The sequence below is a fragment of the Orcinus orca genome, chromosome 1, assembly GCF_937001465.1.
Source record: "Orcinus orca chromosome 1, mOrcOrc1.1, whole genome shotgun sequence".
NCBI classification, from domain to species: Eukaryota; Metazoa; Chordata; class Mammalia; order Artiodactyla; family Delphinidae; genus Orcinus; species Orcinus orca.
In genome coordinates this window covers 61,496,832-61,641,010 of record NC_064559.1, presented here as the reverse complement: position 1 = coordinate 61,641,010, position 144,179 = coordinate 61,496,832, and the positions used below count along the sequence as shown (strand labels likewise).

Here is a 144,179-nt window from a genome sequence, read left to right as displayed (position 1 = left end):
AAGTGCTCATGGGATATTCTGCAGGATAGATCATATCTTGGGTCACAAATCAAGCCTTGGCAAATTTAAGAAAATTGAAGTATCAAGTATCTTTTTTGACAACAACACTATGAGAATAGATGTCAATTGCAGGAAAAAATCTGTAAAAAATACAAACACATGGAGGCTAAACAATACACTACTAAATAGTCAAGAGATCACTGAAGAAATCAAAGAGGAAATCAAAAATACCTAGAAACAAATGACAATGAAAACACAATGACCCAAAACCTCTGGGATGCAGAAAAAGCAGTTCTAAGAGGGAAGTTTATAGCAATACAATCCTACCTCAAGAAACAAGAAACATCTCAAATAAACAACCTAACCTTACATCTAAAGCAATTAAAGAAAGAAGAACAAAAAAACCCCAAAGTTATCAGAAGAAAAGAAATCATAATGATCAGATCAGAAAAAAATGAAAAGGAAATGAAGGAAACAATAGCAAAGATCAATAAAACTAAAAGTTGGTTCTTTGAGAAGATATAGAAAATTGATAAACCATTGGCCAGACTCATCACGAAAAAAAGGGAGAAGACTCAAATCAACAGAATTAGAATTGAAAAAGGAGAAGTGAAAACTGACACTGCAGAAATACAAAGGATCATGAGAGATTACTATAAGCGACTATATGCCAATAAAATGGACAACCTGGAAGAAATGGACAAATTCTTAGAAAAGCACAATCTTCGGAGGCTGAACCAGGAAGAAATAGAAATATAAACAGACTAATCACATGCACTGAAATTGAAACTGTGATTAAAAATCTTCCAACAAACAAAAGTCCAGGACCAGATGGCTTCAGAGATGAATGCTATCAAACATTTAGAGAAGAGCTAACACCTATCCTTCTCAAACTCTTCAAAAATATAGCAAAGGGAGGAACACTCTCAAACTCATTCTACAAGGCCACCATCACCCTCATACCAAAACCAGATAAACATGCCAGAAAAAAAGAAAACTACAGGCCAATATCACTGATGAACATAGATGCAAAAATCCTCAATAAAATGCTAGCAAACAGAATCCAACAGCACATTAAAAGGATCATACACCATGATCAAGTGGGGTTTATCCCAGGAATGCAAGTATTCTTCAATATATGCAAATCAATCAATGTGATAAACCATATTAACAAATTGAAGGAGAAAAATCATATGATAATCTCAAAAGATGCAGAAGAGCTTTCAACAAAATTCAACACCCACTTATGATAAAAATCCTCCAGAAAGTAGGCATAGAGGGAGCTTACCTCAACATAATAAAGACCATATATGACAAACCCACAGTCAACATCATTCTCAATGGTGAAAAACTGAAACCATTTTCACTAAGATCAGGAACAAGACAAGGTTTTCCACTCTCACCCTATTATTCAACATAGATTCGGATGTTTTAGCTCCAGTAAGCAAAGAAGAAAAAGAAATGAAAGGAATCAAAATCAGAAAAGAAGAAGTAAAATGGTCACTGTTTGCAGATGACATGATACTATACATAGAGAATCCTAATGATGCAACCAGAAAACTATGAGAGCTACTCAATGAATTTGGTACAGTAGCAGGATACAAAATTACTGCACAAAAATCTCTTGCATTCCCATACTGTAATGATGAAAAGTCTGAAAGAGAAATTATGGAAACACTCCCATTTACCACTGCAACAAAAAGAATAAAATACATAGGAATAAACCTGCCTAAGGAGGTGAAAGACTTGTACTCAGAAGACTATAAAACACGGATGAAAAAATCAAAGGTGACATCAACAGATGGAGAAATATACCATGTTCTTGGATTGGAGGAATCAATATTCTGAAAATGACTATACTAACCAAAGTAATCTACAGATTCAATGCAATCCTTATCAAACTACCAATGACATTTTTCACAGAGCTAGAACAAAAAATTTCACAATTTGTATGGAAACACAAAAGACCCCAAATAGCCAAAGCAATCTTGAGAAAGAAAAACAGAGCTGAAGGAATCAGGCTTCCTGACTTCAGACTATACTACAAACCTACAGTAATCAAGACAGTATGGTACTGGCACAAAACCAGAAATATAGATCAATGGAACAGGATAGAAAGCCCAGAGATAAACCCATGCACATATGGTCACCTTATTTTTGATAAAGGAGGAAAGAATATATAATGGAGAAAAGACAGCCTCTTCAATAAGTGGTGCTGGGAAAACTGGACAGCTACATGTAAAAGAACGAAATTAGAACACTTCCTAACACCATACACAAAAATAAACTCAAAATGGATTAAAGACCTAAATGTAAGGCCAAACACTATAAAACTCTTAGAGGAAAACATTTGCAAAACACTCCATGACATAAATCACAGGAAGATCCTTTTTGACCCATATCCTAGAGAAATGGAAATAGAAACAAAAATAAACAAATGGCTCCTAATGAAACTTAGAAGCTTTTGCACAGCAAAGGAAGCCATAAACAAGACAAAAAGACAACCCTCAGAATGGGAGAAAATATTTGCAAACGAAGCAACTGACAATGGATTAATCTCCAAAATATACAAGCAGTTCATGCAGCTCAATATCAATAAAACAAACAACCGAATCCAAAAATGGGCAGAAGACTTAAATAGACATTTCTCCAAAGAAGATATACAGATTTCCAACAAACACATGAAAGGATGCTCAATGTCACTAATAATTAGAGAAATGCAAATCAAAACTACTATGAGGTATCACCTTACACCAGTCATAATGGCCATCATCAAAATATCTACAAACAATAAATGCTGGAGAGGGTGTGGAGAAAAGGGAACCCTCTTGCACTGTTGGTGGGAATGTAAATTGATACAGCCACTAGGGAGGACAGTATGGAGGTTCCTTAAAAGACTAAAAATAGAACTACCATACGACCCAGCAATCCCACTACTGGGCATATACCCTGGGAAAACCACAATTCAAAAAGAGTCATGTACCACAATGTTTATTGCAGCTCTATTTACAATAGCCAGGACATGGAAGCAACCTAAGTCTCCATTGAGAGATGAATGGATAAAGAAGATGTGGCACATATATACAGTGGAATATTACTCAGCCATAAAAAGAAATGAAACTGAGTTATATGTAGTTAGGTGGATGGACCTAGAAACTGTTGTACAGAGTGAAGTTAAGTCAGAAAGAGAAAAATGAATACCATATGCTAACACATATACATGGAATCTAAAGTAAAAAAAAAAAAAAAAGATTCTGAAGTATCTAGGGACTGGACAAGAATAAAAATGTAGGCATAGAGAATGGACTTGAGGACACCAGGAGGGAGAAGGGTAAGCTGAGACGAAGTGAGAAAGCGGCATGGACATATATACACTACCAAATGTAAAACCGATAGCTAGTGGGAAGCAGCTGCATAGCACAGGGAGATGAGCTTTGTGCTTTGTGTCCACCTAGAGGTGTGGGTTAGGGAGGATGCGAGCGAGACTCAAGTGGGAGGAGATATGGGGTTATATATATATGTATAGTTGAAATACTTTGTTATACAGCAGAAGCTAACACACCCTTGTAAAGCAATTATACTCCAATAAAGATGTTAAAAATATTAAGGAAAAGAAATAATGGCTGAGAACTTCCCAAATCTGGGGAGAGATTTGAATATCCAAGTTCATGAAGCACATACGACAGAAATAAAATGAACTTAAAAAGATCGTCTCCAAGACACATTATAATAAATTTCCAAACTCAAAGGCAAAAAGAGAATCTTAAATGCAGAAAGAGAAAAAAAGATAAAAAAGCTTGTAACTTACAAGGGAACTCCCATAGGCTATTAGTGGATTTCTCAGCAGAGGTTTTACAAGTTGTCAGAGAGTGGGATGGTATATTCAAAGTGCTGAAAGAAAAAAAATTGCCATTAAAAATACTTTAACTTGTAAAGCTACCCTTCAGAAATGAAGGAGAGTTAAGGACTTTTCCAGAAAAACAAAAGTTGAGGATTTTCATCACTAGAGCTTCCTAACAAGAAATGTTGAAAGGAGTTCTTCAGGCTGAAATAAAAAGACACTACTTAGTAACATGAATCATATGAAAATATATGACACACTGGTAAAGGTAAATATATAGTCAAATTCAGAATACTCTAATACTGTAATATGATGGAGTACTAACCACATAACTCCAGTATAAAGGTTAAAAAACAAGACTTAAAAATAACTATACTATTAAAAATTAACTATTAAGCTACGATAATTTGTTAATGGACAAAAAATATAAAAGAGGTAAATTGTGACAACAAAAACATAAAAGGGCAGGGGAATAAGAGGGTAGAGTACTTGTATGTGATCAAATTCAGTTTTTATCAGGGTAAAATAAACTGTTTTATCTATAAGACGTTTTATGGTTGCTGGGGTGGAAGAAATGGGGGGTTGTTGGTCAAAGGGTTTAAACTTTCAGTTATAAATTGGATACATTCTGGGGACCTAATGTACAGCATGATGATTATAGTTAATAATACTGTATTATATACTTAAAAGTTGCTAAGACATAGATCTTGAATGTTCTTGCCACAAAAATAAAACATAACTATGTGATATGATTGAGATGTTACCCAATGCTATTTTGTACTCATTTTGCATAATATAAATATATTCAATTAACACATTGCATACCTTAAATTTACACAATGATATTTGTCAATTCTATCTCAGTAAAGCTGGGGAAAAACCCATTCATATACAAATAGGTACAAAGAGGGGAATAATTAAATGAATTACGATTAGTCATATAATGCACCATAAAAAATGGCTCAAATCATGGAAGATTCACTTCCAAGTTTAGTCACATGGTTGCTGTCTGGCCTCAGTGTCTCATTACTTGGTCCTCTCTATATTCACCTTCAAATCCTTCTGACATGGCTTATGTGTTCCTTCTGAATGAATGATTCAAGAGGGAGAAAGCAAGACAAAATACTCAAGCTGAAAGCCACAATCTTTTTATAACCTAATTCTCAGGATTAACACACTACCAGTACTGCAATATTTTACTCATTAGAAGTGAGTCCAGTCCACACTCAAGGGGAAGGTATTAAACCTCCACTTCTTAAAAGGAAGGTTATCAACAATTTTCTGCACTTGTTTTTTAAACTACCACATTCACATAATCTGCTGAAAGGAGACCATCCAAAGATGTTAAAATATTGGGCTGACATAAAATATTTTTCTATGGCCCACAACAATAATAGTCATCTTTTAAAGACATGTCTAAGAGGGCTATCTTCTTTCATTTCCATAAAGTAAAATATCTCCTTAAGTGCTTCTGCATATTTAGAGAAAAGAGAAAATTGATGAAAAACTTTCATTATAAAAGCCACAATTTCACAGATAGGAAATCATTACTTCTTCTAGCAGTGTTTTGTACAAGGTGTATACATTTAGTAGGAAGATCTTTCCATTTTCTTCGGTAAGAAGTAAAGTTTACATTTTCACAGTCTGCCAAACATGCAGGTACATGAGCAAAGTCTAGTTTGTGTTTGGATAAGATGTCAACAATCTTTTTTTAAAAACATTTTCTGTGGTTTACATAATTCAAAAAGACACATGCAGGCTTCCCTGGTGGTGCAGTGGTTGAGAGTCCGCCTGCCGATTCAGGGGACGCGGGTTCGTGCCCCGGTCTGGGAAGATCCCACATGCCACGGAGCAGGAATAGATTCCTGTATTCTAGATTCTAGATTCCAGATTCCACATATATACGTTAATATACGATATTTGTTTTTCTCTTTCTGGCTTACTTCACTCTGTATGACAGATTCTAGGTCCATCCACATCTCTGCAAATGACCCAGTTTCATTCCTTTCTATGGCTGAGTAATAGTCCATTGTATATATGTACCACATCTTCTTTATCTGTTCATCTATCATTGGACATTAGGTTGTTTCCATGTCCTGGCTATTGTAAATAGTGCTGCCATGAACATTGGGGTACATGTGACTAATTATTAGACAAATGTAAATCAAAACTACAGTAAGGTATCACCTCACACTGTTCCGAATGGCCATCATGAAAAAATCTGCAAACAACAAATGCTGGAGAGGGTGTGGGGAAAAGGGAACCCTCTTGCCCTGTTTGTGGGAATGTAAATTGGTGTAGCCACTCTGGAGAACAGTATGGAGGTTCCTTAAAAAACTAAAAAGAGAACTACCATATGACCCAGCAATCCCACTACTGGGCATATACCTTGAGAAAACCATAATTCAAAAGGTACTGTAATCATTCTTATTTTCATTATCGGTGCTCAGGAAACAGGGTGACAACAGTCACAATGTGAAAAAATTTAACTAGCTCTATATTGATACAAAGCACAATTGTTGATCCATAGGCAAAGTAAAAAATGGACTGTTAATTCTTATGATTACCATGCTCTTAAGTTGCACACTTAAGTGTTATTACATGGAGCAATGCAACAGAGGATGACCCATTATTGTGAACTCCAAATATGTAACCTAACCCTGAAGGTGAATGTAGGGTTCCGCCATTGGGAGGTGATTAGGACACAAGGGTCCTGCCTCTTGAATGGGATTAGTGCCCTTATAAAAGATGTCCAAGACGGGCTTCCCTGGTGGCGCAGTGGTTGAGAGTCTGCCTGCCGATGCAGGGTACGCGGGTTCGTGCCCCGGTCCAGGAGGATCCCACATGCCGCGGAACAGCTGGGCCCGTGAGCCATGGCCGCTGAGCCTGCGCATCCGGAGCCTGTGCTCCGCAACGGAAGAGGCCACGACAGTGAGAGGCCCGCATACCACCAAAAAAAAAAAAGATGTCCAAGAGAGCTCTTTTGCAATTTTCTGCTATGTGAGGACACAGCCAAAATGCACCATCTATGAAGCAGAAAGTTGGATCTCACCGGACACTGAATCTGCCCATGCCTTGATCCTGGAATTCTGGTCTCCAGAACTGTGAGAAATTAATTTCTGTTGTTTATAAGCTACCCAATCTATGGTATTTTGTTAGAGCAGCACAGACTAAGAGAGAGATCATGGCAAAAAGCAGCAATAGTCACTATAGAAGGCACATAATGTGTTGCTTTCAATTGACACAAAAAACAGTGTTACTTTCAGCCCTGTGTTTTTGGTCACTGTATGGGTTCTGTACTTTTTCCCTAACTTTCCACACCTATGGCCATTTGGACTTTCTGCTTACCAGGGAAGAGTTTCTCCAGACAGGAGACTTTCAATGTTAAAACTGGATAATCCTGGGCAAACTGGGATGGTTGGTCATCCTGCATTATAAAGAAGTCCCTATACTCCAAAAAAAAAAAAAAAAAAAATCAAAGTTATTGCCTGGTTGATAAATACACACTGTGAGACCCTTTTTCCAATTTGGCATAACTACCTCTGCTCACCAAGATTCTGCCACAGGTTTCCCAAAGGATACCTTTCTCTCTCCACTCTGTTTCTCCTTTTCCCTCTCTGCACACTTTAAGCTGGCCATTCACTTAGAAGCAAATTAAAGATGTGTTAGTGAGCTTCACAACAGAAAGGAGAAATTGAGGCAGTTGTCTGGACAGTCTAGACAAAGAGGTTTGTTAATGTTGGCAACTTGAAACTAGGCAGAGGTGAGCATGGACCATGAATAATCTGATCATTGCCGTCTTCCATATATTCAGATACATGCAAAAGAAGGAGTTTGTCCTGAGCTAGAGCTGTCTGTGAAATGCTCCAATCGAGGCCAACAAGGAAAACAGGCTCTCTCCCTCAGGAGTGTTATTCAATATAAGAAGCTCTGGCTAGACCTCTTAAGAATCATCTTTGTTCTTCACTTCCCTGTACCTTTCATGGAATTCTTTATTTCTTAAGGGTCTGCCTACAAGTGGTCCTCACCACTCATCTCCAGAAATGAACTTCCCTTATTTCATTACTGATGAGGTCCCAATCCCATCTCTCCACTTAAGGGCCTGAGTCAGGATGGATGTGTTATGAGACACCTGGTTGGCTATAAAAATGTTTCTCCAAAACTTTGAACACTTCTATGAAAACAAAACAAAGCAATCTAAAACAACAACTAAAAGCAATCTATTCCCTGAATAATATTTCAGCCACACTGAATGACACCGTGACCTATGAGCATGTTTGTGGAACACAAAAGTACCTGCAGGGATGGCAAATAGAGTCTGGCTCAAATGGAAAGAGAAGATGCTGTCTAGCAAGGCTCGAAGGTTGTGACCTCCCTCATCCCCATGATACGAGGCTGCTCAGGCTAATGCAGCATGCAGGCGACTTTCACAGAGAGGAAGAGCTGCTGTGGCTAGGTGGAATGGTTTTCCTTCGACATTGGGAGATTTTCAGTTTAGTAGTGGCGACAGAGGTGGAAATATCCAGAGCTGCCAGCTAGAACTCAGGACAATGTAGAATAAAAACGTTGGGGTTATTAAAACCATATTTTACCCAGATGTCGGTAATGGAGACAAGATCTCATACAGCCCAGCAGTGCTTTTCTTGGTGCTGCCTGGAATCCCAGCCCCTGGCATTGCAAAAATGCTAAAGGCCTATTAATTTGCTGCCAGGGATGTACTTGGTGCCAGGCAAGGATTCTTGCTTCTGCCTTTCTCAGCTTTTTTAATTTGCTTAGCAGTGGTTTTCAAACCAAGCTCCTACAGGGAACATTCCATGTTCCATGTCTGAAATGTTTAGCGCTGAAGTGTTCTGTCACTAAGATAGAATAATGGAGGTTACATCCCAATTCACAGAGAAAACAACATTACAGAATAGCTATCCAATTTTAGTTGTTTCTCTCATAAATGTTTGGCGACCTTTCAACATCTGAATGGACAAGTATCTCATGAAAAAGAAAAAGTAATATTTGTTAAGATGATTGAAACCATCTCTTGGAATCCTCACTCATGTGGGCAAGTTAATCCACTGCTCTAAAGCTTCAGTTGGTTTTACCATCAGTAAAATGGGGATATAAAACTTAGCTCACTGGGTAGTTATATTAAACTAGATAATATGTTAGATAATATCTGTAAAGACCTTAGTATAGTTATCTTGGACAAGTTACAGACTCAAAAAATATTCATCATTTTTAAAAGAGATATGGATACTTGAAAATATGAAATGTAATCTTCTAGTAAAATATTTTTTCCTAGTTTGTGTGACAGAATTAGTACTTGGGTGAGAATTTCATTGTGTTTGGTTTCACTGAATTTTCTATTCAACCTTGCAGTCAACCACACTGAATATGTTTTCTTATGCATTTGCCAATGTTTCCACCTTTTTCTAGGAAGATAGAAATCCTGTGCTAAGATCTTAATTTTGGATTCCATCTTTTTGTTTCTCTTCAATTATTTTGTCATTCCTTTCTGGTGTTAAAAAAGAGAAAACCAGCCCAAGGTGGAGTTGTTCATGCTAAGTTCCATGTCACCAGACGGAGACTTAATTATAGTTTCGGCTTTTCCAGGGATGAAATCTGAAACCTGTCAATCAAAAATTGCCTGATCAGCACTAGTTAGGTAAACTGCCTGATAGACCTCTACCATCCCCTAAAGGAAAATAACTCTGCAATAACCAATGCACTATTTTGCCTAGTGTAACTTCCTTGTTGCATTCTGCCTATGAAAGTCTTTCATTTTGTACAACTTATCAGAGCTCCTTTCTATCTGCTAGATTGGATACTGCCCAATTTGAATCAATTTTTGCTCAATAAACTCAAACATTTTAAATATGCCTCAGTTTATCTTTTAACACTGGTCTCAGCTCAGGAGTGGCTCAACTAAGGGGTGAGTTTTCCCTTAGTTTAATCTCTCCAGATGCCCATATCTGCACCCAGCTCGTGTGCCCCTTTCACAAATTTTTGCCTCAGCACTGTCTACCCTCCACCTCTGCTATGTATGACTCCATCCAATAGGTCTCACCTAATTGGCTCTAAATCTACATTATCCTGATTTTTTTGGTTATCTTTTGTATACATACCTTCTCTATGACTAGATTATGAGATTCTTAAGGTTAGGATTACTATATATTTATTTATTTATTGTTAATCCTTGTAGCTCCTAGCAGAGTGTGGGACCCACACTTGGTACTCAACGAATACTTGCTTTCAAACTCTTTCTTATTCAAAACTGAAAGCATTTAGGGGGTCTGAAAAGGATTTCCTCAGGCAATCTTGAACGGCAGATCAGAATGTAAAATTAATACTAATAACAATATCAGCATTTGGTATTTATAGTATGTTTTATCATATCTAAGTTGAGCCTCACAACAACTCATTGAGGCAGGGAGGAATTATTATAGTTATCTTCATCTTACAGAGAAAGACTTTAACTCATGAGGATTGAGTTACTTTTCCAAAGTTGTGCAGATTGAACATTGCAGAGGCAGAATGAGAACCAGGTAACCTGACTCTGTATCCTATACTCTCCCAATGGTGCTGAGCTGTTATCTTCCCAACCCAATTGATGAAATATTTCCCTACAAAATCTCTTCTATATCAGTACATCTGAACCAAGGCATGAGGAGTCATACTTTGCCCTAGAAACAAGAGCTCTCATTGTAAAGAAATTCTTTTTCTGCTTTTCTTTTCTGAACTAAATTTACGTAAGACTTGTGGTCTTGGTTAGGAGTGGATTGTTTTCATTTTAAGTTAAAATATTGCCCTTTAGAGAAAATGGTTGTCTTGGAATTTAGCACCTACACCAAGTATCCAAGCTTGGAAGTCAGGGCAAGGTAGAATGCAGCCAACAGGTGTCCAGGGGGCATCTTAGTAGCTGTAGTCCAGCACAAAGCTGTTGAAGGCAAAGAGGTTGTTACTCGTGAGGTACACTTAGGAGGTCTCTCTTGTTGTGCTATTTCAAAATCATCCCTAATAATGCTGGTGCCTTGAGGAAGCAGGGATACACCCTAGGGAAAAAGAATGCCCATACATACAGGAGTTGGATGAAAGCTGAACATTTGCCTCAAACATTTGACACTGTCTTCCCATCAAGAAAAAAAATGTGAAACTGGAAGTCCCAAAAGATTCCCTTCATAGCAATTCAGATTAATAGTTTAAGACACACTTATAATGTCATAGAAAAGTGGAGAATTCTGTGAAAATTTAGTAATTATGTAATGCTCGTCATAGCAATAATAACACATTCAGCAGTGTATTAAAAATTAAACAAATAATATGGTATTGTGTGAGAGTATAGAGATATGAAAGAAACCAGAAGAGACTAATGTGAATATTTTTGAGTAGCCAAAGTGAATTTTTTTAGAACATCTAATTGCCAAAATTCAGTTTTAATGAGGGCATGGTGCTGTTTACAAACAGGAATCCAGCGTATTGTATGTCATAACACTGAAAGAATGAGGTAATACTAAGCTTGGCCAAAAACTATGGTTTTGTTTCACTCTTAAATGGTTTAACCATTGTGCTTAAATCACCCAGTTAAATAAATCAGATATATTGTTTGTTTCTTCATTGCCCTGATTGGTTGCTTGATGGAACAGTTCAGTCATAATGGCTGAATTATGGCAAAATTGGTGCCCATGAATACGGTCTAGAGAGGATTATATACTTTTTAGGTTGGAAAACACAGTATAGATTTCCTTGTCCAATGTTTGTAATCAACTATACTTTTACAAGTATCGTCTATACAATCTCATGCTGGAAGGAATTTGGAAGGACCAATGATACTTTTTGGCAAAATTTGACATTTGCCTCTTGCACAGTGCTGGAAAGAGCTTGGGCTTTGGAATCAGAAGTCTTGAGTTCAAGTCTTAGTCCTATCTCATGTAACTATGTAAACTCAGTCAAGTCATAATCTCTGGGTGTCTACTTCCTCATTTGTAAAATAGGGGCAATAATACCTACCACACAGGTCTGTAGAAGAGCTATATGGTTGTTATTTTTTCCATTTGTATTATTTTTAGATTCCGCATATAAATAATATCATTTAGAAATGATATGTATTAGTGATACATATTGCTAAATGATTTAGCATTTATCTTTTTCTGTCTGACTTACTTCACTAAGTATAATATTCCCTAGGTCCATTCATGCTGCTGCAAAAGGCAATATTTCATTCCTTTTTATGGCTGAATAATATTCAATTATATATATACACATATCTTCTTAAGCCAATTGTCTTTTGATGAACACTTGGGTTGTTTCCGTGTCATGGCTATGGCAAATAGTGCTGCTATGAACACTGGGGTCCATGTACCTTTCTGAATTAGAGTTTTTGTTTTTTTCCTGGGTATATACCCAGGAGTGGGATTGCTGGATCATATGATAGCTCTAGTTTTAGTTTTTAAAGGAACCTCCCTACTGTTTTCCATAGTGGCTGCACAAACTTACATTCCTACTAGCAGTGTAGGAGGGTTCACTTTTCTCCACACCCTCCCCAGAATTTATTGTTTGTAGACTTTTTGATGATGGCCATTCTGACAGGTGTGAGGTGACACCTCATTGTGGTTTTGATTTGCATTTCTCTAATAATTAGTGATGTTGAGCATCTTTTCATGTACCTGTTGGCCATCTGTATGTCTTCTTTGGAAAAGTGTCTATTTAGGTCTTCTGACCATTTTTTGATTGGGTTCTTTGTTTTTTTGATATTGAATTATATGATGTGTTTGTATATTTTGGAGATTAACCCCTTGTTGGCTGCGTCATTTGCAAATATTTTCTCCCATTCCATAGATTGTCTTTTTGTTTTGTTGATGGTTTCCTTTGCTGTCCAAAAGCTTTTAAGTTTCATTATGTCCCATTTGTTTATTTTTGTTTTTATTTCTTTTGCCTTGGGAGGCTGATCTAAGTAAATATTGCTATGGTTTATGTCAGAGGATATTTTGCCTATGCTCTCTTCTAGGAGTTTTATGGTGTCATGTCTTATATTTAGGTCTTTAAATCATTTTGAGTTTATCTTTGTATATGGTGTGAGAGAGTGTTCTAATTTCATTGATTTACATGTAGCTGTCCAGGTTATTTGTTATGTTTGCATTCTTTGATAATAAGCATGAATAGAATACACATGACTGGGACCAAACTAGCCCTTGGATCTGGAGATGAATTTGCACTGGACTCTTAGTTTCAATGCATACTTGATAGATGAATAAAGAGACAAACCAATGAAGCATATATTGACTGTCAAATCCTGTAAAAGATTTTTTTTCTATTCCCAGCTATCCAAATCCTTTCCACTTCCTCCGTTAAGCTTTCAGTGATTGCCTCCTTTCATCGGATCTGCAGTGGTCAGCTTCTGCGTTTTGAATTTATATATTATCTTTTATTGCTCTTGGGTATCTTTTTTCTATCCAAATAAAACGAGCTGCTTGAGTGCTGTTATTTCATTATTCCCCCACTGCAACCAAAAGGGTGCTGTCCCCACAAGATGTTTTTAATAAATACGTGCTGACCAATGGACTGGAACCTTGCCTGATGATGGGGGACATTGTGTGGTGGCAAACAGTGGCACAGAGCATGTAATGGAATGCAATCTGCTGCTGTGCATACTAACCGATAAATGCGATGATGTTAACGTTACATGTGGTTATTTTGAAAATGCATATTAAAAACGTCTTGCTTTATAAAATTCATTGCATTTTATGAAGATTATCTGTACTTTTATTTGTTACTTTTATGGTATAATCAAATTTCAATTTGTACCAGAGTATTGTCTTCAGTTGAAAACTTTGGTGAGAAATACAAGTCCCCTACCATTCTGGGGTACATTAAATTTAAAGTCTCCTGGAAGTTCTGATCTTTGTTCAAAAGTTTGCTTTCTTTTGCAACACTTTTCCTGCCATCTAACTACTCTGTCTGTTGTCAGGTAATATTAATTCAACACCCATTGGTGAACACCTGCTATAGGTCATAAACTGTAGTAGCTACCAAGGATTCAGAGATAAATATGACACAATCCCTGTCCTCAAGGATTTTACTGTCTGAGGGTGGGAATATCATTTTAAATAGTTACCATAAAGCATTGTGGCAAAGGCAGTGATGGTTCTGTACACAGTATTGTATGATCCCCCATGAAGGCCTCCTAACCAGCCTGGGAGAGATCAAGGAAGGCAAGGAATGGGGAGACAAGAAGCAGAGGACAATCCCACGGAAGACAGTGATGCTTTATTAGGAAATGGAACTTAAACCCATGCACTATAGGGAGCATAGAAAGTAAGAGTTAAAGATCACTATGTTAGACCACTTTCCCAGCCATGTGTAAGTGGAATTTGAAGGAGGCAAGTCAGAATGGAGATAAGGAGACCAAATAGAAAAATGTTGCAGTAGTTTGGAAAAGAGATGATGAGTTCTAGTTGTAGTTATTTTTCATGGAACTGTAGACTGTCTGGTGTTGGAAGGTACTTCTTTCATAGTTTAAATATTTATATAGTTAATAGTTAATAAACACCTACTGTATGTGAGACAGTGGGTACAAAGGGACAAAGAGAACATTTAGTCTTTGTCAAAACAGGAAAAATGCAAAAGTATGACAAATGCTGTGAAGTAGGTATAGTTAGGTATTATGGCAGCACCAGTGAAGGACTACTAACTCACCCTGGGGAATCAGGGGTACAGCACTGTGAGACAGCCAGGGAAAGAAGGTGCAGGTACAGAGGCATCCAGGAAATATAGGAATGGGAAATAATATATAAAAGCTACAAAGTCATAGAGTGACATGTCATGTTCTCTTCAGGGAAATGTGAATAATTCTGCATGGCTGAAGCAGAATTACACCCGAGGGGCACAGTGTGAAAGAATATATGTCACTGGTAGGAATATGTTTAGGAATCATGTGAAGATTTTAAGCAAGGACAAAACATATTAGATTTATGTTTGGAAAAATCTTCTTCCAGCAGATGGATAGATTTCAAAAGAAAACTGTAGCTAAGGAGACTGTGAGGCAATGATAAGGGTTTAAATAAATGTAGTAGTTGGAGATTAAATAAAATAGGTCAAATCCAAGAATTGCCCAGGAGGCAAAAATTATAACTGATGATTCCATAGTACTGGGAGCAAATGTGAATGTATGGCCCCCACTCAAGAGGAATGCAGCGAAAACCAGGATTTACTAAAAATAAGGAGGAGGCGAGGTATGAGTCTATGAAAATGATGGAAAATGTATGTTTATTTATTTTCTTTTTTTGAGCCATGGGATAGAAGTTCTAAGAGCTTAGGTAGTATAAAGGTTTGGGGATGTGAGAATGAAAGCAATAGTGAGATAATATGATTAGGAGAATATCAATAAAGAGTATGGGAGAGAAGAGATAAATAAAGGGGCTGCCACTGAGGGCATTAGCCAAGAATAATCAACTGAGTAAGCCATTCATTCACTCAACAAATACGTTTTGATCTCCTACAATGTACTAAGTACTCTGCTAGGTGTTGGGAATACAGTAATGGGCCATGTTTACCAGGGGAAGACTGACTGGCTTTATAGTTTCAGATGTTGAGTTGATTTGGTACTCTTGCTGGCTGAGGCCTCAAGTGGGGAGAGAAAGAATGAAATTAGTGGTCCACGGCATCACCTACAAAGAGCAGCATAGTGCAGTCTACATTACAATACTCATGCACTGGACTCAGCCAGGTCTGAGTCAGCTCTGATGTGTAGGGTATGTGGCCTTGAAAAAGTAATTCAATTTCTCTGTTGTTTTTCTTGTTTATAGAATGAGAATAATGATAGCCACCTTGTAAGTCTACTATGAGTATTCAAATGAGGTGCATTTAAGGGCTAAGTACCCAGCTCAGAGTATGTACAAAATAATTGTTATCATCATCACAATTTGGTACCTATATTTACAGCCACATGTAAATCAAAGACTTGGTTACCTTAGGACATGGAGACCGACTCAATTCACTGAGGCCTGTGTGGGCTGACGTGACACGTAAGGTCAAAGGCAGCTTCTTTAAGGACGACTGACTTCACGTGCAAGGACCTCAAAATTGCCACTACTGTTAATTTGCTTATTTTCTACTTTTCTTTTAGCAAGTGAGATCTTTACAATGTTTGATGGAGCTGGGACACTTTATTCTACTTCTTTAGATTAGGGGTCCAAATTCCTTCACTGGGATTAAAGCTAATAAAAAATAATTTATATTTCTATTGAATAGGTTGTGATTACCAAATTCTAGTGATCAATTTGGTTTATGATGCAGGTAACCTTCATCCTTCAAGATAATGTTGGAAAAGAGCCTCATGATAATGTTGGAAAGAACCTCTCTTCTCATGGAAAAAGAGCCTCATGAGAAGAGCTTTGATATCAGTCCAACACAGTTATCAGTCTGCTAACACACTGGGTATCCTGGGGTTTAATCAACTGAAGAGAACAGTAGTACTTATTAAGCATGATGATTCTCTAGGCAGAAATCTTCCCAGGGCACATGTGGCAAAGAAAAATGAGGCTGTGACTCTGTGTGGAGCTGAAATAATTGGGGAGGCTGGGGGACCAAGCAAAGATAATTATTGTCTCAGTTGTCAGAATAATCCTGCTTACTTGGGTTAGATTGAGCTTATGGAATTGAAGGTCTGTGATGTAGGAGTCATTTTAGAAGGCAGACAACAAAGAGTTATTGTAACTACAGGAGATGTTGAATCTGTTCCTGATTTTACTATGATGGGTAAAGTCTACAGTAATATGAAAAAGTAGAATAGTAATGCTATGATTTTCAGACCACTCATCTGGCTTTTTAGACCTCCAACCACATTTTTCCACTTACCGTACAATGTATCTCTCTCTCCAAGGGTAATATGTAAAATATTGGAATACATCTGTAAATCTTTTCTTTATATTGTACAACATTCAGCTATGGAAAAATAAAACACAGAGTCTAAAAACTTTCTGTCTCCTTACTCTCACTGGAAACCCTTGACTCCAGGTTGACACAGCAGAGAGAAACTGGGTTTTGCAAACAGCCTGACTTGGGTTCCAAGTCCACTCTCACTAGCTGTGTGACCTTGGGCAAGTTACGTTCTATTTCAGAAACCCTTGAACCCATCTAAAAAATGACAGTAAGCAAGCCTACCTAGAGTAGCTGCAAGTGTTAAATAGGAAAGCCTGTTAGAGAGGAAAGCCTCTTAGAGCACAGAGTTCAAGGGCCTGAATCACCCTTTCATTTAACCTCACTAAACCACTGAACAGGGACCTGGGAGTGTACATAACTAATATCCCAGGCCTTGAATTCTAGATCCAACTTTGCCACTTATTCATGGGGTGTCCTTGAGCAAGTTGTTTACCTCAGTGGGCTCCAGCCTTCCATGGGTAAGAGGTAAGAATTGGACTAATGGGCCCCAGGGTTTCCCTCAACTCCTTGAGAAGCACCTCACTTCCATATGTATGCCCAGACAATCTCCACTATTGGCATGACTCTTACTCTTTTTTCACTTGTCCCAATGTCTTCTATTTCATCAGCCCATAGTGATCCTCCTACCTCTGCAATAGCATGAGATTTCCTGGGTGTATCACTCACCGTACCCTTGATTGTCACCCACTGGGCACTTGATTATAAGCAGCCTTCTTTTAATTTTTAAACTTTCTTGAATTTTAGGTCTTGGCTCCTTATCTAAAACAAAAATCTTCCTGAAGAAAGGAGTCTGTGTGTGTGTGTGTTTTGCTTTTTTTTTTTTTTTTTTTTTTAATAACATCATTTGGTCAAGATTTACTTCAAGGCCTGAAAATATTGACTAATCGAAAATGGTCCCACTGCAATTTCTTATAATATATAAATACTTAATAAAAAACTTTAAAAAATGTAGACACTATTAACTAATTCCTAAACCACACACTATAGGTTTTTCAAAAGCAATAGTAATTTAACAAAATGTAAGGTGACAACACAATATCAAAGAATTTTCACACCTAATTAGGACAGAATCAGCAGCAAGGTACTCGAACAAACACAAATCTTTTTTACACTTTCCATGTTCATTTTTAACTTTGTTTCATAGAGCCACTGATAATTGAGGCTTCTTTCAAGTATAGGATTTCTAACATTAAATTACATTTTCTAAGTATTTCTATAGAGGATAAATGAAAAGAACACATAGTACATTGTTTGCCGTAAATTCACACACCAAAAATTCAACACAATCCAGCTGAATTTATTGCTGTTTCCCCCTTCTACAAAATTAGCTTTAGATGTTTTTCTAAATATTATATAAACTGTTTTGTTAAAATCAGTTCTCTCATTTATATGGATTAGGGGAAAATGGTTTTATAAAGAGTTATCTTTAAAATTAGCTTCTAGATAGCACTCTTTAGCCTTAAATTACATTGTGCACACACAACTACAACAGTTTGCATTTGCTCAGGAACATATAATCACATTAAAAACAAATAACTTTGTATTTCATAGTCTAGTTGGCTTTTCAATAGTTTTCCTAAGGCGGAAACACGTATTTTGTGTTGTTTAAGAAACTGATATATATAAATGAACTGCTAGGTGCTCGTTTAAACTTTGAGGAAACCTAAACATGAAGTTTTGGGTGTTTTTTCTAAAATGTAAGAGCTACGCGCTTGAGTGCTGTAAGAGGTCTGCAGAGAGAAAGATGCTGCTGTGTGGAGGTGAAGGGAATGACAACCACATGCGCAGAAAGATAGACAAAATGAAAAGGCAGAGAACTACGTACCAGCTGAAAGAACAAGATAAAACCCCAGAAAAACAACTAAATGAAGTGGAGATAGGCAACCGTCCAGAAAAAGATTTCAGGATAATGATAATGAAGATGATCCAGGACCTCAGAAAAAGAAGGGAGGCAAAGATTGAGAAGATGCAAGAAATGTTAAACAAAGATCTAGAGGATTAAAGAGCAAGCACCTAGAAGAATTAAAGAACAAACAAACAGAGATGAACAATACAATAACTGAAAAGAAAAATACACTAGAAGTAATCAATAGCAGAATAACTGAGGCAGAAGAACATATAAGTGACTTGGCATACAGGATGGTGGAATTCTCTGCTGCAGAACAGAACAAAGATAAGAGAATGAAAAGAAATGAAAACAGACTAAGAGACCTCTGGGACAATATTAAATGCAAAAACATTCACATTATAGGGGTCCCAGAAGGAGGAGGGAGAGAAAGGACCTGAGAAAACATATAAAGAGGTTATAGTCGAAAACTTCCCTAACATGGGAAAGGAAATAGCCACCCAAGTCCAGGAAGCACAGTGAGACCCAGGCAGGATAAACCAAGGAGAAACATGCTGAGACGCATAGCAATCAAATTAACAAAAATTAAAGACAAAGAAAAATTACTGAAAGCAACAAAGAAAAAATGACAAATAACATACAAGGGAACTCCCATAAAGTTAATAGCTGATTTCTCAGCAGAAACTCTACAAGCCAGAATGGAGAGGCATGATATATTTAAAGTGATGAAAGGGAAGAACCTACAACCAAGATTACTCTACCTGGCAAGGATCTCATTCAGATTTGATGTAGAAATCAAAAGCTTTACAGACAAGCAAAAGCTAAGAGAATTCAGCACCACCAAACTAGCTCTACATCAAATGCTAAAGGAACTTCTCTAAATGGGAAACACAGAGAAGAAAAGAACCTACAAAAACAAACCCATAACAATTAAGAAAATGGGAATAGGAACATACATATTGATAATTACCTTAAACATGAATGGATTAAATGCTCCAACCAAAAGACACACGCTCGCTGAATGGATGCAAAAACAAGACCCATATATATGCTGTCTACAAGAGACCCACTTCCGACCTAGGGACACATACAGACTGAAAGTGAGGGGATGGCAAAAGATATTCTATGCAAATGGAAACCAAAAGAAAGCTGGAGAAGCAATACTCATATCAGATAAAATAGACTTTAAAATACAGAATGTTACAAGAGGCAAAGAAGGACACTAAATAATGATCAAGGGATCAATCCAAGAAGAAAATATAGCAATTATAAATATATATGCACCCAACATAGGAACACCTCAATAAATAAGGCAACTGCTAACAGCTATAAAAGAGGAAATTGAAGGTAACACAATAATAGTGGGGAACTTTAACACCTCACTTATACCTATGGACAGATCATCCAGACAGAAAATTAATAAGGAAACACAGGCTTTAAATGACACAACAGACCAGATAGATTTAATTGGTATTTATAGGACATTCCATCCAAAAACAACAGATTACACCTTCTCAAGGGCACACGGATCATTCTCCAGGATAGATCACATGTTGGGTCAAAAATCAGGCCTCGGTAAATTTAAGAAACGTGAAATCATATCAAGCATCTTTTCTAAATGCAACACTATGAGATTAGAAATCAATTACAGGGAAAAAAACGTAAAAAACACAAACACATTGAGGCTAAACAATACGTTACTAAATAACCAAGAGATCACTGAAGAAATCAAAGAGGAAATCAAAAAATACCTAGAGACAAATGACAATGAAAACACGATGATCCAAAATGTATGGGATACAGCAAAAGCAGTTCTAAGAGGGAAGTTTATAGCTATACAAGCCTACCTCAAGAAACAAGAAAAATCGCAAATAAACAATCTAAACTTGCACCTAACAGAACTAGAGAAAGAAGAACAAACAAAACCCAGAGTTAGTAGAAGGAAAGAAATCATACAGATCAGAGCAGAAATAAATGAAATAGAAGCAACGGCAAAGATCAATAAAACTAAAAGCTGGTTCTTTGAGAAGATAAACGAAATTGATAAACCTTTAGCCAGACTCATCAAGAAAAAGAGGAACAGGACTCAAGTCAATAAAACTAGAAATAAAAAGAAGAAGTTACTATGGATACCACAGAAATACAAAGCATCATAAGAGACTACTACAAGCAACTCTCTGCCAACAAAATGGAAAATCTGGAAGAAATGGACAAATTCTTAGAGAGGTATAATCTTTCAAGACTGAACCAGGAAGAAATAGAAAATATGAACAGAAGAATCACAAGTAATGAAATTGAACCTGTGATTAAAAATCTTCCAAGAAACAAAAGTCAAGGACCAGATGGCTTCACAGGTGAATTATATCAAACATTTAGAGAAGAGCTAACACCCATCCTTCTCAAAATCTTCCCAAAAAATGCAGAGGAAAGAACACTCCCAAACTCCTACTATGAGGCCACCATCACCTTGATACCAATACCAGAGAAAGATACTACAAAAAAAGAAAATTACAGACCAATGTCACTGATGAGTATAGATGCAAAAATCCTCAACAAAATACTAGCAAACATAATCCAACAGCACATTAAAAGGGTCATAAATTATGATCAAGTGGGGTTTATCCCAGGAATGCAAGGATTATTCAATATACGCAAATCAATCAATGTGATACACCATATTAACAAATTGAAGAATAAAAACCATATGATCATCTCCATAGATGCAGAAAAAGCTTCTGACAAAATTCAACACCCATTTATGAAAAAAACTCTCCAGAAAGTGGGCATAGAGGGAAACTACCTCAACATAATAAAGGTCATATATGACAAACCCACAGCAAATATCATTCTCAATGGTGAAAAACTGAAAGCATTTCCTCTAAGATCAGGAAAAAGACAAGGATGTCCACTCTCATCACTATTATTCAACATAGTTTTGGAAGTCTTAGCCATGGAAAACAGAGAAGAAAAAGAAATAAAAGGAATACAAACAGGAAAAGAAGAAGTAAAACTGTCACTGTTTTCTGATGATATGATACTATACATAGAGAAACCTAAAGATGCCCCAGAACACTACTAGAGCTGATCAGTGAATTTGGTAAAGTAGCAGGAAACAAAAGTAATGCACAGAAATCTCTTGCATTCCTGTACACTAACAACAAAATATCAGAAAGAGAAATTAAGGAAACAGTTCCATTCACCATTGCAACTAAAAGAATAAAATACCTAGGAATAAACCTAGCTAAGGAGGTAAACGACCTGTACTCAGAAAAGTATAAGACACTAATGAAAGAAATCAAAGATGACACAAACAGATGGAGAGATATACCATGTTCTTGGATTGGAAGAATCAATATTGTGAAAATGACTATACTACCCAAAGCAATCTACAGATTCAATGCAATCTCTATCAAATTGCCAGTGGCATTTTTACAGAACTAGAACAAAAAAAATCTTAAAATTTGTATGGAGACACAAAAGACCCCGAATAGCAAAAGCTGTCGTGAGGGAAAAGAACAGAGCTGGAAGAATCAGACTCCCTGACTTTAAATTATACTACAAAGCTACAGTAATCAAGACAATATGGTACTGGCACAAAAACAGAAATATAGATCACTGGAACAGGATAGAAAGTCCAGAGATAAACCCACACACCTTTCATCAACTAATTTATGACAAAGGAGGCAAGGATATACAATGGAGAAAAGACAGTCTCTTCAATAAGTGGTGCTGGGAGAACAGGACAGCTACATGTAAAAGAATGAAATTAGAACACTCCTGAACACCATACACAAAAGTAAACTTGAAATGGATTCAAGACCTAAATGTAAGACCGGACACTATAAAACTCTTAGAGGAAAACATAGGAAGAACACTCTTTGACATAAAACACAGCAAGATCTTTTTTGACCCACCTCCTAGAGTAATGGAAATAAAAACAAAAATAAATAAATGGGACCTAATGAAACTTAAAAGCTTTTGCAAAGCAAATGAAACTACAAACAAGATGAAAAGACAACCCTCATAATGGGAGAAAATATTTGCAAATGAATCAATGGACAAAGGGTTAATCTCCAAAATATATAAACAGCTCATGCAGCTCAATATTAAAGAAACATAAAACCCAATCCAAAAATGGGCAGAAGACCTAAACAGACATTTCTCCAAAGAAGACATACAGATGGCCAAGAAGCACATGAAAAACTGCTCAACATCACTAATTATTAGAGAAATTCAAATCAAAACTACAATGAGGTATCACCTCACGCCAGTTAGAATGGGCATCATCAGCAAATGTACAAACAACAAATGCTGGAGAAGGTGTGGAGAAAAGGGAACCCTCTTGCACTGTTGGTGGGAATGTAAATTGATACAGCCGCTATGGAGAACAGTATGGAGGTTCCTTAAAAAACTAAAAATAGAACTACCATACGACCCAGCAATCCCACTACTGGGCATATACCGTGAGAAAACCATAATTCAAAAAGAGTCATGTACCAAAATGTTCATTGCAGCTGTATTTACAATAGCCAGGACATGGAAGCAACCTAAGTGTCCATCAACAGATGAATGGATAAAGATGTGGCACATATATACAATGGAATATTACTCAGCCATAAAAAGAAACAAAATTGAGTTATTTGTAGTGAGGTGGATGGACCTAGAGTCTGTCATACAGAGTGATGTAAGTCAGAAAGAGAAAAACAAATACCGTATGCTGACACATATATATAGAATCTAAGAAAAAAAAAAAAGGTTATGAAGTACCTAGGGGTAAGACTGGAATAAAGACATAGACCTATTGGAGCATGGACTTGAGTATATGGGGAGGGGGAAGAGTAAGCTGTGACAAAGTGAGACAGTGACATGGACATATATACACTACCAAACATAAAATAGATAGCTAATGGGAAGCAGCTGCATAACACAGGAAAATCAGCTAGGTGGTTTGTGACCACTTAGAGGGGTGGGATAGGGAGGGGTGAGGGAGGGAGACACAAGAAGGAAGAACTATTGGAACATATGTATATGTATAACTGATTCACTTTGTTATAAAGCAGAAACTAACACACCATTGTAAAGCAATCATACTCCAATAAAGATGTTAAAAACAAAAAGAAAACAACAAAAAGACACAGGCACCCCAATGTTCATTGCAGCACTATTTACAACAACCAGGTCATGGAAGTAACCTAAATACCTATCAACAGACGAATGGATAAAGAAGATGTGGTACATACATACAATGGAATATTACTCAGACATAAAAAGGAATGAAATTGGGTCATTTGTAGAGACATGGATGCATCTAGAGACTGTCATACAGAGTGAAGTAAGTCAGAAAAAGAAAAACAAATACCGTATATTAACGCATATATGTGGAACTTAGAAAAATGATACAGATGAACCGGTTCGCAGGGTAGAAATAGAGACCCAGATGTAGAAAACAAACATAAGGACACCAAGGGGGGAAAGTGGCGGGGGGTGGTGGTGGAATGAACTGGGAGTTTGGGACTGACATATATACACTAATATGTATAAAATAGATAACTAATAAGAACTTGCTGCATAAAAAAATAAATAAAATAAAATACACAAAAAAAGTGAAAAGATTCTGAGAATGGGACAGGACCCAATCCCTTAATGGCTAAATAAATTATGATTCTCAAAGTAATTAATTAATAAAAATGGATGTGAAATCTACAAAAAAGAGCGATATGCATTTAATCGCTGTTTATATAGTGAAGGGATGGGATGGCACATACAGACGCAGATGAAACTCTACATTTTGTAAATGTAGAGTTGTAGGATATTCTAAATGGAAAAACTGACACTGACAATTGTTTACAGGAAGCAAAGGTTAAGAAAAATGTTGAAGAATATCTACTCTTAAAAAGAGAGAAGTATTATACAACACAAAAATTAGACCTAGAGATTCGAAAAACGCTCATTTTACTGTTTTAAAAGAAAAACAAAAAAATAATAGGCACAGAGTGTAGACCAATTAAAACTGAGGCAGCTGTAACAAAAATGGAACACAGTACAGTGATTTGAGCCCTTAAAGGAAATGACTAATTAAAATGAAATTTCGCAAGTCTTCATGTCTATAATAATATATAAATGCACAAAATATCAAAAATACGAAGTCTGGATTTTTCCCCTTAGGTTTGTAATAAACTGTCAAACTTCTGCTTAATATAGTTGCTTTTATAAGCCTTCTGATTAGTAAAGCATGCTATGCAGGTACATGCATGCTAGAATTTTACCATGAGAATTATAGTTCTCATCTCAAACTAATGACTTGCCTGTTACCCATATTTATATATATTTCTTTTCCATTATAAAACACTTAAGACCTTTCTAGTGGTACATTTTAATCAACATATATAAAATAGAATCTTGATTTTTAAAATGAACCTTTTTAGTACTGTAACATGATGGGTTTAATTGAACAGTTGGAACATAATATGGTAACATTAAACTGTTTAAACTAATTCACAGCTGTAGGAAAATGTTTGATTTTTAAAATACAACCAAGATGAGACTGTAGACTTATGAGCAGTAAAATATTAGAGAACAGTGAATGAATAAATAAAATGCTTTTCCATCAGTGGCCATTCATTATTTTGCTTTTAGGAACCGGGAAGAAATTGTCTTCTTTGAGTTTCAAATGTTCTGGTAACTCTAGTCGTTTCTTGGCTTCCTCAATATCACCTTGAATTGCTGAAATAAGTGACTCTAAAGAATCAAAGTTCTCTTCTGGTCTGAGGTGGCCAACAATGGCCACATTAAGAATTTCCCCATAGAAGTCCTCTTTGAAAGTATGCATGATATGAGTTTCCCTGGACTTTTTTGTATTGTTGTAGTATGGGTTCCATCCTATGCTCACCACCGTCTTACGGACGACTCCACTTCCAACACCGGCCCAACCATGATAAATGCCAGTGGATACATCAGCTGGAATATTATCTACTACTTGTTCAGGAAACTTAGCTGTAGGGATGCCCGGCTGCTTGGAGCCGCGACCGAAGCCCCGCACCACTTGGCCGCGGCAGAAGTACGGCAGGTGCCTCATGACGTCTTCCGCTCGGGGTGCGGGCTGCGGTGCAGCCCGCGCGTCCGGCGGCGCCGCCGTCGAGGCGGTGCCCGGACCCCCCGGACCAGCCGGGGGATACGGGCTGGAGCTGTGCCGGCCGGCCGGTCCGGAGAACACACGGGCTCACAACCGGCCGAGCCGCACGGACTACACGCTGCGGCGAGACCCTCACGCCGCTGACCGAACAGAAGGTGCCGGGCGACGCAGAGGCTGCGTCTGGGCTCCGGAACGCCGGCGATCGCGGAAGTAAGTCAGGAGTGTGTTTTATGCTTTGTGGCTTCCTTCAGTTTGTTCCAGGAACAAAGTAGGTGATTAATGATACCTTGTTGAAGTAACAGTCAACATTAAATGTACAACAGCACAGATGTGTGAGATTATGGATTTAGAACAAGCAATGGCGCCATTCTGGGAAGGGCTGAGCCTGATGCCCTGCCCCAATAATCCACTCATCCACATCTTTCCATCTTTTTCTATCCGTCTGCAAGGACTTTTATCAAGGCTTACCTACGCATGTGGAGAACTAAGCCTGCCTTCTCTCTGAATTTCTGGGAAGTCCTTCTCCAACTTGAACTGTGCTGTTTTACACTGTGAGAGATTTTCAATTCCTTTTTCCTGGGAGCAATGGGCAGAACTAATTTGCATGACATTCTACGGTCTCGGTAGGGGACAGGCAGGTATGACTCAGAGCCTGTTTGATTTCCAAAACGTCTTTCCAAGGGGTTATGGCTAATGAGCTCACCTTTGAGTCTGCCAACAAAAGAGGCCCAAGGAGACACCCAGGTTAGTTGAAATCCACCAGTCTCAGAGAGGGGAGATGTGGCACACCAGCACGGCTTATGAATGCCTGCCAAGCAACCTTATAAACAGGAAACCCTGACTCTGAGAAACTAGCTTCACTGCTTCAGTCCAGCTTATCACCAGCGAATCCCACAAGTAACTCTTAGTGGGAATAACCAGGAAAAACAAGGGTCATAAAGTCTGTATTCATGACATTTTAATCTGTGTTAGCATTAGTCTTAGGACTCTACTTTTATTTATTCATCAAATATTTCTTGTATCGGGGAGGCATCAAACAAAAATCACTGCCCTCCCACCCCCCTAGAACTCATATGCTGTTATAAGACTCAAAAAGCATCCAAATTCATACAGAGTTACACCAGTTTACCAACCTGAGCCCCTTTGCCCCTCAGCCCCCAGTCTCTTCAGGGCTTAGTTAACTAGGCTCTATCTCATGTGCAACAAATACCTAGCCCTGTCCTTGCTGCTCAGATATTGATTTCAATATAGTTGAAAAGGTCATAAAAACACCAAAATTCACATTCTGGTCATTAGTGTGGTAACACACTTTCTGAACATGTGCCAATTGTGACTCGTGTGTTTTCCAACTCCCTCATCATTAGTGAGTAGCTCTGTAAAGGATGAAATTGATGATTACCTAATGATGCTGGGGAAAGAGCAGGAGATGGCATTAACCCCCCTCAAAACCACAGCATCATCATCATACCATGCCTCTTAATAGAACTACACAATTTTCAAAGTACATTTACTCATGTTTTCAATTATGGATTGCTTAGAGCTTTGGTAGGTTTTCCCAATAAAAACTGAAAACCAACTAGAAATCCAGATTAATTTTAAAACATATGTCTTGGATGCCCACTATGTGTAAAACACCTTGCCAGCCACTAAAAACCTACAGATGAACCAAAGAGGCAGGACCCCTGCCTTCACGAGAGTGAAAACAAAGACGTGGAGTACTGAGGGAGCCAGGGAGGGACCCTGAACCAGTCTTAGAAAGCACTGGAAGTTTTCTGGGGAAGCTGAGCCCTTGCTTGGCCCTGAAGGGCAAGTTAGACTTTGGTGAGTGGAGGAGTTTAAAATATTAGTTTCTCATTGGCCGTATGACAAGATGAACATCTGTTCCATTGTCTCTGGGGATGGTGAGAGACGTTGGAAAGAGCAGGTAATTCTGCATATTAAATTATAATTCACTAGGTGGCCGGTTAGATGAAAGAGTCTGGTTTTATAATCCTTCTTTCCATGAAGTCACCATATGCTCACCTTTCAGCTGGAACACGGTCCTGAGGCTGAAATGCTTGGCAGTTGGTGACCGTTTTTGTTCCATAAGATTAAAATTACTTTTTTAAAAAAATTATAAGCACAATCAATGGTAATTGTTTTTTAAAGTTGGGAAAAGCAGAAAAGTATAAAAAAGAACAGAGAAATAAACAGTAATGCTACAACTCAGAGAATTCAGAGAATATAGGAATTTACATTTTTTAAAAGATATTTCTATTCCACATTTTTCACTGATACAGATACTCATTCATTCACACAGACAACTGGGCTCCTTCCGGATGCATTGGGAATAGGAGAAGAAGGAGGTCACAAATGGTACATTTCCAGTACTTAGCAAGGCACAGCGGAATCTAATAAATAGGTTTTAAAATACATAGGTAGTGTTGGTTGGTTTTTAGTTTTTAGGAGATTGTGGTTATTTCATGCTGTGAAAAGTTTAAGTTCCATGAAAATCTGTGCTATGCGTGAATACATTATTATTTAAAATGAATTTTTGAGGTAGGTGTGTTTTCTTATCCTTGCTTTACAAAGGAATAAGTTGATGAAATATATTCATTTCACTTACCTAAATGACTCTGGCTTCCAGAATGGTAACTAGGCTCTGGTACTACTTCTTAACACAGTGGTTTAACTTCAGAGAGCTAAACAGAAGCGCTAAACAGGTTTAATTAAAATTGATGGAAGCTTTGTAAGATTTTCTTTTTTTCTTTTCTTTGATTTTCTTTGTAAGAGTGGACTCTATTGACTCTATGGCCTTTGCTTGTGTTGGCCACCTTGATATGCATTCCTGTTTGGATGCGGTCTGTATTGAGCAACCTTTTCCTTCATTAATAGGGGGAGAAGAATCTGGAAGTGTAAGAAGAGAATCAAGTAGGTTGGAAGCTAGATGGAGGACCAGCTAGAGAGAGGGAAAACCCCTGACTACATGATGGACAATAAAAAAAAAAAAACATGGCAGAAGGAAATGTCTAAATTTTTAAGTTTTTTTGTTTTGTTTGAGTTTGTACATTCATTAATGCTTTTATGAGAATACATTCCTCTGAAGGGACTAAAAAAAAATGTTGAGTTTCTGGTCTGGGTCAAAGCCGTTGATGGTAAAGATAATATATGTGGATGAACACCCAGGATGGAGAGAAAACTTCCCAGGCCCTGGTATTGTGCATATGAGAAGAATGGAGGAGCAGAGACGGGAGTTGATAAATCCCCTCTCCCTAGATTTCTAGGAGGCCCCAGTTGCAATCTGAGTTCTAGATAGATATAAAAATTGCAATGAATATGCATAACTAGTTTATGGTGCTGATGTGAACTACCAGTACATCCTTAGGGCATTATGACTGCATGTTGTGCCTCCAAGACACCTTGGTGACATCAGTGTTTCCCAGGGAACCTTTCCTAAGCGTATACATCTTTTTATGCCTTCCATGATGTTGTTTCTATTGCCTGAAATGCCACTTTCCCTTTTCCCACCCTAACCTCTCACCACTCTCTATTGAAACGATACCTATTCTTGACTTATCCATCTGGACTGTAATGATTTGTTTGCTTGTCTGACTCCCTTAGTTTATAATCCTCTGGAATGTAGGAACTGTGCCTAGTACAGGGGTTAATATATAATAAGAACTTAATAATTTATTGATTCAGTGACCGAATATGAATAAACAAATAAATAAATGAATGAGAGCAAAACTTAAGTCCCACCTCTTTTATGAATTTTCCTATTCTTTATCTCTACTAATATCCAGCTTACCTGAGGAACATTTTTTCTAATATATACTAATAATATGCCATTCCTCTTACTACATTTATTGGGTACTTATTATGTATAATAAGTAAGTACATATAATAAGTATAATAAGACACTGTGAGATTGCATTTAATCCTTACAACAACCCCATGATGTGGGTACTATTATTGTCTTTACTGGTAAGGAAATAGAGTCTCAGGGAAGGTAGGTGACGGAGCCAAGGTCATGCAGCTGATAAGGGACGGAACCAGGATTTGTGCCCAGACAGTTGGACTCCAGAGCCCACACTTTTCCCACTCACCTCACAAGTTCTCCTGGTCCTTCAGGGCTAACCATAGGCTTGGCTTCCTCAGGAAACTTTGCTGCACTTGTGTCTCAATTGTCTATTTTCTCATCTCTCCCTACCAGACTGTAGACCCTGTGAGGCAGGAATCATGTCTCTTTTCTTCCCATTTTATGTGATCACCATCTTGTGAAGTTATTGGAAAAGGGATTCCTGTTCGTACCAGGCAGATGAAGAAAGGGTGGGCCCGGGGATTTGTCTAGCATTGCACAGCCACTTTCTGTCAGAGCCGAGGTTAGGACCTAGGTTTTCAACTCTCATCCCAGGCTTCTTCTCTGGAAGAAAATGCCTTAGCAAAGCCCTTTGTAAACAATTTGGGGCAGATGATAGCATTTACGGAATTCTAGGATTGCAAGAAAACACAATGATTACCTAGATAAATGTCCTCCTAGAGTGGAGAGGTAGCTCATCCAAGGTTGTGGACAAGTAAGTAGAAAGATTGGAGTAATGAGAGCACAGAGAGAGAACTTGCAGTCAAAAGATCTGGGATTTAGCCCCAGTCTGGCACCCAGTTCTTACTGACTGACATAATAGAAAGTATAAATTATTCAGGTTTGAACCAAGTTGATAATGTCTTTACTGTTATTGTCCTTGGCCTATATGCAAAAACAACTTCTCTCATAGTTTTTCTCTCCTTTTATTCTACTTGGCACAGACACTTATTGGATTGCTTTATTATTTTTTTTCCTCTACTTGTGCTGTCTGGCAGTCTTCTGGACTGCTTCTCCCAGCTGCATCTCTCCAACCTCAGCCCTGGTGAGGTGCAACACCCCCTACACACCTTTGGTTTTCATCATAGCTGCTAAGTCAGCCCGTCTGTGTTGCTTGCCTCCCTTCCAGCTGTGTTCCACACACCCAACTAAGTCCATTTCCTGGCTGCCATCCTGACCCAGAGCTGCAATTGCTAAAATATTAATGATGCCCATTGTGAAACAACACTGTGAAGCTTGCTGTAAAGTAAAATTGCCAGAGAGGTGGAAACAATGAAATGGAAGAAATAAAGCGAAACCATAATATGAAAGAGGGCCTCAGCATTGAGGCAAAGGAGGACATGTCCTTAGCTCTGCCTTCCTCTTCCTAATACCAGGATCTCGCTGTGGGAAATGCAGCATCACTGGCTGAGATTCACTAACTTGGCCACCTAGATGGCTTGCATAACAAGGTGGGTGACCCCTGTGGTTTTGCTTGGCTGCCTGCTCTCCTGGGTCCCCTGAGAGAGAAAAGAAGGGAAGGGCAGCATAGACCTGAAAAGAAAAGGCCAACTGTATGGGTAAAGGAAATAGGGGCTCCCTGTGGTTAAAAAGCATTGGTGTGAGGAGGATTTAAAGGCAAAGAAATGTGGTTCCACCCTTTGTCCAATTCTTAATGGAAGCACTTAGCACTTCATAGTTTACGTATTGGATTTCTTAACCATATTCTGTCATTATCGTTATTGTATTCCTGGTGCCATGCATGGTACTTGGCACAATCACAACGCTAAGCTATATGTTCTGAATGGATGGATGAATAATCAGAAAGGGGAGTGAAGCGAGAAAAAAGCTGACCCTTAACATTTGCAGCATAGTAAATGTTAATATGTTTATTCCTTTTATGACGAAGAGAGTGAAAAGGGCTGGGGACGGAGACATCACAAGAGGAGGAAAGATAATGCCACCTCTGCAAAAGACACTCCTAAACTACACATAGAAGAGAAGTAGACCCCCCAGGACAGGCCTTCCCATCAGAATATTGAGACCAATCGGAGTGAGTTTTCCAGAGCTCTCACAGCTACAGGGCGTATGCCAGCCTTTCCAGGTGCCAGTGAGTCAAACCCCTTTTTCAGTTTTCCAAAGCACCCTGACCACACTCCCTTTCCCTCCAGGTTCCTAATTTGAGTTCCATTCTCTGACCTCTCTCTTCTTTCTTGTTTTTGTCTTACTTGAGACAGATTCCCACAGGTTCCTCTGGTTCCGATGCTCATTTTCATTACTGGGTGTGCTAGTAGTCTTCTTCCGATTTAGGAAATTCTTCTAATCCTCAGTCTTTCAGCCCCCAAACTCTTCCACCTCCCCATTTCACCTCACAGTCTCCTCCCTCCTGGAGCACGGAGCTCTGTAGGTGAACTTCTAGGCAACCATGGCTCATGTGGTGGGGGAGAGTGGAAGCATGTCCCCTGAAGGCAGAAGGTCTGTTCTAGGTGAGGACCCTAGGTTTCCTTCAAACAGTCATAGCTGCAGACCTTCCTTCCCCTTCCTCAGTTTCTGCCCCTTCACTCCACTACTGAACCTGTTCACAGACACTGCTCAGCAACAGGCAGCTTATTGGGTAGTAAAAGCAGCAGCAAGGCTGTGACAGGTGCTCCAGCAGCCAGGCTTCTTTTTCAGGCTGTGAGCATGCACACAGAATACATGGTGTGCAACAGAGCCATTGTCACTCATATAAAATCGTTGCTATGGAACTTGTTGAAAGTGAGAAACTGTGGATTTTATTATAAGTGTGATACTAGTCAGAAGGGCCCAGATAGCCGGCATAGCAACTATCAACCAGCTCAGGGAGAAGAAAAGAGAGCGGTAGAAACCATTTAGGAGTCCCAACTGATGTTAACATAAGTGGACATCCTCAGGTCTCCTGGCCCCTTTCCCTTCACCCAGATTGGTAGGTTGCAAATCTAAACATTTTCAAATTCGCAGTTGTAGTCAGTCATCCGGCACATTATGAACTTCCACTGGCGATCCCTGTGGGGAGAGAGTCAGAGAGCTAACGTCAGTGAGAAAAGACACCTTAGGAAAAACCACTGCTAAGAGTAAAGGAGTGAAAAACCTTTGGAGCATTTAGGGCCAACTAATTTCACTTTCCTCTCAGAAGACACATCTATGAAGTCACTAGAAAACCTACAAGTAATCGTCTATGAGGTCAGGAGTCCTGGACACCGCCTCACCTAGTTCAAGTTGCACCTAGGAGGGGACTAGCTAGGTCACTGGCATGTCGAGGTCCTGTTTATCACCAGTGATCAGTTCACCACTGCTCTGTCTCAAAGGGACCTCTTGGACATATAGGTTAACAACTTGTAATAAAAGCATTTATTCAACATTGTCTCCATTTCACGGTAAAGAATCTTCTCTTACCTAGGCCATCCATCTGCTCATTCTTTCTTTTCCTAAATACCTATCATGTGCTACGCTCCATGCTATGCCCTGTGTGTTCCCCTTCAGAAGACACTATCATAGGGAAAAGAAGGGAGGGGAAACAACTCTAAAACCCGTAAAGTGAAAAAGAAAATGCCTGCCATTCTTGTATAACAAATTGAATTGAGTATTTGTTTAAATGGTCAGGCATGGGTATGAGAGGACATAGAATTGCTCAATTTTGAAATAACATGGTGTGGATACATTTCAAGGAATGTTCTTTGCTAAGGGCTAGCCTAAGTTCTTTGTTCACCCATTTAACAAAAAATTTTTGAGATCCTACTCTGCACAGCACTTTTCTGGTCTGATTTTGTTTAACAATGTTAACGGTGATGGTATTGACAATTGTAACTACTATTTGCTGAGTCCTCCAACATATCCAGCATCGCACTAGATGCTTTACATATTTTTTCATTTAATCCTCATGATAAGTCATTGTTAAGGTGAAGAAGCAGACTCAGAGAAATAAGTGGCCTTCATTAACATAATTAGGTGACAATTTCAGGTTCCAAGTTTGTTGAACTCAAATCTTCCTCTTTATCTTATATCAGAATGCCTCCATAACTTGACACCCATAATCCCATCGAGGACATGGGCTGTCACATCCTTCGCAAAGTCTTGATGAAGGGCAAAAAGAAAGAGTCATTCCATATACGATCACACAAATGCTTCCCAAGCACAGTGAGGTCATTCAACCTTAGAATATCCTTCTTCCTTTTCAATCTGAAAGGCCTCTTCCCAGATCAGTTTCTCTAAAACACCAACAGTGGTAAGATCTCCATCCATCTGGAAGGGGGGCTGACTACTCTCAGTTCTGGGAGATAACAGCAGCTATGGTACATGCTGCTCAAACAGCCTAAGGCAGGCTTTATCATTTGAGTCTGCTGCTCCAGCTTCTTTGTGTAGAGTTATTGGGCGTAGGGTCCTCCAGTACAGATCTTTAAGAGCCTGGATAACCAACTATTTATTAGTATTTATTCCTGCAGTTGGCAACAGAGGACATGGCTTGTTTTAGATGGAGGTTAGAAAATTGGTAGCATGCATATTTATCGAATGAATTTTATTACTGTAGACAAGTCTTATTTATCTCTGTGCCAACAGACACAGGTAAATAAGATCTTCAGCCAGGCATTCACGCTACTCTTTTACGAGCCTTTTAATTGATGCTAAGCAAAATGTAGACTACTTGGTTGTAAAAGAATCGAGGTACCCAAATCAGGCTTAGTCGCTGATTTCTTTCCTGGACAGTGGTGCTCAAGCAGGGGCAGTTTTGCTCCCCAGGGTTCGTTGTTGCTGTTGTCACAACTATGGGCGGGGGTTGCTACTGCCAGCTAGTGTGTAGGGGCCAGATGCTGCTGAACATCTAGACTGCACAGGAAAGGCTCCTGCAACAAAGAAGTATCTGGCCCCAGTTGTCGGTAGTGCCCCCAGATGAGCAACTCCATTCCAGGAGGAAACCACTACGATTTGCATGTAGAGGAAAAGCTCCTGCCCAGTGAGTCCTGTGCACTGACAATATTTATCCAAGGTAGTGGCCTCAGCCTCTTTTAGCAGAGTGGAAGAAATCGAAGTTGTGGACCTTTAAGCCACTGATTGTTAGTGACAGTAGCAAAATTACATGGGTATATTCATTTTAAACAAATGCATGACACAGTATCTCAGTTTTCCAAGATTTTGAGTTAAACCACATAACTGAAAATTTCCAAGCCAAGCAGTTGGACATTTTAACTGCCAAAATGTATTTATTTGGTGGAAATTTTGGATGGCATGCTTTCTTTACTGTATTCCTTCCTGCCTTCTTAAGGAGGAAATGCAGAACTAATTTTCATGATGACTTGGAGACATCATTAGGAATATTGAGCTCTCTGCTATAATGTTATCCAGTGCTGCCCGTTGGGGATACACACTCCTGCTAAATGTCACCGGGCTTCCATAGTCTTTGAGTTCTTAGGTCTTTCCTTTTCTTTCTTTCTTTTTCTTAAGTATGTTTTTGTGTGTGTCACATCATTCAGCTATTTCTTCTCACGGGTGAAGTGAGTCTCATTCTAAGTAATATCTTCCCTCTTTATTTTTTGATTTGCCCCTTCTAGAAAATAGTAACTAAGCTAGATAAAAACATATCTAAAATACAAATAATTAATGTGTGAGAACTAAGAAGTTCTCCTATGAGCAAATGTAAGGGTTTTTGTTCATGGAGCCGGCAACACGTATTGTGTCTTTTCAGAGCTACTTCATGGGTTTTTTTTCTGTTTTATTTTTCTTTTTTTAAATTAAGGATTGTATTAAATAAGTTACTTCAGTTAGGTGTGATATCATTGCACTCAAAAGCATAAATATACACAAAACATAAGTCACACTCAAATTTGTCAATCTATTATTTAATGAGTTAGGTTTTGTCCTATTTGAAAAATATTTATTGCTAACTTTTCAGGAATTCATTTGCTGTGTAAAGTGATGATCACCTGACTAAAAGTAGACAGATCAACCTTTTAACACCTGAATTTATTCATGTCTCTTTATTAGTAGGGAGAAGAATTTTTATTTTCTTCTTCTTGTTTTGTTTTGATGTATTCAATATTTGTGATAAGATTGGGAGCTGATTGTGAGAGCAAACGGATTTAAAAAATTAGTGTCGTTTTCTTTTCCGTTATTTAAATTCTCCTCTTTTATTTCTAAATAAGGTTGGTAAGTTTTGTGTGTTTCTCCCCTCCAGCCCCCTCTCCTTCTTTTCTCTCTCTCTTCCCACAACCCAAAGTGGGGACCATATGGAGAAATGGCATTGGAGAGGGTTCATTTTGACAGTGGGTACTCCTTCAATCATTTTTGTACTCTCTTCCTAATGTTTGGTAAGGAAAAATGCTCTTTGAAATTGAATACAGGGAAAAGCTTAGAACATCATGGAATACCAAGTTGGGAATTTCCTGCTCTGAGCAAGCTGGAACACAACCTCATCTCCAAGGGTGAGCTGCTCCATGAAATGGGTTCAATTCTCATTGCTTTCCACTGTCCCATCAATGTCTCAGTTAATCTTAGACCAAGTAAGAAACTCAAATAGGGAAAACCCCAGATCCAGGTTCCTGCAGGCATGATCCTTGTGTGGAGCTAATTCCTGACCTCGCTAACCCTAGCCCATGGTGAAGGCTCACCTTTCCACTGGAGAGAAAGTGGTTGTTGCTCCTCGTATATAGTAATCATAATTGTAGGAAATCATGTCCATTTCCTCACCATAGTGGCCTGGATATTCTGTTGTCAGCCTATGTGGGAAGAACAAACGGTTAGAGGGAAAAGATAAAACTATTATTGCTGGAGGCAAACAGGAGCAAACAAGAGACATACTATAAAGGAGAGATGGAGTTTGAACATTATGGGAGACCCAAACCAGAGTTGGATGGCCTCCACCAAGCTATTCCAGGCTGCAAAATGATGGACAGCTTCCTTGCACTTCTCATATTCCTTCTTGCCGTTAAACTATACACTGAAAAAGATGTAGATAACTCCTCAGGCCTCGAGGAAATATTGATTAATATCAATATTAATCCATTCCATTCAAGTCCACTAGAACCATGTTTTCAAACTGTGGATTGTGACTTAGTTGCAGATCATGAAATCAATTTAATTGGTTAGTACCAGATGAACTTTAAAAAAAGAAGAAATAGAATAGAAAATATCAGAGACTGCATTGTACACACTAAAGATAAGTTCTTGGGTGTGTGTGTAAAAACTTTGTTTCAAGTATATATACATGTTTGTATTTATATGATGTTTGTATTGTGTAATAGTTTAATATGCATTTTTTATTGTGAGTCATGATCTAAAAGGTGTTTGAAAAATATTAAAGTAAAAGGTAAGCTGTACAAGGGTGGTCTTTACGTAGTCTGCCATTGTTTCTTTGGCGCCTAAAACAGTTCCTGGTACCTAGTAAGTATTTGCTGAATAAATAAATAGCCTTGGGAGAGTCATTTAATCTCAGTTTCCTGGTCTATAGAAGAATGAAAGCTACCTTATAGGTTTGTCATTGGCAGTAATACAAATATGTGTGACACGTGGTAGGAGTTGAATTATTAGAAGAAATTTTTTTTCTTCTTCCTCCTTCTCCTTTCCTTCTTTCTCCAAAATTACGTCAATCCTGGGCCTCTCTCTGAAGAGGTTCGTTGTGGTCCACCCTGGAATAAATCTTGAATTTCCTGGTTCTTATAAGGCTAAACCACTGGGGCTCTTCAAGACCAAAATAGTCCTTTCAATATGATACAGGTTCCCCAAAGTCTTCATCTGCAACCCCAAGGCTGCTTGGGAAACAAATAGTGAGTGTTAGTAATTTAATGTGATTTGGGGTCATTGTATGTTGATGATAGAAACATCTCTCCCTGTGTAGTCATAATACTGCAAGATTGATATGAAATCTTAAAAAGATTGATTTATAAACTGGAAGGTCTCCCAAGAGAATCTCAGTGCTTAGATGCAACAAGATCAATGGTTAGCTCAGGGTAACCTGGGTTAGCCAGAGCCCTAAAAATTCACTGTCTTTGTTCATAACCATCCCTTTTCCCACATTATGCAGTTGTCCTTGTTCTCTGATTTTTCTCTTCTTAAGACATAAGTATGGTCTATCAGGATGCCAGACCCAACATGTTCATGAAAGGAAATAAGGCTAATGCAGAAGTCTATTTTGTGCTTCCAAAGAGACCCAGAACAGGGGCTTTATCTTTCTAATGAAAATGTTAAATGACTCATAAGTGGACCTAATAGGTTGTCCTTTGGATTCCATTGGTTTATGATCCCTGAGGATCCTAACAAGTGCTAGATTCAAGTTTACCCAAAGAAAGAAGGATTGGTTGAGAATGTGGATAATGCAAATTAGGATTAAAAGAGATGGAGTAGGAGGTGTTTTTCTTGCATCAGGAAGCACAAAGTATTTTCCAGAACTTTTAGAGCATTCTTTAGATACAGTGTATAAAAGTTAATTGCCAAACATTTTAATACCTGCTGAGGCAAAATCTACATAAGGTAATACTGCATTAGGCTAAATCCAATTGCAAAACTATTGGAAATAATTAGGCTAGACTTCTATTTAAGTCTTTACTGATCTACCTTCAGATGATTTGGATAGTTAAATACATTTGGAATAAGTGGGAAAGAGGCTTGCATTTTAAAAAAATCGTGACATTTTAAGCTTCAAAGGGGGACAAAAGTCATCCAACGCTTTCTTCAACGAGCATTCCCTATTGCTTCATTTTTGGAGGTGATCAGACCAAAGGGCCTGCTGTTCAACTGGGAGATTTCTCTGTGGGGGACTGCTGTTCAGTGAATTTCTAGAATGCCCTGGAGAAGGTATTATGCATGCTTATTTGTGTATTTCCATCTTGATCCCAGGCAAGTTTTTGTTTTTGCTTGATTTCTGGGGTTTGGTGTTGTTTTGTTTTAGTTATAAAATCATGAGATAAAGTTTAGACTATCTTACAGAATCCTAGATTAAAGAGGCTAGGGAAGGAGTTTGGATATTGATAGAAATTATCCCTACTTTATGAAACTGAAAATACAGAGGGAGAAAGGCCCCTTTCCTCCCCTTTGGGAGGAAAGTGAACCTCCCAAACAGCATTCATAGAGGGAGCTGCTGTTTCAATACGGTCCAGGATTCTGAATTTTAGAACCAGATAGATGTGTCTCCGTTTAGTTCGTGATGACATCATGCACACACAAAATATTCTAATAAGTGAAAGCCCTAGTAATGGCTCCTCAGAGGAAATAAAGAATTTAAACTTTCAGAACTAGGTATTGGGACAAGGGCATAGGGACTTGTCAGGAAATTAAGAGACTACAGGGAAGCAGAAGATCAGCATTTCATAAGCTATGGCAATGAGCTTCCAGAGGGAGAGAGGGGGAGAGTTCAGTGTGGTTCCAGATTCCTTGTGAATTACCAGGTCACTTCAGGCAGCTTTTTGGCAAAGCACACTTCATACTGAGCATTGCCGTACATTCCTAGGCCAATTACAACAATCAAACAAGCCTTCAGCTTGGCAAGATGAAGGGAAAGTTCAGTCAGAAAGGTGTCTTTATTCAATTTACTGAAATGAGTCTATTACTGAAGCTCTTCTATCAGGAGCCTTACATACCCCTTTACAAAGAAGTACATATGTGTGTGTATGTGTTCCTCCTATCACTTTTAGATGAGTGACTATTGGGGTACAATTCCTCGCTTTACATTACTTTTTATGCCCTATGCAGGCAAGATGAGAGAGACAGAAAGTTGTTCCAAAGCTAAGTGAGAACTTGATAACATAGAACCACTTGTACAGCTTCTTGTATTAGATAAGGTTGAAGGAGATGGAATGAAATTAGTTATGAACTGAAGAGAGCCCATACAAATGGAAGGGATTTTTAAGACTTATATAGGATTTTCTCGTCTAAGGTTATTAAAGCTCTGAAATTATCAGTAGATCCAACTAGAATCAATAAATGATTTGTCTCCGTTACCACAAACTGAACTGCAGCTGATAGATGGCATTCTCCTTTGCTGTGAGAATAGGACATATCACAGAGCTTACTCAGATATATGTTATCACATTCATTTTAAAAAGGGGAGTAGAGATAGAATTTAGTTAGATAAAGAGGACAATTTTACTTTTTGTCGGAGGTTTGCTTAAGAAATTATGCAGTTTTTAATAGTTAAAGGGTTTTGACTCTATTCTTTAACAGAAAGTGACTCAGTATAAGATTTTAACAAACTTCACCTTTATTATTGATTACTGAGACTTGAACATAAAGTCAGACTTCATAGCACCAGCATCTATCTGTTACATGTCTGACCTGCTGGTAGGTAGGACAGCTGGATTATTTGGGGTCATCCTAGAGGCTCCACTTTCAGGTCATGCACCCCACTGGAGTGCACATGAACAAATGGGGCCATGTCTCATGACCCAAAGTCAGCTAGTGTCACATCCTCAACCTTATCCCACTTTGTGAAATGCCAGAGAGGCACACACTACAGACTTCTACTGTAAAAACTGGAAGAAAACTCAGCACTTACAAGTTAACAAACCAGAAGGGGGTACCTGAGGAAGCCATACTTCAGCATTTTTAAAGACAAGAGTAAACAATGTTTTCCATCCCATTGTTAAGAGCTCAGCCCATGCTCAAACAACATTTCAGAGAAGCTTCTTCTGGTCAGTCCAATCTCTAGTTCTGTTTTGCTCCTATTTTCTCCACTTCCTAATTAACACCTCATTTAAAATATCACATTCTAATGTTCTATTACTTGTTAGCACCACATATTTAGCATCTGATTAAAAACAGAATACTGTATAGCATCTTGTTTCACGATGATGATCAATACAGTGAACTCTCTGAGGGGTCATTGGTACATGGAAGTCATATACACCTTTATGACCGAGTTCAGCAGTGGGCATGGAGGAGAAATTCAACATTTATAGACTTGATGCGTTGAAGTTGGCCTACATTCTGCATCCAGCCAAAAAGAGGATGCCCCTTTCTGACAGGAAAATCATTGAGAAATGTCTTAAATAAACAGAATCTGTTTGTGATCAATCCTCTTGCATAATAAATGCTTTTCTAGGTAAGCTACAAGAAATGAGAAAACTTTAGGTTAGGCTAATTTGCCAGTGGTCTGGCACCCCCAATAGGTGCTGTACCAGAACCTGTTTGAATTACTTTTGCAAAAATGCGAAAAGTAAAACCCAATTGCACTTATGCATAAAGGAAAGCAACCTCAAGGGAACAGTCACACTGGCTTCTACTGCAAAGAGCTGGGGAAAGTGATCAAGTGAGACTAAATGACTCTGTAGTCACCAAAGTGCCCTTCTCTGCAGAGAGACCCTGAACTCTGGGGGTATGAGAAAGAATGCAGTATGTTCATGTCTGTCCACTTGTGGCGGATTTTGGAGATCTATATATCAAACAGTTCAAGTATGTATCGCAACATGGGGAACACAGTTCCAGAGATATCTGTGACTTAAATTAGAAGAGGAAAGTCCCTAAGTATTTTCCAAATTATTCTCTTAGAACTGAATTTCCAGCTCGCTGTCCAAGCTCAGAGCTGGTCAGCAAACACATTTGTTTTGATTCATGCTGGCTTTCACTGGCCAACTTACATCATGGTTGCCATGGTCCTGCAATCAGTGGGGGCAACTCCATCTGCAACATCTCCCCTTCAGCAAAAATAACCACTTTCTTCTCCGTTTTCACTACTGGGTGCCTACTGTATTGTTACCTAATACTTCACCTGTCCAGGTCTTATTTCCTTATCAACACTCAGAGAGCTCAGTTCTCTGCAAAGAACATGGGATTGGGAAGCAGATAGACCTGTTGGAATTGAGTTCAGTACTTTGAACAAGGCGCAATTTCTGCACCTCAATTCTCTGATCTGTGTCATAGTATCATGAGTTGCATGCATAAGAAATAAACGAGGCACAAGCCTCTTAGATAGCCTCATCCACCAGAGGGCAGCCAGCAGAAGCAAGGAGAATTACATTCCTGCAGCCTGTGGAAGGAAAACCACATTCACAAAAGATACACAAAGCGAAAAGGCAGAGGACTATGTACCAGAGGAAGGAACAAGATAAAACCCCAGAAAAACAACTAAATGAAGTGGAGACGAGCAACCTTCCAGAAAAAAAATCAGAATAATGATAGTGAAGATTATCCAGGACCTCGGAAAAAGAATGGAGGCAAAGATCGAGAAGATGCAAGGTGTGTTTAAAAAAGACCTAGAAGGATTAAAGAACAAACACCTAGAAAGAATTAAAGACCAAACAAGCAGAGATGAACAATCCAATAACTGAAATGAAAAATACACTATAATGAATCAATAGCAGAATAACTGAGGCAAAAGAACATATAAGTGACCAGGAAAATAGAATGGTGGAATTCACTGCCATGAAACAGAAAAAAGAAAAAAGAATGAAAAGAAATGAAGACAGAATAAGAGACCTCTGGGACAACATTAAACACACCAACATTTGCATTATAGGGGTCCCAGAAAGACAAGAAAGAGAGAAAGGACCTGAGGAAATATTTGAAGGGATTATAGTCAAAAACTTCCCTAACAGGAGAAAAGAAATAGCCACCCAAGTCCAGGTAGTGCAGAGAGTCCCAGGCAGGATAAACCCAAGCAGAAACATGCCAAGACACATGGTAATCAAATTGACAAAAATTAAAGACAAAGAAAAATTATTGAAAGCAACAAGGGAAAAACGACAAATAACATACAAGGGAACTCCCATAAGGTTAATAGCTGATTTTTCAGCAGAAACTCTACAAGCCAGAAGGGAGTGCCACGATATATTTAAAGTGATGAAAAGGAAGAACCTACAACCAAGATTACTCTACTTGGCAAGGATCACATTCAGATTCAGCAGAGAAATCAAAAGCGTTAAAGGCAAGCAAAAGCTACGAGAATTCAGCACCACCAAACCAGCTCTACAACAAATGCTAAAGGAACTTCTCTAAGTGGGAAACAAGGAGAAGAAAAGGACCTACAAAAACAAACCCATAACAATTAAGAAAATGGTAATAGGCATATACATATCGATAATTACCTTAAACGTGAATGGATTAACTGCTCCAACCAAAAGACACAGGCTCACTGAATGGATACAAAAACAAGACCCATATATATGCTATCTACAAGAGTCCCACTTCAGACCTAGGGACACATACAGACTGAAAGTGAGGGGATGGAAAAGATATTGCATACAAATGGAAATCAAAAGAAAGCTGGAGTAGCAATACTCATATCAGATAAAATAGACTTTAAAGTAAAGAATGTCACAAGAGACAAGGAAGGACACTACAGAATGACCAAGGGATCAATCCAAGAAGATATAACAATTATAAATATATATGCACCCAACATAGGCACACCTCAATACATAAGGCAACTGCTAACAGCTATAAAAGAGGAAATCGACAGTAATACAATAATAGTGGGGGACTTTAACACCTCACTTACACCAATGGACAGATCATCCAGACAGAAAATTAATAAGGAAACACAAGCTTTAAACAACACAATAGACCAGATAGATTTAATTGATATTTATAGGACATTCCATCCAAAAACAGCAGATTACACTTTCTTCTCAAGTGCAAATGGAACATTCTCCAGGATAGATCACATCTTGGGTCACAAATCAAGCTTCGGTAAATTAATTGAAATCATATCAAGCATCTTTTCCGACCAGCACACTATGAGATTAGATACAAATTACAGGGGGAAAAAAGGAAAAACCCCACAAACACATAGAGGCTAAACAATACGTTACTAAATGACCAAGAGATCACTGAATAAATCAAAAAGGAAATTAAAAAATACCTAGAGACAAATGACAACAAAAACACGATGATCCAAAACCTATGGGATGCAGCAAAAGCAGTTCTAAGAGGGAAGTTTATAGCAATACCATCCTACCTCAAGAAACAAGAAAAATCTCAAATAAAAAGCCTACTCTTATACCTAATAGAACTAGAGGTAGAAGAACAAACAAAACCCAAAGTTAGTAGAAGGAAAGAAATCATACGGATCAGAGCAAAAATAAATGAAACAGAAACAAAGAAAACAGTAGAAAAGATCAAGAAAACTAAAAACTGGTTCTTTGAAAAGATAAAGAAAATTGATAAACCTTTAGCCAGACTCATCAAGAAAAAGAGGGAGAGGACTCAAATCAATAAAATTAGAAATGAAAAAGGAGAAGTTACAACAGACACTGCAGAAATACAAAGCATCCTAAGAGACTACTACAAGCAGCAGTATGACAATAAAATGGCCAAGAGGCACGTGACAAGCTGCTCAACATCACTAATTATTAGAGAAATGCAAATCAAAACTACAATGAGGTATCACCTCACACCAGTTAGAATGGGCATCTTCAGAAAATCTACAATCAACAAATGCTGGAGAAGGTGTGGAGAAAAGGGAACCCACTTTCACTGTTGGGAATGTAAATTGATACAGCCACTATGGAGAACAGTATGGAGGTTCCTTAAAAAACTAAAAATAGATTTACCATATGACTCAGCAGTCCCACTACTGGGCATATACCCAGTGAAAACCATAATTCAAAAAGACACATGCACCCTACTGTTCATTGCAGCTCTATTTACAATAGCTAGGTCATGAAAGCAACTTAAATCCCCATCTACAGATGAATGGATAAAGAAGATGTGGTACATATATACAATGGAATATTACTCAGCCTTAAACAGGAATGAAATTAGGTCATTTGTAGAGATGTGGATGGATCTAGAGTCTGTCATACAGAATGAAGTAAGTCAGAAAGAGAAAAACAAATATCGTATATTAACGCATATATGTGGAACCTAGAAAATGATACAGATGAACCAGTTAGCAGGGTATAAATAGAGACACAGATATAGAGAACAAATGTATGGACACCAAGGCGGAAAGCGGGGGTGGTGGTGGTGGTGGGATGAATTGGGAGATTGGGATTGACATATATACACTAATATTTATAAAACAGATAACTAATAAAAGCCTGCTGTATTAAAAAATAAAATATAATTCAAAAAAAAAGTAAACGTGTTAACATGATAAGTGCTCAATAAATAGAAATCATCATTACCATCATCATCGTGATCAACAGGAACTGAATCAAAGTCTATGAGTTGTACTTATTTTATATTCATTTATATTCAGTCTGATTAAATGAATTCATGAATAGAAGAATGAATGATTATTTCTAGAAAACAGTAAAGGAGAGCAGACTAGAGAGAACAAAATGACAAATTTGGTCTCAAATTGCGAGGTTTACTTTGTTCTAAAGGAGCAAGTAGGGCCTGGCCTTCATTACCCAATACTTACTAGACAACCAGCAACATCTCTGAAATTTCTGCTCTTGAAGTTTGTGCATAAGAAAGGAGGCAGCACTGATATGCACGCAGCAAACACATTTCTGTATTGTAAATATGGCACAGTAATTACAATGGCCACCCCAACTGATGAAAAGTATGACTGATTTTGCTCAAGCTCGGAGGGGTCATTGTCTCCCGAATGAGTGCTTTGTGCATCACGCAATGCCAGGCAATGGTTGGTGCAGGGCACCAAAGCATCTAAACTCAATGCACGCTGCTTTAAATGTTAACATTCAGTCCTATTTCTCAAAGTGTGTGTGTCTCCATCTCTATAATAACAGCTTCCCACCTGCTCAGAAGAACCAGTGTAGAAGCTGCCCTTCCCACCAGACCTCTGGGAACAGTGCCGCAGCAAGCATTTGAGCTGGGGCGGGGGTGACAGACGCCACAGTGGAGGTGCCTATGAGGTCATTCTTGTCCCTGCCACGATTTCATGGGGAACAGTCATGCAGACACTATCCATCTTGTATTAAAATCTGAACAATGAGAGTAGGAGTTAAAGATTAGCTTTGATGGAGTGCTTTGGGGTAGACAGAGGAGAATATTATGATGAACTGATTTTCTTGTTGTTGTTAGCTAGAGCTATCTAGGAATTAAGAAGAAAAATTCTGTGGCTATGACTTGAGCAGGGGAGAGGGGGACCAGGCAGCGGAAAATAGAATGCAACATCTGAGAGTCATAGAAACTCAAGGCTGAAGGAAAACTAACGGGTTATCTATGTTAATTCTGAGGAAGGCCATTATTTTTTTGGTCAAAACATATTATCCAGTGAACCTGATGTAAGGTCACGAATCTGGAGAAGAACCATTTAGGAAAGGAAACACATGCTCAATTCAAAACTGTCGGTTCCTGGGACATATTCTCCACATGGACAGCCTTAGCATGCTGATGGGGGCCAGCCTGGTGCATGGCATGCAGCCGCTGGAGCTGTTTGGAGACTGAGGAATTATTTCAAACAGTCTGTGAAAGGTTGTGGCTTCCTCAGTGACGTGTTTGTGGTTTGCAGATGAATGGACTAAGAATTAATTCTCACATATAAATAAATATGTGTAACGTTTACATATGTATCCAATCCCAGTGGGGACCGGTGAGTGACGCCATGTCTGCAACTATCAGGAATTCGCTTTCTTGCCATAGCTCAGTGATGCTGTATTATCTCATGAGAAACTGCAGAGACTGAAATGGGAGCAGCACCTTGGTTCCCACCAAACAAATAAATCCCTCAGTTATGTGGGAGTTGGTTGGCTGATTTTTTTTTTTTTCCTGTGCAGAGTGGTGCTATTCCTGAATCCCTAAAAGCTTGCAAGCACAGAGAGGATAGATGCTCACTTCTCAGTGTCAGGCTCAATGCTGCAGAATGGCCTTCAAAGTGGGAAGAGAAAAATGTCCCCACCTACACATGTCCAGTTCCCTGGGAGGTGATTCAAGCTAGTTAAAGTGATGTAAGGGAAGGTTTCAAATAAGAGAGTTATCAGGAGTTTTCACTGTGGGAAGGTGTGGGAAAACAGTTCTCACTCCAAAGAGCTGTTAAAAGGATCAAATAAAATGATGCTCGTGAATGAAGTCTTTTTCCGCTATAAAACATCATCATATCAATGTCAGGTTTCACCACTGTTACAGTTCCTATGCGCCTGTGATGTTTTGTTATTCATTCGAGAAATGTATTAAGGGCCCACTTTGTGCCAGGCGATATGCTGAGATGTTGAAGAACTATGACCTAATTCATGCCCTAGAGGTTTCATTCAATTTAGAAAAACATATACCGTCATGACTCCGGAAATGTAAAGATGCCACTAAAATGTCTAGACACACCAGTGGGATAGTGAGTCATGCACTGCTTACCATGGTGATATGGCAGCCTCGTTCTGCTGCTGCTCCAAGTGTCCCTTTGAAAAAGTACCATTTCCTTGACAACCGTGGCAGCTCTCAGCTCTAACACCACGCAACCGGAAAGAGGTGCAGTAAATGAAGCCTTCCTTAGAGGGACCGCTTCTAAGTTGACTTGCTGTGTCTTTCTGAGTAATTCTCTCCTCTCTCCCCCCACCCTTTGGTTCTACCAACCATCAGTGACATGTCTGGGTGATGTAGTGGGATGAGGAAGGGGCAGGGTAGGGTGGTGAAGGAAGATGGGCAGACCATTGCAGACCAAAGCCAAGGATAAATATGGCTACCAGAGATTTGAATGTCTTGGGCAACTTAAGAAAAGTTGCACATCTCTATTTGTCAGTCTTTGATATCAAGACTTTGTGCCTACCTACATAGTTCCATGTTCATTAATTTCCTAGCATCTTAATGATTGGTGGGCTCCTTCTACTGTACCCCAGAATGTGAAGCCCCTTTGGCCTTGGATTCAGGACCTTTCACAGTTATATCCTACACCCTAGCCATGCCTGTTTGCCTGCTGTGGTGGAGTAAGAACAGCTTTATGGAGGCATTTTGGAAAGCTGGACGAGGTCCCTGCCCCATCAGATAGCTACTGATATCAGCTGACCTTGATCTCTGAAGTTACCATTTATCATTGCTTCAAACAGAAAAATGTTAAGAGTTTGGAGATGCATATCCCTAGAGACATTGTGCCCCACGTGGACATCTGTGGAATAATGCTCTCTGATTGCAGAGAATAAGCATAACCCACAAGGCTGTTCTTCCAAGCAACACTCTGTGGAGAGATACATCATTTGAGTCAGCCAACCTTCAAATGTTGACACTTTTGGATTCCTTTGTCCAAAGCAGAAATGTCTGACTTGTTTGCAGACTGAAGAACTTGGGACAAGTTACGTTGTCAACATCCAGTGTAAGTTATCAGGGTAAATAAATATACACACATCCTCCTAGTCAACCCAAAGTCTAGGTCAGGGGATATGTGGCATCAGCCCAGGGAGCCGGAAAGGAACAAAATTTCACAGACTGGAATTACATAGTTATCTAGAAAGCACTAGCCTCCTTTTTCAGTCTGTAATTATATACTATGTTTGCCACTCTGACCTGGAACAGGGTTGGCTTCTTCCAGAGAAGTCCCGTGGGAAAACATAAGTTCCCAGATGGGTTCAGCAGCCTTGGATGTGATGAGTAGTTATTGTGATAGAGGGAAAAGAGCACTAAAACAGGAGTCAGTACACTTCAGCTTAGAAGTGAACCCCCATGAAATAGCTGGGTGGTTTCGGGCAAGTCACATCCTTGCTCTATTCTGTTTGTTTCCTTTTCTGCCAAAAGAGGGATATAGGAGCAGTGGGTTGATGACCTGTAAGGTCTCTCCCAGTGTGAGTATTATTCTGACATTTTTTTCCACTCATCCATCCATCCATCCATCCATCCCCTTCTATAGGCTAGATGCTATATTTAAAACTTGTTTGTGACAGCCCAGGCTTATTTGAAGCCAGAAACCTGGACCAGAGCACCGCCCCCCACCACCCCGCAAGCTCCCCTCCAGCCCCAGAAGCAGTGAGGAGTTGCGTTTGGCTGCTAAACTCACCAGCAGGAATATGGGCATCTCTTGCTGTAGCGACAACAGTAAAATTGCCACTCCCGATCCAGCACTGACTCGAAGTAGCGGCTCTGGAATCCTGCCACCAGTCCATTGTTGGAGCACGTCTGGTACCTGAAGAGAAGAGAACAAGTCCAAGTAAACCAACCACAACGATACACAAGTAGAGCCCCCCTTTCCAAGATCCCAGCTCCCTCAGTTATTGAGTCATGACACTCTTTCAATGACCTAGATTCCTTACAATTTATTCCATTTTTATGCAAATCATAAAAAACCTTTGTTTTACTGGTAGGAATGATGTATACTCACCATTAAAATTCAAATGATTCACAGTCTTTCAACCGAAGGAAAATTGGGAAACTCTGCTCTTGTTAGACCTCTATGAATATATTGTTAGATGGAAGAATGCATAAATGAATGGATATAGAGGCATCTGGAATTTTTACAAATGCAATATTATATTGTTCATGCCATTTAAAATAAAAGATAATGTAATTCACATTACTTGCATTAAAATAAAAAGAATACAAAGAGAAGCTTTCACAAGACCTTCTTAGAAGCATAAGCCTGGAGACGGAGCACAAGGATACTCAGCAGGCAAAGCCCAGATGGGCACAGCGATTTGTACAGGGTGACCCAGTACAAGCTGTGGGGAGCTGGGACCACAACCCCAAGTTTTCACAACATATCCGGGAATCTTTCTATTGCCCACTAGACGTCAAGCTCTACGTGGTCAGGGAGTGTTTGGTCAAAATTCTATCCCCAGTGCCCACTGTGGGTCCTGGCATATGGAGGCAGTCCTTACAGAGTGGTGACGGGCCACCTGAACTCCTCAAACATCCTCTAAGGGTCCCTTTCCTGTCTAAGCTGCTCAGTTCTAATTCTTCTAGTCTACAGACCCTCCCTGCAGTCACATGAATTTTCACTGTTTCATTCTATCTGGGCTGCTATTGGTCTAGGAATCAGCCTGTTTCATCTTCACAGCACCTTGCTAGCTAAGCGTTGGCTTAGAATAGTGTAATCATTTCTCCCTTTGTTCCATCTCCTGTTCCACTTTCTCCCACTCCTTCCCCATATCCCACTGGTGCCTTAAGGCTTGCTCCTTTTGCTGTGTTGATGAGGTTGCTGTTCTCTACCTGGCCGCAGTGGGCTCCCACCTTGCGCAGAGTGAGAGCTTTCATAAAACCTTCCAAAGGAGGTCTTTAGCTACCTCTGCTTCTTTGTATTCTTACCCACCTGGCCATTGATCATGTTCCCTCTTATGAGTAAGCAGAGAAGGCAGTTGTCTCTGTGTCACAACCTGACAGCTGCTGGAATACAACCCTGCTTTTCAAGGAAAGGTAAGTTTCCAGAAAATATAATAGGTAAAGTAAGAATAAGTACCTGATGCTGATAGGTGAGAGGGACCTTGCTGACACACAAACTATAAAACCATCAGTGACTGGATTTCATTTCATTCTTTTTAATTATTGGAAATGATCTTCTGGGTCTGACAAAACTAGATATTAAATATATTTCATGTCTGGTCAGAAAGCATCTGTACTTTTCATCATTTATTATTCATTTATTCATTTATGCTTATATATATTCAGACATGTGTTTATTTATCCATTCATTCATTCAACAAACTTGTACTCCCTCACTATTCTGTTTCAATCACAGTGCTTCTGTGTGGAAAGAAGAATTGAGAGGTGGGCTTGGTACTCGGTCACCATACAAACTGGCTTGAATTCCAGGTTCCCAGGACGTGTAAGAAGTTCTGAAAGACCTTAGAAAGCTCAACTGTAGGAGATCAATAGTGCAATTTATGACGTAAATTGAGACCTGTGCCCTTTGATGATCTAGTCTTCTTTGCTCTACCAGTACTCACATCTCATCAGGAGTATTACCGCCTTGGAAAACACCTGGTATGTATCAGGAAGCCACACACTTGGAATGGACAACCAAGGTCTGAAGGGTAGCCTTGGGGGCTGATCTTCCAGCATGGTCTTGTTCTATCCTAATCCTAGCAATGCGAGTGAAAGCCAACTTCAACAGAAAGCTCTAAGAGTTGTAAACAAAGCTCATATGTGTCCAAAGAGAGACGGTGCAGCAAACTGGTGCTCTCTGTGAGCTTCCTCCTTACCATCACTAAAATTCTGCCTTCCTCTAAAACAGCCCTTTCAGAACTGAGCCAGGCTGTGGTTTCCCTGGAGCTGTTGTTCCATTGTCTTGGTTTGTCCTGTGCACTCAGACTATCACAGGGATAGCATTCCCAGGGTGGTGAGTTCCCATAAGCAAAAATAAATGTAGCAAGATAAGCTGAATGGTTTCACGGGGTACCAGTTCTGAAGGCTATCCAAGTTCCATGAATTCTCCGCCGGCTGCCAGCCAGGCAGCTGACCCCATAGTCCTGTATGGGAAGTGTGTGTGTCACTCTTTCACACACCACCTCAGATAACACTGCCCTGTGAAGATTATTTGGACACTACAGGCCCAGGGCCTAAGAACATATGATGAAAGTTAGACAACCAAAGAGAGCTCACCTCCCCCAGCTTCTGTCCCATTGCACTCACATTTTAGTAGAGTGAGCCTGCACTGGAGTTTGGCAGTACATGAGGCCAACACAATGAAATGATTCCTTCTAGAATTGGATTTTTGTAAGGGTACATTTTCACACTCACGTGGGAGCAGTATAGCAGGTTGGTTAAGAGCATAGGCTATGTTGCTGGACTGGTGCTCCAACCACTTCTGACTGTCACCTTTGACAGGCTTCAGACCCTCTAATGGTCTCAGTTTCCTCAGCTGTAAAATGGGCATAATAACAGTATGTACTTATTAAAGTTATTGTGAAGACCAAATAAGGCAATGTATATACAACTCTGGGGATAGTGTCTATTAATGATTAATAAATTACTTACTATTGTCATCATACTTTCATTTAGTCCACACGGCACTTGTGAGTATACTCTGTGAAATCTGCCCTTGGCTTCCCAGTCTCCATCAGTGGAAAGCTGGTGGACTCATATGTGTTCCTTGAGCTGCTGTTTCCCTAAAACAAAGCTCACAGCAGTCAACTGTCTTAGTCACTGACACACCCACTTTGCAGCATAGATATTTGAGTATGACTTATTGCCCCCAATAGACGGTAAAGTCCTTGAAGGAGAAAGATCACTTAATCTTCAATTTGAATTCCCCACAGTGCCTGACAGTGGGGTCTAGCAAATGTTTGATGGAAGAATGATGAACAAATGAATGATGAGGGCATCTTCCATTATCAGAGGCAGAATGGACTTTTAAAAGCCTGTCATTCAAATCCAGGAAGGGCCCTGAAACTCCCTCCAAGTAGTTCTCAGGAACTCACGTTGAGCAATCCATCTTCCCACTTCCACCTTCTCTTTCAGGAACAAAGCCTACTCCAGGACGAGGGTGAAAAATGAATATAGCTTTAGGCATTTCTCTCCCTTTCAATCACCTTTTTAAAAAGTACCTTATTTAATACGACTCAGTTAAACATTTGGCCACAAACTGCAGGATTGCAAACACAGGAACCAGGCAGGTGAGAAAGGGAATGAGGGCAGCCTGTCAATGGGAGCGGCGGGGGAAGTTGGAGAAGAAAACTTGAATCATTAAAGTGATTCAGATTCAATTTTTTTTTAAAGAGTTTTATTAGCAACTAATCAAGATGCTTTTTTTTTTTTTTTTTTTTTTTTTTTTTTTTGCGGTACGCGGGCCTCTCACTGTTGTGGCCTCTCCCATCGCGGAGCACAGGCTCCGGACGCGCAGGCTCAGCGGCCATGGCTCACGGGCCCAGCCGCTCCGCGGCATGTGGGATCTTCCCGGACCAGGGCACGAACCCGTGTCCCCTGCATCGGCAGGCGGACTCGCAACCACTGTGCCACCAGGGAAGCCCCAGATTCAATTTTTAAAAATGGTTGATGGTGAAAAGACATTCTTGAGGATCTGCTTTACTTCCCAGCACTTGGTTGTTGCTCCTGAATGGTCCACAGAAAAGAGTTTGAGCCCAAGACTGTAGCTTTCCCGGTGTACAGTGACAGGACCCCAGCTGAGCCCTAGGCACAGACTCCCTGAGAACATTCCCTCAGAGTCTCAGGACCCTGGGGTGCCCTCATTCAGGACTCTCTCCTCTCCATTTGAAAAGCCATATTTTCTTTCTTATCATCTCTTTGAAGCCTGGAGGCTCAGTTTCACAAACTGGAGCACTGTTAGCTGTGCTCCACCTGACACTAGAAACTTTCTAGAAGGAAAATCAGCAGGCAGTTACTCCTCCTCTGACAATAGTCATGGACCTTTTCTGAGAAAGTGGTCTTTCTGAAAGTGGTTTCTCTCAGGGCCTTCACCCTAAAAGCAAAGACAAAACCTTCTCCTGTGTCCACAATAACAAAACATGGAAGTGATAGGATGCAGGGGAAAGAGCCCTTGTTGAGGAATCAGCAGCATGAGTTCTGGTCCTAGCCCTGACCTTCACATGCTGTGTGGAGCCTCATCTAAGTCACTGTGAGGATGAAATAAAATGATGCCTGCAAAAATCTTGGCGAAGATAGAAACAGGAAGATCCAGGATCCAAACTCAGATTTTTCTGAGGCCAAAGCTCCTGGTCATGAACTTTCAGGGTGCACAAACTGCTGCTCCAGGATTGTCATTCTGCTTCTGGTTCAATCTCCGGCCAGGCTTTCTCACTGTTTTTTTGTGTTCTTCATTGGGTCCAGGGCTGTTGGTCAGGCCCAATGATGGAGGCCAGGACTGGAAGGTGTGCACATATCTGGTTTTGCTGGTGAACTCCTCTGTGAAGTTTTAGTCTCTCCTTCCAGTCTCTGCTGGTCTCAGTCCCAACTCAAAGAAAGTCCAAACTCTTAGCAAGTTGGGGGTGGCATTGGGTTGAGTGGAGAACAGGGTAAAGGAAAGCAGCACTATCTTGGTTAAGAGCTTTTACAGTCCCATCAAATGGGTGGGCTGGTTGTGCTGGTAGCTTTCTTCCAGCTCTATAAACATACAGACGTGTTTCCAGGACTGCTATCCAGTCTTCAGCTCCACGGCAAATATGAAATAAGAGCAGCTTTGACCATCATCCAGGCTGGTAGCCACTCCATGTGACCGGGAGACCATGTGGCAAAGCTCTTACTCCCCAGTGTTTCTCTCCCAACCCAGCTTGATGAGGGTTTAAATTCCACCAAGGGAGACTCATTCTTTTAGAGTAAAGTTTGACTCCTGTAAATTCTATTTTCCCCAGAATAATCCTTTGAGTTGCTATCAGACATTTATAACATGGGTCACAGAGTTTCAGAATGTTTGTTAAGTTTTTCAACAAATAGTCATTAGAACCTACTCTATGTCAGGTGCTGTACTTGGTCTGCAATCCTTTCCAGACAACTGTGCTAATAAGAGACACCACAACAATACAGATATTGGAGAGAAGAAGTAGATTTGTAGTAAAGAGAGAAAAGAGAAACAAGAAACTGGCTTGGGATGGTGGGGCAGTGAAATGGCAAGTGGCAGAAGCAAACCAATTTGGGAGCATGTTTGCCTACTTAAAGGAGCTTTAAAAGTTCTGGATTTCTCTCTTAAGCCCCAACAGAATGACTCCATTCCTCATCTTGTCCTTTCTGCTGACATTTATACCTACTTACACAAAATGGAGATGACAATTTCTACCCTGATAGTATTACATGAAGATTAAAGAGAAGCTATATGTTAAGTGTCTACCCCAGAGCATAGCACAAAGTTTATTATGAAAGGGCAGGAAAGGAGCTCTCCCAGAGATCTCCATCTGAATGTTAAGACTGAGCTCCACCCAACAGCAAGCAAACTCCAGTGCTGGAAGCCCAATGCCAAACAATTAGCAAGATGGAAGCACAACCCCACCCATTAGCACAGAGGCTGCCTAAAATCACAATAAGGTCACAGACTCCCCAAAACACACCACAAGACACAGTCTTGCCCACGAGAAAGACAAGATCCAGCCTCATCCACAAGAACACAGGCACCAGTCCCCTCCACCAACAAGCCTACACAACCTACTGAACCAACCTTGCCCACTAGGGGCAGACACCAAAAACAACAGGAACTATGAACCTACAGCCTGTGAAAAGGAGACCCCAAATACATTAGGTTAAACAAAATGAGAAGAAAGAGAAATATGCAGCAGATGAAGGAGCAAGATAAAAATCCACCAGACCAAATAAATGAAGAGGAAATAGGCAGTCTACCTGAAAAAGAATTCACAGTAATGATAGTAAAGATGCTCCAAAATCGTGGAAATAGAATGGAGAAAATACAAGACTCATTTAACAAGGACCTAGAAGAACTAAAGAGCAAACAAACAATGATGAACAACACAACAAATGAAATTTAAAAATCTCTAGAAGGAATCAATAGCAGAATAACTGAGGCAGATCAATGGATAAGGGACCTGGAAGATAAAATAGTGGAAATAACTACTGCAGAGCAGAATAAAGAAAAAAGAATGAAAAGAATTAAGGACAGTCTCAGAGACCTTGGGGACAATATTAAACACACCAACATTCAAATTATAGGGGTCCCAGAAGAAGAAGAGAAAAAGAAAGTGTCTGAGAAAATATTTGAAGAGATCATAGTTGAAAACTTCCCTAACATGGGAAAGGAAATAGTCACCCAAGTCCAGGAAGCACAGAGAGTTCCCATACAGGATAAATCCAAGGAGAAACATGCCAAGACACATAAAATCAAACTATCAAAAATTAAATACAAAGAAAAAATAGTAAAGGCAGCAAGGGAAAAGAAACAAATAACATACAGGGGAATCCCCATAAGGTTAACAGCTGACTTTTCAGCAGAAACTCTGCAAGCCAGAAGGGACTGGCAGGACATATTTAAAGTGATGAAAGGGAAATACTTACAACCAAGATTACTCTACCCAGCAAGTATATCATTCAGATTCAACAGAGAAAATAAAACGTTTAGAGACAAGCAAAAGCTAAGAGAATTCAGCACCATCAAACCAGCTTTACAACAAATGCTAAAGGAACTTCTCTAGGCAGGAAACACAAGAGAAGGAACAGACCTACAAAAACAAACCTAAAACAATTAAGAAAATGGTAATAGGAACATACATATTGATAATTACCTTAAATGTAAATGGATTAAATACTCCAACAAAAAGACATAGACTGGCTGAATGGATACAAAAATAAGACCTATATATATGCTGTTTACAAGAGACCCACTTCAGACCTAGGGACACATACAGACTGAAAGTGATGGGATGGAAAAAGATATTCCATGCAAATGGAAATCGAAAGTAAGCTGGAGTAGCAATTCTCATATCAGACAAAATAGACTTTAAAAAAAAGACTATTACAAGAGACAAAGAAGGACTCTACATAATGATCAAGGGATCAATCCAAGAAGAAGATATAAAAATTGTAAATATTTATGCACCCAATATAGGGGCATCTCAATGCATAAGGCAAATGCTAACAGCCGTAAAAGGGGAAATCAACAGTAACACAATAATAGTAGGGGACTTTAACACCCCACTTTCACAAATGGACAGATCATCCAAAATGAAAATAAATATGGAAACACATGCTTTAAATCACACATTAAACAAGATGAACTTAATTAATATTTATAGGATATTCCATCCAGAAACAACAGAATACACTTTCTTCTCAAGTGCTCATGGAACATTCTCCAGGATAGATCATATATTGGGTCACAAATCAAGCCTCAGTAAATGTAAGAAAACTGAAATTGTATCAAGCATTTTTTCTGACCACAATGCTATGAGACTAGATATCAATTACAGGAAAAAAAATGTTAAAAAATACAAACAGATATAAGCTAAAAAATACAACACTAAATAACCAAGAAATCACTGAATAAAGGAAAGAGGAAATAAAAAAATACTTAGAAACAAATGACAATGAAAACACGGCAACCCAAAACCTATGGGATGCAGCAAAAGCAGTTCTAAGCGGGAAGTTTGTAGCAATACAATCCTACCTCAAGAAACAATAAAAATCTCAAATAAACAATGTAACCTTTCACCTAAAGCAATTAGAGAAGGAAGAGCAAAGAACCCCCCAAAGTTAGCAGAAGTAAAGAAATCATAAAGATCAGATAAGAAATAAATGAAAACTAAATGAAGGAAGCAATAGCAAAGATCAATAAAACTAAAAGCTGGTTCTTTGAGAAGATAAACAAAATTGATAAACCATTAGCCAGACACATCATGAAAAGAGGGAGGAGACTCAAATCAATAGATTTAGAAATGATACAAACAGATGGAGTGATATACCATGTCCTTGGATTGGAAGAATCAATATTGTGAAAATGACTATACTACCCAAAGCCATCTACAGATTCAATGCAATCCCTATCAAATTACCAATGGCATTTTTTACAGAACTAGAACAAAAAATGTTAAAATTTGTATGGAGACACAAAAGACCCTGGATAGCCAAAGCAATCTTGAGAAAGAAAAATGCAGCTGGAAGAATCAGGTTCCCTGACTTCAGACTATACTACAAAGCTACAGTAATCAAGACAGTATGGTACTGGCACAAAAACAGAAATATAGATCAATGGAACAGGATAGAAAGCCCAGAGATAAACCCACGCACATATGGTCACCTTATCTTTGATAAAGGAGGCAAGAATATACAATGGAGAAATGACAGCCTCTTCAATAAGTGATGCTGGGAAAACTGGACAGCTACATGTAAAAGAATGAAATTAGAACACTTCCTAACACCATACACAAAAATAAACTCAAAATGGATTAAAGTCCTAAATATAAGGCCAGACACTATAAAACTCTTAGAGGAAAACATAGGCAGAACACTCTATGACATACATCACAGCAAGATCCTTTTTGACCCACCTCCGAGGGAAATGGAAATAAAAACAAAAATAAACAAATGGGACCTCATGAAAGTTAAAAGCTTGTGCACAGCAAAGGAAACCATAAACAAGACAAAAAGGCAACCCTCAGAATGGGAGAAAATATTTGCAAAGGAAGCAACCGACAAAGGATTTTTCTCCAAAATTTACAAGCAGCTCATGCAGCTCAATATCACAAAAACAAACAACCCAATCCAAAAATGGCCAGAAGACCTAAATAGACATTTCTCCAAAGAAGATATAAAGGTAGCCAACAAACACATGAAATTGTTCAACATCACTAATCATTAGAGAAATTCAAATCAAAACTACAATGAGGTATCACCTCACAGTGGTCAGAATGGCCATGATCAAAAAACCTACAAACAATAAATGCTGGAGAGGGTGTGGAGAAAAGGCAACCCTCTTGCACTGTTGGTGGGAATGTAAATTGGTACAGCCACTATGGAGAACAGTATGGAGTTTCCTTAAAAAACTAAAAATAGAACTACTCTTTGGCCCAGAAATTCCACTAGTGGGCATATACCCTGAGAAAACCATAATTCAAAAAGAGTCATGTACCACAATGTTCATTTTAGCACTATTTACAATAGCCAGGACATGGACCCAACCTTAGTGTCCATCGACAGATGAATGGATAAAGATGATGTGGCACATATATACAAAGAAATATTACTCGGCCATAAAAAGAACCGAAATTGAGTTATTTCTAGTGAGGTGGATGGAGCCTGTCATACAGAGTGAAGTAAGTCAGAAAGAGAAAAGAAATACTATATGCTAACACATATATATGGAATCTTTAAAAAATTGGTTCTGATGAACCTAGGGGCAGGACAGGAATAAAGATTCGATGTAGAAAATGGACTTGAGGACACGGGGAGGGGGATGGTAAGCTGGGACAAAGTGAGAGAGTGGCATGGACGTATATACACTACAAAATGTAAAATAGATAGCCAGTGGGAAGCTATCATAGCACAAGGAGATCAGCTCAGTGCTTTGTGACTACCTAGAGGGGTGGGATAGGAATGGTGGGAGGGAGATACAAGAGGGAGGGGATATTGGGTATATGTATACATATAGCTGGTTCACTTTGTTATACAGCAGAAACTAACACAACAGTGTAAAGCAATTATACTCCAATAAAGATGTTTAAAAAAAAAAGGCAGGAAGGCAGGAAAGGTAGTAGTTGTTATTATTACTATTATCATAAATATTTGCAATTAAATGGAAAGAGAAGCTACATTCTAGTCTCCACAAAACACTTTCTGTTGGAGCCTACATTAGGAATTATCAAGGTTGAACCCTTCCAGTGGGGCAGTAAGATTAGCCTCAGAAAGTAGATGATAAAACATAATTTGAAGCTCACCTGCTCCAAGAAATCTTCCTTTCTTGACAATTGTAACTCTTGCTGATTTTTCTTCCTCATGATACATTGATGTCACAATCACACATTTCACCTAACATGTACTATCTCTGAACCATCTCATCGTGGGATAGTGCAGGGGTTTTGAAGGTAAACACTGTACCACTGATTACTGGTCCCCCTGCCACAATGATGGGGATATGAACAGTCTCTTTAAATAATGCTGAGTTATATGCTGTCTGCTCTCTTCCTGCCTACATCTGGGTAAGAGTTCTGCTATCTTCTCCATGTCGGGTTTTAATTCTGCTAGTATATAGCAGGTTTCAAGATGGTGAATCAGAAATGAACTGCTGAACAGCTTCTCTGGATAGAAAGCCATAGGACAGGACAAGGGAGAAATAGAAATTCTTCCCAAAACACAAACTCCTGCCCTGTTTTAGAAAAATACAAGCAGTAGAGGCTAACCCAAAGGCCTCTGAGAAGATCCAGGTTATATCATGAGATGTATTTATGTCCTGAGATCACTTTTGGCCTGAGCACAATTCCAGGTCACGCAGGGATTTCAGGCTTAATTAACCACAGGAGCTCCTGAAGTCAATTATTTACAATATTTGTTAACCAAGCGATCTAATACTACCGCTGTGTTATCTGAAATGTGAAAAATATTTGACATTCATATTGTACACTTAATATGTATACTGAATTATATGTTCCCAAAACGAAATGTTACCTATCAGTGGTCTTTGTAACCTAGCAATTTGTATATTTCAACTCCAGCTTTATAATTTACCAACTGTGTGACATTTATCTCTGAGTTTCAGTTTCCAGAGAGTAGTCATTATAGTAAGGATAAATAACTCTTATATAGGACTTACCATGTGCCAGCCATAGTGTTAAGCACGATACCTGCATTATTTATTTTAATCATCAAAACAATCCCGTGAAATGGGCTTGGATAATCAGTTCCCCACCACCACCACCATTTGATGGATAAGGAAACTCAGGTTTAGAGAGGTTAAGTAATTCCCCAAAGGACACACAGCCAATGATACATATATATTATCTCATTTAATTCTCACAACAATTCTGGGGCATTGTCTTTGTAGAAGTAGAAGCTGAGGCTTAGAAAGTTGACATGACTTGCCTAAAGTTAGTAGTGGGGCTGCATTTTGAGAACTATTCTGTTTGTCTCCAAAGTCCATATTCTTTCAATTACTTCAAGATACCTCGAAGAAACACACACATACACACAGAGAGAGAGGAGAGAGAAAGGTATCCTAATTCTGTGGAAATCTCTTATTCATTAGGAATATTATATCTGACAAGTATGCAGACAGAAGCAAATCCCCTACTGGGAGAAGTGAACGTTTACCATCCTATGAGCACAGCCAAGAGCCATTTTGCAAAGCCCAAGTTCCCTCAGACAATTGATTCCTAGATCTCAGGACAGTGACCAAGATGGAAAGTTGGCAAGAATCCTAGATCTGCTATAACTCTATTCTCCCACACTCAACCTTGTTTCCCTCAGAGGTCAATCTTACATAGGTGTGATATCTTCTTTAGCCCAGAACTGACTACAACTTTATTCAAGACCAAAAATACCACCAACATTTAATATTCACCGGCAGCACTGTGGCATCAGCACTGTGGCTTGGGTTCCACCTCTGCACTAGCTATGAGCAGGCGAGTCTCCTAATGCTTCTGAACCGCGTTCCTTCATGTATAAAATGGGGGAAATAGTAATGCTGCCTTGCAGTATTATTGTGAAGATCAAATACGATTAGATCATGAGTAGCACAAGGGCATAGACTGTATGTTATTTATCTTCATAATCTTGGAGTCTGGCAAAGTTTGTGATCATAAACATTTGGTAGTGAATGAATAAGCAAATGAATGTATGACTGAGGAATACTTTATAAACTATAAAGCACCATATCAATTAGGATTAAGATAATAGCACTTATACTTAATGTACTTGTTTCGCTGCTTTTTCAATTGCTTCACTCTTGGCTTTAATTCCTAATCTATGATGCAGGGAGGTTGTTCTGGATGTTACATGAGATCCCTCCCAGTGCTGAGATTTTGTGATTCTGTTACACTCTGCCTTTTAAACTCCCAATATGTACTCTACCAGCCTGCCTCCTTATTTTTTAATCTTTTAATTCTGAAATAATTTTTGAGATACAGAAGATTTGTAAAGATAATACATAGGATTCATGTATGCCCTTCACCTAGATTACCCTAAAGTTATCTTTCATCACTCTGGTGCCTTTATGAATACTAAGAAATTAACATTGTACATCACTAAACTCCAGACTTCATTTAGGTTTTACCAGGTTTTCCATTAATGCACTTTTTCTGTTACAGGATCCAAACCAGGATACCATGTAGCATTTAGCCCGTATGGCTTTTGCAATAAAAAGTTTTGCTATTGTATTTTTAAAAACATATTGGGACATTAAGATTTGTGGGATAATGGAAACCTAATAAAGAATTTATCCTGAGCTAACAAGTGTGTCAGCCATCCTCTGCACATGGTTTAGAGAACTTTAGGAAGTCAAAAAAGATCATCCTGCATGGTGGTGAATGCAAGAAGCCAAAATGAGTTGTGTACAATAAAATTGAGCCCCATATTATAGACACTGGAATATTGAGAATCAAAAATGTAAGCATAAGTTTGTTTCTGAAGTCTGTGAGTCTGTCTGTTTGTAAATAAATTCATTTGTATCATTAGATTCCACATATCAGTGAAATCGTATGATATTTGTCTTTCTCCGTCTGACTTACTTCACTTAGTATGATAATCTCTAGGTCCATCCATGTTGCTGCAAATGGCATTATTTCATTCTTTTTTATGACTCAGTAGTGTTCCCCTGTATATATGTACTGGGGGGGAGGGATAAATTAGGAGTTTGGGATTAACATATACACACTACGATATAGAAAATAATCAACAAGGACTTACTATACAGCACAAGGAACTCTACTCAGCATTCTGTAATAACCTATATAGGAAAAGAATTTGAAAAAGAATGGATATATGTATAATTGAATCACTTTGCTGTACACCTGAGACTAACACAATATTGTAAATCAACTATACTCCAATATAAAATAAAAAATTAAATTAAAAAATGTAAGCAAAATGGTTTCCCTTGCAGGAAGATCTCAGGCTTCTTTGTTTAGGGCACTGTGAGGTGCTCGATGCACTAACTAGTCTTATTTGGTCTTTTGCTACATATTTAGTGGGGCCCACTATGTGCCAGCATTATTCTAGTGCTGGGCAATATTCTATACAGTGGTGAATGAGACAAAGTCCCTACATTCATGAAGCTTATAATCTGAAGGGGACAAACTATAAATACAAATCATGTAATGACAAGAGCACTGCGGGAAATGTAACGCAGTTTGGGGAGTAGAGTGTGAGAGACGTTGGTTTAGAGGAGGTGGTCTGGGAAAACTTCTCTGAAGAGGTGAGCACTGTGTGTACTGAATGATCAGAATAATGAATCAGGACGGATTGCTCCGTACTAGACAGAACCTTGGTCTCAGTTAGAATCAGATTATGGAAAGCTGAGTTCCTACTGTAAAAAATTAATAAGCAGAAACCTCAATTAGAGTCAGGAGACCAGAAAGGGGTGCTCTCATACCCTTCAAAGATAGCAGAGCCCAACAGAAGAAGAAAGATTTCCTCTTCTTGCCTGGCAAGAGCTCAGCCAATGAGAGATTGTCATAACGCAACCAATGAAAAGCCATGAACTTTGTTTAATATAGGCCCCCCCCAACTTCCTTTTCCCCTCTATAAAAGAGTTTTCTCCTTTCCATTTTGTGGGGGACTTGTGCATGCCTCACTATAGTTGTAGACCCTAAATTGCAATTCTTTGCTTCTCCAAATAAACCCATTTTTTTCTGGAGTTATAACTGGCTGTCTGTTTGTTTTAGGTCAACATTTTGTTGTTCCATATGTGGGTCCAGTGAAGACCCCCGATTACTCTGAGGCTTGTAAGCAAACAGGTGTGGTACTACATTGAGCTCATTGTTGCTCACTGCTTTTCTAACTGACCCTGGGGTTTGAGGACAAGTCTTTCTCCTGGATCTGAGCTTCATCCTCTTTGCGTTTTGAAGCTCTCCAGGTTTTATTTGGGATCTGTTTTAAGGTTTCATCTTTTTTGGTTAAGACCTTGTTCTGTATGCGACTACTCATTTGGCACTTCGGCCTGATTTTTGAAATTAGACTTATCCAGCTTGAACTGGCTAGCCACCAGCCCATTCCTTCAGAAATAGGGGCTGTTCTATTGGAACTGTGCTGAGCAGCTTCCTGCCTGGCTCTTCCAGGACTAGACTGTTCCCTTAGAACTGGCTGGTATTAGGCCTGCAGGCTGTTTGAGCTATTTGAGCTGCTTAAGTTGTTTGAAAAGAATTATTTTACTCTAGAGAAAAAGCTCTGAGAAATAGGATCCCAGTTATCTAAATATTTTGAGGGTACCCCTTCCCTACAGGGATCCTGGCCCATTTTATGTTTGAAAACCAAGGTCCTTCTTCATGTGCATGTCTAACCAAACTGGACTGACCTAACCGAAAGCAATTTAGAATGGCAATGACCATTATGAGGAACTTTTGAAATCCCTAAACGTACTTTTCTTAAAACCAAATTGGACAACCATAGCTCTAAAATTTCCAAAACTAAATGGAATGCCTATTTCGATTGGTATTTTTAGGCTTCCAAACATTATCAGCAGCCTAAAATTGGATCTTTGCAAAATAAGATTTTAAGATGAACTAAGGTAAACAATTAAAGAAAGGTAACATGGCTCCCAAAGCCTCAGGCTCTTCTTCCTTGGCTTCTCTGTCTCAGGCTCCATCTCCAGCACCATCTTGTCTCACTCCTCCTCCTGCTCAGGTCCCACCTCCAGTGCCAGCTTCCCCCTTCCCTTCTTTTTGCCTGCCTACACATCCCTTACATCCCCAGTTCCCCAATACTAATTCTCTTGCCAGACTTCCCCTTTTCTCTGAAACTCTCCCCACTCCCTTTTCCTCTGAACTTATCAGAACCTATCCCTTTAAAATTAAGCCTTTGGGGGATCCAGAGGACAAACCCTTAATTTCTTATATTTCCTAGACTAACACTGAACTGTGAGTCAAGGTCAGAGATTCTCCCAAAGTAACTGGAGATCCTCACAGATTTGCTGAATTAATATAGTCATTCAGATTTATCAACCTGGTTTCTAAGACTTAACATCAGCTTGTTCATAAGCTTGTAGGTGAAGACCACGCCCAGCATTGAATGAAAACTGTTAGTAGAGGAAAGACCAGCCCACTAACTTATTTTATGATCAGACTCAGGCAATCAATAAGTGACTTTGTTGAGGAATTCCTAGGGCTTTTCCAAAGACTGTTGAATGGAACAAAATTCAGACTTGCACACAAAAATCTGATGAACCTGTTTATGACTATTACAATAGATTTCATATTATTTTTAAAGCAAATTCTGGTCTTTCTTCAGATGTTGATTCCACCCATGTAGCTTGTAACTCTATGTTTAGTCATAGGCTGACCCAGAACATCTTCCTTCTGGTAAAAAGGACCAGGACGGAACAGGAAAATTTGTCCACTCCAGATTTAGTTAATCTGATAAACCAGCTCTCTCATACTTTAACTGAGTCACCTAAAAGGAAGACTGACAAAATTCTTAACCTTCAACTCCAGCAAATGAAGGCCCTTAAATGATCCCCCACCCACCCCGAGTTTCTGCTATTATTGCAAAAAGTCAGGACATTGGAAAAGAATTTGCTACAAATTTAAGTGCTTTAGGTGCCTTCAGCCCTCTAATCAGCCTTTTCCAACATCCTCCCGGTTCTCAGTGACTAAGCTCCTGGGAACTATAGGAGCTCTTCCCAATCCTCCCTCTTAATTGACTTGAAGAACGTTTCTCCAGATTGGAGATAAATCTCTTCCAGACCTCACTGACACTGGAGTCACACTCCTGGTACTCAACCCCTCTACTGTCAATCACCCCTTGCCTTGTAGCGCTAAAACAATTCAAATAGTAGGGATCTCTAATAAACCTCAAGAGGTTTCTGTCCTTGGACATATTCCCTTTTGTTTAGGCCCTTTGAAAGACACATACCCCTTTCTCCTTAGTTTCTCTGCCCATCCATTTATTAGGTCAAGACTTCTTAGAGAAGTATATAGAATTTTCTTTCTCCCCAAAGGAGAAAGCAATTCTAGAATTGACAGTAGTTATCCAAGCAGCCAACCAGGTGAATTAAATGACTCTTTGACATCTTTTATTTGCTTTGTTTTTGATGGTACCAGAGTTTATTCTGGAAACACTGATCATCTACCCCTATTGAATCAACTACCACCCTCCTTATGGGCAAAATCTACAGCTGATATTGGAAAAAGTCACAGCCCACCTCCCATCAAGATTCAGATAGATCTCTTAAAACCTCTTCCCAGAATTAATCAACATCCTGTAAGTAAAGAAGTCCTTCAAGACATAAAAACCATCTTAGAAGATTACAAGGCTCAAGGCCTCACTGTCCCTTAACTAGTCCCTGTAATGCTCTTATTTTACTGGTGAGAAAACCTAAGGACTTAGAGTTGAGGTTTGTCCAGGACCATTTCACCATTTCAGTAGAAGCTCTCCTGAAAATTCTCATCACACTCAACATTTCTCAGCTGCCTCACTTCATAAGAAGTCCTTTCGTTAGCTGTTCCTCACATCACTCTTTTATGTTGTAATAATCTTAATTCTGCTACTCTTCTCCCCTCTGTCACTGATGAAGTTCCTCTTGACTTCTTAACACTGATGGATCACCTACTGACTCCTTGTAAATGATCTGTAGGAAATTCTTTGGGTAATGTTGACTATTCATGGTTCACTAGTAGTTCTTATTTAAAAGGTGACAATGGCAAATGTTGTGCTCAGTATGCTATTGCAACTTCTTTTGATATTGTTGAGGCAGTACCTTCATCTATGGCTACTTCAGCCTAACAGGCTGAATTATATGCTCTTATGTGGGCTTGTACCTTAGCCAAGGATAAAACTGCCAAAATTTGGAGTAGCTCATGATTTTGGAATGTTGTGGAAGTAACATGGTTTCCTCTTCTCTATCATGCGACTTATCTTTGGTAAATTCATAAATTCAAATAATTAGCTCTAAAACAAGCTACCATTTTGAAATATCTTCTTGGGAATTCTTTGAAGCCCTGGGGAAAAAGTGGATGTCAATATACTGAATGCTCTTCTTCTGAATTCAGACTCCATGTAAAGCTGGTTTGCCTCAAATTAGCCTCATCAAATTTCAGATACACAAAATCTCTATTGACTGTCCATGATGTGCCAAGAATTTGTTTTAGATTTAGATTTGTTTTAGAGTTCTCCTACACTTTCTCCTGTAAGCATCATGGTAACACCCTCTAACAGCTTGTGAGGTGGGTGTCACACTCTTTTCTTTTTTTCCAGAATGAGAAACTGAATGCCCAAGACCACAGAGCTCAGAGATGATAGAAACAGGAGCTGCAAGTCAAAGTTTCCTGATTCTAAGACCAGAGCCCCTTCCACCACACTCCAGCTCAGCCTCACTACAAAATTCCAGTTTCATCCTGTTCCACACAGGACCCACATGTCCTGCAGCCTGGGTCAACCCAGGTTTGAGAATACTCCCCAAGAACAACTGAGGCATGCTCTGAGATGGCAAAATGCCACTCATGGAACCCAGGTAAAGCCTCCAAGCAGTTGTTAGTGAGGGACCAGCATGCACACTTCAGAATCTGCCAACTGAAGAAGTGATTTTCAACAGAGAAACCCTAGCAAAACAGCAGTGTTACAAGTCACTCAGCCATGACGGAAGCACTTTTTAAAGACTGTGCTCCAGTTAGCAAGTGTCTTTAGCAGACCCTATGTACTGTTGTCACATCTGTGTTCAAGATTCCTCGTCCCCTCTTAAAATAAGCCTGAAAGCTAATGTAGTTATACAAGGCAGCCAAATTGCACAAAACTGTCAACTCTTCCTCCGGAACAGATTAAGACCCTGCAGCCAACGGGAAGATATAACTGCTTCCCAGTTTATGAGCAATTTCTTTCCTTCCAGATTTTTCACTGAGACTGGAGTCTAAACTCAAAGCAATAATCATCCAACAAAAATGCCTCTGGAATAATTGAGATCAGTCTTAGGACAGCTGAGTCCTACTGTTTTTCATGTTTGTACATTTTTTACTCTGTGATTAATGGAGGAGGAGATGAGAGAACAGAGGGTGGAAAGGGAGAAAGAAAAAAAAATATCACTTGACTCTGCATACTCAAAAATGTGGAAGAAGAGAAGGTGGAAGAGAGATCGTGCCTGTAAGTCTCTCATTCGACTTGCATTGGTCAAACAAAATCATATAATTTCTACTCCCTCTCATACTTTTCTTCAAACAGTTTGGGAGTTAATGACAAACCAGTCACACTCTGGCAAGTTTGAAACTAAACATAATTTGTCTTCTCTCCCTAGCAGGGGTAAACACAAGAATCAACAGAATGAAAGAAAAATCCAACTGTCTTTTCAGAGCCAAGCAGAGGAAAGAGAACTGGAGCCACGGAACCTTGCGAGATCATGCAGTCTGACTGCTCACTTTCCAAATGTGGTGGGAGCCTAGAGAGCTGAACCCGTGGTTCAAGGTCACCCAGCAAGTTGTCTTTAGAACCAGGATCTAAATCCAGGCCTCCTGATTCACAGCCCAGGGCTCTTCCTTTGGGGCTTAAGAAATCATCTGAGTGTGTTTTGCTGTGGCTCTACAAGGGGAACATTAGAAAGGGGCCCCACCCACATAATAGCCCCCTAAGTTGGAGGACTAGACAGACGGTTGTAATTTGGGCATCCCCATGCTCTGTGCCAGGCAACTGGCCTGGCTACAGGGAACCACTGGAGACTGTCAGTCATTGAGGTGAGGCTGGATTCGGAGTCAACCATCTGTCAGAAGGGGGTTTGGATAATTAAATCTGCTCACTAGAGGCAGTGAGGGGGATGAGAAAGGCCCAATAATGGGGCCCCTGACCTGAAGCTGCCTGTGTGACCCTCTTCCCATCCCTTCCACAGGCTGGCTGAGCCCCTCCTCAGTCATGGTAGTAAACAAGCTGGTCCAATCCCTCCAGGGCTGGCTTCTGCTGTGATTTGCAGAGCCCTCCGTCCTCAGGATGAAGAACTGCCCTGAGTCCAGTCCTGTGGCCCTGGCTGTGCTGACTGAGCCCACAATGGGCAGAGGGAGCAGACTCTCAAGTCTGTCTCACCCATCACCAGGGCTAAGCACATACACTTTGGAGCTGAGACTCACTGAATCCAAATCCTTGCTCTACCACTTCCCGGCTGAGGAAACCCCGATCTCTAGACTGCGTTCTATCTACCTATAAAATGACTTAGAGATTTGTTTTGAGCATTAAATGAGATAATGCATAGAAATCCCCCAGCATGGTGCTTGCTCAGGGTAAGCACTCAATCAATGGCCACTGTTTTTATTACTGAGAGGTCCCCTCCACCCATCAGTCTTTTCCTCTCGATCTCCCATCATTGTTCTGTGTGCTGCTGGAGTGACCCTCAGAGTTTTGTGCTTGACCATCCCTAACCCCCATTACACCCCATGCATGCTGGGAGTCCTCAAAGAATCTTCTCTCTACAGTTACCGTAACAGCAGCCTGCCTGCTGGGCTTCCTCTTCCCCAGGCCAGCCTTCCACAGGGTCTGCTTCCACCCATTCCTCCGACCCACCCAGGGGTCCTGCTTTCATCCTGGCTGCTGTGATTAACTGGCCTCACAGACCATAGCTCCTAGGATGGGCTCTGACCAAATACTAGGGTGAGACAGTCACACCCCACAGTGAAGACACAGGCTCAGACCATTTCCATGTCATTAACCATGGTAGAGTCCAGTCAGAAGAGAACAGTCCTTCTCCCCAAAAGACTTTAGTAAACTATTTCCCAGCAATGAAACCCATTTTAAATTCAGACAGAGAGAAGGACCTTGGTACTCAAAACTGAGAGAGCACATTTAATCGGGGCAGGAGAGAGCTATTTAATTTCACTTCTCTTTGCCTAAGCTTCTTTGACCCCTCTCCCCACTCGTTTGCTCTGTATCAATATTTCTCAAACTGTCTGTGGTGAACGTCCCACTGTTTATTTTCCCCAAACTATTGGGTACCAATACTTTTGTAAAACAGTCAAAATAAATTACTACCAAACTAAAATGTCACTTGGATGTCACAATAATGTTAAATTGCTATAAAGTTCCGTAAATACTTTGAATTTCTGTACTTAACTTTTGGCGAACTGGTAAACGTTTCGCAGACCCCTACTAGTCCTGGACCAAACTGAGAGTAGGGCTGCTTCTGGAAGGAACAGAACCACAGAAGAGTCCATCTGCCATGGACACCCCCCCCATTCTGGGTTTTTGTCCTGTAATGCGGTCTGCTCAGCAGTGACCCTGCCCCACCCAGAGCATGCAATGGAAAGGTTCCTGGTAGAACTTGCCCAGTCTCTAGTAAGTGCTGTTCCCTGAGCACCAAGCATCCCCCAGTGAGAGGGATATGCTGCGATAATACCGGCCGTGTGCAGCCCGCTGGCTCTTACCATTCCATTCCAGCCCTGTTGATCTCCTCCCACCAGCATTCTGTAGGCTCCCCCAGGCTCTGAGGTGTGGGCATGCAGGCGTAGTTCCACTGTCTGTCAGAACCTTCCTTCTTGTTGAAGATGCTCCTCACGGCCACCACCACCTGCCCATGGGGACACTGGTAGCTGAAGCCCTGCCGGTGCAGATTCACCCACCCATCATCACTATAGTCTTGGTACTGCTGATATGGGTACCCATAGTCTTCATACTGCCCCCAGGTCACGGTGACCAGTGGCAGAAGCACCCACAGAAGAGTGAGGTCCATGCTGTCTGGGTTTCTGGCAAAAAATGTCACCCTATGTCTGCTGGGCTGCTGGTTTTATACAGCTGCTGCTGACATGTGGCTTCCAGATGTGGGCGAGCAAGCAGGCTCCAACTGCAGTGTGTCATCGTTTAAGCAAAACTTTTCAGCGCCGAGATATTGGCCATAAGTACATTCAGTGTGTTTTAAGGTGGAATTCTAAGAAAACGTAAGGAACATGCAAATGGAAGAAACTCCCTAGAGGAGGAACAACTTAGCAGATAGATTATAAAAGCAAATGGCTTCACACACCTCAGAAACATTCACTTGAAAAAAGGAGCAAATTTGTCCCTCATCTCTTAGCACTTCACTTCTCTCTTCCCTACCCCCCCCCCCACCCCACCACTAACAAACCCCTGTATTTGTTCTCCAAACCAGCCTTCCAGGACCACACAAATATGCAGAAAGTGATTTCAAAACACCAAAATAATAGGTTGAAGGGTCAGAGTTATTCACATTTCTGCAAGGCTAGATACCTACTTTAAGTTCTCAGCCCAACATCTTTTAACCCTGAGTTATAAGCATGGAATGCCAGTTTGCAGGCTACTCTGAGAATTTTTAAGTCATATATGGAAGTACTATGGGCCCCTGGAGAGATAAGTTGGGCATTATTACTACATTTAAACATCCTTCTGAGCTGCTGAAATTGGACCCATCTATACCTAGAAACCATGCTCGGCTGACAAATACGTCATGAGTTTAATTTGAATAAAGCCACTTTTTATCCTTCTGTGGTTTTCCCCTCTGTGTTGAGTTTTCTTTTTAATGAGGTATAACTTACATATAATAAAATTCATCTCTTCTATATTCAGCATACAGTCGTTCAACCAGTACCATAATCAAGACACAGAACAGTTCCCTCAACCCTCTAGTCCCCTTATGCCCTTTGGTAGTCAAATCCTTCCCAACACCCAGCCCCTGGTAACCACTGATCTACTTTCCGTCACTGTAGTTTTGCCTTTTCCAGGATGTCAAATAGATGGAATCATACAATATGTTGCCTTTTGTCTGGCTCCTTTCACTAGGAGAAATGCTTTCTGGATCCATCCATATTGTTGTGTGTTAGTGTCAATAGTTCATTCCTATACACTGTTGAGTGGTATTCTATGGTATGGCTGTACTACAGACTGCTTATACATTTACCAGTTGAAAGACATTTGTTTTTCTTTCCCAGTGTTTAGTAGTTATGAATAAAACTACTATAAACGTCCATGAATAGGTTTTTGTGAGAAGAAATTTTTATTTCCTTTGGGCAAATACCTAGGAGTGAGAGTACTGGATTAAGTGTATATTTAACTTTGTAAGAAACTACCTGATTTCTCAAGTGCTGAACTATAGTGCATCCCTCCCAGAAAAATTGCAGTTTCTTTTATTTTAACCATTTTAACAAGTTACTAGGTTTCCAGTAGTATTTCAGTGAGGTTTTGATTTGCATTTCCATAATGACTAATGATTTTGAGCATCTTTTCATGTGTTTATTGGTCATCTGTCTGTTTTCTTTGGTGATTTAGCTGTTCAAATTTCTTGAGCCCTTTGGGCATCTCCTAGGTGGGTAGTATTTCCCATTTTTCATCAGGGCTGTCCCTCAGGAAGTTTCTTAAAATTGTGGTTGTAGACCAATGATTTCTCAAGCTCCTGTGAAGATTGTTAAAATGCAGATTCCTGGGCTCCAGACCTACTAAATCATAACCTCACAGGTGATGCCCAGGTATCTACATTAAAAAATTCTTCCACGTGATTCTTATTCACACCAAAGTTTAAGAACCACTTTCCTAGAGGAAAGTGGATCCAGGGGAAAAAAATCACACTATGAAGTCCACCCCTTGTCAATTTATAGCACATTTACCAGACGGCATTCAGTCTAAATTAAGGTAACCTTGAAGGAGAAAGTTACACATGGGAGGAAAGCAAACATGTGTGTGTATTTGTGTGTGTGTCGAGCGTGTAATTTGCTCTGAGGATGTAGTTATCAAAGGGAGGGGAAGAGGCTCTGGGCTGAATAAGCATGAGTCCCAGTTTGTTTTAGTACCACCTTCTCCAATAACAGGGGTCCCCAACCCCTGCGCTGCGGACTGTACCGGTCTGCAGCCTGTTAGGAACCTGGCCACACAGCAGGAGGTGAATGGCGGGTGAGTGAGCGAAGATTCATCTGTGTTTACAGCTGCTTCTCACTGCTCTCATTACCACCTGAGCTCCACCTCCTGTCAGCATTATGGTGAGTTGTATAATTATTTCATTATATATTACAATGTAATAATAATAGAAATAAAGTGCACAATAAATATAAAGCACTTGAATAATCCCGAAACCATTCCCAGCTCCCCCGCTCCCCTCCCCCGCCGGTCCGCGGAAAAACTGTCTTCCTTGAAACCGGTTCCTGGTGCCAAAAAGATTAGGGACCACTGTCCTATCACTCCTATCCCTAAGTAACGCCCCAGTGCTGGCAACTGGAGTCCTCCAAGCTTAGGGCAACCACTTTTGTTTATGATATGCTGGAGCAATTATTCTCAACCCTGTCAGCGCTTAAGAATTACCTGGGGAACTTTTGAAAGACACCAGTGTCTGAGTCTCACCCCAGATCCATGAGATCAGAAGCTTTTGAACCAGGCCCAGACAAGAGTATCCTTTAAAACCTTCCTGTATGATTTGCATGTACAGCCAAGGTTGAGAACCACTACTGTAGAGGTTTTAAAACGGATCATCCTTTTGCTCATGAGTTATATCCTGCATTCTGGATATGTCTTAAGATTTAAAGAGCTCCAAGAGACAATGCAAATCATTGTAAACACTCATCTTGATCACACGTTCATTTCCCAACAATTTCCAGGCCCTTCCTGTTCCCCATTCTCTGCAGACCTCTTTTATCTTACAGTTTACAGCTTCCATGGCTAGACACCCTGTAATGTGCACAAGTAAACATCTTTAGAGTTTAGTCTAGTTTGGGTATAGATTCTTGTTACTTAGAGTTGATAGCATCCTAACTCATGCAGTGTCTCAGGGGATTCTAGAAACTGAGGACTTGCAGCCCATTGCTGGAGGTTTCCCAGAGACTGGTTGTCCTGAGCAGACATTAAGAATGTACGTTTAACGCATATGCAATTTGCCATGCATTTTCAACTAGGTTATCATATTATCTTTCTCACAGCCTTGTATATATTAGTGAGGCATTATTGGGATTTGTTTTTCACAGGTGAGGAAACTGTGGTCAGGAACTTTTTTGGTTCAAATTCCCAGGGCCGGAAGGGCATGACCCCCAGGTCTTCTGATTCCTAGACTGTGATTCCTTTCATCATTTCATCAAAACTGCAGTCCACTAATTATATATCAACATTTAGAAATAATTGCCGGGCCTCCCTGGTGGCACAGTGGTTGAGAGTCCGCCTGCCGATGCAGGGGACACAGGTTCGTGTCCCGGTCTGGGAAGGTCCCACATGCCGCGGAGCGGATGGGCCCGTGAGCCATGGCCGCTGAGCCTGCGTGTCCGGAGCCTGTGCTCCACAATGGAAGAGGCCACAACAGTGAGAGGCCCGTGTACCGCAAAAAAAAAGAAAATAATAATAATCGCCAAATAAAATATTGATATGGTTATTAATATTAAATCACACATACTAATTAATTTGCACTATGAATTTCTGCTGTTGTTGGCAAAGTATGCTCAGTAGGCCCTGGGGAACGTCAAGAACTCAGTATTAGATCAGTAGTTTTCAAAGTGCGGTTCTAGGGACCGCAGCATCAGCATCACCTGAAAACTTGTTAGAAACTCAAATTCTCTGGCCCGACTCCAGACCTACTGAATCAGGCATTCTGGGGCGCCGCCCAGCAAGATTCATTTTTACAAGCCCTCCAGGTGACCTGATGCAGGCTGTAGAACCACTACACACAAGTTATCTCAGAAAACTCTACCTCAATTTCAGGAGTCACTTGGTAAGGAGTAACACAGTCACGCTAACGCCTATCTGACCCCAGCTCAATCATACTTATTCCAGAGCCCACAGCATAATCACTGGACTGTCTCATTTCCTAGTAGTAATGAACTTGAGATGTTTTGGAGAGACTCTGCCAATGAGTATTCCAATGCCTTGATGATTCTTCTTCCTTTTCCTTTTTGTCTCCTTTTCTTTCTTCTCCTTCTCCTCCTTCTAATAGCTTTATTGAGATATACTTCGTACACCATACGAGTCACCATTGAAGGTATATAATTCAATGACTTTTGGTATATTCATAGAGTTCTACCACCATCACCACAATCAATTTTAGAACATTTTTATCATCCAACAAGAAATTCTGTACCCATTAGCAATCACTCTCCATTTTTCCTCAACCTTTAGCCCTAGGTAACCACAAAATTACTTTCTGTCTCTGTGGATTTGTCTCTTCTGGATATTTCATACAAAAGGAATCATTCAATATGTGGCCTTTTGTGATCGTTTTTTTAGTTAGCGTTTTTTCAAGCTTCTTCCATGTTATAGCATGTGTCAGTACTTCATTTATTTTTTTTTTTGCCAAACAATATTCCACTGTATGGACATACCGCATGATATTTATCCATCATAAATTGATGGACATTTGAGTTGTTTCCACCTTTTGGCTATGAACAATGTTGCTATGAACATTTACATGCAAGTTTTTGTGTGGCCATATGTTTTCATTTCCCTTGGATGTGTACCTAAGACTGGAGTTTTGGAGCTATCTGGTAACTCTGTTTTTAACTTTTTGAGGAACTGCTAGGCCGCTTTCCAAAGCAGCTGCACCGTTCTACATTCCTACCAGCTGGGTATGAGTGTTTCAATTTCTCTACATCCTCACCCATACTTGCTATTAGGCCTAGGTTCTTCGGAAAGCTATGGAAAGCCACAGCTGCTCTGTTGAGACTTTTTAGAACCTGGATCCACTCCTACCTGGAAGCCTCCTCAGGCATAGAATCCCTTCTTGAGAAATTCTGAATATGCTGTTTGGCCTGATTTCAACGGGGAGCCTCCCCAAAGGCCTTCGAATCAACACATCCCTCTGAGCGAGTTAGTTTAGGATTGGGGCAGATCCTGTTGTACATTGCGAGTTAAAACAGTATATACTCACAATGTCACTCTAGAGCAGATCTACACCTACTAGAGCAATCTGGATAAGACCTGTTGGCTCCGTGGACAAGCTATTGGAAAGGCAGAAGGCATGGCTCATCCTAGTGCCTGGGAGAAGGTGGTAGCCCCAGATGAACAGATACTTAACCTAAAATATTGACTGGAAATTATTGGAGGATTCCATTTGGGAGCACTTTCTTTTTTCCCTTTTAACTTCTGTGTATAATTAGGATTTGGCTGCAGTGCTATGTGGCCAAAGTACAGGGTCTTTATATATGTACTCTCAGGAAAGACGGCAAGTGTCTGCTGAACCGTTCATATTTTCCTCCAAACAAGAATATTTGCCAGCTTCACTGTTTAGCTGAGGAAGGTCTTGAATAGCCCTGGTATACCCAGTCTGTCCTCCTCTTCCTCAAGCTTGCATCTCTTTGTGTGATCCTTTTCTTTCCTATGATGGAACCCACATTTTTGCCATTTGAAACTAGACTTGAGAGCTAAAATGTTAAAAATGCTCATACTGCAGGCAGCAGAGAAAGTTAAAGAAGTTCAGGAAGAGCTGAAGTTAAGAAGAGAGAGGAGAGAAGATTGGGAGGGGTAGAATAAAGTGCACCTACTGTGTGCTGGATACTCAACCATGTGCTTTACATGTGACAGACCAGTTAATCTTCCAATAGTTCTAGGCTAACCATTTTATGGTTGAGGAAAATTAGGTTCAGAGAGATTTAATAATGACCATAATTTTCATAGCTAGCACAAAGCACCAAGGGAACTTCATGGAGTTCATCAGTCTTCTTCTCTTAATGAGGAGATGATATTAACCAAGGTAGTGGCAGGACCTGAAAGCCGTGGCACACGATGCTAAAAAGAGCGGGGGCTCCTGGACTCCAAATATCTGGGTTAGAATCCTGGTTCAACAAGTAAATGAAATGACATTAGACCAGAATATCTTGCTTGACACTATTGATACCTTGAGCCAGATAATTCCTTGTTGTGGAGACTGTCCTGTACATTATAGGATGTTTAACAGCATCCCTGGCCTCTATCCACTAGGTGCCAGTAGGTCTCCCCTCTCCAAAATGTGATAACCAAAAATACCTCCAGACATTGCCACACATTCCCTGGGGAATAAAATCATCTCTGGTTGAGAACCACTGAGTTAGACAAACCTGTTTTATTATCTGTAAAACGAGAGATAATAGCCACCATGCGATGATTGTGAGAATCATATCAAATTGTGGTCTGGCAAAGCCTTTGTAAATTATAATGCTGGACACAAATGTAGGTTGTCATTATCACCTCAGAAAAACACTAGACACTGGAGCGGAGGGGATCGTTAGGCCAATCGGTGTGATGAGCAGCCCAGGGCTCTGCAGGCAGCTGAGTATCCTTGTGCAGAGATGTGACTGGCAGAATTAGCCTGGGAAGGAGCAAAACTGGGAGGGTGTTGTTTCACCACCCTCAGGGGCTCCGTTAGTCCATGTGATGAGTGTGGATGGCAGAGGTCACTGAGAGTGAGTTGCAGGGCTGAGCAATGAAGGCAGAGAGTGAGGGAGGAGAATTTAGGAGTTCCGGAAGCAGCAGGCAGGAGGAAGCGCCTTCACGGTGGAGAAGGAGGCCTTCACGTGCACTGGAACCAAGGTTGGGAAGGGAGAGCCAAGCCATGTTTGTTCTGAGACGCTCATGGAAGGAAGCTGGTAGGTCTAAGTGCCGAATTAGTATTTGGGGATCTGTGAGGATGAATGAAGCCCAGAGACACGGAGGCTGCTGGAAATATCACTTTAGTAAATAGATTATGTGCTTGTAAGTGAAACAACATGTTGAAATCAGAATACATGTAATCAAGAGCTAATGATCTGCTAGAGAGCACTGCTGAAAGGAATGTCCCGTTGGAAAGATATGGATACAGATGAGGAAAAAAAGAAAATAATTCATTCAGAAAGCACTGACGTGGTGTCATTCCAAGTCACATTTCCTAATTTGAAATCGGCTTTTAAATGCTTAAAGCTATGCATATAATCCACATGATCTCGCAGCTAGTAGGCACTCAGTAAATATTTAGTCTCTTCCACTGGCAGGGCTGTAGCATGAATCAGTTCATCCTTGCGTTGATTGGAGGCGGGAAAGCTGGCCTTATTATTTCCACTTTACCAGTTTGGAAATGGAGGCTTTGAGAAGTAATGGCCCAACTTACAGACATATTGGGTGACAGGGTCTGGATCTCAACCCATGTCTCCCACTTCCAAACTGAGGGTCTGAAGCACCCCACATTGCTCTGACAGTCAGTCCCATCACCCCTGCCGGGTTTCTCAGGGCTGTGGAGGACTTGGCATCGTGAGACTCGACGAATGTGTCCTGTAGCTCGTGCACATTTAACAAGCCCATTCTGAAGCAGGCAGGGGCAGGAGCCTCCCTGAAGGTGACTTTCCTCTCCAGGGAGACAGTATTTCCACTGTCTCTGCCAGTTGCTTCCCCAGCACTGTCTGTCTGCCGCTTCCTCTGATCTTGCCTGACTACCTTAACTAAGATTCACTCTCTTGCTCTCATTCCCACAGGGACGCACTTGTACTTCCCTTGGGGTTGTACACTCACTTAACCTTTCTGGCCTGCAGATGATGGACTTGGTCACCTAGGAAACCTATTGTCTCTCCCAACTCTAAAAACACATGACCACTCCAAATCAGCATTTCTCAAAGTGAGGTCCACAGACCACCTGCATCATATTTATGGAAAAATGTGCTAAAGGCAGATTCCTGGGGCCCCATCAACCCTACTGAAGTGCAATCCCTGGGGACGGGGCCCTGGAATCTGTTTTTAATGAGCTCCCCCACCCCCACTCCCACCGTGACTTTCATGCATAACAAAGTCTAGAACCACAGGGTTAGGTGCATGTTCATTCCCTGAGAATGAGTCTGATTTCATATCGTTCCCCGAGTGAGTGAGGCAGACCACGCAAGGCTCCCTCTGCCAACTACCCAGCTGCTGGTCCGGGTCCAGGTGTGTCCCTGGCTCCATGGCACGCGGGCTGCGGTGAGGGCTTTGCACTATAATCCTGTTTTCACGGAGCCCACCCTGGCTTCCTGCTCACACACCGCCCATGCAGACAGTGACAGAGAAGAACTGAGAACCACAGCAAAGGCTGCAGCCCAACCTTCCTCCCCTCCCTGTCAATAGCCTGGAGCCAAGCACGCTGGACGCTAATGACTGCTATTTCCTAACCCAGCTTTTTAAAATGCTGCAATATTAACATCTACCAAAATAATTCAACCCTCTTGGACGGTGGGGTTGCTTCACCTAAGCAGAAGCACTGATTGAATTGCCAAAGCCATGCAGGCTGTGTGTGTGTGTGTGTGTGTATCTGTGTGCATGCATGGGTGTGCCCACATTCATGCACTCATACATATATGCACATACTTTACTTTTAATCTACACAAAATTAAATGAGACAGTATGTAGAAAGTGCTTGAAGAGAGGCTGGTATTAAAAAAATTAATGAGTTATGGTCTTGCAAGGTGATGTGACAGATATTCTTCATTTCACTTTCCAGAGTACTTCTCTTTCCTGCCGGGGGCCCTGAGAAGCATAATGCACTGCGTGAAAGTGCCCTCCGGCCCTCAGGTCCTCATTAGGCTTGGCCAGTGGGAGGCACCAGGGGAATATTAAAGGATGAGAAGAAAGGGGCAAAATAGTAATTTCGCTGCCAAGCCCTGGTAGGCAGTGACTGGGTTTCTCTCCATGAAGCCTCAGCTTCTGTTGGCTGTCCCCTCTTCTAAGACTAGGTTCCAGTAACATCACCCTTTCCCTGCCCCTTCAGGCCTGGGGGCAGTATTTCAACTGTTTCTAGTGTAGCTGACCTGGGTGTTCACCTTTAATCCTGTTCACACCTTTGCACATGGTTCTTTCATTTATTCTCTCCAGTCATTCCTCTTGAATATGTACCTGTTTCTTGCCGGGACCTGGCTGATATAAATGATAAGCGCCTGGATTCAATACAAGGGCAATTCTGAAACATGGTGACTGTCCTCAGCGCTGGACATCTGTCTCCAGTTGCTTGTGGCCCTTAGCTACCCAGTGGGAGAAAAATGTTCCTTTCAGTTGAGGGATGTTGGGAAGCGTCAATGTGGTTCCTTCTTCAATGTGAAGCCAGCCCCACTTCTCTCCACCAACTTTCTACCCTCAGCACTCATATCACTCCGTCCAAATGCCCACGTTTGCAACTTGTTCCATTTGCGGAGAGAGCAAAGCTTTGTGTTCCACCAGACTTTAAAACAGATTATCTGCACCAGCTGAGCGACCTTGGGCAAGTTTCTTTCTCAGCATCAGTCACCCCCTTTGAAAAACTGGGAAAAGTTGTCCTTCAAAGAGTGCAAAGATGACATTCAAAATCATGAGTATGAAAGTGTGTGCCACAGTTAGACATACTGATGTAAGTGTGCAGGTCTGTGAGACGTCAGTTTTCTTTGCTCAGGAAGATCTCCAGGGACAGAGATTGTATGGCCTAGTGGAGAAGCCTGACTCACATACATCAGGACAAGTCAAAGGGATTCCCAATCTGTTTTCTGGACAAGATTTACCTTTGACTTCCTGAATAGAACAAGTTGCAAAGGTGGGAATTTGACACAACTGAAAGGAGCACCCAGAGTCTCCCTAGGGTGCTGGAATCTTGGGATTCTCCCTTACCTCCTTTGGAGAGATAATCCAGATCTGTGAATGTGGCCTCAGATGGGGTCTGCTCCAAGAAGACTTCATGAGAGAAAGGCAAAGGAGAATTTTTCAACATTTATGGTAAACCAGTGCAAAGTTCCTCAAACCCCACAAGGACTAGAATACCCCAAATACAAACTTTGAGGAAGGAGATCTATCTACAAATTTTGACTTTGAATCCTTTAAAAGAATAGTCCAGAAAAGGCCAGGGATAAATATCTGAATACAAATTGTTTTACATCTTGATATTCTCCATAAATATCAAACAATGATGCATTCATCCCTCCTGCTTCTAATAATTGCTATCTAATTTTGACTGATGAAATAAAGTTTCCATTTTAAGGCAGGACAAGAAAAAATTAAACATAAAATTCTCTCTGTGTGTTTATTTGGGCCTCCTCCCTCCCTGGTGTGCAGTGTGCATCTGCATTACACATTAACCACAGCTCCTCAAAGACAGGAGTGCCTGTTCAACCATAAAGATCAATTTTTGTTTTCTTTCTTCTCACACTAGCAATGTAACTTCTCCAAAGAATAGTGTTCTTTCCCAGGTCTGTAGGGAGTCATGGTGACTTGCTGCTTGCTTTGTACGTACTTACCTGGACTATATATCCTTGGTAAACTTTATGTAAAATGTCAGTATGTCATTCTGATGTATGATCCTTTGTCTCGAAAATGTACATGACTATGCCTTTGACTTCTAACAAGCGGAACAGTTCTCAGAGCTTTCTGAGAACTTGCCTCCCCGGTTATAATCCTCAGTTTGACTGGAATAAAATTCTTTCTTTTTCTTCTTGACAGCTAATTGAATTTTCATCGACATGACAAAGTTTCTTCACTCTCTGAGTACAAATTCTTTCATTGTAAAATAAGGAAATCAGTATTCATCTTGGGAGATTATGGTGAGAACTAATCTACTCCCTTTTCTTCCTAATCGCCAATTTATAATCCAGCTCACAAAAGGAAGGCAATTTGATGAAAGGAATCTAGGCTTTTTTTTTTTTTTTTTCATTTACTTTCTAGTCCTGGGTTGGAGAAAGGTAGGTGAAGGTATACTTACGGTCAAAAGCCCAGGAGTCTTTGATCAGTTTTGTGGAGCCTACTCTTCCCCTAGTGGATTAGAGAGGTTGGAAAGGAATCATCAGGACTTGAGATCAAATCTCTGCCCTCCAATATTCCATGAAGCCTCAAGTAAGTAAACATAACTCTCTGAGTCTCCTCAATTATAAAAATTGGCATAATAATATCCAGTTCTCAAATGTATTATGAGGATGAGATGATAATTGAGTCTGTGAAGTGCTCAGGCAGTGCCTGGCTCAGAGGAACCACTCAGGAGTTGAGGACAATCCCTATCCTCTTTTCTAGGCTGCACAGTCCTGTCCTCTGACACTCCATTTCCACTGCTCACCCAGTAGACATAGAGGTGCAGCCTGGGATGCTTTCAACTCCTGCTGATTAGAGAACTTACTCAAATAAGCAGGTGCGTGGTAGAGTGGTGAGGTGAGGGATTCTGGAGTCAGCAAGAAGAACTGCCTTTGGCAGTTGGTTATTTGAACTCTACGTTTGTGTTTGCCCAGTTGTAACATAGGGATAATAGTATCTACTTCATAGGATTGTTGTGAGTATGAAAGGAGAAAATGCACAATGTTTCATAGTAGGCATTCAACAAAAGATACCCGTTGACTATTTTAGGCAAAAAAAAAAGCTCAACTCACATGCAGCCTCCTCTCTGAAGAGTTTTCTGATCACACAACTCAGATGTCATTGCTTTGAGCTGCCATAACACATTGCCCGTATTTCTTTTTAGCATGAAATTGTCATGCTGCCATGTGTTAAAATTAGCAGCTTACACGAGACTCCCACACAAAGTTGTGTGCTTCTTGAAGACAAGGACTGCTTGTTTCAGCCATGAGTTCCTCAGAGTCAGTGTGGGTACATAGTAAAGGCTCAAAAGCCATTGTTGAGCTGAACTGAAATGATGAATTAAAACAGAAAACTCCTTCTGCCAAACGCGATACCTAGGAAGAGAGGTGCCGTGTCTCCCCAGCAACAACTAAAATGGTAAGAAACAAACCAAATTTAACAGTCGCCCTGACATGGGTGGTCAGGAAATTGATTGAGGGTGAGAAGTGATTGAAACACACAAGTAAAAATTCCATTTTACAGGAAAAATAACTGAGAAAAATATGAGTAATGATATTAAACAAGTTATTTGGAGAGCATCGAGATCGATGAATTGGGCAATTTTTCCCAGGTTTGCCAGGAAAGGGAATCAAGGTCACTCAACTCCTGACAGTTTTTTTTTTTTTTCCTTCGGTACACGGGCCTCTCACTGTTGTGGCCTCTCCCGTTGCGGAGCACAGGCTCCAGACCCGCAGGCTCAGCGGCCATGGCTCACGGGCCCAGCCGCTCCGCAGCACGTGGAGATCTTCCCGGACCGGGGCACGAACCTGCATCCCCTGCATCGGCAGGCGGACTCTCAACCACTGCGCCACCAGGGAAGCCCAACTCCTGGCAGTTTAACTTTTCAAATTCAACTTTATTTACCCTCACTCAGCTAAAGACAAATCAGTTGACACACTGAGTAGAATAAATATTAAATGGTGGATCACTTAAAACTACGATTTATGGACCCTGTACAGCTTGTAGTATGTATGCAGATAGCATCGTACTGACAGACTCTGAGAGGGGTGGGGACGAGGTGAGGAGAGGAGAGATGGGAATTAAAGCTCTGCAGGTTTCCACTCATATCACTTCCTCCTCGTCTGGGAAATTTTATCTTCTCCTTATAGTCCAAGAAACTGTTGTGCAAACACCTCACACCTGACAGACCTGTTGGATGAGAACCATGGTATGAGGTTTCAGATATCAGGGCGAGATATGGCAGTAATTTTCCATGAAACAAAAGCAGACAGCATCCCTCAACTCCAGGGCTTCATCAGAAGAGACCAAATACTTGCCAACGGCACCAAACATGCGAGCAGGATGCAGCGCAGGAGAAAGGGAGGGAGGGGGTGTTTATTCCAGCACGTATGCAGCCTCTGTCCTGAATCAGAGCCAAACTGGATGCCAGTAAACCTAAATGATGCAGGGTTTCACTGATACAATTCCAGCTCCTCAATGTTAATGAGCCATTTACAATTACGGTGAAAAATAATATTTTTTAAAACTAAACTTAGTATCTTTCGTTTGCCTAAAAGATCCAGAAGATACTGGTGTTAGTGCAGATGGTTCTAATTCTTAGGCTCCTGAAGTCCACAGACTTTCGTCTATGCCTGGGATCTGCCTTGCGCTCATGCAGACTCTCAGGCAAGTTGCTTAACCGTACAAGTTTGGGAGGGAGTGGGCAGTTTCCCAACCGGTAAAATGAGGAGGTCGGTGTAGCTTATCTCCAAGATTGTGATTCTTAGCATTCTAAAGATCATAGACAACTTTGAGAATCTGATGAAAACACTAAACCTTCCTTCCAGAAGAAACTGCATACATTAGACTTTTAACATACATTTTCAGGGACGTTATGGACACCTTGAATCCAACCACAGACCATGGGTCCCTGCTCCAGAGGATTCTTTCCTAATATTTTATGACTATGAATTGCTTGCTACCAAGAGAGGATAAACCACAGGGCACTGCTTCTGCCTTTAAAGACCTAATTTTAAATTCAATATTCTAGAGAGTATCAGGTTAAAAATTTAAAAATCTGATATTTTCTGAATTTTAACCCATACAGTATTATAACATTTTAATCAAACAACTTCAGATAAGCCTTAGGTTCCTTTCTGTATATTTGTAAATAAAATTAAATTTTCTTAATGAACCAGACTTTCTACTTGACTTATGATTTCAAAGGTATTTCCCCAGGGGGAAAAAAAAATTGACCCTAGACTGTAAATATAAACAAATAATCACATTTTGATAAGAACTAATATTCACCTGTGAAGCCTTATTATAGGCCTGATTGAAGGAACCACGCTGATGTGACCATTTTATTAAAATGCCAGGAAAACAAACTTAAGGGTTGACCACTTAGCAGAAGCACTGTGTCAGTACAATCACAAATTCCCTTTTAAACGTCTACTTTGTGACCTGGAGCATTTTAAGGATTGATGCAAGAGGTCAAACAGGAAATGAGTTAGGTGGGTGGTGAGAGGCGACAAGCATAGGAGATTTCAACACAGGGGGAAATATTAAGAAAATGTCACAATCATAACATGGCTAAAAGCTCTATTGGGAGGAAAAAAGTATTAGGTATCTTAGCACCTTCCAAATCACATCCTTTTTTCTACTTAAAACGTGTTCAGACTGTCTTATTCATTTACATATTTCCAAAGCCCAAGTCAGCATCTGGCCCATTGTTCTTTCTGCAAATGTTTTGCTTCCTTCTTCCCATCTTTTGGCCAAAAAAATGACAGAGTAGGAAGCAAAAATATCTGTACATACCTCCTCTTCCTGTTGCAGTGTCTGAAGTCCTATTAGATTCTGTTCCTTGGGCCAGCGTGTACAGTCCCCAACCCGTCCCTGTTTATGCTGTAAATATTTCTCAGATGGTTAAGACTATAATGGGATTGTAATCATTAATATGATGTGAAATGTGGTCTCCCAGTTCAATTTCTCATAGTTAGCCGAGGCTGGGTCTGGAAAAACCAAAGACAATGAGCAAGGACAGGTAAGTTCTGACTGACATCCGGAAGAGAGGGATACCCTAAGAGATGACTAAGGACACTTGTGCTGAGATGGGATGTGCTGGGGGAGAAGACACCCGGCGGAAAGGGAATGCTGAAAGAACCAGTTGAAAACGCACAGGGAAAACTACCTTCTTTTCAGTTTTGACCCAAATAATTCCAATCACTCTAGTCTGGATGTGGCAGTTGTTTTACTTTGAAAACTTTGTACATGGGAGGCAGTAAAAATATCTGTGGAATGAACGAAATTATCACCCACACCCCTGAGCCATATGATAACTAAGTTAAAAATCCTTCTCATACAAAATGCAGCACTAAAGCCGAGGCCCCCTTAGAGCTGACTGACTTTCGTCAGTGACAGTGTGGCCATCTGTCTGAAAAAAATGCTTTTAAGGTCATTCTCCATAATTCTGCAGCCCATGTTTCTTTCTAGTCATGCAATCTGTGCATTTCATTCTATCATTATTTCCTTTGCTTTTCAGTGTGACCACATTGAGAATACAACTATTCTACTATTCACTGTATTGGTAGCATTTATGGAGCATCTAACAAGTGCCAGGCGTTAGAGAAAGTATCTGAAAATGCATTTGTTCATTTGCATCAGGTTATATTAACACTATTCCAATTTTACAGATGGGGCAAAAATGCAGGGAGTTCAAAGCCCTTCAGTTAGTAAGCCCTGGCTCAGGCTCCCATTCCATACTGTGTGCTTCAAAGGCAGGACTCTAAGTCCGTCTGTGCAGCTGTGCTCTGCAGAGAGCAGGCACTCAGTCAAGGTTGCTGACAAGTGAGAAACAGTTCACCATATTAACTGCAAATCACAGGAGAGCTCAAGTCTCCCCAGGAATAATAAATGCCAAGGCCCTGGTGCCATGTGGGCTCCATTTAGTCTGGACTTGGAGAACTCTCACTCTTCTAAAGCTGTGCCCCTGAGAGCCTGCTGTTCATCAGGCAAAATACAAGGAGGGGGATCTGGCAGGGCTGGGTGCCATTTTCACACTCTGCTCAAAGGTGTGGGTGATGTATCAGAGGCCTGAAAGTGGCCTCGAGAAGTAGACAATTTCTCTCCTACCGCTTCCCATACCCGAGGACTCTGTAGCTCCACCTTGCAGGTTGCTGCTTTCTGGGCAGAGCAAGGCGGCCTGGTGCTGTTTTCCCGGGACATAATCTCACCTTGAGCAATTCCTGTTCTCACTGCTTCATTCTTCTACGCTAGCCTGGTAGAAACTACCTCGTACCAGCTAGTGAACCGGAACCATGACCTATTCCTTCCTGTAGGGCAGTAAAGGCAAGGTCTGGCCTATGCTGGTAACTACAAACCAGCCTGGGCTGCCCTGGGTCACCTCATCCCCCAGTGAAGCAGCTTGGCTTTCTGATTGCTTTCTGAGTCCCAGCCATCCCAGAGCTGGAAGGTCAAACTACCTGCTCTGAGATTGGCCTCTTAATCATAAGTTCTTGTAATCATCATCACCTTGCTGTGAAAATGATCAGAATGTCTCTGATTTCCCAACTGGGAAGCAGTGGCTCAGCTAGGTGAAGGAACATACCCGAGGCACACCCTGGAGAATGTCAGAAAGAAGGCTGAAACCTAGCCTGTCTGGCTGTGCAGTCCACGCTTTCCCCGAGACCACACTAGCTTACAGCCTCTCTCTCCTGCTCCTCTCTGCAGGACACTCAAGCGAGAGGCTCCTCTTTCCAGCTGAGGGCTGGATCCCTGCCCTATTTATTCCACTGAGCCAGAGCAGGGCCCTGAAACTCTTCCTCTCGAACCCACTTCCCACTGCAACTTAATCACATTCGTTAAACCAGAAACAACTGGCTTTGCAGCAGCATTCACCTGAGGCTAAATTCACCTTCAACCATGTCCTGTGCACTGCTCTCTGAAATCCTGAAACTTAATCACAGGTTTTTCAAAAGCCGGTACCGTTTCCCTATCCCACAGTGCAATCTTCTAGGCTAGAGGTCAGAATGCCTGGTCTTGATGTAGTGCAAAGAGCATGGACTCCGGAATCATACAGGATGATCCCAAACCTTAATCACTCTGTGACCTTTGGCAAGTCACTTAACCCCTCTGAACTTCAATTTGCTAATATTTACCTCCCAGGGTAGATGTGAAAATTAGCGATAATGTTTATAATAAACCTAAGAGCGAGGGGACATAGTAGATTCTTCACAACCAGTAGCTATTTTTATTATATGCACCACTTCATTGGTATGTGGCATAGGGAAAAATCTATGCCTATGTCATGCCTCAGTTTCCCCATCTGCAGAATGGAAATAATCTGAGTCTCCTGCCTAATTCAATCTCACAAAAGCTGTAGAGATAGTGTACCTGTTTACTGGCAAAGATTGAGTTCCCTCAATGACTAAAGGAGAAAAATTCTGGCCATGCGTGACCCACAGCCATTATATTATTATGCAACTTCTTTTTTCTCCAGAGCTTCTTGCACTTGGCAAGCATTTATTTATTCATTTTCTCATCTTCCCTTTTAGTATCATACACTGAGGACTTTATTAAGCTGTTCCAGGAAAGCAATGCACCTCCTGCCTCTCATTAAACACATGATGAGTCTGGGATGTTGTTAGTTATCCAAAGATAAATCAGGTCATATATAAGCCAGATTTTCTGGCCATTTTAAGGACCAATTCAAAGAACCTCTTGTTGATCTAATAAGAAAACTTACCTAATGATTTTGTGTTGCTTCAGGGATTCATTAACATTTATTGAACACCTATGAGGTGGTGGTAGTTTTATATGTGTATATATATAACATAAAATAAAATAAAATATAATATAATTGATATAATATAATATAATATAACAAGGCCTAATGAAGAAACATGGGGATAATTTTTTTTAAATTTTTATTGGGGTAAAATTGCTTTACAATAGTGTGTTATTTTCTGCTTTATAACAAAGTGAATCAGCTATACATATACATATATCCTCATATCTCCTCCGTCTTGCATCTCCCTCCCATCCTTCCTATCCCACCCCTCTAGGTGGTCATAAAGCGCTGAGTTGATCTCCCTGTGTTATGCAGCTGCTTCCCACTACTTATTTATTTTACATTTGGTAGTGTATATATGTCCATGCCACTCTGTCACTTCGTCCCAGCTTACACTTCCCCCTCCCTGTGTCCTCAAGTCCATTCTTTACATCTGTGTCTTTATTCCTGTCCTGCCCCTAGGTTGTTCAGAACCTTTTTTTTTAGATGCCATATATATATATGTTAGCATACGGTATTTGTTTTTCTTTTTCTGACTTACTTCACTCTGTATGACAAACTCTATCCACCTCACTACAAATAACTCAATTTTGTTTCTTTTTATGGCTGAGTAATATTCCATTGTATATATGTGCCACATCTTCTTTATCCATTCATCTGTTGATGGACATTTAGGTTGCTTCCATGTCCTGGCTATTGTAAATAGAGCTGTAATGAACATTGTGGTACATGACTCTTTTTGAATTACGGTTTTCTCAGGGTATATGCCCAGTAGTGGGATTCCTAGGTCGTATGGTAGTTCTATTTTTAGTTTTTTAAGGAACCTCCACACTGTTGTCCATAGTGGCTGTATCAATTTACATTCCCACCAACAGTGCAAGAGGGTTCCCTTTCCTCTGCACCCTCTCCAGCATTTATTGTTTGTAGATATTTTGATGATGGCCATTCTGACTGGTGTGAGGAGATACCTCATTGTAGTTTTGATTTGCATTTCTCTAATCATTAGTGATGTTGAACATACTTTCATGTGTTTGTTGGCAATCTGTATATCATCTTTGGAGAAATGTCTATTTAGGTATTATGCCCATTTTTGGATTGGGTTGTTTGTTTTTTTGATATTGAACTGCACAAGCTGCTTGTAAATTTTGAAGATTAATCCTTTGTCAGTTGCTTCATTTGCAAATATTTTCACCCATTCTGAGGGGTGTCTTTTGGTCTTGTTTATGGTTTCCTTTGCTGTGCAAAAGCTTTTAACTTTCATTAGGTCCCATTTGTTTATTTTTGTTTTTATTTCCATTTCTCTAGGAGGTGGGTCAAAAAGGATCTTGCTGTGATGTATGTCATAGAGTGTTCTGCCTATGTTTTCCTCTAAGAGTTTTATAGTGACTGGCCTTACATTTAGGTCTTTAATCCATTTTGAGTTTATTTTTGTTTATGGTGTTAGGGAGTGTTCTAATTTCATTCTTCTACATGTAGCTGTCCAGTTTTCCCAGTACCACTTATTGAAGAGACTGTCTTTTCTCCATTTTATATTCTTGCCTTCTTTATCAAAGATAAGGTGACCACATGTGTGTGGGTTTATCTCTGGGATTTCTATCCTGTCCCATTGAGCTATATTTCTGTTCTTGTGCCAGTACCATACTGTCTTGATTACTGTAGCTTTCTAGTATAGTCTGAAGTCCAGGAGCCTGATTCCTCCAGCTCCGTTTTTCGTTCTCAAGATTGCTTTGGCAATTTGGGGTCTTTTGTGTTTCCATACAAATTGTGATATTTTTTGTTCTAGTTCTGTGAAAAATGCCAGTGGTAGTTTGATAGTGATTGCATTGAATCTGTAGATTGCTTTGGGTAGTAGAGTCATTTTCACAATGTTGATTCTTCCAATCCAAAAACATGGTATATCTCTCCATCTTTTTGTATCATCTTTAATTTCTTTCATCAGTGTCTCATAGTTTTCTGTATACAGCTCTTTTGTCTCCTTAGGCAGGTTTATTCCTAGGTATTTTATTCCTTTTGTTGCAGTTGTAAATGGGAGTGTTTCCTTAATTTCTCTTTCAAATTTCTCATCATTAGTATATAGGAATGCAAGAGATTTCTGTGCATTACTTTTGTATCGTGCTACTTTACCACATTCATTGATTAGCTCTGGTAGTTTTCTGGTAGCATCTTTAGGATTCTCTTTGTATAGTATCATGTCATTTGCAAACAGTGACAGCTTTATTTCTTATTTTCTGATTTGGATTCCTCTTATTTCTTTTTCTTCTCTGATTTCTGGGGCTAAAACTTCCAAAACTATGTTGAATAATAATGATGAGAGTGGACAACCTTGTCTTGCTCCTGATGTTAGAGGAAATGGTTTCAGTTTTTCACCATTGAAAATGATGTTGGCTGTGGGTTTGTGTTACATGACCTTTATTATGTTGAGGTAAGTTCCCTCTATGCCTCCTTTCTGGAGGGTTCTTATCATGAATTGGTGTTGAATTTTGTCAAAAGTTTTTCTACATCTATTGAGATGATCTTATTGTTTTTCTCCTTCAACTTTTAATATGGTTTATCACATTGATTGATTTCATTTGTGTATATTGAAGAATCCTTACATACCTGGGATAAACCCCACTTGATCATGGTGTATGATCCTTTTAATGTGCTGTTGGATTCTGTTTGCTAGTATTTTGTTGAGGATTTTTGCATCTATGTTCATCAGTGATATTGGCCTGTAGTTTTCTTTCTTTGTAACATCTTTGTCTGGTTTTGGTATCAGGGTGATGGTGGCCTCACAGAATGAGTTTAGGAGTATTCATCCCTCTGCTATATTTTGGAAGTGTTTGAGAAGGATAAGTGTTATCTCTTCTCTAAACGTTTGATAGAATTCGCCTGTGAAGCCATCTGGTCCTGGGTTTTTGTTTGTTGGAAGATTTTTGATCACAGTCTCAATTTCAGTGCTTGTGATTGGTCTGTTTATATTTTCTATTTCTTCCTGGTTCAGTCTCAGAAGGTTGTGCTTTTCTAAGAGTTTGTACATTTCTTCTAGGTTGCCCATTTTATTAGCATATAGTTGCTTGTAGTAATCTCTCATGATCCTTTCTATTTCTGTGGTCTCAGTTGTTACTTCTCCTTTTTCATTTCTAATTCTGTTGATTTGAGTCTTCTCTCTCTGTGCCACCCTCCTGATTTCCCCTTTTATTACTGTTAGTGTTTGCCTATGTATTGAGGTGCTCCTATGTTGGGTGCATAAATATTTACAATTGTTACATCTTCTTCTTGGATTGATTCCTTGATCATTATGTAGTTTCCTCCTTTGTCTCTTGTAAGAGACTTTATTTTAAAGTCTATTTTGTCTGATATAAGAATTGCTACACCAGCTTTCTTTTGATTTCCATTTGCATGGAATATCTTTTTCCATCCCCTCACTTTCAATCTGTATGTGTCCCTAGGTCTGAAGTGGTCTCCTTTAGACAACATATATATGGGCCTTGTTTTTTTATCCATTCAGCCAAAGTATGTCTTTTTTTTGGAGCATTTAATCCATTTACATTTAAGGTAGTTATTGATATGTATGCTCATATTACCATTTTCTTAACTGTTTTGGGTTTGTTATTGTAAGTCTTTTCCTCCTCTTGTGTTTCCTGCTAAGAGAAGTTCCTTTAGCATTTTTTGTAAAGCTGGTTTGGTGGTGCTGAATTCTCTTAGCTTTTGCTTGTCTCTAAAGGTTTTAAATTCTCTGTCAAATCTGAATGATATCCTTGCTGGGTAGAGTAATCTTAGTTGTAGTTATTTCCCTTTCATCACTTTAAATATGTCCTGCCACTGCCTTCTGTCTTGCAGAGTTTCTGCTGAAATATCAGCTGTTAACCTTATGGGGATTCCCTTGTATGTTATTTGTTGTTTTTCCCTTGCTGCTTTTAATATTTTTTCTTTGTGTTTAATTTTTGGTAGCTTGATTAATATGTGTCTTGGTGTGTTTTTCCTTGGATTTATCCTGTATGGGACTCTCTGCACTTCCTGGACTTGATTGACTGTTTCCTTTCCCATATTAGGGAAGTTTTCAACTATAAACTCTTCAAATATTTTCTCAGTCCCTTTCTTTTTCTCTTCCTCTTCTGGGACCCCTATAATTCAAATGTTGGTGCATTTAATGTGTCCCAGAGGTCTCTGAGACTGTCCTCAATTCTTTTCATTCTTTTTTCTTTATTCTGCTCTGCAGTAGTTATTTCCACTAGTTTATCTTCCAGGTCACTTAACTGTTCTTCTGCCTCAGTTATTCTGTGATTGATTCCTTCTAGAGAATTTTTTATTTCATTTATTGTGCTGTTCATCATTGTTTGTTTGCTCTTTGTTTCTTTTAAGTCCTTGTTAAACGTTTCTTGTATTTTCTCCATTCTGTTTCCAAGATTTTGGATCATCTTTACTATCATGACTCTGAATTCTTTTTCAGCTAGACTGCCTATTTCCTCTTCATTTGTTTGGTCTGGTGGGTTTTTACCTTGCTCCTTCATCTGCTGTGTGTTTCTATGTCCTCTCATTTTGCTTAACTTACTTTGTTTGGGATCTACTTTTCACAGGCTGCGTGTTCATAGATCCCATTGTTTTTGGTGTCTGCCCCCAGTGGCTAAGGTTGTTTCAGTGGATTGTGTAGGCTTCCTCGTGGAGGCAACTAGTGCCTATGTTCTGATGGATGAGGCTGGATCTTGTCTTTCTGGTGGGCAGGACCATGTCCAGTGGTGTGTTTTGGGGTCTCTGTGACCTTATTATGATTCTAAGTAGCCTATCTGCTAATGGGTGGGGCTGTGTTTCTGTCTTGCTAGTTGTTTAGCATAGGGTGTCCAGCACTGTAGCTTGCTTGTCATTGAGTGGAGCTCGGTCTTAGCGCTGAGATGGAGATCTCTGGGAGAGTTTTCGCCGTTTGATATTACATGGACCTGGGAGGTCTCTGGTCGACCAATATCTGAACTCAGCTCTCCCACCTCAGAGGCACTGGCCTGACACCCAGTCGGAGCACCAAGACCCTGTCAGTCACACAGCTCAGAAGAAAAGGGAGAAAAAAAGGAAGAAAGGAAGAAAGGAAGAAAGGAAGAAAGAAAGAAAGAAAGAAAGAAAGAAAGAAAGAAAGAAAGGAAGGAAGGAAGGAAGGAAGGAAGGAAGGAAGGAAGGAAGGAAGAGAAAAGTTATTAAAATTAAGAAATTATTAAAAATAAAAAATATTAAAAATAAAAAAGGAAAGAAGAGAGCAACCAAATCAATAAACAAATCTACCAATGATAATAAACTCTAAATACTAAACTAAGATAAACATAAGACCAGAAACCAATTAGATGTAGAAAGCAAACCCCAAGTCTACTGTTGCTCCCAAAGTCCACCTCCTCAATTTGGGATGATTCGTTGTCTATTCATGTATTCCACAGATGCAGGGTACATCAAGTTGATTGTGGAGCTTTAATCCGCTGCTTCTGAGGCTGCTGGGAGAAATTTCCCTTTCTCTTCTTTGTTCTCACAGCTCCTGGGGTACAGATTTAGATTGGCCCCGCCTCTGCCTGTAGGTCGCCTGAGGGCGTCTGTTCCCTTCTCAGACAGGACGGGGTTAAAGTAGCGGCTGATTAGGGGGCTGTGGCTCACTCAGGCTGGAGGGAGGGGTACAGAATGCGGGGCGAGCCTGCAGCACAGAGACCAGTGTGACGTTGCAACAGCCTGAGGCACACCTTGTGTTTTCCCGGGAAAGTTGTCCTTGGATCACAGAACCCTGGCAGTGGCGGGCTGCACAGGCTTCCGGGAGGGGAGGTGTGGATAGTGACCTGTGCTCGCACACAGGCTTCTTGGTGGCGGCAGCAGCAGCCTTATCATTTCATGCCCGTCTCTGGGGTCCGCGCTTATATCTGCGCTGATAGCCGCGGCTCGTGCCAGTCTTTGGAGCTCGTTTAGGCGGAACTCTGAATCCCCTCTAGTCGCGCACACCGAAACAATGGTCTCTTGCCTCTTAGGCAGGTTCAGACATTTTCCCGGACTCCCTCCCGGCTAGCCTTGGCACACTAACCCCTGCAGGTTGTGTTCACGCCGCCAGCCCCAGTCCTCTCCCTGGGATCCTACCGAAGCCCAAGCCTCAGCTCCCAGCCCCGCCCGCCCCGGTGAGTGAGCAGACAAGCCTCTCGGGCTGGTGAGTGCTGGTCGGCCCTGATCCTGTGTGTGGGAATCTCTCCGCTTTGCCCTCCGCACCCCTGTTGCTGTGCTCTCCTCCATGGCTCCGAAGCTTCCCCCCACGCCACCCCCCGTTTCAACCAGTGAAGGGGTTTTCTAGTGTGTGGAAACCTTTCCTTCTTCACAGCTCCCTCCCACTGGTGCAGGTCCCGTCCCTCTCATTTTGTCTCTGTTTTTTCTTTTGCCCTACCCAGGTACGTGGCGGGTGTCTTGCCTTTTGGGAGGTCTGAGGTCTTCTGCCAGCGTTCAGTAGGTGTTCTGTAGGAGTTGTTCCACATGTAGATGTATTTCTGATGTATTTGTGGGGAGGAAGGTGATCTCCATGTCTTACTCCTCCGCCGTCTTGAAGGTCTCTCCGGGATAATTGTTAAGTAATATGAGTACTTTCATAAGGGTATGAACAGTTTTATGGAAATGCCAAAGAGGAAAAGTAAATTCTGCAACGTGAGTGAAAAGGCAGGATATCTTCATAGAATAATGATAACAGATATTTGCTGAGATCCTTCCTAAGTGCCAGGAAAGTACACAGTACTTTACAGGTATTATTGTCTCAAATACTCACAACAATCTTTTGAGATGGAGGTTAGTATTACTCCAATTTTAAAACGAAGAAACTAAGGCTCAGAGACATTAAGTACACTGTATAAGGTCCCGCTTCTGACCACATACGGACAAAGAACCTGCACTTGGCAGTACTGTGCTGTGCTACCTTCCCACCAGGAAGTGACAATCGCATACTTAGTGTGTGCCTGGTGGTGTACTCAACACTTTACATGTATTGAATATTATATCATTTAATCCTCACCACAACCCTGAGAGCCGTATGAGATAATATTTTATTATTCTCATGTAACAGATGAAGAAACTGAAGCTCAGGGAGATTACATAAGCAAACTTAGTTCTGTATGTTGTCAATAAGTTGAGATTTGATTTCACCTGTCTGATTGCAGAAACCTTACTCAATCATGGTGCTATTTTACCCTTAAATGCAGTGGTGACACTTGAGCCCAGTTTTCAAAGGGGAACAGAATTTGACCAGAGGAGACAAATATTCAAGTCAGGAATGTAAGTCTGGGTGAGGGGAAGAGACTCCCAGAATCACAAAGCAGATGGAATAGAGAAGTGCTTCTCAAATCTGAAATGCATAAGAACAGTTCAGAATCTTTCTATAATTACAGGTACCAGAACCCTACCTGGACCTGCTAAATCAGAAACTCTGGGGCCAGATACCTCTGCATCATTACAAACAGCCTCCAGAAGTTCTGATGCTCACAATAGTTTGAGACCAGCTAGTGTAGAGCCGTATCTAAAAGACACTGAGGAAAGGAGATGTTGGAGAGTGCCCATTCCCTGGATCAATCCTAAATATGCCTTCATGTTATAGCTGTGATTTCAGATCATGGATAGAACTAAACAACTGGGAACACAGCACTGGGCTAATAGAACTCTTTCCTCAAGCAAGAAGGGGCCCAATGCTGACTCAAACATTGCTAACAATGGTCATAATTGTCTCCAAGGTCCTCGAGTGAAAGGAAGCCCGAACAAGTAAATGAAGGCAGAGTGGAGCAGGGCTACCAAGCACAGGATGAGTGTGACCTTTGGAGGTCAAGGTAAAGGAAATAGAGAAACATTGAAGCAGGAAACTATGTTTGATTTGCTCACCGGTGTATCCCCAGGTTAGGGGACACTGTGATGCATTGCCCATGTCCCACCTTCAGGATGGAAGCATAGACTTTCCCTAGCTGCTGGGAATGCTGGCTGCTGACGGTTCACAGCTGAGTGCCTTCTCAGGCGTTGCCCCTGGTAGAAGAAAGTTCCTTGCCCAAGGTTTTATCCCCTCTACGGTCGCAGACCAACGGCTGGTCAGTACAGTGGTACAAAGGCCTGGGGCCCTTGCCTCAATTAAGACAACTCTGAAGGGCCATCCTCAGCTCCAGAACTCTCTGTATGACTAGCTGAGGCCTTCGTTGATACTGGGTCAAAATTCAACTTCTACTTTTTCCCAATCCTGCCTTCCTCACTCACTTACAGGTGTCGTAGCCAAAAGCATTTGTCAATAGACCTGCCAGCACAATCTGTTTCCTAGGGAGCCCAACCCAAAAAGATACTCATTGTAGGGTTCAAATAATATTTGTGGAAGTCTGAGTGAACACTGGAAGGGGGTAGAGCTGCCAGTAAAATCAATTCAATTTAGTATAAACATTCCTCCAGAGATGGGAAAGAATGGAAACCATGGCCACTTTCCATAGTTTTATAGGCAAACATTTCCTAAGATACAGGACAGCCTCCAATTAATGATGCTGTCATAATTTATTATTTCTTTGAAAGACAGACATTTAAATGATTGCTGCAGAGCACAGTAAACAAAAAGTCCAAAGCGGCCATAAACACATAACTATTCATCAAAAAACTTTTAAAAACCTTTACAAGTAATGGTGTTTTGCCACGTGTAAAATCCAATAGACCTAAGAATTTTCAAATGGACATTAAGTTAGCATTACTTTTCCTCTGGCCAAATTAACCAAAAGGAGAGAGGGCAATCTTATTGTCATGTCTATCGGTGTCTATCAGGCCAAGTTCAAATTATATTAGTGTAAGTGGATCAGGAACTTGTGAATTAAATTACCCTTTGGATGTTGTGTATGTAATCATTAAGACCATCACCCTGGCAGATGGAAAATGCTTGCGTCACAGCGCAAATACCACTGAAATCAGACCCCTTGTTACTCTTCAAGAGCCTGCATAATAATTAAACTTGGTCTCTTGATTGAGAGCCCTATCCTGTTTATTATTTCTTTAAGAGGCAATCATTCATACATGAGATGTGCCGTTTATGCTGCCAGGTCATTTCTTATTGAGACACAGATGGAGAAAAAAATAAATTTCCTTTACGACTACCCTCACCCCTAGTATAATAGTGTGTGGACTCCAGACCGGGTCTCTCCTTTGTTACTATCACTCTGGGCTAAGTGAGCAGCAGACCTGCCTTGACGTGGCCAATTTGGAGTTTTTTAAGATTTCAGGACATTTATCTCAAGGGAGCCTGCTAATAAAACTTGTAATGGCTGCCACTGTTTAATAGACAGGCAAGGTCTTTGGTTCTAGGCACTTTGCAGTCATTATCTGGAATCTTATTGAGCGTCAGATATGTAGATGAGTATTCTTAGTTATGTTTTAAAAATGATAAAACTAATTCAGAAAAGCAAATAGATTACTTAAGTTTGCATAATGATTAAGATAGCAGACCCGGGATTCAAACCCGAGAATAGACTAACAAGCGTCACTAGGACATTCTGCTCCTTTATTTTTTATAAGTGATTCCAACTTGATAAAAACAAAGAAAAAGCAGGAATCTGAAAGGAGAGTAAGAGTTAAACCACTGGCTGTCTTGGAGATATCAGCTAATTCTTGGTGATCTGGGTGACCACCCATGTTGTAGGAGTCCATGCAAATCAGAGAGGGTAAGGAAAGCCGGAACCCTAAAGACCATCGACTCTTCACAAAAGAATAGACTAAGTTACAAGAAAGAAAACACACACACACACACACACACACACAAATAGGGCCCACAAGGAAAATTGCCGCTTTAAACTTGGCCACAGATGGAGAGGAAAAAAAGTATTATTCCCCGAAATAAGAAATCTTAACTGAACATTGGCCCTCTTGGGATTTCTTGCCAAATTCATATTACCTATTTAGTTTAAAAAAACTGCAAGTTAAAACTTTATTTTTAGATTGTATTCCATCTGTAGCCCCCTATCATCTGGCTAAACAAAACACAATTTCTTTATGGAAGAATATAGCTTCACCAGGACCCTTTTCCACATAAAGTTAAATCAAACAAGAATATATAATCAAAAAGCACGGAAAAAACAGGGTATCATGGATGAGAACCAGCAGAAGCAAACAGGTTGTAGAATCAGATGCATGAGGATTTCAGATATTGGATTTGTTAGTTGTGGTATATAAAGTGTGTATATTTAATATGTTTAAATACATTTTAAAAAATTTTGCCCGCGCTGTGCAGCTTATGGGATCTGAGTTCCCTGGCCAGGAATTAAACCTCGCCCCTCAGCATTGAAAGTGCGGAGTCCTAACCACTGGACCTCCAGGGAATTCCTAGTTTAAATACATTTTTAAAAGTGCCAGGGGCTTCCCTGGTGGCGCAGTGGTTGAGAGTCTGCCTGTCGATGCAGGGGACACGGGTTCATGCCCCGGTCCGGGAAGATCCCACGTGTCGCGGAGCGGCTGGGCCCGTGAGCCATGGCCGCTGAGCCTGAGCGTCCGGAGCCTGTGCTCCGCAACGGGAGAGGCCACAACAGTGAGAGGCCCGCGTACAGCAAAAAAAAAAAAAAAGGTGCCAAAAGTATGAGCAAGAAATAAGAGACTACAAAAGTGACAAAGGAGAGTCAAACAAGATCAAATATAGCTCCTATAAAAGAAAGTATACTTGACATTTACAAACTCATTGAGTAGGCTGAGCAACAGATTAGACACAGCTGAAACGATAAGTGAACTGAAAGCATCAATTTGCAGAAATAAGCCAGGATGTAGCACAGGGAAACAATGAGATGGGAAACATGAGGAGTATGGACCATAGAGACTAGATGACTAACTTAGGTCTAATCAGAGTTCAGGAATGAAAGTGGAGAAAAGGCAACACTATTTTAAAGAATTGATGATTGATATGAACCTTTAGTTTCAGAAAGCCCAAATGTACCCCAATCAGACTTTAGCTTTTGTTACCTTCAGTGCACCACCAGCTCCGGATTCTTCTAGCATCATCTTTGGTGACAGTTGGCAGCCTGAAAGTCTTCCTCAGTGTTCCTGCACCACCCAAACCTGCTTTCCTGTGCCCTTGTGATTGAGAGCATCGCATTCCTTGCTTCCTCCTGATTCCCAGCACTAGACTGTTGCTGATTGTTGCTAGGGGCTTGCTAATCTGCTCTAGGCATGCCCTGGGTCTCAGGTTGTTAGGGTGGGTCTTTCTCTTTGGTCCTGCCCTACTCTCAGCAGTGGGATTCTTATAAAAACTGGCCCAGGGAGATTTCCATCCCCTTACCCTGGGGCTAGTGTTTTTTCTTTTCTTTTGCTTTCTCCCAGCCCCAATGGGTCTTCAATTTTTTTTTTTTTTTTTTTTTTTTTGCGGTACGCGGGCCTCTCACTGCTGTGGCCTCTCCCGTTGCGGAGCACAGGCTCCGGACGCGCAGGCTCAGCGGCCATGGCTCACAGGCCCAGCCGCTCCGCGGCATGTGGGATCTTCCCGGACCTGGGCACAAACCCGTGTCCCCTGCATCGGCAGGCGGACTCTCAACCACTGCGCCATCAGGGAAGCCCTGGGTCTTCAATTTTGACCTAGGGGTGACAGAGTTAGCTGCCTTCCCACAAGCAACCGCAGGTTTTTGTTCGTTAGAGGAGAGGGTGTGGGTGATGTTTCATGCTTTATCTGCAACTGGCCTGCACCATCCATGGACGCTCCCTTGGGTCGGTCCCTAGCCCTAACTTCAGACCTTCCATGAGCACCCAGTAGATGTCCAGAGGGAAGAATCTCCAAGTGGATGAATACGGCCTTAGTGTCTCTGGCTCCCAGGGGTTCCATCTTTCACAGTAGCCTACACTCGTCCTCTAATAACTTGTTAAAAAACATTAGCTGCCTCCTTACACGCAAGATATGTAGCCCCGTATTCCTTCTGTGCTTGGCCACAGGTGACTCAGTGCTCATGTCCCATCTCTCCTGGGAGACCCCCTCTCCACGCAGATCAGTCCAGGATTAGTGAGAACTAAGACAGCCTCTCCCTTGAAAAGCCTTCCTTAGACATTTTACCTTTGTTACAGACCAAGATGAGTTTCACCCTCTCTATGGAGGAAAATTTGAAGAAATAATACATCCAAGAGAACCAATAAAGTATTATTCCTTTTTTAAACCCAACTGGGTACAGTAGCAAAATTTCAATATATATATAAGTTAAATGAATGAGTCAAGAGGAGATTGCTATTGTTTATTTAAGATAGAGCAGCAGGCCTAATAGGAAGTGTTAACAGATGTGTACCACACCTAGAGAAGAATTTGCAACGTTTAAAATCAATGGGATTAATACATTATAAAAATAATTCCTATTAATCATTGAAAAAATAGAAAATGAGTAAAAGATATGAATACAATGCACAAAAGGAGAAACCTGGACGACTAAAGTTAAAGAGATTCTCACCCTTACCTGTAATAAGAGATATAAAAATTAAAACAACAATATTATGTCACTTAATACCCACTTAATTAATGTCTCTTATGACATATTAATTATGTCACTTAATAAGAGATATAAAAATTAAAACAACAAATTTTGTCACTTAATTGAAAAAAAATTAAAACTTAGAGGACTCCAAGTTTTCAGCAAGTTGGGAGAAACAGGAATCCACATGCCTAGCTGGTGGGAGTGGGAACTAACACAGTCTTCTTGGAAAGTCATCTGGCAGCTCTGAGGGGAATTAGAAAGTCTATGCACCCTAGCTTATTAAGGTAAAATAAAGTTAATAAATGTGGTCCTTCCATAGTCCTTTGCTCTTAGGTTGGGTTCTTCAGGAGGGAGACTCTGGAGACATGGAAACCTGTGTGCTGGAAGTTTATTGGGGAAAGTCCTTGAGATCAAGACCTGTGAGAGAGTAAAGGAGGCAGGGTTGGGTAAAAGGAGAAGCTGAACTACGGTGCAGTCTCAACAAAGGCCTCAGCTGATCCCACAGGAGCTCTGGGCTGCACTGTCCCTTCAGAGTTATCCCGAACTGAGGACAGAGAACCAGGTCTCTCTTCCCTTGCATCAACCAGTCACTCCTCATCATCAGAATTTGGTTCATGGAGGAGCCTGTAGGACTAACCTGCTAAAGTATTTGGTAGTTTATTATCAACTGCTTTTTCGCAACCCAAAGACGGTTATGGTTTTTTTTTTTAATAGATCTTTATTGGAGTAAAATCGCTTCACAATACTGTGTTAGTTTCTGTTGTACAGCAAAGTGAATCAGCCACGTGCAAGATGGCTATCTTGAATGAAGCAATTCTTTTAGAAAATATTATTTGCAAGACACCATGGCAGGAATGCAAATGTATTCATCACAGTTAATGTATTTGGGGGAACTGCGTTTAGATCACGTGTCTGATGCCATGTAACTTAAATTTAGAAATAAAACGAAGTATGCAGAAGTAAATCCTTTGTAAAATGAGGGCAGTAACAATATCTATCTCATAGGGTAGATATGAGGATTAAAAAGACCGCCACAAAATAAATGCTAAAAATCCCCCCCAAAACCAATGTCCACCCCCAAGAGATTTGGATTTCATTCATTTAACTTAAAGTATAGGCCATTCTAAAAAGCCCTCCAGGTGATTCTAGTGTAATCAGGGTTGAGAGCTACTGCACACAGTTAATTCTCCAGCCTCATGAGTTACTTGCCTCTTAGTAGTTGTAGTGAATAACCCACACTTCATTGAATGGTGATATTCTCTCAAATTTCTGCCTTTCACAGGTGCTGGACAGGCCTTTCTCCCCTTCTTTTCTTCACCTAGGCCTGAGAGTCCATCAAGTCTGTCAACACTTGGCTCAGACGTCGGAGTCCCTCCAGGACGGGGCTGTGTGCCTTCCTGGGTGTTTCCCACTGTCCCGCTGCTTTCCTCTAGCATGGCCTTTGTCCCAATGTGTTGTAATTGTCCAGTCAGTCTTCATGTATACATGGTGAGTCTCTTGAGGTACATATTATATCTTAAAATCTTTTGTGTCAAGAATAGTCCCAGCAGCAAACATTCAAAGGAATCACTGGATCCTGGCTGGAGCATCATGGTGTTTTAGACGAAACACTCATCTATATCTGAGTCCTTTCTTCACTACTAACTAGCTATGTAGACAACCTCGAAGATGATTCCTCGGTGAGCCCTGTCTCCTGCAGTTCACGCCCCACTGCAATCCCCTCCCCTTGAGCATGGTAGATTTATTGTCTCCCCTCATAAAACACAGAAGAAATGACAGATGTCACTTTCAAGGTTAGGTTGTAAAATGACTGTGGCTCTGTGTTGGGTGCCCTCCCCCATGCTCTCTCTGTCTCACTGAGGGAAGCCAGCTGCCCCATTGTGACCTGTCCTATGGAGAGGCCCACACAGCAAGGAACTGAGGGAGGCCTCTGGCTAAGAGTTAGTGAGGGACTGAGATCCTTAGGCTAACAGGCTGCAGGGAACTGAATTCTGCCCCACAGTGAGCTTGGAAGCCAACCGTCCCCCAGGTGAGCCTTCAGCAACAACTTTGACTGTAGCCTCGGGATAGACTCTGAGCCAGAGGCATCCAGCTCACCTGTGCCCTGATTCTTGACCTACAGAAACTGTAAGATAATAAATGTTTGTTGTTTTAAGTCTCTAAGTTTCTGGGTAATTTGTTACACAGCAATAAAAAAAAAATACACTGGCTGTATATTCTTAAGCAGTGATTTAATTCATTACACTCCCGTTTATTCACGTGTAAAAATGGAGATAATGCCATCCACTCCACAAGGGTGTCATGAGACTTAAATGATATGATGCAGATGAAAGCTATTTGTACAGTATTAAATGTGACATAAAAGCTAGATATCCATCTCCAGGAACATCATATTTTAGATAGAGGCCTTTTCAATCTTGTTTAATATCATGCATTATGAGCTCCTAGAATTAATAAGGTAGAGGTATATGCTTAACTTTATTATATCTGCTGGGATGACACTGAAGTGTCAAGCTGTGCATTTAATTAATTTAGCATTCAATGCCTATACACATTTCTCTTTTCTCATTTCATTCAGCTCATAATTAACTCCTGTAGTAAAAATCACAGCATCCTCAATGGGTGTTTTAGTTCTCTTCTGTTAAACCTAAGGACTGCTTTTCTCAAAAGAATTCAGAAAAGGAGAAAGGAGAATGGGTCCTGTATTCAAAGCCTTAGCAGCTGCCTCTGCCTGGCCCCTGTGCCATGGAGTGGGCAGAATGGTGGTGGTCAGCAATAACCGTTTGTGAGGGCCTTGCCTTTGCCCTTGCCCTGTGTTATGCTGATGCCTGAGGAATGAAGAACCGTAAACGTGGACTCAGTTTCCATGGAGCTCACCACCTAATGGGGGTGTAGAGCCTGCAAAGTCACATGTGCAGTAGAACCAGGAAGTGTTATGTAGACTATATATCCTACAGTCTTCAGTGGAGAAAATAACCAAGATGAACCCCAAGAACAGAGGCCTGTTCACTCTGCTTTATAACATAGAAAAATAGGAAGTTAACGATATTTAGATAGAATTTTAAAATTTTTACAGTGGTTCCTATCTCTTGACTACCTCATAGTATTTAACAACAATCAAGGGACTTCCCTGGTGGTCCAGTGGTTAAGACTTCGCCTTCCAGTGCAGGGGGTGCAGGTTCGATCCCTGGTTGGGGAGGTAAGATCCCACAGGCCTCGCGGCCAAAAAACCAAAACATAAAAACAGAAGCAATATTGTAACAAAGTCAATAAAGACTTTAAAAATGATCCATATCAAAAAACACCTTTAAAAAAAAAAGCTTTAAAAATTTTTTTAAAAAAACAAGCATTCCTTCAAAAATTATATTTGGGTACCTATTATTTGCAAAACACTATGCTTAATGTTGTGGACATAAAATGTATGAAAAAAGATTCTGTTCTAAAAAAGAGGGCTTCCCTGGTGGCGTAGTGGTTGAGAGTCCGCCTGCCAATGCAGGGGACACGGATTCGTGCCCCGGTCCGGGAAGATCCCACATGCCGTGGAGCAGCTGGGCCCGTGAGCCATGGCCGCTGAGCCTGCGCGTCCGGAGCCTGTGCTCCGCAGTGGGAGAGGCTACAACAGTGAGAGGCCCGCGTACCGCAAAAAAAAAAAAAAAAAAACTAAGATAAAAAAGAAAAAAATAATAATCGTACCACACCACCACCACGAAAACTACAACAGCACAAATTATTAAGTGCCAGGCATTGTATTAAGATCCTTGATACGTTGATCCCCTTTAGCTTCACAAAACTTTAATAGGAAGATAAAAATATTTCTATCAAAGATGAAGACTAAGACTCAGGAAGGGGAAACCATTTTTCCAGGGTTATATCAATACAAGTAAAAAGTCATAGCTAGGACCCAAGGGGTCTGTGCGTCCTCAGACCCTTATTCTGTACCTCACCACCTCCCAGTCTGTCTTTACTTTGGTTGTTGATAGCATCAAGTGACATTTTATAAAGTATTGTATGATTCTACAGAAGCATCTTCATACATCATTTATTTTCATGACAAACCTCAAATCAGTAATACCCTGTTTATAGATAAGAAAATAAGGCTCAGGCAGCTTAAATGACTCATCCAGTCTATAAATTTGTGGACTGACAGTTGTTATGAGATTCAGACCTGAGCACACAAGAATATTACTATTTAAGATGGATTCATGAGAGGTAGGCTGTCAGGTGCTACATAGAGCAGGGTAGAGAGGGATCATCATGGGAAGAAATGAGTCATTGGAGGAAGAGTTTCTTTAAGGATGAAAGCCGCAGGCGAGAGGTGCCCAGAAGCTACTTCTGCAGGGAAACAGTGCGGGGGCATCTGTGTTGAGGAAGGGGTAGTTGGCTAAGGGTGCCAGTCCCAGCTCTACCCTGTCCTGTCACATGTGGCACAAAGGTGATAATGCTTATCCAGTACCTCAGAGCTGTTGTGACGGCTGAAGTGTTAATGTAAAGGGAGATTGAAAGTTGTAAGGTGCTTTACAAATATCAAGCCTTTTTATCCTGACTTTAGATGAGACAAACTTGAGGTTCAGAGTTTTGAAGTCCTTGCCCAGAATCAAATAGGAAGGTCCAGCAGGACCCGGGTGTCAGCACCAAACTCCTGAAGTACCCGCCAGCACTGCAGACCCTGCTAGTCAATATTTGGAGAGACACCAATTGCTGAGCTTTCTGTCTATGAGGACATGCTGCTTTCCAGGAACGTGAAGAAATAAGCTAACCAAAGAGAGACCTCTACCTGCACATTCACTGGTCTGAGCAAGGTGGATAGAAGGAGGTTTTCAGAGGGCACCTTATGTTCAGGGTCCCCATTCTCTGCAGAGGTCGGTTTCAGTTACCTTCTCTGTCCCACTTGCAAAGAGAAGTTACCTCTAATGTATAGCTTCAAGGAGAGGTTCTCAAACTTTTCTATGGTAAAGTCCATGTACTCTTCTCAATAATGTTATTAAATATATCAATTACATTGGACTACAAAAGAGACAAATTATATTGAAATGCACTTATCAAAATATTAAAATATTTTTATATAGTAATTATATTTGTATCTTTATGGAAGTATTAGATAAAAGATTTAGCAGTGGGTCTAATAACTACTTCAGTTTCTAAGTAGAGATATGTACAAATGATATTTCAAGTATCTGTCACACTTGTACAATAATATTTAAAAATATGCAATTTCTATTGATGACAAAGTCATCAATTAGATATTCATAAATACTGCAGTAGTTTGTTGGCAGTATTTGTCATTGAAAAACATATTGCATTTCAATTAGAGATCAGTGAAACAAAAATGTCATTTTTTTCCTCTCTAAATCTTTGTACATCCTCCTTTTTCCACCCCGGAATTCTATCATGAATCCTTTGGGACCCAAGATTAAGAATCCCTGGTTTAGAGGAAATTAAAGAAGGCTTTTGAGTGGAAGACAATAAATTGTGGAGGAAATAACACTTATGATGGCATTTAATATTTACTTTTTTCATTTACTAGTAATATATTTACCACGTTCAATTATACTTTACTGCAGATGTTAATTATATTATTAATTATTTCTCACTGTAAATATTAGTAAAATAAATGGCTGGACAATTAAGAAGTAAAATATGTTTTTAGGTCACAAATATATCACAAACTGTTACCCTAATGAATTTATACTCTGTGTTTCAGTTTCCCCAGATCATAGATGATCAGGGTAATAGCAGCAAAGAGTATAATGTAAGGGTCAAGAGTATGGCATTTGGAGCCTGAAATAAATTGGTTCTACACCACCACACACTAGCTGGGTGGTCATAGGCAAATTAATTGACCTTTCCATCCTGTTTTAATTATATAAAATAGGAGTAATGATATTAACTTTTGAGGACTGTTAGAGTATCAAATGAGACTATGTACATATATAATATATATGCATACATTTTGTACATATATACATATATATTATATATATATGTACACACATAGCATTTGCCACTGCATCTAACACGTACTAAGTGCTTAACTAGAGTTTGCTATCACTGCAGCTGTGATTATTATTACCTGTAATCACCGGGCATTTTGGCTATCAAATGAAAGTCAATAAGCCTGACATATAACAATGACAACCTATAGGCTCCTTATCAGCAGAGTCCTCAGGTAGACTTAGAGGTAATGAGAAATAATCAAAACCTGTCCTGTGCTTTGGGACCATCAGCCTTAGCTAGAAAATGGCATAGGGAACAGCCCTTGTGTGATTAGAGAGGACTGACCTTTGGTGTGTTTGGAAAAAATGGGTTCTGTTTGCCTTGGAGAATCTCGTATCACCCTTTCAGAGAACTCTCAGTTTTTGTCGACCCCCTCTCCTATAATCCAGGATCTCTGGTGTCCAGGCTTCTGTCTCTGACACTCCACTGTGTACCTCATGCAAGACAAGAAGGGAAGGGAATTTGTATCGATTGGGCCTCTCCTATGTGATGCACTATTTGGTTCTCCTTAGGTGATGAGTGGTCCCAAGCTTGGAAGCTTTTTATGTTTTCTGTGCTTCATTCTTTCAAAGTCCTATTTTTGAGTCCACATCTGCCTAATTTTAACCAATCAATAATACTGAATGTTGAGGATGACTTAGTTTCCAATTTGCTGCATAAAATATATCTATATCTCAACAGAAGCTTTTAATACCAATACTGAGATGGTGTGAGACTGTACACATGGACCCATGTAGACCTGGGCTGCATTTTGGATCTGCTGTATCCTAGCTGTGTCACTTTGGGCGAGGCAGGAGCCCCTCTGACACCATTTTTACTAGTAAACTAGGAATGATAAGAGCATTAGCAGTTTTGTTAAAATTATAAAATGAGACTTCGTTTATAAACATCTTACAACACGATACATATTTTAAATGATAGTTACCATTAATAAACATAATGGGACTTTCAGCTTGTTGGAGAACATTTGATGTGAGACTAGAAGAACTTTCAGATGGGAACATGCTTGCTTTGTCAATGAATGTTGACACACTGAAAAGATAATCACACTTCAGTCTTTTCATAAACACAGCATCCATAAGGAAAATGTTACCCAACTGATCTTCAGATCCAGGGTGGAGGTGAGGCAAGGTCTAAAATACCAACATATACCTATCCTGGAAACGCTTCACCTCTTGCTCTTGAAACACCACATATCTGGGCCTCCTGGCACAAGAACAAAACTCGAAGTAAGGCCGGCACACAGAATTGAGAGTGACTGAGCGCTTCCAGCCTTTTCCCCTCTTGCTTACAAAGGCTTGAAGAGGCAGTCAGTGTAGCCTCTGAGTCCTCCTTAAAGTTTGGGGCTCTTCAGCCTTGGAATCCAAATTACTCTTCTGGATGCTAGCCCAGAGCAAAGCTCTGGCTTCAAATTCTCTGGACGGCAGCCATGGTAAAGACATTTGCTACTGCCAGCAGTACAGGAGAAACATGGAAAACACTGCTCAGGCAAGAACACAGTTGAGCGTTTCTAGGATACCTCAACCAGGAGATAGCTTTGTCACCAGCTTCTCAGGATAGAGAAACCAAGCCCTCTGCTTCCCACTTGGCTCATCATCACAAATATAGCAGAATTGAAAGGAACGTCAAGGGATCGAAGACCAGTCTGGGAGAACCGCAGTTCATGATTAAACAGAGTCTCAATCCTCATTTTTCTCTCCTGAGGGTCTCAAGTGTTTCCAAGTGCTTAGGTAAAGCACGTATGGGGAACCAAGCGTGCCTTTGGTAACACTCTGTTCCACGTTGCATGTACCTTTTTTCCCCTCCTTTTTAACTTTTTGGATTTTAGGTGCAGAGCTTTGATTTAATCAAACACCTTTCTTAATTCATAACACACTATTATGTTTGGTCCCACAAGGTCCCTTTCTTATTTTATTTTAGTTTTCCCTGCATCTCCCATTTCCTATTACTATTCCTTACCATTGAGAAGTCACCTCCTTTATGATGTTTAATATACATTCTTCATATGTATGTATCTGCAGAAAATATGTGGTGGTGTTTTGTGTATGTACATGCTTTCAGCTTCCATAAGGGTGTCTCACTGTATTTCTTACCTTTTTACTCAATATTATATTCTAATGTACACCCACTAGTTAATTGCTTTTGACGGCTGCATAATATTCCATCTAATCATGGAGAGCTATTTGCTGCTACATATAATGCTGCTGTGTACATTTTTCTACATGGTGCCTCATGGGCTTGTGTGAGACTTTCTCAGGCATGTTCTCAGGAGAGAGACTGCTGTATTGTAGGGTGCATAGACTTTCTAATTCCCCTCAGAGCTGCCAGATAACTTTCCAAGAAGACTCTGTTAGTTCCCATTCCCACCAGCTAGGCATGTGGATTCCTGTTTCTCCCAACTTGCTGAAAACTTGGAGTCCTCTAAGTTTTAATTTTTTTTCAATTAAGTGACATAATATTGTTGTTTTAATTTTTATATCTCTTATTAAGTGACATAATTAATATGTCATAAGAGACATTAATTAAGTGGGTATTAAGTGACATAATATTGTTGTTTTAATTTTTATATCTCTTATTACAGGAAAGGGTGAGAATCTCTTTAACTTTAGTCATTCAGGTTTCTCCTTTTGTGCATTGTATTCATATCTTTCACTCATTTTCTATTTTTTCAATGATTAATAGGAATTATTTTTATAATGTATTAATCCCATTGATTTTAAACGTTGCAAATTCTTCTCCAGGTGTGGTACACATCTGTTAACACTTCCTATTAGGCCCAAGTTGAATAGAAATCTTTAATGTTTGTGTAGTCAGATCCAACAATTTTCTACCTCATAATTTGTGTTTATACAGTCTTGTTTAAAAAAACCTTTTTCCATCCTAAGGTCATATTTTCTCCTATTAGCTTTAAAGTTTCACCTTTTATATTTTGGGCTTTAAGCCATCTGGAGTTCATTGTACACATGGCATGAAATAAGAATGTATATATTTATTTCTCATAAGTGAGCCAGCTTTCTTAACACCATCTACTAAACAATTTATCTATTCCCCACCTCTATTATATTCCATTTCTTTACACATGTGCTCTCTTCCTGGGCATTCTTATCTGTTCCATATTTTATTTGTCTGCTGCTGTGCTGTTATATACTATTCTCTCTCCACTCTTTGTATGTGAGTGTGTGTGTGTGTATGTGTTTGTGTGCACACACATGCACACACAAAATTGACAACTCTTTGTGAAACCTAATTCTTCAATATAGACTTTAGAATCAGTTTGTCAACTTTTTCAAAAATTTCAGCTAAAGTTTATATTGGAACATGTTAGATATATACATTAATTTAGGGGAGAACTGACAAATTTATAATATCAACTAATTCCACTTCATTCATTATTTATGTCTTCTATGTCTTTTAATAGAATTTGAAAGATTTATCCATAAAATTTTGTCATTCCTTGTTATTTCTATTCCTGGAAAGTTTAGAGATTCCTGATATTGTGAATGCCATTTCAATTTCTATTACAGTTTCTTGGTGGTTATTGATAGTGTAAGTTGAATTTGTATCTGGCACCTTTGCTGAAGTCTTATTAGTTTAGTAGTCTATTATGCTGTAGGTTTTTAACACGTATCTGACTCCTTTTATTAGGTGGTACCTTGAAGACAGATGTATACTTGCTCTTTACACTTTTTATCACTAAATGTCCTTAAGCCCTTTCCATGATGGCTGACCCTGTAACAGAAATTCTGGCTATCAATTTTTAGCATTTATTATGCTAGATACTAACCTAAGCACTTTACATGTATTGTCTTACTAGTTCCTTACAAAAACCCTACTTGATTTTATTTTTATCTCTACTCTACAAATGAAGAAATGGAAGCTAAGACAGTAAGTCATCTCAGGTCACCCAGCCAGCAAGAGACTGAGACAAAACCAGCTATCTTTGACTCTAAAGCCAAGGTCCTCTACAGTGGTGCTATTCTAAATTTGGGCTTCAGAACTTTTCACAATTAGCTAGGTAAATTCTATGTTATTCACCCACACACACACTTTCAATGAAAACATGAGGATAGTTTTTATAATTTTACCTATGCTGTGCTTGTTCTGATTATATTTATTTAACCCTAATTTGATATAATACCTAACATAATTATAATAAATATATTTATATTAACTATAATAATAAAAAATAAAAATTGTCTCTAATAGTAAATGCAAAATTGGGGCAGGGGCTTGTCTTTGGCATGTCTTTGAATTTATTTTTCTGATAATTATTTTTATTGTTTTATAAAACAGTTGAAGACATTTTGGAAAAACAACCAAACAAACAAACAAAAACCTGGTTCTTTACCACTGATTGCTTGAGAAGCTGTAATCTAGAGTATGTGTCTTTTCTCTATAAAGGTGTCCCTTGCTGGCTTAAGTGCCTGAAGATGCAAATAGGATGGATCAAAAGTTTTGAACCAGTCTGTATTTGGGTGCCTAGTTGTCTCAATCATTTTAAATGGGTGATTTGTATTTCTGAAATACTCCAGTCAAATGAGAGCCATCCTGATGAAAACCTTTTCCTACAGAGAAATCATTATACTGTTCCCACCTAGCCCTCTCTGCTATTTCAGACATCAGTGTCCATTGGACCTACAAGGCAAGAGTCTACTGCTGGCCCTAGAAATACCAAGCAATGCTTGAGCTCTGAGCTGGAGCAAAGTCTTTTATTCTAATAGGAAACTACCAAACTTTACATTCAAATCTCTTTCATTTGGAAAAAGAAAATTGTGAGTATGAGCATGACAGTATCTGGAGGTTAATTATGTAGCTGTTGACAATGAAGCTGTCTTATTTAAAATAATAAATACAGTATTTGACCATAGATTGGAGTATTTAAGCCATCAGCACAGGTGAGCTTGTATAATAATACTGAAATAAAGCATTGAATCTGTGAAGGAATATATAATATCTGTAGAGAACTATAGAAAAAGAAAAAAAAATTAAGATCAAATCACATTTCTTAGAAAAAGTTGTGTAGGATAGTCTGACAGATCATTCAAAATGATAGGCAATTCAATTAATTTTCAGTCTGGTTGCTTTAAAATAAATTATCTGGCTGTGTTTTTGAGTACATAATGTTACCATATTTCAAGCATAATAATTAGTAAAGCTGGAAGAAGTAATATGGATTTTACATTTAGATTTTAACTTTCTTGTATGTCACTTGTACAAAGATTTTTATAGAGTGCTATTTAGCTCATGAAAAAAATGGGAAAAAATCCAAATATTTAACAATAAGAGAATTTTTGCTAAGCCACCTTTATAAGTATAATGAAATACTTATTGCATAATCTTTAAAAATAAGTATGCAGAGTATATCAATATAGTAAACAAAGGATCTACAAGAGAGTATTGAGTGTAAATCACAAAATCGAAAGATGATGTACATATACAAATTACAACAGCATAAAAATGTGTTCATGAATTCAGAAAAATAACTGGAATTTAGCTAGATGGAATTCATTGTATGTATTTCATCTGTAAGTTTATGACAAAAATAGTTTTTAAAATAAAACATTTTTGTGTTGCAAATTTTTTAACTTTACCTGAATGTATAGATAGTTTATGCAATTTGGAGACTTTCATAACTCTCAGATAATATAATAAGGAGTACATAAAAATAAAAGGTAGTGGGTGGTTTTTTTTTAATTTTGAATTTTATTTAGTTTATTTTTTTATATAGCAGGTTGTCTATTAGTTATCTATTTTATACATATTAGTATATATATATCAATCCCAATCTCCCAATTCATCCCACCACCGCCACCACCACCACCACCACCCCCAACTACTTTGCCCCCTTGGTGTTCATACATTTGTTCTCTACATCTGTGTCTCTATTTCTGCCCTGCAAACAAGTTCATCTGTACCATTTTTCTAGGTTCCACATATTGCATTAATATACAATATTTGTTTTTCTCTTTCTGACTTACTTCACTCTGTATGACAGTCTCAGGATCCATCCACGTCACTACAAATGACCCAATTTCGTTCTTTTTTATGGCTGAGTAATATTCCATTGTATATATGTAATACATCTTCTTTATCCATTTGTCTGTGGATGGGCATTTAGGTTGCTTCCATGTCCTGGCTATGGTAAATAGTGCTGCAGTGAACACTGTGGTACATAACTGTTTTTGAATTATGGTTTTCTCTGGGTATATGCCCAGTAGTGGGATTGCTGGGTCATATGCTAATTCTATTTTTGTTTTTTTAAGGAAACTCCGTACTGTTCTCCATAGTGGTAGTATCAATTTATATTCCCACCAACAGTGTAAGAGGGTTCCCTTTTCTCCACACCCTCTTCAGCATTTGTTGTTTGTAGATTTTCTGATGATGCCCATTCTAACTGGTGTGAGGTGATACCTCATTGTAGTTTTGATTTGCATTTCTCTAATATTAGTGATGTTGAGTAGTTTTCATGTGCTTCTTGGCCATCTGTATCTCTTCTTTGGAGAGAGCTCTATTTAGATCTTCTGCCCATTTTTTGATTGGGTTGTTTGTTTTTTCAATATGGAGCTGCATGAGCTCTTTATATATTTTGGAGATTAATCCTTTGTCCATTGATTCATTTGAAAGTATTTTCTCTCATTCTGCGGGTTGTCTTTTTGTCTTGTTTTCACTTTCCTTTGCTGTGCAAAAGCTTTTAAGTTTCATTAGGTCCCACTTGTTTATTTTTGTTTTTATTTCCATTTCTCTAGGAGATGGGTCAAAAAGGATCTTGCTGTGATTTATGTCAAAGAGTGTTTTCCTCTAAGAGTCTTATAGTGTCTGGTGTTACATTTAGGTCTCTAAGCAATTTTGAGTTTATTTTTGTGTATGGTGTTAGGGAGTGTTCTAATTTCATCCTTTTACATGTAGCTGTCCAGTACTCCCAGCACCATTTATTGAAGAGACTCTTTTTTCTCCATTGTATATCCTTGCCTCCTTCATCATAGATTAGTTGACCATAAGTACATGGGTTTATCTCTGGGCTTTCTATCCTGTTCCATTGATCTATATTTCTGTTTTTGTGTCAGTACCATACTGGTTTGATTACTGTAGCTTTGTAGTATAGTCTGAAGTCCAGGAGTCTGATACCTCCAGCTGCGTTTTTCTTTCTCAAGACTGCTTTGGCTATTCAAGGTCTTCTGTGTCTCCATACAGATATTAAGATTTTTTGTTCTAGTTCTGTAAAAAATGCCATTGGTAATTTGATAGGGATTGCATGAATCTGTAGATTGCTTTGGGTAGTAGAGTCATTTTCACAATATTGATTCTTCCAAACCAAGAACAGGGTATATCTCTCCATCTGTTTGTATCATCTTTGGTTTCTTTGATGACTGTCCTATAGTTTTCTGCATACAGGTCTTTTATCTCCTTAGGTTTATTCCTAGGTATTCTATTTTTTTGGTTGCAATGGAGAATGGGATTGTGTCCTTAATTTCTCTTTCTGATCTTTTGTTCTTAGTATATAAGAATGCAAAAGATTTCTGTGTATTAATTTTGTAACTTGCAACTTTACCAAACACATTGCTTACCTCTAGTAGTTTTCTGGTGGCATTTTTAGGATTCTCTATGTATAGTATCATGTCATCAGCAAACAGTGACAGTTTTACTTCTTTTCCAATTTCTATTCCTTTTATTTCTTTTTCCTTTCTGATTGCTGTCGATAGTACTTCCAAACTATGTTGAATAATAGTGGCGAGAGTGGACATCCTTGTCTTGTTCCTGATCTTAGAGGAAATGCTTTCAGTATTTCACCATTAAGAATGATGTTTGCTGTGGGTTTGTCATATATGACCTTTATTATGTTGAGGTAGGTTCCCTCTATGACCACTTTCTGAAGAGCTTTTATCATAAATTGGTGTTGAATTTTCTCAAAAGCTTTTTCTGCATCTATTGAGATGATCATTTGGTTTTTATTCTTCAATTTGTTAATATGGTGTATCACATTAATTGATTTGTGTGTATTCAAGAATCCTTGCATCCCTGGGATAAATCCCACTTGATCATGGTGTATGATCATTTTAATGTGTTGTTGGATTCTGTTTGCTAGTATTCTGTTGAGGATTTTTGCTTCTATGTTCTGCAGTGATTTTGGTCTGTAATTTTCTTTTTTTGGAGTATCTTTCTCTGGTTTTGGTATCAGGGTGATGGTGGTCTTGTAGAAGGAGTTTGGGAGTGTTCCTTCCTCTGCAATTTTTTGGAAAACTTTGAGAAGGATGGGTGTTAGCTCTTCTCTAAATATTTGATAGAATTCACCTGTGAAGCCATCTGGTCCTGGACTTTTGTTTGTTTGAAGATTTTTAATCACAGTTTCAATTTCATTGCTTGTGATTGGTCTGTTCATATTTTCTATTTCCTCCTGGTTCAGTCTTGGAAGATTATACCTTTCTAAGGATTTGTCCATATCTTCCAAGTTGTCCATTTTATTGGCATAGAGTTGCTTGTAGTAGTCTCTTATGATGCTTTGTATTTCTGTGGTGTCCATTGTAACTTCTTCTTTTTCATTTCTAATTTTTATTGATTTGAGTCCTCTCCCTCTTTTTCTTGATGAGTCTGGCTAAAGTTTTATCACTTTTGTTTATATTCTCAAAGAACCAGCTTTTAGTTTATTAACCTTTGCTATTGTTTTCTTTCTTTCTATTTCACTTATTTCTGCTCTGATTTTTATGATTTCTTTACTTCTACTAACTTCAGGGTTTTTTTGTTCTTCTTTCTCTGGTTTCTTTAGGTGTATAGTTAGATTGTTTATTTGACATTTTTCTCGTTTCTTGAGGTAGGATTGTACTGCTATAAACTTCCCTCTTAGAACTGTTTTGCTGCATCCCATAGGTTTTGGATCATTGTGTTTTCGTTGTAATAGTCTCCAGGTATTTTTTAATTTCCTCTTTGATTTCTTCAGTGATCTCTTGGTTATTTAGTAACGTATTGTTTAGCTTCCATGTGTTTGTGTTTTTTACGTTCTTTTCCCTGTAATTGATTTCCAATCTCATAGCGTTGTGGTTGGAAAAGATGCTTGATATGATTTCAATTTTCTGAAATTTACCAAGGCTTGATTTGTGACCCAACATATGATGTATCCTGGAGATCGTTCCATGTGCAGTTGAGAAGAAATTGTAATCTGCTGGTTTTGGATGGAATGTCCGATAAATACCAATTAAATCTATCTGGTCTGTTGTGTCATTTAAAGCCTGTGTTTCCTTATTAATTTTGTGTCTGAATGATATGTCCATTAGTGTAAGTGTGGTATTAAATTCCCCCACTATTGTTGTGTTACTTTCGATTTCCTCTTTTATAGCTGTTAGCAGCTGTCTTGTGTATTGATGTGCTCCTATGTTGGGTGCATATATATTTATAATTGCTATATCTCCTTCTTGGATTGATCCCTTGATCACTGTGTAGTGTCCTCCTTGTCTCTTCTAACATTCTTTATTTTAAAGTCTATTTTATCTGATATGGTATTGCTGCTCCAGCTTTCTTTTGATTTCAATTTGCATGGAATATCTTTTTCCATTCCCTCACTTTGAGTTTGTATGTGTCCGAAGTCTGAAATGGGTCTCTTGTAGACAGCATATATATAGGTCTTGTTTTTGTATCCATTCAGCGAGCCTGTGTCTTTTGGTTGGAGCATTTAATCCGTTCATGTTTAAGTTCATTATTGATATGTATATTCCTATTACCATTTTCTTAATTGTTATTGGTTTCTTTTTGTAGGTCCTTTCCTGCTCTTGTGTTTCCCACTTAGAGAAGTTCCTTTAGCATTTGTTGTAGAGCTGGTTTGGTGGTGCTGAATTCTCTTAGCTTTTGCTTGCTTTTAAAGCTTTTGACTGCTCCATCGAATCTGAATGAGATCCTTGTTGAGTAGAGTAATCTTGGTTGTAGGTTCTTCCCTTTCATCACTTTAAATATATTATGCCACTCCCTTCTGGCTTGTAGAATTTCTGCTGAAAAATCAGCTATTAATCTTATGGGAGTTCCCTTGTATGTCATTTGTCATTTTTCCCTTGTTGCTTTCAGTAATTTTTCTTTGTCTTTAATTTTTTTCAATTTGATTACTATGTGTCTTGGTGTGTTTCTCCTTAGGTTTATCCTGCCTGGGATTCTCTGTGCTTCCTGGACTTGGGTGGCTATTTCCTTTCCCATGTCAGGGAAGTTTTTGACTATAATCCCTTCAATATTTTCTCGGGTCCTTCTTCTCTCTCTTCTCCTCTGGGACCCCTATAATGTGAATGTTTTTGTGTTTAATATTGTCCCAGAGTTCTCTTAGGTTGACTTCATTTCCTTTCATCGTTTTTTCTTTATTCTGTTCTGCAGCAGTGAATTCCACCATTCTGTCTTCCAGGTCACTTATCTGTTCTTCTGCCTCAGTTATTCTGCTATTGGTTCCTTCTAGCATATTTTCCATTTCAGGTATTGTATTGTTCATCTCTGTTTGTTTGTTCTTTAATTCTTTTCAGTCTTTGTTAAACATTTCTTGCATCTTCTCGATCTTTGCCTCCATTCTTTTTCTGAGCTCCTGGATCATCTTCACTATCATTATCCTGAATTCTTTTTCTGGATGGTTGTCTATCTCCACTTCATTTAGTTGTTTTTCTGGGTTTTGATCTTGTCCCTCCATCTGGTACAACGTCCTGTGCCTTTTCATTTTGTCAGTCTTTCTGTGAATGTGGTTTTCCTTCCACAGGCTGCAGAATTGTAGTTCTTCTTGCTTCTGCTGTGTCATGGGTGTTTTATATAGCCATCTTGATCAAGGGTCAGTGACCATGGCCTGTGCTAAATTCAGCCTGCTGCCTGAGTTTTTAAGTAAAGCTTTATTGGAGCACAGCCATACCCATTTATTTATGCTCTGTGTATGACTGCTTTCCAGCTATGAGGGAAAAGTTGAGTACTTGCCACAGATATCATTGGGCCTGAAACCCTAAAATATTTACTATGTGGCCCTTTATAGAAAAAGATGCCATCTTCTAATCTCGATTATTGGTTGAGTTGATATGAATTAGAATCTATTCTCATTCACAAGATTTCCATTTAAACAACAGCTATCAAGGAAAGACCCAAAACTTCTTCAAATTATTTAGGTTTATGTCTGTAAAGAAGTGTAACTGATTGATGATAGGCTGAAGAAAGTTTGGGAAACAACAATGACAGTATTTTCAGAGTTGAGAAATTTTAGAGTGATGGCTTTTTTTCTAAGCAAAGTATACATGAGTGTACCAGAGCTATAAGACCTGAATTTGGAGTAAAAGTGAATGAATAGAACTCAAGTGATAGCCTGGGCCACCTGGGCCCTACTGTCAACGTTCCTCTAAAAGCTTTTTATTTTTCGTGCAAGGCTATTTTGTAAGAAGCTATCTTGTAGGAAGCTATGTCCTCCTAGGGACAAAAAATGTTTTTATGGCAGCATTAAGTTAAAATCTGTGAATTTTCTGAAGGTGTCAGAGCAAGAGTGAGTCTCAGGAGAGTCTAATAAACAGTAAACAGGGTGAACTGCAAAGTCTGCTTCTACAGAAGTTGTCCATACTTGCTGGTTTTCTGTTTCTTCTGCTACATCATTCAAGTCCTTCCCACCTTCCCCCTCCCTCATTTCTGGAAAGATGGTTTTCTGTCTTGGGTTGCAGGTGACTTGTTCCAAAATGGTTTTACATTTTAATTCCTGGAATAGGCCATTAAGAAACTTCATACCTGACTGTCCCTTTGTCCTAGAATTTTGGAAAATGTGTCAGCCTGCTTCCAGAACAATTAACTCTGATTTGAGGTCACCTCTGTGGATACAATTTCAAACTTTTATGAGAGAAATGAAGTTTACCAGTTTAGTAGCTAGAGAAGAAAATTAGTCATTTTTAGTAGTTTCTGCAGTGAAGCAAAAGTCACTTTCTGAACTCTTCTTTTTCTTAGTGATCACAAGTAAATCTGTATTAGTAACATGATAGAATTCTAGAACACTTCCTGTATGCTATGTATATACTTCCTATACACTGAATACCATTTACTATATACTAGAATATAGGCTACTTACTATGCAGATACACACACACATGCACACGCATACATTCACATGCATACATGCACACACATGCACTGTGGTTGACAATGACCCCAGAAAACGTAACACTGAGGACAAGAGAAGAAGAGACCTGAGGAGTTTGGTTAGCTGTGGGGTAGAGAGCCTTTAACTCAGTGAGGATGCTTTGATATCCCTTTCTCTCCCTTCTGTGCCTGTCCTTATCTTTTTATCCTTCTTTGTCACTCTGTTCCCCAAAGCATCCCCAACCCAGCAGCTGGGTGCTCACACCAATTCTCCTGTGACTAAAGAAAGTTTTCTGATTATTTTATTAGTATATTTTCTGATTAAAGTATCAGTGACTCAGGTATGATCCCTCTCAAGTATATTTACATTAAAAGGACCAAGAGGAGAGGGCAATGCATTACTGAAATAAGCATATTTCTAGTAGTTGCATTTCCACACTATAGTGCCTGGTGGGGAAGCTTTTTTTTTTTTTTTTTTTTTTTTTTGCATGATTGTGGGGAAAGAGGTCTCTAACATGTCCCTCAGATCACTATATCCAAGGTCTTTTTTTTTTTTTTAATTCTTTGGGAAATTTGTATAAAATTGGATATTTCTTTCTTAAATGTTTGGAAGAATTTATTGTATTTGTGGAAGCATTTTTTTAAATTTTATTTTATTTATTTTCTTATACAGCAAGTTGTTATTAGTCATCAATTTTATACACATCAGTGTATACATGTCAATCCCAGTAGCCCAATTCATCACAACACCACCCCCATCCCACACTGCTTTCCCCCTTGGTGTCCATATGTTTGTTCTCTACATCTGTGTCTCAGTTTCTGTCCTGCAAACTGGTTCATCTGTACCATTTTTCTAGGTTCCTCATATATGCGTTAATATACGATATTTGTTTTTCTCTTTCTGACTTACTTCACTCTGTATGACAGTCTCTAGATGCATCCATGTCTCTACAAATGACCCAATTTTGTTCCTTTTTATGGCTGAGTAATATCCCATTGTATATATGTACCACATCTTCTTTATCCATTCACCTGTTGATGGGCATTTAGGTTGTTTCCATGACCTGGCTATTGTAAATAGTGCTGCAATGAACATTGGGGTGCATGTATCTTTTTTAATTATAGTTTTCTCTGGGTATATGCGCAGTAGTGGGATTACTGGATCATGTGGTAATTCTATTTGTACTTTTTAAAGGAACCTCCATACTGTTCTCCATAGTGGCTGTATCAATTTACATTCCCACCAACTGTGCAAGAGGGTTCCCTTTTCTTCACACCCTCTCCAGCATTTGTTGTTTGTACATTTTCTGATGCTGCCCATTCTAACTGGTGTGAGGTGATAACTCATTGTAGTTTTGATTTGCATTTCTCTAATAATTAGTGATGTTGAGCAGCTTTTCATGTGCTTCTTGGCCATCTGTATGTTTTCTTTGGAGAAATATCTATTTAGGTAATCTGCCCATTTTTTGACTGGGTTATTTTCTTTTTTAGTATTGAACTGCATGAGCTGTTTATATATTTTTGAGATTAATCCTTTGTCTATTGATTCATTTGCAAATATTTTCTCCCATTCTGAGGGTTGTCTTTTCGTCTTGTTTATGGTTTCCTTTGTTATGCAAAAGCTTTAAAGTTTCATTAGGTCCCATTTGTTTATTTTTGTTTTTATTTCCATTACTCTAGGAGGTGGATCAAAAAAGATCTTGCTGTGATTTATGTCAAAGAGTGTTTTTCCTATGTTTTCCTCTAAGAGTTTTATAGCGTCTGGTCTTACATTTAGGTCTCTAATCCATTTTGAGTTTATTTTTTTGTATGGTGTTAGTGAGCATTCTAATTTCATTATTTTACATGTAGCTGTCCAGTTTTCCCAGCACCACTTATTGGAGAGACTGTCTTTTCTCCATTGTATATACTTGCCTCCTTTGTCATAGATTAGTTGACCCTAGGTGAATAGGTTTATCTCTGGACTTTCTATCTTGTTCCATTGATCTATGTTTCTGTTTTTGTGCCAGTACCATATTGCCTTGATTACTGTAGCTTTGTAGTATAGTCTTTGTAGTATAATCTGAAGTCAGGGAGTCTGTTTCCTCCAGCTCTGCTTTTTTCCCTCAAGACTGCTTTGGCTATTCAGGGTCTTTTTTGTCTCCATACAAATTTTAAGATTTTTTGTTCTAGTTCTGTAAAAAAATGCCATTGGTAATTTGATTTCATTGAATCTGTAGATTGCTTTGGGTCATATAGTCATTTTCACAATATCGATTCTTCCAATCCAAGAATATGGTATATCTCTCCATCTGTTGCTATCATCTTTAATTTCTTTCATCAGTGTCTTATAGTTTTCTGCATACAGGTCTTTTGTCTCCCAGGTAGGTTTATTCCTAGGTATTTTATTCTTTTTGTTGCAGTGAAAAATAGGAGTGTTTCATTAATTTCTCCTTCAGATTTTTCATCATTAGTATATAGGAATGAAAGAGATTTCTGTGCATTAATTTTGTATCCTGCAACTTTACCAAATTCATTGATTAGCTCTAGTCATTTTCTGGTTCCACCTTTAGGATTCTCTATGTATAGTGTCATGTCATCGGCAAGCAGTGACAGTTTTACTGACTCTTAACTCCCTCCTCCCCTCCCTTTCTGTATCTACCTTCCTTAGGTGCTGAGATCACTTACTCATGAGCCCAAAAAAAGACTGCAATTTGAGGCACAGCTCCCCCCACCTCCAGGCATGCATCTTCTAGATCTACAAATGTCCAGAATGACAAATGCAATGCAAGGAAGATCAGCCAGCCAGCTGGTAGGGAGGTCATGGCTCTACTTTGCTTTCTTCTACTCACACCATCTCTAAAGAAAGACAGAAAGCATCTGGGAGAACCACTGACTGAACCAGATCAAAGAATTCATTACCGAGGGCCCATCACTAGGCAGATAAATCTCAAGAGAGGAGCTAGAGTGAGGGAGATGCGAGGACAGAGCTTGAAAGTGAGAATGTGCTGGAGAGAAAAGGTGACAAGCGTCAGAGCTGGTTCAGGGCCAAATGCTGAAGTCAAGTTTTTTTGGGGGGTCCTCATTTTCTTAAGCTTCACTGTGCCCTCAAGCTGGCAGTCCCTTCCTGGAGCTAGCCTGGCCTGCCCCAACTTGGTCCAGACCTCTCTCATCTTTTCCCTTCAAAAGATACCTGTTCTGAAATAACCTTCACCCACCCTCTTTTTTTTCTTTCTTTCTTTCTCTTTCTCAGGTCCTGTCTCTCTCTTTTTCTGAGAAAGGAATCTGTGCTGAGACTTTAGTGAGTAATAATGAATCAGTTAGTTGACTTTCTCAAATAAAATATTTGCATTTTAAAAGGAGCCAAAGAAAAGGTAGAATTTCAAAGAAAGCTCCCTGAAATTCCACCCCACCCTCCCGTCCCCATGCTGAGCTGTTCTTGCTCATAAGTGTCTCTATCTCTTCCTCTCAGGATCTTTTTAGGGAGCACAATAATTTAGGGCTACAGAAACTATAACTTGTTCTTGTGTACATTTGTGATACCTGTGAAGGCTACAGAAGTTGAACCCTAGATTTATAAATAGCATTAAAGTTATCTTTTTAGTGACTTTAAGCTGATATTTTGTTTTTGGTTTTTGGTCTGAATCCCTAATCCAGATTCTCAGTAGTATAGTTATATGAGTTAGTTGAGAACAGGAGTGGGGAAACACACAAAGGGAAGAATCAGTGGATGGTTAAGTTTTACTAAAAAAGTCTTCTGGACCCCAGTTTGAGGGAATCAGTTGTGTCATCTGCTCTTAATATAGATAGATGTCTAGACAAAGCCTCTCAAGCCTGTTTCTTTTCTCCTAGTTACCATTAGTCTCTTGATGGCAACTACCATAATCGCTGGGGGTTTTCCCATGAAGCGAACCTAGTAATTGAGAACACATTGGATGAAAACTTGTTTTTCTCTCACAACCGTGGGCGGAGATTTCATAAGGGATAACATTAACTATGGATCTCCTATACCAAACCTCCACACTCATGCCCATAGAAGGAGATGTCTTAAGCTATTTTTAGATTTGTTTAGAGATTGGGAATGGACCAAACAAGGTATTGATCCACTCCCAAGGGGAGTATTTCAAGGGGGAGAAAAAAGTTAGTCAGACCATATTTTATGGCACTTGCTTTATAATAATCAACATAATGATCACATAAATATGTATGATATGCAAACACAAAGAAGAGTCATCAAACAAGTAGGAGGCTGAGAAGAGATTGACATCTGTGCTTCTGATCCTTTCTTCTGTGCCCCATTGTCAGGAATGTTTTGTGGGTCTTTGTTGCTCCTCAGCCTCTTAACTGGGCCATACCAGGTCCTCCTGGTTGACAGCACAGTCAGGTAACTAGTTCCTCATAGTATAATGTGAAGCAAGGGGACATTAGCAAATTAAACAGAATACTTAGCATACTTGGAAAATTTTCACTAAAATAAAACAAACCTTTGTTGATTTTTCCATCTGACCTAAGATTTCTGATAGTTATTCTGCCCTCCCCTCTCTGTCTCAGTCTATAGATAGAACTACCCCATCATTGTGAAAGCAAATCAATATTTACCTCCATTCTATGCCAGGTGCCCTGAACTCACATGTTGATGAAGCACAGAGAAGAGTTATTGTTATCTATCTAGTTTTCAGGTCTAAAGATGGTAATAGCACCAGCATGTCCTTCTATTAGAGAGAAGATATAAAATATGTATTAAATATCAAAAATCTTTTGATTACTTTCTAAACACCCTCAGGAATCAAACCACCTGCAAAAGACCATCAGGCCCAACTCCATTGAAAGTTGTTTCTTGACAAAGGAATTTGTCACTTGCTTGTGGGGGTCATTGATTTCTGTCATGTAGTTTCAACATCAAAATCATCTCATGATTTTCTTCTCATTAGCACAAGTTCTCTTTCTAAAGATATTTCCTTTGATGTACCCACTACTTCTATCTACAAGTTGTTTAAATTTTTAGTCTTTATTCTTTGTCATTCTTGCATAGCTGGAAAGGAAATCTTAATTGCTGTGTATTTACAGTCAATCTCTAGACTGTTGGTTTAATTCATGCATCAATTCAATAATTCATTTGATAAATTTGATTAAAATCACACTTGTGCCATGCACCTTGATAAGGATCCAAAAATTGAATAAGACATTTTGGAAATAGAGACTGGTGATAGTTGCACAGCACTGTGAATGTAACTAATGCCACTGAATTGTATACTTAAAAATGGTTAAAATGGAAAAGTTTATGTTACATGTATTCTACTGCAATAATAAAAATGTTTCACTCCCAAAATTGAATGAGACAGTCCTGGTCCTCCCACTGCACAGAGTTTAGTAGGAAAGACCAACACATGCAATAAAGAGTCCTTGGTGAGAAGATAGATGTATGTAAAGGGCATGCTGGATGGAAAGGAGGAAGGAGTGAATTAAATTTAACATTTCATTTATTTTTGTTTTATTTTTTAGTGGTGGTGGTGGTGGTGACTACAAAAGGCCTCTAGAGCTGAGGCTTCAAAGGTGAACAATTCTCCAGAAGCCAAAGGCTCAGTCTTCCCTCAAACACTGGATTCGACCATGCAGGCAAGAACATTTGGATAGCAGTAGAAACCTTGGGTAGCTTAGTCTTTTTTTTTTTTAAGATTTTTTTGATGTGGACCATTTTTAAAGTCTTTATTGAATTTGTTACAATATTTCTTCTGTTTTATGTTTCGGTTTTTTAACCCCAAGGCATGTGGGATCTTAGCTCCCTGACCAGGGATCGAACCCACACTTCCTGAATTGTAAGGTGAAGTCTTAACCACTGCACCACCAGGGAAGTCCCATGGGTAGCTTAGTCTTAAATCCAGTACTTCTTTCTATTATCATTAACTCATCCTACCCAGGGCCAGATTAGAGTGAGACAAGAAAGCATCTAGGATGCAAAATTTAAGGAGCTGTTAGCTCTTACAGCCTATCAAGTGCCAACTCTGCACTTGCATGGCCCTGAGAAGGAGTGACCTCCCTAAATGTCCACAGCTCCATTGTAGTACTTAGCATCCTGTTCTTTAGTTTCCTGTTTTCTCATAGACTATAAACTGTGTCTTGTTCATCTTTGTATCCCCTGAGGCTAGTACAAACTGCAGCACATAGAAAGCACTCAATTAATGATGACATGTATTTGTGAGTATTTTTAAAATAAATAAATGAATGACCATTCTTCACCACATACCCTAAGGACAGTGTCTTCAGCCTGTGTCTTCTCCTCAGCTCCCATCTCTGTCCTGTCAAATTGAAGTTTTTTCAAGGTTCATGCTCTCTGAAGGCCTCCCAGTAGATACTTCCTCTGTGCCTCTGGAACCCTTCCCATCTTCACCTTTTTTTTTTTTTCAGGCTTTTTTTTTCTCTCCTTGTGACTGATTTTGAACAGTTGCTCTGTCTTCAAGTCTATGGTGTTTTCCCTTGGGTCTAATTCACTGCTGATCCCACCCAATTAAGTTTTTATTTTGGATATTGCATTTTTCATCTCTAGAGGTTCCATTTTGCTCTTTTTTAAAAATCTTCTATTTATCTCCTCACTATGTTTGGGTTTTCTTTATATCCTTGAGCATATGGAACATGTTTATAGAACATGTTTCAATGTCCTTGTTCACTAATTTCATCTTTTCTGTCATTTCTGGATCTCTTTCTACTACCTGATGTTTCTCCTAGACACAGGTCACATTTTCTTACTTCTCATGGCTAGAAGTAGAAGACAATCCTCACTATTTTCTTCATACACTTTCTTCAACCTTATTTTTTTAAAGCACATCTGACTTTTTCTTAATGATAGAACTTCCCTCTCTTCTTCACCAAGTGCATCTTTTTTTCAATCCCTTCCTCTCTTAGGTCCAGGAAGAGTGGTTAGAACTGACTTTGCCACACTGTTGTTTCTTGGTCATGGTCCACCTGCACTGTCTCTTTTGACATACACAGAATGTACTTCTAAAACTCTCTCCTTTTCTCTTTGATATGTCTCTTCACCTCCTGGATTCTCTATCTTCCTTTAAAGAGGTTTCTAGTATCTGATTTTTGGTTTCCTTTTCCTGATTCCCATGTCCTTTCCTATTCCTTCTGTTGCCATACTCAATGCTGACTTTAGCATCATATACTTAGGGATCCTTTCAGCACCCTGGGGTCTCATTTCCTCTCCTCAAAAGCCTCAGAACCAACACAGCCTGGAATCCTGCTGCCCAGGAGTCCTTTGATCCATCCACACTTCACACTCCAAAACTTCTTCCACAACACTTATAACGTGTTCCTACCCTATTCTTAAATTCTAAATACATCTTCATACTCTTCACTTCTAGCAAATTATCTTACCTTTTACTTCACGTAGAAAATAAAAGCCAAATGTGAATTCCCACTACCTCATTCATCTCTAAATTTAATTTCTCTGTACCTCTATTAATATTCTCTATCTTTGGGAATATGAACATTCTTATTTCTTAAGTAATGCCTTCCATCTATGCCCTTGAGCACATCTCCATGTATTCTCCTGAACAATGCTCCTGAAAACATGCTCCCTTCCTCTTATACCTCCTGCTCACCTATAGCTATTTAATCCCTCAAATAGAGGTATGCTTTATTCTCGGTATATCAGTAATAGCTATCATGCAATGTGCCTTGATATATGCCTACTACTTTGCCAGGTGTTTTTCCTGTATTCTCTCCTGTACTGGGGATGCACCTCAGTCTAGAAGCTCAGCTGTGAAACCTCCAACTCCAGCTATGGCACATTAGCTTATCAGGGTAATCTTCCCGTCAAGTACTTCTAGGAAATCTGGATGAATATATTCCTAAAAATGTGTTTGAAGGCTTTAGAGAACAATAAAGCCAGTGAGGACTTCAGGGCCTAAGATCCTGGAGACATGGGAGCCCAGAGAAATGAGTCCAACATTTAAAGCCTCCTTTTCTTTGATAGATCGCCAATTCTAAAGCAACAGCTGAGAGGCTAAGAAGTAGTTAGAGTTCAGAACCCACCTAGAAGGAGGAGCCCCAAAAAATATACTCCAGAATTTTACCTTAACTCCAGAAAGGATAGACCAGACCAGACTTAGCTTCAAATCACCTCAACTCAGGACTGGATTAAGGTGACCTGCCTCTTTTTTAACTGCTGCTAGAAGTAAGTGTAGATCCTCCTGGGAGGGAGGTAACACCATCTGAAGCCTGGGCACTTGTCACTATTCCCACTGTCACCCCCCTTGTGCAATTCAACCTCTCCTGTCACATAGACTAATGCGACAGCTAACTGATCTCCTTGCCTGCAGTCTTTCTGCTCTTCTGTCCACACGATAATACATCAGCATGTTCTTTCTAAAGCACAAATATTATTGTACCACCCCTCCCTTCTCAAATACTTTCCTAAAGTTCATTAACTTTTATAAAGTGATATTAAACTTTATAAAGTAGAGCCCAAAGGTTTTTTTAATGGTTGACAATGGTAGACATGACATTGCCCTGCTCATCTTTCCACCTCATCTCTTCTTTTTTCCTTTGAACTTGAGAGGAAAATACTCTCCATCCTCTGTATGTTCCCACTTGCTCTTCTATCTGCAGGGAACACCCTTCACCTGATTAACAACTACGAGGTCTTCACAGCTCTACCCAGCGTTGGGTTTCCCATTCCTGTACCAAGATAGACTTTCCTGCTGTTTATACCAAAGGTCTCTCTACTTTTCTATTTATAACTCTCAACTCATCTTATTACTTTTTTTTTATTGTTTATTTTTCTTTTAAAATCCCTCGAATGTGACCTTTTTCTTTCACTTTTTTTTTTTTTTTTTTGAGGTACGCGGGCCTCTCACTGCCGTGGCCTCTCCCGCCGTGGAGCACAGGCTCCGGACGTGCAGGCTCAGCGGCCATGGCCCACGGGCCCAGCCGCTCCGCGGCATGCGGGATCCTCCCGGACCGGGGCACAAACCGGTGTCCCCCGCATCGGCAGGCGGACTCTCGACCACTGCGCCACCAGGGAAGCCCTCTTTCACTTTTTTATTTTTAACATTTGCCTCCCTACCAGACAATAACTTCTGTGATAGCAGAAAGACAAGCTACATAATTTTCAGGGCCCAGTGCAAAATGAAAATATGGGCAACAAGTTCAAAAATTATTAAGAATTTCCAGACAGTGACAAGTAGACCATTAAACTAATCATGGGGCCCTTCCAAGCAGTGTCTTGTGTGACTACACATGTTAAACACCCACAAAACTGGCCATGGATGGTAGAAACAGGTTTCACTAATTAACTTCTGGAACCCCAACTCCTACCACTGTGCCTGATGCATATACACACTTAATAAAGTTTCGTTGAGTGAATAAATGAAAGAAGGAATTCCTCTCAGCAACTCTTTCAAAACTTTCAATTGTTCCTCAAAACCCTCACCCCACGACTTCTATATTTCAACCTACTCCCTCAAGTGAGAAAACTGAGGCCATCTGTTCATAATTCCATAAATGTGCCCATCACTTTCCTTTATTCCCTCCCATCCTAGTGGAAGGGGTTTTCCACTTCTAAAATCGCAGACTACTTCCTGCTTATTTGGGTCTCATCCTTTCCAATCTCCTGGTGTGCTCTCCATGACCGCTTCCTTCTGTGTCTTCAACTTTTCAATCGCTGTTTTCCTTCTGTCATAAACACATGTTATGCCTTCTCAGTCCTAAAACAAATGAAAAATAAACAAAACCTTCCTTGACCACCTTGTCCACCTCTTGGTACTACCCTATGATTCAATTTCCCTCCATAGGCAAGTGTCTTGAGAAAACAATCTACCTTATCTTCACAGAGTAGTGTCCCTTGCTACACATGGGTCCTTAACACACTACAGTCGTGTTTCTGCTCCCTTCCTCCATTTCATGGAAGAATTTTGGCATGAGTCAGCAAATATTGCTAAATTCAGGACTTAGGTTCTTATCATTAGCTACTTGCTTCTTCTTGCCAGAAATTCTATCTTCCCTTGGTTTATGTGAGCACCACTTCATCCTGTTTTTCCTTACTTTTGCTCAGTTTTCTCTGTCTCCTTTCATTTTAACCATTGTTTCCACATTAATGACTCTCAAATTGATCTCTAACTCAGACCTTTTGGAGCAATTCTTTGTGCGTGACCTACAGACCTTAAACTCTATACTCCAAAACTGAATGAATAGTCCTACCCTTGAGATCTACCCTCAAATGCCTTTAGTTGCTTAAAATGGGGATTCATTGTAGTGGTTGCTGTGAGGTGCCACCCAGATTCTCCTTCAGGACTGAAAGGTGTATTCCCCCAGTGCAGACAGACCTGAGCTATCAGATCTCTTCAGAATTGCCTGAATTGAAGAGAGTTGCCTTGCTGAAGGTCATGGCAGTCTTACTTCAATGAACAATTGATACAGAAGTATAAATTCCAGCCTTTCCTCAAACTCAGGATGACTCTGAAGTGCCATCTCAGAGCTCTCCATACGGCTGGCTGAGGTCTTCATTGAGACTGCATCAGAGCCCACCTTCTCTCTCTGCCAAATCCTGCTCCCTCCTCTCCCTTCCCTTCCCTTCCCCTACTCTCTCTTCCCTTCCCTGGCCCTCACCTTCTTTTTCCTTCCCTTCCACAGGTTTTAATGCCAAGAGCACTCCCTCATAAACTTCCTGCACACTAAACTATTCCTCAGAGTATGTTTCCTGGGAAACCCAACTTGTGATAGTCATCCTAGACATCTCAATTTTATTTGCTTATTCATCCAGTTAAATACCAAGTTATATAGATACCAAGATTTACATGTTTTTTCTTCTTCAATAAATCTGTTTTCTTCTCTTAACTCTGTTTTCTTCAGCACTCCCCCTGACACTTTACTTCAGACTCTCATGTAGTTCCCCATAGTACTACTTCTGTAGCCTCCTAGTTAATCTTCTTGCCTCTGGTCTGACGCTTTTCCAATTCATCATTCAAGACTGCTCCCAGCAGAATCTTTCCAGAATATAAATGTAATCTAGAAAATCATCTGCTTCATAAGGAATTTTGATGGTTCTTCATGGCTGGCATTCATTCATTCAGTCAGCCAGCTTTTATTGAAAGTTCATCATGTGCCAGGCACTGTAATCAGTTCTAGGGATAGGAAGTTGAACAAAATGAACAGAGCCCCTGCCCTCATGGAGCTTATAGCAAAGGAAACATTATAAACAAAGATATGTGAGGTAAATAAGCAGAAGCACAGAGGGCTTACAATCTGGTAAAGGGGAAAGACATGGATCAAACAACTGATCATATAGGCAAACTGAAATTAACATCGTAAAAAGCTCCACATAAGAGAGATTCACAGAGCTATAAGCACTTATAAGAGAGTATGACCTAATCACAGAAGCCAAGAAGAATTTACCAAAAAAGTGACATTTGGGGCAAAACTTAAATGCTTTAGCTTGGAACAGAAAACTTTATATTCTGATCTCAACCTCCCTTTACAGCTTTATTTTCCATCAATTCATCCCAGCCCACCTACTATATCCATTTACCCTTTACCCAAGTTTTATGGAGACTTCTGTGCTTCTCTTATTCACCTCACATTCATTTGTTTATAATCTTCCCTTTGCTGTAATTTTCTCTCTCCACCACCCTGCTCCACCACTTTCTTAATCAAGCTATCTCCTACTCATCCTTTAAATATAGATATAGTTATTACTTTCTCTGGGAAACCTTTCCTAATCCCTTAGTATGATTTTTTTTTTTTCTGTATGCGGGCCTCTCACTGTTGTGGCCTCTCCCATTGCAGAGCACAGGCTCTGGACGCGCAGGCTCAGCAACCATGGCTCATGGGCCCAGCCACTCCGCGGCATGTGGGATATTCCCAGACTGGGGCACGAACCCGTGTTCCCTGCATCGGCAGGCAGACTCTCAACCACTGCGCCACCAGAGAAGCCCTCCTTAGTATGATTTTGCTGTTGTCCCTTAGCAATATTCTTTCTCCATATTCATACCTTTATCAAGTTTAACATGCTATATATTTAATATATGCTATATATTTAATATATAATGCTATATATTTAAGTTTATTGAGAGACAGGATCATGTTTGAGGTTATAGTCTCCATGCCAAACATGGCATATGGCACATAAAAGATAAAAATTTATGACTGAGTAAATAAAATAAATGAAGAATGAATGAATGAATGAATGAATAAAAGGAATTTGCATACATATATGACTCCACATGTCCTTTTATAAATTAATATAAAATTTAGCACTAAATTAGCTACACATCAAGTATGATAAATAAAAGTCTTCGAGTAAGCAAGCTTTAGGCATCCTTTAAGCTTTTAACTGAAAAGTGATCATGTAGTATTAGATTCGATTTAGCCATTTAAATGGTCATAACCAAACGAGCCATCCACTTTCCAGTCACCTCATATGATGGCTATTTGAAGATCCTTTCCATTTCCATGCAGTTAATCCAGGGACTTATTGCAGTAGAGTCAAGGTTTAAATACTGTATTCATGCTTCCGTGTTCTATGGAGCACAGCTTGGTGGGATCCCAGCTGCTACATTTCATCCACCAAATGATGTTAGTTGTAATCAGACAAGACAATCTATGTACCACTTAGTTCTTAGTTAGAAAAGACTGAGAATAAACAGAATTTTTCTAGTTCAAATTGTCAAACTGTAAATAAATCACTAAATGTAGATGGAATTCACCCAAGAATTTGAGGGAATTCAAGGGTGACATTGCAAAACTATGGCCATTTTCCAAAAGTGATTACCAACAGCTCCACAACAGAAGGTTGTCTTCAATCTATTAGGACATTTTCCAACAAGGCACTGCAGAGTTGCTTCACTTTCATACTGAGGAAGGATATAGATCTCTGATAAATGAGGAAGACTTTGGAGATTTAAGGAAGCATAACCTTCTGAGAGAAAGTAGCCTGCTTTCTGCCAGGAAAAACCTTGGCTAACTAATTTACTTAAACTTCTTTGGGATGGTAAATTGAAACACAGAAAAAGAATAACCAGAGAACTTATTCTAATGAAAGTTTCTCCCCCAAAACGTTTTAATAGTTCTAAATTCTAAGATTAATAAAATAAGTGGTATTAGTGGAGGAGGGTAGGGAAAGTATCCACCAACATAGAAAAAAAATCAGCCCAAATCCTCATCTTATCCCCCATGAGTATTATCTTACTAAAACATAAGTCTGATCATGCCTCTTCCCTGATCAACACCTTTAGTAGTTTTTCAGAGTTGACAGGATAAAATGGAATGTCTCAGAATGGCATAAAAAGATCTTCAGTATTTGAGCTCTGTTTTACCAGCTATATCTCCTGCCAGGCTTCTCCAGTATTAAATTAGTTGTTTTTGATAAACTTGCCATTTTCTTTTTTCCCTCCAAGGTTTACACATGCACTTTCCTCTGCCCAGAATGTCCTCCTTCCCTTTCTCCTACTAACAAATTCCTGATCATCTTTCAAAATCTGGTTCAGAAGTTAACTCTTCCATCAAGTCTTCTCTGCCTCCATTTTAGCTTTGATGACACTTTAACAAAACCCTTGTACTCTAGCTGAACATATCTTCCTAGAATTACAACCTAAACATTGGTTCAAAGAACCATCTAAAATTAAAATTCTAAGGGAGAATTTTAAAGAGAAAAATGACAGAAGTGAGTCTCATGACCTTTGAATATGTTATATTATACAACCATTCTCACCCTGACTTTTTTACCTACAGATTGGCAGCTTTCCTACAATCCCAGTAAGAGATGACTCAGGAAACATAAGTAGGGCATCAAACTCATGAGCTCTGGAACCAGGCAGACCAGGATTATAAAGGTTGAAATATGGACCAAAATAAATATGCTAACATTTGTTTTCTGTAACAAATGTATCTCAAATTTTATTTTTTAAAAATTATTTATTTATTTTAGCTGCGTTGAGTCTTCGTTGCTGTGCGCAGGCTTTCCCTATTTGTGGCAAGCAGAAGTTACTCTTAGCAGTGTGTGTGGGCTTCTCATTGTGGTGGCTTCTCTTGTTGCGGAACACAGGCTCTAAGCACGTGGGCTTCAGTTGTTGTGGCTCGTGGGCTTAGTTGCTCCGCGGCATGTGGGATCTTCCCAGACCAGGGTTCGAACCTATGTCCCCTGCATTGGCAGGGGGATTCTTAACCACTGCACCACCAGGGAAGCCCATATCTCAAAATGTTAATACAAATTAAAAACCAGCTACATGGAAATTTAATGTATTTCATGCTGTGTGATCTTCCTCTTTCTAGGTCCATAGATGGAGGCTAGGGAGTGAAACAAAGTAAAAAAGGGGAGGAGCTTCAAGATGGTGGAAGAGTAAGACATGGAGATCACCCTCCTCCCCACAAATACATCAAAAATACATCTATATGTGGAACGACTCCTATAGAACACCTACAGAACACTGGAAGAAGAACTCAACCTTCCCCAAAGGCAAGAAACTCCCCACGTACCTGGGTAGGGCAAAAGAAAAAACAGAGACAAAAGAATAGGGACGGGGCTTCCCTGGTGGCGCAGTGGTTGAGAGTCCGCCTGCCGATGCAGGGGACACGGGTTTGTGCCCCGGTCCGGGAAGATCCCACATGTTGCGGAGCAGCTGGGCCCGTGAGCCATGGCCGCTGAGGCTGCGTGTCCAGAGCCTGTGATCCGCAACGGGAGAGGCCACAACAGTGAGAGTCCCGGGTACCGCAAAAAGAAAAGAAAAGAAAAGAATAGGGACGGGATCTGCACCAGTGGGAGTGAGCTGTGAAGGAGGAAAGGTTTCCACACACTAGGAAACCCCTTCACCGGCAGAGACTGCGGGTGCCAGAGGGGGAAGCTTCACAGCCATGGAGCAGGCGCAGCAACAGGGGTGCAGAGGGCAAAGCGGAGAGATTCCCTCACAGAGGATCAGTGCCAACCAGCACTCACCATCCTGAGAGGCTTGTCTGTTCACCCGCCGGGACAGGTTGGGGCTGGGAGCTGAGGCTCCAGCTTCGGAGGTCAGATCCCAGGGAGAGGACTAGGGTTGGCTGTGTGAACACAGCCTGAAGGGGGCTAGTGCGCCACAGCTAGCCGGGAGGGAGTCTGGTAAAAATTCTGGACCTGCCTAAGAGGCAAGAGACCATTGTTTCAGTGTGCAGGAGGAGAGGGTATACAGAGCACCACCTAAATGAGCTCCAGAGATGGGCGCAAGCCATGGCTATCAGCGCGGACACCAGAGACGGGCATGAGATGCTAAGGCTGCTGCTACAGCCACCAAGAAGCCTGTGTGCAAGCACAGGTCGCTATCTACACTTCCCCTCCTGGGAGCCTGTGCAGTCCACCACTGCCAGGGTCCCATGATCCAGGGACAAATTTCTCGGGAGAACACACAGCGCGCCTCAGGCTGGCCTCTTCTGCACACTCGCCCTGTACTCTGTATCCCTCCCTCCCCATGGCCTGAGTGAGCCAGAGCCCCTGAATTAGCTGCTCCTTTAACCCCGTCCTGTCTGAGCGAAGAACAGATGCCCTCAGGCGACCAGAAGAAGAGGCAGGGCCAAATCCAAAGCTGAATCCCAGGAACTGTATGAAAAAAGAAGTGAAGGAAATCTCTCCCAGCAGCCTCAGAAGCAGCAGATTAAATCTCCCCAATCAACTTGATGTACTCTGCATCTGTGTAATACCTGAATACACAATGAATCATCCCAAATTGAGGAGGTGGACTTTCGGAGCAACGATATATATATATACATATATATTTCCCCCACTTTTTCTCTTCTTGTGAGTGTGTATGTGTATGCTTCTGTGTGTGATTTTGTCTGTATAGCTTTGCTTTTACCATTTGTCCTAGGGTTCAGTCTGTCCTTTTTTGTTTTGTTTTTTTCCTTTTAGTATAGTTTTCAGTGCTTGTTATCATTGATGAATTATTTTTTTTTAGTTTTGTTGTTCTTTTTTCTTTTTTTTAATTACTTTAAAATTTTTAAAATAATTATTTATGTTTTTATTTTAATAACTTTTTAATTTTATTTTATCTTTTTCTTTCTTTTTTCTTTTTTTCTCCTTTTTATTATGAGCTGTGTGGAGGACAGGCTCTTGGTGCTCCAGCCAGGCATCAGGGCTGTGCCTCTGAGGTGGGAGAGCGAAGTTGAGGACATTGGCTCCCCAGACACCTCCCAGCACCACATAATATCAAATGGCAGAAAGCTCCCAGATATCTCCATCTCAATTCCAAGACCCAGCTCAACTCAATGACGAGCAAGCTACAGTGCTGGACACCCTATGCTAGACAACTAGCAAGACAGTAACACAACCTCACCCATTAGCAGAGAGGCTGCCTAAAATCATAATAAGGTCACACACACCCCAAAACACACCACCAGACGTGGACCTGCCCACCAGAAAGACAAGATCCAGCCTCAGACACCAGAACACAGGCACTAGTCCTCTCCACCAGGAAGCCTCCACAACCCACTAAAACAACCTTAGCCACTGGGGGCAGACACCAAAACAATGGGAACTACGAACTTGCAGCCTGTGAAAAGGAGACCCCAAACACAGTAAGTTAAGCAAAATGAGAAGACAGAGAAACACACAGCAGATGATGGAGCAAGGTAAAAACCCACCTGACCTAACAAATGAAGAGGAAATAGGCAGTCTACCTGAAAAAGAATTTAGAATACTGATGGTAAATATGATCCAAAATCTTGGAAATAGAATGGGGAAAATACAAGAAATGTTTAACAAGGACATAGAAGAATTAAAGAGCAAACAAACAATCATGAACAACACAATAAATGAAATTAAAAATTCTCTAGAAGACATCAATAGCAGAATAACTGAGGCAGAACAACGGATAAGTGACCTGGAAGATTAAACAGTGGAAATAATTACTGCAGAGCAGAATAAGGAAAAAAATGAAAATTGAGGACAGTCTCAGAGGAATCTGAGACAATATTAAATGCACCAACATTTGAATTATAGGGGTCCCAGAAGAAGAAGAGAAAAAGAAAGGGACTGAGAAGATATTTGAAGAAATGATAGTTGAAAATTTCCCTAATATGGGAAAGGAAACAGTTAATCAGGTCCAGGAAGCACAAGTCCGATACAGGATAAATCCAAAGAGAAATACACCAGGACACATATTAATCAAGCTACCAAAAATTAAATACAAAGAAAAATATTAAAAGCAGCAAGGGAAAAACAACAAATAACATACAAGGGAATCCCCATAAGGTTAACAGCTGATCTTTCAGCAGAAACTCTGCAAGCCAGAAGGGACTGGCAGGACATATTTAGAGTGATGAAAGGGAAAAACCTAAAACCAAGATTACTCTACCAAGCAAGGATCACATTCAGATTTGACAGAAAAATTAAAACCTTTAGAGACAAGCAAAAGCTAAGAGAATTCAACACCAACAATCCAGCTTTACAACCAATGCTAAAGAAACTTCTCTAGGCAGTAAAGGAAAAGACCTATGATAACAAACCCAAAACAATTAAGAAAATGGTAATAGGAATACACAAATCAATAACTACCTCAAATGTAAATGGATTAAATGCTCCTACCAAAAGACATAGACTGGCTGAATGGATAAAAAAAACAGAACCCATATATATGTTGTCTACAAAAGACCCACTTCAGACCTAGGGACACGTACAGAATGAAAGTGAGGGGATGGAAAAAGATATTCCATGCAAATGGAAATCAAAAGAAAGCTGCAGTAGCAATTCTCATATCAGAAAAAATAGACTTTAAAACAAAGACTACTACAAGAGACAAAGAAGGACACTACGTAATGATCAAGGGATCAATCCAAAAAGAAGATATAACAATTGTAAATATTCATGCACCCAACATAGGAGCACCTCAATACACAAGGCAAATACTAACAGCCATAAATGGGGAAATTCACAGTAACATGATCATAGTAGGGGACTTTAACACCCCACTTTCACCAATGGAAAGATCACCCATAATGAAAATAAATAAGGAAACACAAGCTTTAAATGATACATTAAACAAGATGGACTTAATTGATATTTATAGGACATTCCATCCAAAAACAACAGAATACACATTCTTCTCAAGTGCTCATGGAACATTCTCCAGGATAGATCATATCTTGAGTCACAAATCAAGCCTTGGTAAATTTAAGAAAATTGAAATTGTATCAATTATCTTTTCAAACTACAATGCTATGAAACTGGATATCAATTACAGGAAAAAATGTGTAAAAAATACAAACACATGGAGGCTAAACAATACACTATCTAATAACCAAGATATCACTGAAGAAATCAAAAAGGAAATCAAAAACTACCTAGAAACAAATGACAATGAAAACACGATGACCCAAAACCTATGGGATGCAGCAAATGCAGTTCTAAGAGGGAAGGTTATAGCAATACAATCCTACCTTAAGAAACAAGAAACATCTCGAATAAACAACCTAACCTTGCACCTAAAGCAATTATAGAAAGAAGAACAAAAAAACCCCAAAGTTAGCAGAAGGTCAGAAATCATAAAGATCAGAGAAGAAATAAATGAAAAAGAAATGAAGGAAATGATAGCAGAGATCAATAAAACTAAAAGCTAGTTCTTTGAGAAGATAAACACAATTGATAAACCATTAGCCAGACTCAACAAGAAAAAAAGGGAGAAGACTCAAATCAATAAAATTAGAAATGAAAAAGGAGAGGTAACAACTGACACTGCAGAAATACAAAGGATCATGAGAGATTACTAAAAGCAACTCTATGCCAATAAAATGGCCAACCTGGAAGAAATGGACAAATTCTTAGAAATGCACAACCTTCCAAGACTGAACCAGGAAGAACTAGATAATATGAACAGACCAATTACAAGCACTGAAATTGAAACTGTGATTAAAAATATTCCAACAAACAAAAGCCCAGGACCAGATGGCTTCACAGGTGAATTCTAACAAACATTTAGAGAAGAGCTGACACCTATCACTCAAACTCTTACAAAATATAGCAGAAAGAGGAACACTCCCAAACTCATTCTACAAAGCCACCATCACTCTGATACTAAAACCAGACAAAGATGTCACAAAAAAAGAAAACTACACTCCAATATCATTGATGAACATAGATACAAAAATCCTCAACAAAATACTAGCAAACAGAATCCAACAGCACATTAAAAGGATCATACACCATGATCAAGTGGGGTTTATTCCAGGAATGCAAGGATTCTTCAATATATGCAAATCAATCAATGTGATACACCATATTAACAAATTGAAGGAGAAAAACCATATGATCATCTCAATAGATGCAGAGGAAGGTTTCGCCAAAATTCAACACCCGTTTTTGATAAAAACCCTCCAGAAAGTAGGCAAAGAGGGAACTTACTGCAACACAGTAAAGGCCATATATGACAAACCCACAGCCAACATCGTCCTCAATGGTGAAAAACTGAAACCATTTTCACTATGATCAGGAAAAAGGCAAGGTTTCCCACTCTCAGCACTATTATTCAACATAGTTTTGGAAGTTTTAGCCATAGCAATAAGAGAAGAAAAAGAAATAAAAGTAATCCAAATTGGAAAAGAAGAAATAAAGCTATCACTCTTTGCAGATGACATGATAAGATACATAGATAATCCTAAAGATGCTACCAGAAAACTACTAGAGCTAATCAATGAATTTGGTAAAGTAGCAGGGTACAATATTAATGCATATAAATCTCTTGCATATCTAGACAGTAATGATGAAAAATCTGAAAGTGAAATTAAAAAAACACTCCCAGTTACCATTGCAACAAAAAGAATAAAATACCTAGGAATAAACCTACCTAGGGAGACAAAAGACCTTTATGTAGAAAATTATAAGACACTGATGAAAAAAATTAAAGATGATACAAATAGATGGAGAGATGTACCATGTTCTTGGATTGGAAGAATCAACATTATGAAAATGACTATACTACCCAAAGCAATCTACAGATTTAATGCAATCCCTATCAAACTATCCCTGGCATTTTTCACAGCAGTAGAACAAAACATTTCACAATTTGTATGGAAACACAAATGACCCCGAATAGCCAAAGCAATCTTGAGAAAGAAAAACAGAGCTGGAGGAATCAGGCTCCCAGACTTCAGACTATACTACAAAGCTGCAGTAATCAAGACAGTATGGTACTTGCACAAAAACAGAAATATAGCTCAATGGAACAGGATAGAAAGCCCAGAGATAAACCCACGCACATATGGTCACCTTATCTTTGATAAAGGAGGCAAGAATATACAATGGAGAAAAGACAGCCTCTTCAATAAGTGGTGCTGGGAAAACTGGACAGCTACATGTAAAAGAATGAAAGTAGAACACTCTGTAACACCATACACAAAAATAAACTCAAAATGGATTAAAGACCTAAATGCAAGGCCAGACACTATCAAACTCTTAGAGGAAAACATAGGCAGAACACCCTATGACATAAATCACAGCAAGATCCTTTTTGACCCACCTCCTAGAGAAATGGAAATAAAAACAAAACTAAGCAAATGGGACCTAATGAAACTTAAAAGCTTTTGCACAGCAAAGGAAACCATAAACAAGACCAAAAGACAGCCCTCAGAATGGGAGAAAATATTTGCAAATGAAACAACTGACAAAGGAGTAATCTCCTAAAATTTACAAGCAGCTCAATAGCAAAAAAAACCAAACAACCCAATCCAAAAATGGGCAGAAGACCTAAATAGACATTTCTCCAAAGAAGATATACAGATTGCCAACAAACACATGAAAGAATGCTCAACATCACTAATCATTAGAGAAATGCAAATCAAAACTACAATGCGATATCATCTCATAGTGGTCAGAATGGCCATCATCCAAAAATCTACAAATAATAAGTGCTGGAGAGGGAACACTCATACACTGTTGGTGGGAATGTAAATTGATATAGCCACTATGGAGAACAGTATGGAAGTTCCTTAAAAAACTAAAAATAGAACTACCATACGACCCCACAATCGCACTACTGGGCATATACCCTGAGAAAACCATAATTCAAAAAGAGTCATGTACCACAATGTTCATTGCAGCTCTATTTACAATAGCCAGGACATGGAAGCAACCTAAGTGTCCACTGATAGATGAATGGATAAAGAAGATATGGCACATATATACAATGGAATATTACTCAGCCATATAAAGAAATGAAATTGAGTTATTTTTAGTGAGGTGGATGGACCTAGAATCTGTCATACAGAGTGAAGTAAGTCAGGAGAAAAACAAAAACCGTATGCTAGCACATATATATGGAATCTAACAAAAAAAAATGGTCATGAAGATCTTAGGGGCACGACAGTAATAAAGATGCAGACCTACTAGAGAATGGACTTGAGGACACGGGTAGGTGGAAGTGTAAGCTGGGGCAAAGTTAGAGAGTGGTAGTGCACATATATACACTACCAAATGTAAAATAGATAGCTAGTGGGAAGCAGTCGCATATCACAGGGAGATCAGCTTGGTGCTTTGTGACCACCTAGAGGAGTGGGATAGGGAGGGTAGGAGGGAGAGAGATGCAAGAGGGAGGAGATATGGGGATATATGTGTATGTATAACTGATTCACTTTGTTATAAAGCAGAAACGAACTCAGCATTGTAAAGTAATTATACTCCAATAAAAATGTTAAGAAAAAGAATGTAAAAAAGAATGAGAAAAGAAGAAAGTAAGTAATATATATGGAGTATTTGCATATCTATATGTCATTTCTTTCTACCTTGGTTCATTTGACTTGAAAAAGTATATCCTTAAGTAGGTGCTGTAATGTTATTCCTATTTTCTTAGTGGGATAAACTGAGACACAAGGATGATAAGATATTTACCCCCTTTCCTGTGGTCAATAATCAGAAAAGAAGCATGAATTTGAATCCAGGAGTGATTCCAGTAACTATTTTTGGAATTGTAATTGACTGGTATTTCAGAACAGATACATAACTTCCTTCTGCCCACTAAAACATTGGGGGAAGTCTACTGCAGGGTGGAGACAGTGCTTGAGAGAAAGGCTTCATGGTACACATTCTTCTCTATAGCATTCCCTTCTGGAAATCCCTTGTAGCAGACTCCATTAGCTTCAGGTATCAGGCAATCATGTGCTTCAAGTCAACCTTTTTGGTAAGCCAACTGGGGTAATTCATCTTTCCAGGGATATTTAAGAATGGGCATGTGACACTCACTATTCTGCCTAAAGAGATAAGAAGGGAAATCTGTTTGGAGGGAGGTAATGGTCCAGGGAAAGATTTTGTTTGGCTTTATAAAAAAAAGGAAGCATGAGGAAAAACTACTCTTGTCTGTGTTTAGATTTGCCACTGGCATGTGACGCTTACAGTTGTCATAGCCATCTTGGGACCATGAGGTTAGTCATCCTAAGGAGATACACCAGCTTGCTGAAGAAGGCATAGTGGAGAGGTAAAAAGAACCTATGTTCCTGATGATATTGTTAAGCTGCTGAATTTACTAACCTAGAACTGTCCTAACTGAATTTCTCTTTATGTGAGATACTATATTTCTTTGTGTTTAAACCATTTTGTATTTGGCCTTTTGTTACCTCTGCCTGAAATGTCTGAACCAACAAAGTTCTTTATTCTCATGTTTGCTGATGGTTTCTTTCCCCTAATATATTATTGTGTCTATGTGTGTGTGCATGTGTGTGGAATAATGAGGGAAGGAGAAACATGTCTTTATTTATCAAGATTAAGGCTTCCTACCAGAATCCTTAGAAATTTAGTAGTTTCAGAGCAAAATTTTAAAGTATAGAAAAAACCTTCAGATTAATTTTCAGGATCAGAAATTCAAAACAGAAAAAGGACAAGTACTATGCAGCGGAATGGAAATATCCTCAGTATGGAATGTGTGTGTGTTTTCCCTCCTCTATATGTTTCATTTTCATTAACTACCTGAGAGCAAAAACTCTTGAACTAACAAGTTTTGGGGTGGTTTTCCATCAGGGTTATGACTGGGGCAAAATTCAAAGGCAGTAGGAACTTCCAAGCACTCAGACCTTCAAATGATATCTCCTTTCATGCTCAAAGTCAACTTGCTTCTCCACTGAGGCAGAAAATGCAAATAGAATATATAAGAATGGGGGAAACCCCAGAGTAGACGTTTGTTGGTTGTCTCCTCAGAATTCCCCTTATCCCTTTCCCAGCAATCTCTGATTTCCACTTAAAGATCCATGTATTTCCAGGGAAAATGAATCCTGTCTCTGTGCCGGATTTGCAGCATGGATGACCTATAAGTCACCAAATACATTTCATCCCCTAGGCCACTGTGATTGGCAAGGAGCTGGTCCAATCACGGTAACTTTCAGAATGGCTGTTGGGAATGCAGTGCAAACACATTCTCTTTTCTGCTACATGAGGTACCATGTAGTCCTGAGACTTTGGCTACCATCTTGGGACCAGCCTCAGGATGAAGTTGATATCAAAACCAGGTGACACTGTTGAGACATTAATTTAGCCCTTATCTGAAGCCATCCCCATTTCTGGAATTTTCCATTTCACTATCCACTATATTTCCTTTAGTTTTAAACCAATTTGAATTTTGGGGGTTCATTTACAACCTAAAGCCTCCTAAGTGGTGCAGTCCGTGAAATTACCCAGTGCTTTCTTCTCATTTTACAAATGAGAAAATGAGGCTCATAGAGGGGAATTCACTTACCCAAGGTCAAACAGGTACATAGTTGATGGTTTGAAACTAGAAGACGAATTTCCTATCTCCTGGTCTGTTTTTTCTTGTAAACTTCTATGCCCACACATTATATAGATTGATGCTATTTTCTAGCTAAATTAGGATGCCAGGCAGACTTTCACTTACAAAACTAGTGAAAAATTTATTCCTTTCTGTGGCTACTTGGACTCTGGATATGTAGCATTGAGAAGGGTTCGAGCCTATGGAATGAAGCCATTCTGGGCCACCGTGCTTCTAAGTCTCTTACTGAACTTATATGTTATTTGCATTGTGAATGTCTCCCTTTTGGGGCTAGACATGAAGCATGTGGCAATTCCTCAGACTATTTCCATAGCAACCAGCCGCATAAAGAATACTTTTCTGAAACACAGGGTTTAGGAGCAGATATAGACTCCCAATCTGATTCTTCCTAATTACATGTTTTCCTTACTTGTATACATCTGTGTGTGGTGTGTGTGTGTGTGTGTGTGTGTGTGTGTGTGTGTGTGTGTGTGTATAAGTGATATGTGTAGAAGAATATGATTTGGGCAGCTCTGTGACTAATCCAACTTTACTTATCTTTTCCTTTTTCTTTTTTCTTTTTCATTGAGAAGACTCTTTGTACCTCTCACTCACGTTCTCTTCCTCTCTCTCTTCTTCTTTCCTTTCCTTCCTCCCTCCGGTCTTGAGACATGTCACCATTATTTGAAAGGAGAAAATCCTCTGTCTGTTTCAGCTAAGCATATGTCATGCATAGTGGTGGCTATGGAAATACTCAAAGAAAATACCTGAAAAGAGATATCAAAGTGAAAAATAAGCTTTTCTCCAAGCAAGGAATATGGAAATGAAATGAGTTACTTTACAAAGCAACATATTACCTGTCACTGAAGAGTATACCAGAAAGCTTGGATTTTCTAACCAAATGCTTGGATTTTATAACTATGCCAGCAAAACACCTGCATACTGGCACTCAACTTCCAGAAGCCCCAAAGACTAGTCCATGGTCCTGCTCTTTTTCACAATGAGACATTTCCTCTGGGTAACTTATCTTCCCCCATCTTATTCTCAGAAAAATCACAACCTTCCCCATTTCCCCAAAGCCCTTATATATAAACTATTCCTTTTTAAAATTATTAATTCATTTATTCAGGAATATTTGTTGAGTGCCGACTATGTGCCAGGTACTGTACTAGGTCCTGAAGATACAACAGTGAGCAAGACACAAACAATTTTTAAACAAAAATTAAATTCCTGATAATGCCTGCCCTGTAGAGAGAAGGAAGGAAATGGGATTATGATTTTAACCACAGTTTTATCTCTTGAAAAAATAGTTCTGAAGTAAATGTGAAAGTTGTTAACATTTAGAACATTTTAGTTGTTGATTACATGGGTACTTGTTATATTATTCTTGGTTATTTCTTGTATTTTTCAATTAAAAAACAGTTTGTAAACATAAATAAGAGGAATGCTAATACGACATCAGATTAAAGTGTGCCGAGGATTGAGGTGGAGGGGAGAAAAGGGGGACAGTGAGTTTGGGCCATTCTTTCAAGTTATTTGGCCGATAAGGGAGGGGAAAGATAGGGTAGAAGAAGGAGGAGGGTTGAGTTATGTTCTCTCTCTTGGGAAAGACCTGAGCATGTCCAAATGCTGATGGGAAGGATCTGATTGAGAAGGAGGGTCTGAATATGCAAGAGACAGAAGGGGAAATTGTTCACAAGAATATAAAGTGGAAGGGTCCAAAGCACAGAGAGAGGGGTCAGTGTTAGGATGGACAGCTTCTCTTTCCACAGAAGGAAAGAAGGTGCTGATGTAGGTAGGTTTGGAGTCTTCATGGTTAAAAATTGAGGGTGTTTTGGTTGATGGTTCCATAAGGCAAACACATACACACACACACACACACACACACATGCACACAGTGATAGACTCATATATATCTAAAACTTCAGAGAGGTCAGGGGTCATTGTGGTAACTGGGTTAATTAGCTCTTCATTGCTAAGCTGAGCAAAATGCCATCTCACTACTGAAGTCCAGGTCCTCTTGACTTCTGCCCACCCCAGGAATGCTGGCTGCTGCTGTGTCCTACCTTCTCACTGCTACTCAAATCCAAATTCTTTTTTCTTTCATCTCTACAACAGCTGTCTTGATTCAGGGCATCTTCATCCCTTATCTAGATTATTTCAACAGCTTCCTAATTGACCTTTTTGTTTCCAATCCAGTTTCCACATTGAAATAAGAATTCTACTGCTGAAACATAATTCTATTAAAAGAGTTCCCATGGTTAAAACCCTTCCATAGCTTTTCTCTTTCTTTGAGATGAAAGCCAGCCTCCTACAGCCAACTGACAAGATGCTTTATAACCTGGACCTGGCCTGACTCTCTCATCTCTCCTCCCTGCACACTTGTTCTCTAAACCATACAGAAATGCTTATAGTTCCTCAAATTTCATCATGCCCTCTCTTGTCTGTGGGCTTTTGCACTCGTTGTCTCCTCTGTCCAGTTCACTTCCTCCCACTTCCTAACCTTTACCTGGATAACTGCTAATTTATTCCTCAGATCTCCTCTCAGATGTCATTCTTCCAGAAACCTCTGCTGATCCCCCAGAACTGGAGTGGTTGCCTCCTGAAAAGGTACCAAAATCACCCTTGCTATATCCTGTCATAGCATTCATTTATCTCTATCTCACTCTGAATTATATCCATATTTTAAGACAAAGTCTTCATTATGTTTACCACTGTATACCCAACATGTTGCACAGTGTGTGGCTTATAAAATAAGCATTTAAAAATTATTTGTCAATTAAGTGAAAGAAGAAGTGAATGAATGGACTTTTTATAGAAAGTAAAATTGTCACTCAGGATGAGCAAAGGCCTTGCCTGAAGTCCTCATCAAGTAACTGAAGAGTAAATCTGAGTCTTGAGCCCTCCCCTCCCTTCCCCTCCCTTACTACCTCCTCTCCCCTTCCCTCCCCTCCTTCCTTCCCTTCCCTTCCCTTTATTCCCTTCTATTCTCTTCTTTCCATAATCTCTTACCCTGGAAGACTTTATCCACATGGCCAGCCATCTATATGATGACGATTCACAACTGTATATTTTCAGGGCTTTTTCAGGGCTCCAAAGTCATATCCAGGAGTCTAGTCAACATTTCCTCTTGGAAAGATTATGGGGATTTCAAGCTTAACACCATCTGACTAATTCCAACTCTACGTTCAAAACTTTGTTGAGAGTCTGATTGGCCCAGCATGGATCAGGCAACCATGCTTGTT

At 39.8% G+C, this 144,179-nt stretch overlaps 2 protein-coding genes and 1 long non-coding RNA gene across 3 annotated transcripts; 1 reads left to right on the top strand and 2 right to left on the bottom strand.

Annotated features, from left to right (window-relative positions):
• Positions 1–24,549: 24,549 nt before the first annotated feature.
• On the bottom strand, positions 24,550–26,408 carry LOC117201273 (riboflavin kinase-like). Its single transcript, XM_033428035.2, has one exon. It carries the CDS (start codon positions 25,687–25,689, stop codon positions 25,222–25,224), a length of 468 nt encoding a protein of 155 aa, XP_033283926.1. The 5' UTR covers positions 25,690–26,408; the 3' UTR covers positions 24,550–25,221.
• Positions 26,409–31,425: 5,017 nt separating this feature from the next.
• Positions 31,426–69,662, bottom strand: DPT (dermatopontin). The gene is made up of 4 exons (XM_004269732.3): positions 69,256–69,662; positions 48,393–48,518; positions 36,184–36,291; positions 31,426–32,587 (listed from the first exon to the last, which is right to left on the bottom strand). Exons 1-4 carry the CDS (start codon positions 69,558–69,560, stop codon positions 32,521–32,523), a joined length of 606 nt encoding a protein of 201 aa, XP_004269780.1. The 5' UTR covers positions 69,561–69,662; the 3' UTR covers positions 31,426–32,520.
• Positions 31,501–66,997, top strand: LOC125965643 (uncharacterized). Its single transcript, XR_007479815.1, has 3 exons — positions 31,501–31,616; positions 50,067–50,311; positions 66,119–66,997. It is a non-coding gene; the product is annotated as an uncharacterized LOC125965643 (long non-coding RNA).
• Positions 69,663–144,179: the final 74,517 nt, after the last annotated feature.

Bases quoted from the DNA above. Each gene is read 5' to 3' on its own strand.
- LOC117201273 (XM_033428035.2), bottom strand. From the start codon at position 25,689: ATGAGGCACCTGCCGTACTTCTGCCGCGGCCAAGTGGTGCGGGGCTTC.
- DPT (XM_004269732.3), bottom strand. From the start codon at position 69,560: ATGGACCTCACTCTTCTGTGGGTGCTTCTGCCACTGGTCACCGTGACC. The intron at 36,292-48,392 runs GTGAGTTTAGCA...CTTCCCACATAG, and splicing joins AGATGCCCATATTCCTGCTG to GCTGACAACAGAATATCCAG. The intron at 32,588-36,183 runs GTGAGCCTTCAC...CTCTCCCCACAG, and splicing joins ACTTTCTCTCCAGTGGAAAG to GGATCGCCAGTGGAAGTTCA.